Source organism: Odontesthes bonariensis, chromosome 16, assembly GCF_027942865.1.
Source record: "Odontesthes bonariensis isolate fOdoBon6 chromosome 16, fOdoBon6.hap1, whole genome shotgun sequence".
NCBI lineage: Eukaryota > Metazoa > Chordata > Actinopteri > Atheriniformes > Atherinopsidae > Odontesthes > Odontesthes bonariensis.
The window spans coordinates 13,739,972-13,884,150 of NC_134521.1; the positions used below are offsets into that span (position 1 = coordinate 13,739,972).

A 144,179-nucleotide genomic window follows, 5' to 3' on the forward strand; every position below is an offset into this window, starting at 1 on the left:
CCATCATCAGGGAAGTGAGAGACAAGAGTGTCCAGCTCCTCCAGGAAGTCCCCAATAGGGCCTGGTGGGCGATAAACTACAGCGATGGTGAGCTTGACTGGGTGAGAGACAGTGACAGCATGAAATTCAAAGGAGGAGGGAGAGAACTGGCAGAGGGAACAAAGAGAGTATTTCCAGTCCCTGGAAATCAGCAGACCAGTACCACCGCCCCGCCTCGCAGCTCTGGGAGTGTGAGAGAAAGAGTACACATCAGACAGAGCTGCGGGTGTGGCAGTGTTTTCTGGGGTGATCCAGGTCTCTGTAAGAGCAAGAAAGTTAAGGAAGAGCATGGATGCATAACCTGAGATAAACTCAGCCTTCTGCACAGCAGACTGGCAGTTCCACAGCCCCCCTGCCACCACTTGCTCAACATGAGTAGAGAGAGAAGGGTGGATGAGGTTAGTGGGGTCCCGGCCTCTGGGTCATCCACCATTTGTGTTAAGGCAGTAGCAGTTGAATGTTTACTCCTGTATGCGTGTTGGTAATAGGTCATTAGTTCATTTTTTTACAAAATAAGACTGAATCTGTTTGTGTACAATTTTCTCCATTATTTTACTTAAAGTGATACTCCGGAGTAGATTCAACCTGGGGTCATTGGAACCGTGATATCCAGCCAAGTAGCCCACCCGCAGTTTTTTCGATATTGACTGAACATCAGCTGAGTTACTGAGTTATCCTGAATAGCTTCGTACAAGGGTTAATGGATCCTGGTCCGTATCTCCAAAATTACCACACTAAAATCACATGCCATGACACCAAACTTCTACAGTACTACAAATATGGTCTGTACTCACAAAGCGATGCATTTGGAAGTTTGAAAATAGTCCAGGAGTTTATTATTATCAACACAAGCCTGATAGCTTCTCTGCAGCTAAAGCTGCGTCGACGTCACTTCTGGGAGCTGGGAGCTTCAAAGTAAGATGAGGGTTGATCTACTACTGTAGACAACAAAGTATTTGCTATATTCTACATGTTTTTTTATGAATTTTTATGTTGTAGAGTTGTGAAGTTATTTGATCAATGGAGAAATTAAGCAGCCTTGCTTTGTTGTCTACAGTAGTAGATCAACCCTCATCTTACTTTGAAGCTCCCAGCTCCCAGAAGTGACGTCGACGCAGCTTTAGCTGCAGAGAAGCTATCAGGCTTGTGTTGATAATAATAAACTCCTGGACTATTTTCAAACTTCCAAATGCATCGCTTTGTGAGTACAGACCATATTTGTAGTACTGTAGAAGTTTGGTGTCATGGCATGTGATTTTAGTGTGGTAATTTTGGAGATACGGACCAGGATCCATTAACCCTTGTACGAAGCTATTCGGGATAACTCAGTAACTCAGCTGATGTTCAGTCAATATCGAAAAAACTGCGGGTGGGCTACTTGGCTGGATATCACGGTTCAAATGACCCCAGGTTGAATCTACTCCGGAGTATCACTTTAAGGTCGGCAACAAGCTAATGGGTCGGCTGTTTGTCTCAGAGAAAGATATTTTATTATTTTTTGGTAAAGGCACGACTTTGGATATTTTCCATAATTGTGGACATTTATTTTCCTTAAAACACAAGTTAATAATGTGTGTAACCATTGGTGCTATAAATGCAGAAATCGTTTTAAGAAGTTTAAAGGGGAACTCCGGGGCATTTGAAGCGCATTTCCATTGCTAGAGGTTGTCAAATACTGATAGTAGGACACAGACAGGTGCAAATCTGCGCTCCCTGTGTGGAGATCGCGCTGTTCGCTCAGCCTGTCATGCGCGGCTAATACGTGGTGGCTAGGGGCAAGCGCTAACCCTTCCACGTAAAACAACAACTTGCACACTGCAGAAACGTCACACCACTTTATAAACCATCCGACAATAAAGTCACAAGCCTTACCATCAAAACCATATGCATGGTTCTCACATTACTGGCATGGGGACGTTACAAAACAACTTTATAAACAGCATGTCACTTACCGGTTAGTTGTACGCATGTGAAAGCCCAAAAGAGTCAATGGACGATAATCACATATACAAAGCAATTATCTTCTTTAGAAAAACTGCGTTCAAGTATTTAAAACATTACAACAATACATGCCCAGTAATATTGTTGTAATGTTTTAAATACTTGAACGCAGTTTTTCTAGAGAAGATAATTGTTTTGTATATGGGAGTATCGTCCATTGACTCTTTTGGGCTTTCACATGCGCGAGCGTACAACTAACCGGTGAGTTACATGCTGTTTATAAAGTTGTTTTGTAACGTCCCCATGCCAGTAATGTGAGAACCATGCATATGGTTTTGATGGTAAGGCTTGTGACTTTATTGTCGGATGGTTTATAAAGTGGTGTGACGTTTCTGCAGTGTGCAAGTTGTTGTTTTACGTGGAAGGGTTAGCAGTTGCCCCTTAGCCACCACGTATTAGCCTCGCATGACAGGCTGAGCGAACAGCGCAATCTCCACACAGGGAGCGCAGATTTGCACCTGTCTGTGTCCTACTATCAGTATTTGACAACCTCTAGCAATGGAAATGCGCTTCAAATGCCCCGGAGTTCCCCTTTAACATCAAGATGATCAGCTCGAGGAGGCTTGTCTTTACATGACATTAACAAAAGTTCAATTTTAGCAACACTGACATCTCTAAATTCAAATCTACAGTCTTTACCCTCATTGAGCTTCGATATCAATCTACCAGATTATTTTCTATTGTCAGACTGTGTGGTGATACTACTTTCTAACTTCTCTATCTCTGTCATGAAATAATTATTTAAATGATTAGCAATTTCAACTGGCTTTGTGAGAAAACCCTCCTCTGTCCTTAAGAAGGATGGTGTAAGTTTTGTATTTCCTCTTACTATATTGTTCAATGTTTTCCATAAATGTTTAAAAGGGTGGAATGCTCTCTCCGGGTCGGGAATGAGATCCTTCACCAAGTGGAGGAGTTCAAGTATCTCGGGGTCTTGTTCACGAGTGAGGGACGAATGGAACAGGAGATTGACAGGCGGATCGGTGCGGCGTCTGCAGTGATGCGGGCTCTGCACCGGCCCGTCGTGGTGAAGAAGGAGCTGAGCCAGAAGGCGAAGCTCTCGATTTACCGGTCAATCTATGTTCCTACCCTCACCTATGGTCACGAGCTGTGGGTAGTGACCGAGAGAACGAGATCGCGAATACAAGCGGCCGAAATGAGTTTCCTCCGCAGGGTGTCTGGGCTCTCCCTTAGAGATAGGGTGAGAAGCTCGGTCATCCGGGAGGGGCTCGGAGTAGAACCGCTGCTCCTCCGCATCGAGAGGGATGTTTAACTGCATTAATTCTCATTTCATAGAACACTTTCTTTTTCTTTCTATTCAGTTTAGTTACAAAGTTTCTCAGCTTGCAATAAACTTGCCAGTCAGATTTAAGACCTGATAAAATTGCTAATCTTTTTGCCTCATCCCTCTCCGTCATTTATCCTTTTAGTTCTTCATCCAACCATGGGGTGTTCACATTTCTTACAGTAAACTTTCTTACCGGTGCGTGATGGTCAGCCACTTCAGTGAGTGTTTCATTAAAAATGTTAAGTGCTTCCTCTGGATCTGGTTTTAAAAACACTCCTGACCGATCAGCATTTTTTATATCTTTGCTGTATGAATCAGTATTAAAATGTTTAAATGATCTTCTATTAAGAATTTTAACACCAGGTTTGGGGACTTTTATTTTCCTTACAATTGCTACCAAGTTATGGTCACTGCAACCAGTAGGGACAGATATAGCAGTAGAACAGAGCTCAGGTAAGTTTACATATATGTGGTCGATACATGTAGCAACTTTAGTACCATCACACTTAAAACTTATTCTGGTAGGTGTTCTTACAACCTTTGAAAAGCTACAAGCGGCACACACATTCAAGTTTTATCTTCATTGGACAACATGAATAGTTCCAGTCTACATTCATATCACCCAAAAAGTACACTTCTTGATTAGTGTTACTCACACGATCCAGCAAGTCACAAATTAAGTCCAAATAACTACTATTGGCATTAGGGGGTCTGTAACAGCATCCTAGTAATATTGGTTTAATATGTGACAAGTGAATTTGTAACCAGAGAACTTCCATATCTGATGACATCAGATCATGTCTTATTAAGACTGGTATATGGCTCTGGATATAACAAGCCACCCCTCCTCCATTAGCATTCCTGTTTTTTCTGTAAACATTGTATCCACTGATCATCAATGAAGAGTCCTCAAATGTATCATCCAAATGAGTTTCTGACAAGGCCAATATGTGTATAGCATTACTAAACAATATATCACCGACTTCAGTTAGTTTATTCCTAATGCTACATATGTTAAGATGGGCAATTCTCAAACCTTTCTTTGGCAACTTATCAAACAATACCATTTAACAGCTAGGAAAACTCATTTTCATCATAAAGCCTACTAACATAGACAGGTGTAACAAACAAACACACACATAGACACATATAACAAACTCACACGTATACACACAAACACATAAACATATAACTGTAGGCCTATTTGATGTGTCATTCAAACGCAGTAGCCTAGATTTTAGTCCTTTCTTGGGCAGTGATGACATCGCCATATGAAAGAAGAATCGGAGAGACAAAACTCACAGATGTGCGTGCATGCATGTTACGAACCATCACTTTGCGCTGGCATCCCCTCTGTGACTCCAACAGCACTTCGGGGGAGATCTCTTGGTCCCTCTACAACTCCGAACGGCTTCTGAGAGGGAAGGTGGACAACGCGTTTGTCATAGCGGATGTAGGCTATGTTTCCTTTGGCTCTTTTGGCCTTCATGACAGGTATGAGCTCTTTTCGCTTCAGCCTCACCGCCTCAGTGTAATCCTCGTTAAGGTAGATGTTAGTTCCTTTTAATTGGTTAGCTCTCGCCATCACAGCTTCCTTGTCCTTCCACCTGTAGAACTTGACGATGATCGGTCTGTGTCGTCGGTTGTCTTCTTTTAATTCACCCAGTCGATGAGCTCGTTCCATCTCGATATATTCCACGTCCAGTTTCAACTTTTTAGCGAGAACTTGGCGCACCTTATTCTCCATTTCCTCCCAGGTTTCACGTTTAGACTCGGGAATGCCATCGATGATTAAGTTGTTCCTTTTAGACTGAGCCTCAAGGTAATCAACTTTGCCATCCAGTGATAAGGCAGATTCACAAACAGTATAGATGTCTTTCCGTGCGTCCTTACACATTGCGGTGATCTCGTCAGACCTAAAATAAAACTTGGTTTATAAGGTAAGGATACTACTAAGACTTACTTGACTGCAAACTTTAAAGATGAGACACTCATTAGTTGTGTGACACATATGCTATGCAGCAACAGAAACACTGATGAAGCATTTAAAAGAAAAAAGTCATCAAGTCAGTCTACAGTAGAGACTGAGACAACAATGCAACTCACTACATCCAACCACGTTGTAAGTTAAGAGGTACCAAGTAAATATTACTCTAAGAAACAACACAGTATGTTTGCGAGTCGTTAGAAGTGACAGAAATTCACGTGCACCTCAACAGATTCATATATAAAACATTTATTTTCTCATGTGTCTATGCATGAAATCTGCACGGTATCTTTTAATTTATATGGACTGTTGCTTGTTTTTAAATTCATTTAAATGATTTTATTTGTTTCTCTTTATATTCTTTTGTGTATTTTTAATGCTTCTTCCACTCCCTGTTGCAATTGTTTTATTTTATGTAAAGCACTTTGAATTGTTTTGTACATGAAATGTGCTATACAAATAAATTTTATTTTATTTTATTTGATATTTCATCTTAACTTGAATACCGATAAAAGTTTTGGTAATGGGCAGTTAAAGCTATGGTAGGTAATCCTAGAGAGCTAGCAAGAGAGCTAGCAAGATTCGAAAGTGGCCCTTCCTCTAGGCTCCACCCCCCCCCCCCCTCCCCCCTCCCCATTCCGTCAGTGCTTCATCCAAAGCCGGTAGAACCGCGTGCGCACACGGAGCAGGGAGCCGACAGAGGGGGGCTAATTTTGAATTTTAGCCGAATGAATAAATAGGCAGCAGGTCTGTGGGCTGCCTGTGGCAGTAGCACGACGATGACGTCAGTAACACCCACTTTACGACAAAAAAATCAAAATTACAATAACCCGGATTTTTTTAAGTAAGCGACGCACCTCCACGTTATCAGTGCTAGTGTAGAGTAATTAATAAATTATAAACAGCATAGTTTGTGCCTGTATGAGCTTGCCCATAGGAAACCGTTTCATGGCCGAATATCTCAAGAGAGCAGCCAGACGCCTCGCGAATATCTTCGGAACAGCTCCAAATGACAAACAACAAGCAGGGGTGAGTAGAACATCATGCTATAATGTGAAATCAAGGGCCCAATGTCAAAAAACCGGTCTTATCCTTTAAGCGTTCAGAAGCTCACTACAGCCCCCCAACTCAGTTGTTGTGTTTTTGAGTAGCGGCGAATCACTCACATTTGTTTGCTCATTTGGAGGAAATGTTGCAAAATGTACCATAGCTTTTCCTGTCCTCAATCTTACTGATTTTTTTTCTACTTGTACAAAATATAAAGGAAGACCTATCAGTCTTATTCTTTTGCTCACTTTTATCATAGTGCATAACACTGAGACAGAAATGCTTTCAGCTTCCTCACATTTTCAGTTTGGCTCACATCAATCATTAGCCTCCATATTATATTGTTGCTTATTTGTATTTGTTTGCTTTGACTGTTTCATCATGCACTGTGATTTTCAAAAGCAGTTACTGAAAAGCTGTCTATTGGTTGTTTCTTTAAACCTGTATTAACAAACATACTTAACAGTTGCTTATTTACACATCTAGTTGCTTAGCAGCATTGCCATTATTTTCCTCACCTCAACTCATTCAAATTAAGCATTCCTTCTCCTATAGATCACAGTCTTGGCTGCAGTCTCTGCCACTCCCTGAGGGAGATTTCTGGCTCTTTAGATATCAAATGCTGTTCACTGAACTGTCGTGGTGTCCATCTGGATTAAGCATCTGTATAAAAACATTGGTAATAGCCATTTAACAGCAAGCAGACATTGTATTAAAAAAGATACTTTGAAAATATAAATAATAAAATTTCCTACTGACCCACTAATGTGTACGACATAAACAATATTGCACAACAGAGTGCAGTCTGTGCGTGAGCCACATTTCTATATGAAATGTCAGAATTTCATAAATGCATTTTGCCTCTGTCCTTTGTAACACTTTCTAAAGTCTCTATAATTTGTCCTTGCTAATTGAATTGTAGACATCCATCAGAACAAGATAATTCTCCTCTTATCCACTTAAGCAGAGAGACACATCATTACAGAAGCTGTTTACTCCAACACACCACGGATTTAGCAGGAAGCAAAGAGTGGTAGAACCAGTGCTTTTAGATCAAACTGAAAGAGCACACAGGCATAATTAGATATTTCTTGTTATTTTCTTGCCAGGACACAGCCCAAATTACAAGGCTTAGTTCTATTTGCAAACCAAGTATTAATAGTTGATCTGCTAAAGAAAAAAATATACTGTCAGTTTGGTGATGTGTAAAATTGATTAGTGGTTCTGTATGTATAATTTAATATGGATGAACATTGGTATTTTTTTCATCATCTGCAACATGAATATAAGCTTTTGGCAGACTTGCACTCTTTTCTCTTTGTGCCGCAGAGACTGAGTCTGCTTGACGAAATCACCTGTGCAGCGTCCCACATTTTATACTCTCATGTGCTGCAGTTAGCACATGTAGGAAACATACAATTTAGTGTAAACTATTGCTCCTCCATATGTCTCGGATTCTTTCTCACTGATAGCATACTCACAATTAAGCACACATGTGGATAGAAATGTGATCCTCTCTGTTAAGAACTGCCTGTGTAATGAGGAAGTCATGAATAATACAGCAACCGAGTAATAACTTTCTCATTATTAGGCAGTAATGGCCATTAGGCCTGCTCTTTGTTCCTGCACTGCGTAATGCAGCTGATGCTGACCGTAAAGGCTCACAAACATTGAGCCAAAGTCCTGACCTGCTTTCTTCTCTCATTACAACACCCCTTGTTTTTTGGATTCATTTTGCTTTTTTGTCTTGATTGATGGGGATTTACATCACTTATATTCATGGACAGTTATTTGATACGTCGCTGTTGCCAGATATACAGTGATAAATGATGAGAAATCACTCCCTCCTTTTCTCATCATACTTTATCGGTCTAAGAAAATACAGTCAAGACACAAATTAAATACAAATCTACGCACACACACACATTTAAAGGTTCAACAAGTTCTCAGACACATTGCTCACTGTACAAAAATGCAATGTCTGAAATGCAGATCCTTTGATATTTCCCATCAAGCCTCGAGAATGCTTGTCTCTAACCTCAATGAATATATTCTTTAGCCATAGAAACAGAGTTGACTCTTGTGTAGAACATAAAGCATGCCTATTTCTGAAAAATGTTGTTTTTGACCTTTCTTTTTTACTGATATGGGCCTTCACAACATACAGGTCTGCTGCCATGGATACTTGGTTATCACATCTCACCAGAGATCAATTTAATTAATTTTGCGGCAGGAATTCAGCCACTAATGTTGACATGCATTCCTTATGCAGCCTTAGAGTGACATTAGCCAATCAAGCAAGACCTAATGAACATAGATGTAATAACAGACTTATTCAAATTATGATAGGACACTTTTATGTAAATCAAAACGGAAGAGCAGATTCAACTTGTTCTGCTGGTACATGGAACTTGTTGTGGCAGATGAACATCTGTCAAATTACAGATCTAAAATGATCCAGCACATAAAAGAAATACATAACTTTAAAGAAAAAATAGGGGAAATATATTTTACATGATAATAAGCTAAGAGATCTGTGCTTACGTGAATATCATCAGGCAGCTACATCAGCTGCTTTGGAATATACTGACATATTAGACAAAAAAAAAATTTGGGATCTTGAAATGTAAGAGATGTTTTACTTTCTTTTTCTTTTTCCAGAGATGTCAGAGCTGACAAATAAAAGCACAGACATAAACAAACGAAAATAGATATGATCCTCAGCTTCTTTGACTGTACCATTGTTAACTATCCCCTGGGAATTCCAAACTTGTTCTTAGCCTCCATAGAGACGTTTGCTTTGCAGCTGAGTACATCTTGTACAGAGTATACATGCCAACACTGACATCGTATTAAAGTTGACAGTAAAAGTAATAAACTGAGACGGTTCAGGTTGATTATCACAGTTTATGCCAACAGTGAAGCCAAAAGTCTGTGTTGGAACAGGTATTTGGTTTACCTGGCTTTGTATTAGAAAAAAAGTGAATGTACTGATACTTGGTAACATCAATTAAACATCAGTTGTCAAGTGAGATGCATGAACAGGGTGCATGAATATTACATACCAATCCATAATTCTCAGTATTTCATAGTTTGCATGAAGCCTTATGTCCATCTTCACTGACAGTTTGTACATTTTGTTCCCAATAAAATGAATAATGTAAATAAAGGCCAAATTTGGATACTGATCAATGCAGACAGTTTTGATGACCATCTAAAAGAGACAGCCTCTCCAGCACAGAGTGGAGAGGACACGCTATTCTCCCATGAATATAAGGGTGAAATGACTTATTGTTTGCCATAACTTCTGAATGAAACCAAAGTGATTTAGTCTTTTGTGTTGTCTTAAAAAAGATATATACTCTGTGAAATGAACACACAAGCTCTTTCGTTAATTTATATCTTAAACACTTAGCCTACTCAGTCTACTTAGTTAAGCTCACTGAGGTCATGAGAGTCTCTCACTCGTGCTGCTCTAAATCTAAGAGAGCTGTGTGAGCCCCTTTGCTCTTGGCATAGTTTTCCTCACAGATGTAAACACCTGCATCACTGCTATTCTCCCACTAATTAAAACTCTGTCTGTCTAATGAGAGCCGGGCCTGTCAGGGCCCTCCGCGCATACAATAAATCACCGCTCCTCAGGCCTGCTTTATCCCGCCATACGTGAGGGATGCATGCACCTCTCAAATATATGCAACACAGACGCTTTCTGCTGTTCTCCTGTTTGTTCTTAGCGCTCTCCATGAGAACTCATTGTCTTCTCTGCTGAGTCATTGCGGGGCCAATGCAGAGTGGCAGCTCAGACTAAAGCTTCTCTGTTAGTGGCCACGGTTACTAACTGAGATTTCCCTTGACCACAGACCCAATCAGAGCTATCATTTAGCCAAGCTATTGCAGTCCACCTAAAGATAAGCGAACTGACATTTAAGTAGAATAATAGCCCTACATTATATGTGATGAATCTGAATCACAACAAAGGATGAGCTCCACCTCATTGTTTGACAGCACTAAACATACAGCTAAATGATTTATAGAATATTTACCAAAATAATATGAATCCTTCAACATTTCAACATTTTTTTAAATAATTTTTGTGAACATACTTCATGGGTACATAATTAATTAAGTTTTACCATTTTTATAGTATCTTGGTTGTTTGCACTAATGTCTGCTGTATCCCTATGATGATGATTCAAATGCATTCCAACAGCTCTTAGGGGAAGGACTGAAAGGCAACAGCTTTTGAACTCAGCATTCTCCAAAAACCGAAAAAAGACGCATGTGGAGACCCACGCACAGCAATAGCAAGCCAGCATCTCCACTTAGAACCATACAATGCTGTACCAGAATCACGATTACAGTCTACATGATGATGAAGTATGCAAGTGTGTTACGACAACCCAAAATTTAGGCCTGTGTCAGAGAAATATTAAAATCATAAACCATCCAATGATCTAATTGTGTCCAATCTTTTTTCTTAACCCTTTATAACCGTTTGGTAGAGAAAATTCTTTGCGTGTCTGTTCTGTATCTTTTCGAAAAGATTAAGTAAACCTTTGTCTCCCCCTCAGTTTAGCTATGTAATGATAAATCCTACATTGTGCCATAGCTTTTTAAAATCTTGATACTTTTACCATTCAGTGCCTAACTACGGAGCCCCTAAAGGGACATGGAGGGTTTTTTTTTTTTTGCGAGATTTCGCAAAAGTTTTTTTTCCCTTGTCAGTGAACCGGAAGTAAAACAGACACAGCGATGGAGGAGCCTACCCATCATCCGTGGGAGATTGATTTCTATTTTAGTATTGGCCTAACATACAAAGATGTCTACGTGCAAGAACGGGTTTGATGTCGCAATACTTTTTGCGAGATCCCACAATACTTTTGCGAGATCTCGCAAAAAAAAAACCCTCCATGTCCCTTTAGGGGCTCCGTACCAAACCATTTGTGGGGGGGGGGATTGATTCTCATTATTATTTCCCAAAGCAAATGAAAAATCAAAAGAAACATTTTTCTTTTTCTCAGTGCAGACATTAAAGGGTTAAATCAAAATTTTAGATTGTTCAACCCGCTGTGAAGTGACTCCCAGTTTTTCCTCTGTTGAAGTCAAATGTTACACTGTATTGCTAACATTTGACTATGATAAACTGTCTTAACTTGTATTAGCTATCTGGTACCTTCCTCTTCAACTCTCTACCTCTTTGCTCTCAAATGTCACCTTCCTCATCTCCTTTGCTTCCTTAACTGAACATGGAGCAACCACATTTTTCTCACTTGTGCCCCGTTGGCTTCGCATTCACAACACAGGTGAGTTACCTCTCAATGCCAATAACAATCAGCCTAGTGCACTCAGTTGCTGTGCTCAAAGATACACACGTTCTTGGCACAGGCAGTCAGGGGTGCCAGGTAGTGAAAAGTATGCGGCTTGTATGAGACAAAGAGGGTCCAAAATGTAAAGCAATCTGCCTGCTATGAGGCTGCAGCTCTAAATGCACAGGCTTAACCATACCTTTACATTTCAACCTAACCTGTATGTTCATAGGCCACATTACCAAAAGATGTTGCAACACCATCAGTAACTTGGATAGAAAGGGAGCACATGGTTTCCAGAACTGAAGTAGGTGAAGCTTGTAGTGTTTGCCTCTATTCTTATTGCGCTCTGCGCGGCTGGCTGACACAAGGTGAACCTTATAAAATGAAATCATTGTGAATGCATGCAAGAATTTGTTGTATTATGAATTCTACATTTTATGTAGTTCTGTGAAATTATGCACACTATCCGCAATTCCGCATCAAATTTCAGGCCCTGAGAAAAGGTTTAAAACTTAAACTTAAACAATTTAAAGTAATAATAATAATAATAAATTTTATTTATAACGCACTTTACATTTACAACAAAATCTCAAAGTGCTACAGTGGGATAAAAGACAAATATATCAAAAGCAGGGACAGTAAAATGCAAATAAAATACACAAATAAAAGTAGTGAGTCCTTTAAATGCAAAAATGAAATAAAAACAGGACAGAGCATTTAAAGGGAGATCATTAAAAACATTGGGTAAAAAGAAAGGTTTTCAGGCCTGTTTTAAAGTGTTTCAAACTTTAAGTAGATCAAAACACTCCAGTCTTCTCTTCCCTCACATACACTAGGAATGGGCGATTAATTGAAATTCAATGTCAGTTATGGTTTTGACTTTCCATGCTTATGAAGACACTATAATCAACCAAGAATGATTATTGTGCAGCATGCTATGCTGCTGTCTCTGGTCTTGTTTTGTAAATGCAATGGATCATTTCACAGCAGTGCGCTCCACCCCTCAAGCGTAGCACTATGCCAGCTGCTCGTGTTGAGCAGAAGGAGAGAAGACACTTTTGGAGTTATTTGGGAAGGTATACTTAAAAATAAGAAAAAGAGCTCTTAGGTCATGAGGAAAGAAAAACAAATGAAGCTGTCTGGAAACACTTTTGATAAAAAGTAAAAGATGAACTAAAAGATAACATTTATCTCAAGAAAGTAACAGCTGTGCTGTTAATTTTGCACAAGTATGATTAATATCAACTGTTCAAAAATGTAAACATTCAGAAAATCATGGTTTTTTTTCATCTGTTTCAATCCACCACTGCTATATTTCAACTATCACAGCGCACATGGCCTACTAATCAGGACTGCCAGATGCCAGTATGACATGTGAGAAAACTGTGACTGTGTGACCATTTTAATGATGTGTCTCACTTGTGGTTCAATCTCACAAATGGCAAAGGTTCTCTCCCATCACTTTCAGGTGTTCCTGAATGAAGTAGCAAAGAACATTAACACAACAGTGAACAATGTCTGAAAGAGCGAAAGCCAGCCACTGCTTTAACATACTGATAAAGCCATTCATTTAATGAATATCATGTCTGACAAGGGCTAAAGTGGGTCATGAGGTCAGCTTCTCACCAGCTGGTTGATCACAACAAATCAGTCAAGTAGTCAAAACTGACAACAGTTTTAGTTCAAAGGACACACAAACACATATTGATCCTTTTGTCAACAGTAACTCGGAAGGAGTTGATCATCCTCCGCGAGTCTGAATACTGCCCTAAACAGCTGATACAAGAAAGTATCCTCTGCCCAATGCTCACTGATAGAGAGAACTGCAAGAGACTGTTTGTGCCCCAGGTTTAATTTCTCTAAAGACTTGTAAGGAAGTAGCCTCTGCCCTAGGTTTCATCGTTTAAAAGACCTGGAAGAAAGTATCTTGTCCTGGGGCTCACTGCACGAGAAAGCAGCTTTTGCCCTGGGTTTCATCGCCTGAGAGATCCACAAGAGGAGCAGTTTCTGCCTGACTGTCTGTCCCAGAAAGAGTAACAGTGACCAGGGCAGCTCTGCCGGCACCAACCGGAAAAAAATAATTGAGAACATGCACCTCTTGTGTTAAAAGCTCATGAGTTTTGCATTCAATGAATGAGAGTTTGTGCTTATTGGTGTCCTTATAATAGGAGCATAGCAGAGTGAGTTTTACAGAGTTGGAGGAAATGCTGCATAAATATTCAACATACAACTCATCAGTCCCCCTAATTTGATATAGTAAGTTAAGAATAAGCAAGCAATAAATTTTATATCAAATAAGAAAGTATATATAATTTGAGATTGAACTACTTTATTCAATTTTGATCAAAAATATACAAGGCTTTGTGATTTGATATCTTCGTAGCTATATATTTTCCTTTTAATATAGTCAATGTGTTTTTTTCCACACTTTATGATAAATTACAATCAGGAATTATGCTTAAACAATCTTTAATTTAAATATAATCTAATTTATCTGAACTTTAAAAACCTTTTCTGTGTTTAGATGAACTGAGAAACTTTAATTTCTAAATTCATGATTGATTATAATGATGAGAATTCAATATTCATTTGGAGAATGGCAAAACTTAATTCACTTGTTCATCATTTATGAGCTCCTGATTTGGCATCAATTGAAAATTCCCAGTTGGTAATTTCTTCTTGTTTTAAATCAATTCTTGATTTCAGTAATCACATAAATTAAATTATTGCAAAAAGCACCTTTTAAGGATTTATAAAAAAAAACTATAATTTCCTCTACATTCTAAAAGTCAGTAACACTGTTGTTTCCATCAGTATGAATGTTGTTACAGAGAACTATATAAAGCCTGTCTGTACCAGATGTCTCAACTTAGTACAGACATCAACTTTAATGATCAATCTGAACACAGACAGCTCAGAAACTCACTGCGTGCTCACTAAATAATCTGCACTTTTTATACTGACAAACCATCAGCCTGACACCTGCAGACAGCTGGCTAAACAATATTTTCTTGGTAGGCAAGACTGAACAATGACATACTGAATAAAGTGGCATCCAAACAATGATTGCTTGACCTCACCAGCTTTATACCCTCCGAAGGAAAACAATTTCTCATCAAAGAACACAAATGGAGCAGGTGATCCCTCTTATAAATATGAGAATATAATTATTGTGTACTAGATAAGCAGTTAGCAACCCCTTCTGAGTCACAGCATTCAGATAAACTGGGCAAGTCCATACAAGTTGTACTTGTTCATAACAAAAGACCAATGTCCATGTAGCTTCTAAACAAATGGAATGCTCTTGATTTGACTGACTGTCAAAATGGCCGTGAAATGTCCACCTCACTTTTGTGTCTCGTTGGCTGTACCTACTCATAGCACAAAAGAAAATAATCATTTTGAAAACCAATTAGCGTTCAAATAAATGATAAAAAAATATCTGAAACATTTCTATGATTCAGCTTCTTTAATTTTAGTTTAAGTCATTTGGCATCCCGTCTTGTACATTTACAGGAGATCCAAATAATATAAGGGAAAAGTTCATCTAGTGAGAATGCATTTGATTGTTGGCGCTAATCAACATTCAAAGGAGCCGAACCCAAACCTTACTAGCATATAACCCTACACTACTGTTATGGATGAACAGCTCAAATTAAAGGCTGTGCTGTGCCTCTACACAACAAAAGAGGCCAAAGGGTCACAGCAATATGCCTGTCAATCTCAAAGCACGGTGTTCAGCCCAGAATGAGTTAATAAAGCCCGGTGGCTCATGTACTGAAAGGGATTCGGCTCCAGTGAAGCATCTGTTATGGATTACCAAGACTGGATTCAGCTATAAGCTTGCCTTAAAATCCCCAAAAAGTCTCTGGATTGCAGATAAGGACACTAAATTTAAATAGGCTTATATAAACATTTTTTTATATATATATATATATATATATTGAATAGTAAGTACACTAATAATTCTATCTATTTATTGAAAATTACCTGATTGGCCGAACATAAGGTTTGCAAAGGTTAGCAGCTTTGATACTTTAGGTCCGACAAAGCCAGTCAAATGTTAGTCCAAATGTTAGTCCAGGTTTCGAGAATGATACATTTGTATATATAGTGATAGATTTAATTGTGCTGAATTATCATTTGAAACTCAACTTTAAAATGGCTAGATTTGCATATCAGTTGATAACATACTGTCACTGCTGTCAAAGTTTGAGACGTTATCATTATCTAAAAGGCCTCAAATGCTACAGAGTAAAGTTCAAACTTAATCATTTTGGAAGTGATGCTCCCATCACTGTTGGTTTTTTGATGGGACTTAGAAATAATTCTTCCTTTAGAATTTAGTGGAGTGCATATTTGAAAAAGCACTTTTAGTGTCTCTATTGCAGTCCAAAGGAAGACAACAGCTTGAAGTGTTCTACCTGAATTTACTAACAAATTAACAGCTTCCACAAGCCACTGAACACTTCAGCTTCTCTCTGTGCGAAAGGAAAAAATGAAAGATAAGGAGTAAAATATTCGAACCAATTTGCCAGACAATCTTACAGTCGCACTGCAGCTTCATAGTGTGACGGGCATGTAGTGTTCTTCAGAACAGCATTTTCAGGGACAGTGCCTTTAGAAGCATGGTGCACAGACATGATTGAAAACTGAAAAATTAAACACAAAAAAAAGAATTAAGGACTGTGATGATGTTAACAGCTCATTGTGAGAATGATGAGAAAAGCACATTTTTGCAAGTCATTCACTTCTTCTTTAATTCAATGAACAAAAAATTATATCTAAATGTATATTATATGGGAAAATCACAGTGTAACAGTGGAGTATTTTGTGCAGTACATGCATCTGAAACAATGTTGCTTTGGCAGTTTACATTCAATGGCACAATTCTGAGCTAAAGAAAATAATGTAAGATCCTCACATTGCAGTAAAGTGTGTGGAATCTAGGAAGAAGGATGGACTTCACAAGTCATAACCACCTAAAAATTAAACCTAACTTTGTGACTGCGGGTATGAACTGTAAGTCTATAGATGTATGGTGTATTAACTGTCTCTTGGCATTCCTAGTATCCATAAAGCCTGTAAATGTGAGGATAAATCTCCATCTTCTCCAAGGGCTGTTTCTAACATGCAGTTAAAGATGAAAGAATTACTTAAAAACATTAGAAAAGGTAATGAGATAAGATGCCTTTTAAAAATATGGCTATGGTATACCCCTGTTCATAAATTGTATGTCTCTCTTGATCAGGCCCATTTCTTTGCATACTTTCACCGTAAAGAAATAACTCAAATGTAACCAATAAAAACTTTAAAGTTTTATATCATATTAAGACACATATTAACAGTAATAGGACCCTTGCCTGTAAAGTAAAAGACAGATTAGGTCGACAATTTTTCATTCACTAACTCCGACTCCTTTTCATAGAACAGCCATGTCTAATACATAGTATATGTACTGACTAATTTTTCCAGTTCGTATTCCATATATGAAAAGACTGCCTTCAGTATGTCTTCATAAGAGGGAAAAGGGAAGCAAATGATTCATTTTCCATATCTGCTTCATCCTATTTGGTGTATTTTCCAGCAGCCTTTAGGCGAGAGGCAGGATAAATCCGGAACAGGTCACCGGTTCATCATAGGGACAGTCACTTTCTGACTGTGGGAAGAAGCGGGGTACTCGGACAGAGCCCAGACATGCATGGGGAAAACATGCAAACTCCAAACAGAAAGGCCCCAGCCGAGATTTAAACTGGGGACTTTTTACTGTGAGGCAACAGTATGTCAGATGCAAAATAATCACAATCAAACAAAGAAGACATTTCACTTGTGTGTCAAACAATACACTGATACAAATCCAGAAAAAGTCAATTATAGCTACGTCTATATCCTGCCCCACAAAAATGCATTACTACTTATCAAGATCAAATTCATTACATTTGCCACTTCTTGTATGTCCTTTTGATGTCACTGAACCACCAGTCAGAAGATGTAAGAATGCTTTTACCAAAGACATAGTAACAAATGTTTTGATGTCCAGTCCAGTAATACGCCAACAACATTGCTTGTCATTACTCGATCATATGGCTGGACATGGCTATAAGAGAAAAATTGTTGAGGCAGCAACAAATAATTAAACTCATTCAAATCAGTTACAACATTGATCGCCAGAAAATTTCGTTTTTGATTATTTTGGTCTGTGATACTATGTTTGGCAGCATCTCCCATAGTGGGGGCAAAAAGCCAGCAAATTCTGCCTCTTGCAGCTCGCCTGCTAAATTATGGGAAACAACACCATTCATTGTCTCTGAAGCAAAATTTTGAAAAAGTAAATGGCAGGGATTAGTATGACCGACAGAAATATCTCCTTTTGTTTGTTTTCATGTTTTAATTAAGTCCAGCTACAGCCGAGTGAAAATGACAGTGTACACTCCTACAAATCCTAGATTTTGCATATCAGTGCATGGTTTTAAAAAATCATCTGGTTTGAACACCTTACCAGATATTGAAATTAGGTAAATACAACCTCAGATGAACTGAGGTATCACTGCCTGCTGTGTAGACCGTGGAGACCAAAGAGCAGACCGAGCAGTCCCCTGCTTCCGAGCAGTAAACACCGTAACAGGCGCGGCTATCGGCAGGCAGCTCTACGCATTGATATGAGGGGAGAGAAAATAGCGCCAAGCGATTGTGAGGTCTGACTTTTTCTGGATGAACGATTTTGTGATGCAAATGTATTACTCTTTTGAACGCATTGTTTTGAGAAGCAAAACGCTTTATTTTTGTGGCCCCAGCCAACTAGCTGGACTACCTTCGTCAACGCCAAAACGAGGCTGGAACTCAGCTCACGACGCAGCAGGAGGTAAGTCAAATTTAAAAAATTCTATTGCTAATATGGGATGTCATACAGCTTAATGTCAAAGGAGGCGAAATATCCCTTTAAACTTCCACCAAAGCCTTTCAATCTGATTGAAGTCTGGACTTTGACTACACCATTGCTACGTCTGGATTATTTTTATTTTCCAACAATTATGTGCATGGGGTCATTGACCTGATGATATATACATATATATTTATATATATATTTTTTCTGTTATATCTTGATTTGTAAAGTCTTAGAACTGAAAGAGGTATGCATTTTCTTTTTCACGTGATTGTCCATTAAAAAGAAAAAAAGACCAAAGTTTTTATACACCGAAAATGTTGAAAAATTGTAGACTCAAATTCAATTGTAAACTTTACTTTCTATTGCCTGGCTTTCCATCATGTTAATGCATTCAGATTGTTTTGCTGTCTTAAAGGATCTACTGATGCTCTATTGAAGTTAAATTGTTTCAAGCTTGTCTTCTATAGTTCTGGCTAAAAAAAATTATTTTGCGACTTATGGTGTATCTCAATGAACCCAGCCTTAAAAATCACATAACAGAAAAAGAAGCAGATGCATATATTGACGGTAAATGTATTTCTGTCAGAACCACTCTTGTCAAGACGAGAAACAGAGATGAATTTCAGAAGCTTATTCTGAATGCATACAATTGTGTTTGGCGGTATGGCTCTGTTCGGAGGAAGTTCCCGACTTTTCCATGAGCTCCATGGAAGCCAAGACAGGGAACAGCAGCATCCTCAGGTGGAGTGCCTTCCATTTGCTGTAAAGGCAACAAACCCCCTAGAACAGAGCAAGCAACAATGAACAACAGTATGACATTGTTTGGCAATGAGAAGTCGGTGGAGCAGGGGAGGTGGTGGGTGCAAGCAGAGAGCAAAAAAAAAGCAGTGACAGCAAACCAAGTTTAAATGAAGTGCCCCAAATGCCAGCATCCAATTGCGAGCAGCAGCTGATTACCCATTGAGCGCAGCTGGTTGTGGACAGCCATAAGGGTTGGGTCGGTGTCAGCCAATAGGCAAAGGGCGCGTTGACTAACGTGGTCTGCCAGAACAAACGCGGTGCTACATATAATGTATCAATCATGAAAATGCTCTTTGATGCCAAAATTCCTATTTCATGGCACAGAAACTCCAAAGATGCAGTCAACAAGTTTTCAAAGATGGCAATTTCAAATGTTACCAAACTTGATTAAAGGATTTTCTCTTCAGTAAAATATGTTGCCATAGGTGTAAAACTGAATAATTATGATGCTGCTGGCTCAGTTCACAGCTTGAATGATATGACAAAATAAATCACACAGCATTTTTTTTTGAAAGAAAGCCATATGAACGGATTTAGTGAAGAAAGAAGACTGTCTGATATTTACCTGATTGGATGTTAACATCATGTAGACAACTAATTTATTGCACCGTAGAAATTTGATTGCGGACCGCACATGATAGGAGGTATCTGCTTGTATAAGCTGCCAAAGCCATTTTCTCCAGCTGTAATTTGGAAAGACATCATGAATCAGTCATCACTATCTCAAAGCTGTCATAGTCTATGAAATAGTAAATGAGTTATGGCAACATAAGGAGGAATAAGTATTGTGAAAGCAATCACTAATAGCAAAACAACCACCTCAAAAGGTGCTTTAGGAGTCAGAGCTGTGATCTGTTGTTTTACAGTATCAAATTAATAAAGATAAAAAATAAACATTACATAAACTCCATAAACTTGTTGGCTTATCTCCTCAGTTAACATGTGGGGGTGGAAAAGGGAAGAAGATAGTTGTGGCTGCATGCAACACAATGTTTCTAAAATGGATCAAAAGCCAGAAAATTGCTTTTTTTAAATATCTAAAGATTTGCCTCCTTATTACGCATGATAAGACATGAGCTCATCACTTATTTTGCAAGTATTTTTTTAATTATAATTCATTTAATTAGAAGTAATTTATGCTTCAAACTGGAAGCTCAGTTAGATGGACATGAATGGAAATGTGTTGATCCAAAGGCTCAACTCCTTGTACCCAAACATCTTGATGCAGGAATCCTGGTTAAAGAGAGAATCGACTGGGCAAACGCTCCAATGAAAAATTCCTCACCCTGTGGCGGTACCTCATGGAAATGCCGCAACGCTGTACAGATTCAAACATATCTGGGATTATTAAGAGACCTGAGAACAAGGTCAAAGACTTGCTGAAGAACACAGAGCAAGTTAAACTTAACTTCCACTTCATCCCTGAGGCTCTGAAAATACTTAGGAGATAGTTGAGGCAGGCTCTGTTGAAAGCTCCCCCGCCGGCATGCAAAGCTTTACTTTTGATGTTAATTCCTTGAAAGCTGTTTCTTTAGCTGGGGATTAGTGCACGAAGAGCTAGGCTTACCATGCTCTGGCTAATAAAGATGAAACATCTAACACAGGTACTCGTACATACACTCGCTGGGAACACTTCCTATAAAGTTGCCTTAATTATAGAGAACTAACTTCGCTTCAGTAGCTATAAGAATAGGACGACATTTGTAGTTTGAAAATGCTGTGGTATTAAATGTTAGAAATCCTCTGTGTTCTTAGGAAACAAGTCTTGAGGTAAAATAATGAGTATATAGGCACATCACTTGCTCAGCTCAAGCGATCAAAGCTGCCTTCATAGTGTGCTTTCAGCCTACCCAGCTTCAATCTCCTTACCATTTTGGAAACCACTGACAATTATGAAGTGTGTCCATTACAGCTGCTGATTAGTCTCTGTGTCTGTTCTGGCTTGAGCTAATGTCATAGTTAATGATTCTGTGGCAGCCTGCATAGAAAGCTGACACCACAATTCATCTGCCTGGCCAAAATCTCCGTGATTAATAGATGTTTCATAAGAACATTCGCCCTTTTGAATATTTGAAATGATTCGCCCCATCACTGAGTGCTCTGCTTTGACAGTTTAAGAAGTAAATTGATCAATCCCATCACTGAATCTACCCTGCTTTCAAGTACAATGAATGGTTTTCCTTTCATCACTCAGTTGGCTATATCCCAATGATTAATAGCAGTATGATTAATTCCTGCGACCTTTATTTACTAAAATCATAGATATTTAATATTGCAGTCTACTCATTGACGAGAAGACAATATTAGCAAATTACCTCAATGAGCTTTACAACCTGCACAATGCATTAAATCTTTAACACGAAGGCAATTCACAGTAGCCTCAAATCAAATCCAATTATCACAACTCAGCTTAGTGGAATTTCATTAGATGTTAGACCACACAGTTGTTCTACAGTGAATGTGACGATGGTTATTCATTCTTTGGCCATCCTGTGAAAATGTCTTGTACAAGGTATATTTTGATCATGGATAAATCTAAGACCCTTGTGAAAAAAGGCATTATTATTCTCTGGTCACGGTTGTCAACTAGCATACAGTTACATCATAAGACAGGAAGACACAATCATATTAATGCCAATGAGGTTTGTAAGAGGATGATAAATCATATCTATCTGATCTATAATGATATGGCTGGAAAACATATTTGCCCCAATTGTCACCATGCATATTATGTCTAGCTGCATTACACCTGCATAAAATAAAAATGATCTCTGAAATTCATGTCAAGTTGTGGTGTAAAAAGTCTCAAAAATAAACAATTTACTCCCTTGCCTCATGGGACCAGACTGCCTCTCTGGAAGATACTCCTTTAGAGTAAATAGTTTATCTTATTGATTGTAAACTGATTGTAAACAGCTTTGTTCTCGCATACTTCTACTACTACATCTCAGGATAACATTTCTAACATCCAATTTTTTTAGATGATACTGTATTTCTAAATTCTGTCTTAGACTGAATGCTCAAAGACTGTAAAAGGGGACTCACCTGTAAATATATTACATTAAAGTCAACTTCCTGAGAGCTTTATAAAGAAAATATGAAGCATCACCCTTTTGTAACTGTAAATAGGCCCAAGTGTCAAGTGAATTTGATCAGTGCCTTGAGCCAAATTTAAGGCTGTGCAACCCACCCTTTCAGGCGCAAACTGCCGGTTGAAATCAGCTTTAAGCCTCATTTCAATGTGTGACCAAAAGAAAAAATAATCAGCAAAATTTGGGTTTCTACATGTAGTGCAACGTGAGTGATATTTTCTGTGCCAACATAGATGCCGACTCAGATCCAAATGTCTCCCATTGGGCTATTTGGGCATACTCACTACACATAAAGCAGATGCAAATAAAACACACTGAAATGGAAAAATGCAGAATGGCAAAGTAAATGTTTAGGGAACTGATGAAAATTAGACAATTCTTCAAAATATGCCAACTTCTGTGAACGATAACAGGAAAAATTAAATCTATTTTGATCAATAATCTTCTCTCCCTCCACAATACTAATAATAACACTCCTCTTTTCTAGTTGTCGTAAGTGTGATATCTACAATACCTGAAACAAAAAACATCAGTTTATGAACTTCCTCTGAAAAGGTAAAATGGTTTTAATTTGCATTGAAGAGCATCTGAATCTGATTTTGTACTCTTCAGTAGTTAAAAGTTGGCGTTTTTGGATTTTTGTAATTACAATATTTTTCAATTGTTTAAAACTCATTGCTATGAATTGCATCACATAAGAATTAAGAATAAGGCAAAACAGGGAGGAGAGTTTCATTACCAAATGATGTCATCAGATAAGTTGGCAAGGAAAAGCACTTTTAAACATTAAGGATGAACGTGGCTGTATTACAAAGACATGTCATCAGCAGATAAGTAGCAGGGATTCTCTTATGGAACTATACACACTGACCGACTGAAGTGCTTTGGCAATAGTTTGTATGCAATATATTTTTTCTTCTCAGTAGAATATAATTCATGCAAAAGCGGGATTAGCCAAGAATTTGTATGAGAGCAGCAGTAAATTAAATGTTGAATGAATGGGCTTGAATTAATGTTGTCCTGGCCAGGTTGTGGTTCCAAAATCTAAATGTACTCAAGGAATATAAATTTTTCTATACTCAATGATTTTATTCTGAATCTTGGGGTCATAATTTATTTAAAAACGAATCTCAATTCAGTACAAAAATAGGGGTGCAAAAAGAAGGATTAAGCTTGAAACAAGAATAAAGTAAATTATATTAAAAGGCTTTTATATATTAGAAAGGTTACATCAACAGACTGCAACTGATTAGATGAATAAAAGTTGTAGGCTTGAGCTTAATTAGTTATGTCCATAAAAACAGACATAAAGATAATAATAAAAATTGCGCGATGGTACAACATATTTTAGCTCAACTGTCTGTAAAGGAAAACAAAAGCTAGCTTAGCTTAGCTCCCCCATCAGAATTCCTCCATTGTCTACTATAAGTAAGGCACTGACAACTCCAAAGTATGACAAACTCTCCCACTTTGATAAATACTGTGGGGCTCGTCTTCAAAACCTTCAGCCTTTGAGTTCAGAGCTAGCTTTTGTTGCTCCCTTCTGCAGGTGGCAGAGCTGAACTGAACTTTGTTTGTCGATACAGGAAAAACAAAATTCTAAAATTTTAACTTAATGATCACAATAATGGCCTAAATCACATTAAAGCTGGTCAATCAGAGCATGGCAACAAAAAAATTAAGTAAATTTAAATGACCAGTAATAATGATGACGGACAGATTTTTTTTTTAACAAAACTGTAATTCAAAAAGATAGACAGCACAACATCTGATAATATGTATTCAATACCTGTAACTGAGTTAATTTGATTTGGCTTAATTAGCTTTGAAGTACTGTAAGAGACTTAAATAACAATATTGGGGAAACTAAATTGCCTCCATTAAAAATGCTCATTGATTTTATCGGACAACATCGCCCTGTGTCACATCATGCATACATTAGCTGTTAAAAGGGCAGCTTAACATAAATAAAAATTAAAAAAATCATTGAATGAGGATAGATATCATTTCAAATCTTTGGGACTCATTAGGATGGCAAAGATATCTGGGTTTAATAGTGATAACACTGTCTCTTTTCAGTTCACAATGACAGCTGTCCTTCAGCCTTGTGTAAACACCTTATTTTACAGTAAGATAATTGATTTTAATGTAGACTGTCAGTCAATACTTGTGTATCGCCTCATTAACTTCATGTTGTTTTATGTGATCATTTTGGAATGGCCGCTGAAATGGCTGTTGATTCAATACCTTGTCTCTTAGGCACAAATGTGTTTTTAATATTGCAGACAGATTGCCTTGTGGTGGTGATGGTGGGGTCGTGTTTTCTTATCTAACCAACTCCCTGGGATGTTGTGCTGGAACCATGTTATTAATAGCACCACTAGTGATGAGCTGTCAAATGCTCAGCATTCAGTAAATGGACACATGATAACGTGTTTGAGGCTAGGGGCCATGTTCCATTCAGGGAGCTGGGAGACAGTTTATGCACCGTATCCTTCCTGACGCTTGTATCAACACTAATTCGGTGTTAGCACGTGTTGTTGTAAATACTGTGTGATGTTGTTTTGTATTATCAGATTAATATCCCAAAACCACCTGACAATGCCTGTTTTCTTTTTAATGTGAATCCATGTTTGAGTGAGAGAAGTTCTATTTCTTCTGCATCTATCACATGTTGTTTGAAAAGGAGAAAAACAAAAAGGCAGGGAATAAAAGTGAGCTAACCCCCATACCCGCTTTAACGCTGTTGTACCTGTGTAGTGCCCAATCAAGATAAGTGCTTTATATTGATTCAGCAGTCTGTTGCAGTCCCTGCTTTTGATTTGCCCTATTAGGTCAATAGAGAAGGTGAACCCATTAACAGCATGCTTCATCTTGATAATAACAATTTGCCTTTTGCTTGTTGAAACAAGTTTATCCTGTGTGCATGTCCATGTGAGTGTATGCGAGGAAAATAATCACAGATTGCTTCAGGCTCTCTGAATGTGACATTTAGATGTGTACTTGACCTTCAAGAGTTATGAGTTATACTCATCCATCTCTGATATTTAGGTTTAAGTCCCGAAATACCAAAAACGAAGTGAAATAAGAGTGAGTAATTTGAAATGAGAGCTGTTACGAAGGAGTTGTATAATAATCTCATCAAGAGCCTGTAGATAATCCTCTATATGTCAGTTCGAGGAAAATCGAAGGCCTTGGATTTTGAGCTTCTGTCAAATCACAGGAGCTGACTTTTTTGTAATTTTACTGTTTAAGATTTTTCTTTTTTTTTTGTGCCACTGCACCACAAGTTTAAGCCTGTTGGCAAACATCTATATTGTCAAGCCATAAAATGATATTTTGCAAAAATGTATGCATTATGCATGGCAACACATGTAATCACAGTAAGGGGCTGTACAAAAATTAAATGAGTTAATAAGCTGTGACTTGCACTTCCAAGTGTGATGTATTGTTTTCAGGAACTGAGACAAAGTAAATGGAATATTAATTGCCACATAAACATGCTAATGGGCACCTTTCTAAGAAGCAAACAGACTTATGGTGAGCACATTCAACAGCAGAAACAATCCCTGACTATATGTATGTTGCATGATGCAATTTGAGCATACTGCTGCGTTTAGAAAATCAAAAGCGTATAATCTTCTGTCATCACTAAATTTGCCTTATTTATATCTAACAGACACTAGATACTGTGAAGCTTGCATAAGGTGTGCAAAACCTGTTTCGACTGGCAACACATATCCTTTTTAGTCAATTTAAATATATATTTTTTGTAAATCCAATCAGATTTCTGCAGTAGTGTCTCGGTCCAGATGCTCTGTCCACAAAAGAGATTTTAAAGTGTGTTTTACTGGATCAAAACTTGACACACAACTATGAAAACAAATCCATAGCTATATGAAATACACAGAAGAACCAGTGCTGATATCAGCAGAGAACTATGAATGAAAACAGAGAAAGTCGATGGACAAAAGTGAGAAAACTGAAAGGAACCTGTCTTAACAAGCCAATTTAGCATGTCTACATAGTAACTAAGGCCTACATTGTTACCACAGCAGCCAGTGCAATAGGAAGGCAATGTCTGGACACACAAATCCAATTTGATCACTTTCAAATTGTAGTGCGGACAGTCTGTCCTAAAGATCTGATTTGATAAATAAATTAGATTTACCTTCAGTCTAAATAGTCAAAGTCATCCCGCAACAATATTAAATGCAAGACATCATCTAATTCCAACCATCTAAGGCTCGACAAAGCAAACATGCTTGTCTTCCTGGTTAAAATAAACAGAAAGGTCTTATTGGCAAACTGTGCAAGTACTGTATGACTGTATGTTTGTGAATTGAGTATGCTCTCATTTAAAAACAACAACAAAAACCTACATGCTCTTTATGTACTGTATCTATTGGCACTACACAAAGGCGAGACATTGACTCAGTATCTGTTTTCGAGTGAAAAGTGCATCAATTCTCCATGGTACAGATTCAGACAGTATCTCAGAATTTAGCAGATTAGTGTGTTCCGAAACTATCTAAAAACTTGTTCAATCTTGTGGCAAGGTGACTGCGACAGTAACACATTGATTCTGTGATGTTACAGGACTCTCATCTTGGATAGATAGATAGATAGATAGATAGATAGATAGATAGATAGATAGATAGATAGATAGATAGATAGATAGATAGATAGATAGATAGATAGATAGATACTTTATTGATCCCGAAGGAAATTCAAGCATCCAGTAGCAGACATAATAAAGCAATAAAAACTTTAAAAACAATCTAAGGATTTAAAAAACAATTTAAAAAACAGTTAAAATGTATAAAGTGACCCGTGAAGTATGACGAAAGTGACCAGTGAAATTCAGAAGTGCCATCACTAAGAGCTGTTGTACAGCCTGATGGCCAGAGGAACAAAATAGTTGTTGAGTCTGTTGGTGGAGCAGGATCTTCCTGAGTAAAGATTTTGTGATCACATGGTAAATGTTGATGTCATTTTGGCTGCTGTGGTTCAATGTGTAGAGTGATCTTCCTCCAAACAGAATATCGGTGGTTCGATCCCCAACCCCTCCACAGGGGAAAGTTCCATTGGCAAGACACTGAACCTCACATTGCCCCTGAAATGCTAATCAGTGTATAATTGTGGAAAAAGCAGTGCTTACTTTATATAGTCCACATGTTGTATAGTCTTAGAAGTGCTGCAGGTGAAAAAGATTGTAAAGTACTTTTTAGAACATAAAACAAGGTCAAAGGGCACTACGAAAGTGCTGACCATTTACCTGTATCATGCTGCACAGTGCCTCCCTGATAGGAGTGCTCAGTTGGCAGGAATCTCAACATTGGAAGAGCCTGTACGGTACGGTACTCTACAGTAGGTTGGCTAAATCAAAAGTGGATTCATTATTTCAGCATTTCTATACTTAGCTCTATTTTTATTCTTTGCTATGACAATGCTCCCACTATACCACTTTAACTGAAATGAACATGAAGCATGCCTGCAAGCTGCCTATTACTGTTTTCATTTCATGCATACCATAAAGAATAGGCTATTTGCGAATGGTATTTAAGTTCAGTCTGGTAATTTTGCTCTGCAAATGCCATTTAACTTCATTCACAGAGGTACAACATAATATAGGTCAAAAGCTAATCCCAGCAAGCCATGTCCAAGTAATTGCTATCAGACAGCACCGTAGGCTACAACAATGCAAAACATTAGTAACAATAACTTTGCTTTCCAAAATTTATGTTGGGAATGTGATACATATAAATAACCAATCTATCCTGTGCACATGTTGTCATATTATCCCAAAAATGTTCACTAATAAGCTTAGTATTCGCCATTGTGTCAACCTTGTTCCAATACCTACACAGTTAATAATTGTATAAAAAAAAAAGCTCTTTTTCTCTTTAACAAAAGCAGAGTAAACATATCAGAAAACATCCTGTCTCAGGATAAAGATCAACAGTCAGGACTGTCCTGATATCCTCTGCAGTCTGCCACAGCTCCATTTCGTCTTGCTTCAGGGAAAAAAACGCACTGTGTCATCCAGCTGAGAGGGCCATTGCTTGCCAGTCGCTCTCCACTGAGCAGTCGACTAATGCCAGAGCAAAGAGGAGGGCAGGCAGGATTGCCTCAGACTCTGCCCACCCAGGCAATCAAGTGCTGGAGGATTTGTGGGAGGTGGAATTAGCCCATCTTCACTGGCTCTGCCTGTAGCTTCTATAGCATCCTCCCAATACCTGTCCACCTACTCAGCTAGCCCTCCAACCGGAGCTACATCTCTTGACTGAGTGTCTCTATCTACCTCTACCTACTCTATAATCTTTCACTATCTACACAGACTAGTCGCATTACCATGTTTGCTTTTGAGTACTGTAACCTTTCAGAAAAGTTTTGATGCTGAATGTCAGCAGTTGACATTATGAATCCAGTTAAACGTTTCTCTGTCAGTTGAGCTCAAGTACCCCATTGCAATTTATGCTAATTAACTATATAAAATATAGAAAAATAAACTTACAGATCCTAAATAATAAATGCGTCAAAATGCAATATGTCACTGTGTGGATTTAATTTTTTAAAAAGCCTTCATCTGCAGCTTTCCTGTGCATTTGTTTTGTACTAGGCATTTGATGGGAAAATTTTATTTAGTTCCACTGGGAGTTTATGATGTACATAATCATTTTATTACACAATGAGGAGTTCATTGATTAATCCACCAACATATCATAGTCCTGCTGGAAACCTTCAATAAATAAATATGAGAAAGCAAGAGTACAGGGTTCTGACCAATGACTGAGAGGTTTTTGTTTTGATTTTCTGGTAGCAGAAACCTGTAGGTGTACTATTCTATGCACAAGAGGGCAACTGATCTTACATCTATATTACATACTTTCAACATGATTCTGAACCTCTAACTGCTAGACTAGAGCAATGCAGAGGCAGTCCTCCTATCGAACAATGCTGCACCCTGACCTTTCCAGCTCAACACATGCATCAAATGAGTTATTTGTGTATCTATCAGTGATGAGATGTTCTTATTTATCAGAGAGGCTTAGATGATTTAACATTTATCTTGGCATAAAACTGAGAAATATCCAAGCTTGGCCTTCAGCTAGAGATAAAGTGTCATATTTTGGGTGAAAATTTAACTGCAAAGAGCATCCATCCATCCATCCATTTCCTGTTATTTATTTTCTATGCTTAATCCAACTGTAGGATCACAGGGGGGCTGGAGCCTATCGCAGCCGCCAGGGCACACCCTGGACAGGTCGCCAGTCTTCAAAGAGTAGCAATTAATAAATGTATTACAAGCTTTACCTAAGGCCTTGAACCTCAACAAAATAATATAATAATCCATTTTGGCATGTTTTGACATTCAGGGATCATAAAAAGTTATATAAAGCACATAGTAGTGTAAAACAAAATGGGGTGTAGTAAGTTATGGTACACTTTGTGTGTGCTCACAATACACAGTGTATCTAATATTTTAAGGCTTTAAATAAGACTTTATTTAAGACGCTATTAATAACTATCCTGAAATGTTACATTGAGAGGTTCCCATAAAAAAAAAAACGTTTTTTAATGACAAGTTTTGATAAGTTTAAAATGCCAACTTCTTGACTGACTGTATTATATAAAGAAATAGCACTGTTTTGACATGCACACTAACAAAAACTGACAGATGTATTTCATCTATTTAAGAAAACAGCTTAATAACTTGCTTCATATTACTTGCTACAATTCATGAATTGTTCTCTTAAGCTGTTTTCTCAATTTTTGTGAACAGCCTGCAATACAAAAAAACTCATCTTATGCCATGAAATCTATTCATTTCTTATTACTGAATACATTGCAAAGTTAATATTAACATTTTGTTCCAACAAGCTTTCACTTATAAAAGCAATGACCCCTAAATAAGATTGGTGAATCTCACTTGTTTCCTATGTTTGTAAATGATTATTTTCTGCAATGAGCATTATGCATCAAAACTGCTGGAAAAGCGTATGACAGCATTACTGTATATTTCATCTAAAAGAAGAATCAGCTAATTGCAAATTTCTTCTCAGATTATTTTTTAAATCATACATCCCAAGTGGAATCAAATCTAGCATGAGATTGCTTTGAAATTGGGTTGCGAAAGACAGATCTATCATTTATTTCAAACAGTTATTTTTATACCGTCTATATATCTGATCATAGTTAATATCTACTGTCTTATCCCCGTGAAAATACTATTTTGAGGGGGGAGGCTGATGAAACTCTGCACACAATATCCATATTCCATAAGAAAAAAGATTAGACAGATGCTGACCTCTACAGGTATCATTTTGACTTGCATTCTTGATGGATACCACCTTACATTAGGAAGCAAAAAATGAGCTTTTAAAAAACAAACTGAATTGTCATTATTCACAACTTACAAGCAGGTTACTATAATTAAGCTACATCTGTGGAGATGGGAATCTGTATCCTGTAGCAATGTTTTATGATAGGCTGACAACAAGTCAATGAATTGAGCAAAATGATAAGCATGAGGTACTGTAAGGAAAGTTAGCGGTATGAAGGCACTGATGGATAATGAAATGTCTCACTGGAGCCAAAATGTAGTGGCAGAGGAACAGTGAGGCAGACAGCTAAACCAAATAACAGGGCTATCAACCTCTACTGACAAACAGCCCCAAGCTTGACTGAACTGGGAAAAATAAAACAGTGGAGAAGACACAGTGGCAATGGAGCACAAAGTGGAGATGACAGCCTTTAAGACACAAGTGACAGCAATTGAGGGTAGACTGAGTACAAGTGAGTGTCAGGCAGAGGCAAAAGCCATACTGGTGCACCAAGCATTAATGGTGACTGCCACATGAACTAGAGACAGTCGCAGTGGTCTCTCACTTACTCTAACGTGTTGCTTGCAGGTCATCTGAGGAGCATATCATGAAGTTTCACTGCACAATTTTTCAACCTCATCTTGATGAGAAAAGTTGACAGAGTTTGCTTCGGCTTTTTGACAATCATTTTACCTTAAGTTGCTCGGGAGCATTTTTTTTTTTTGTAAAACATCAATTTTAGGGCATCAAGCAAATTAATACTGAATTTCATTTTATTCTTCCATTGTGTAAAACTCTAAACATGGTGCTCACTACAACAGTGTACACTGATACTAAAAGTGTTGCGGTATTATATGTGACAGGGATTGCTGAAGAGCTTACAAATAGCATGCCTCCATTTCAAACCCTTCAAGCCCTTTCCACACTTTGTTATATCCCAGACACTCAACCTTATAACTCTAGATTGATAAAGCAACAGACTAACAAAAAAAAATACATTTCTGCAGCACTGAAGTAGCCCAGACAGAAGCTAATTGATGCTAAATGCTGTACAGCTGACTAACAGTAGAACGCAAATACTAAGTGCTCTATCATACTATTAGTAATATTATAACAATTATTGTTAATAGAAAATACCAACAGAGAAGATCTACCCCCATTCTTTTGGAAAATACCAGGAAATAAACCTGCTATCTTGTTATCTTCCGGCTGTTGCTGTGACAAGAAAATGTCCCGATTGCAGGATGAATAAAGATCTATCTTAACTTTTCTTATCTTATCCTATCTTCTCTCATCTTAACACGATGAAAAATAATAGAATAATTAAGGGGAGCATCCAAAACTGCAAACACGATCTTTCTAATTCAAATTAACTAACAGAAAACACTTTTGGCAATATAAATCCTGCATGCTAAGACGTGCCTACAGTATTGCATCATATCACACATCTGTGCTGGTGCAAATTAACCTTCTTGTTCACTCGTGACTGATTCAACATGCAGGGTTTGACATTAATGGTTGCCCTTTTGCCCAAGGCAACTAAACTCTGTTTCGCCAAGTGGACATTTGTTTTCCATTGAAAACTGCAATATTGTTTTTAACTGTCCACTAGTTAAATTATTGATCATGACTCATGGACCAACCAGACTCTGTTGTTCTCATACTGTGGGATTTGCTAGCTACAACAGGCAGCAATTGATCAAATTTGAGTTTAAAATATCCTTCTAAGCATGCAAGTGTGACAAAGTTCGTGGAAAAACTAAACGTGTCAACATTCACAACTAAGTTTTATAAGTTTAAAATTGGGTGGCAACTTCCAATGAACAGGCATATCCACCAGTTAATGTTATTAATGTTATTAATCAATGCTGATTCGGGTGCGGATGCTCCTGAACCGTCTCCCAGATGGAAGGAGCGTAAACAGTTCAAAACTAGGGTGACTGGGGTCAGAGAGGATCCTCCCGGAATTCCTCCTGCAGCGCTGGTTGTAAATGTCCTGGATGGTTGGCAGCTCTGATCCGGTAATGCACTGAGCTGACTTTACCACCCTTTGCAGTGCTTTGCGTTTGAGGATGGTGCAGCCGCCGCACTAGGCCGTGGTGTTCTCAGCCAGGATGCTCTCAATAGTGCATCTATAAAAGTTAATGAGTATCCTGGTGTTCATGCCGAATCTTCTCAGTCGCTGCAGGAAGAAGACTCAGAGTGTCATGTTTTGTTTTTTTTATTGTATGGGATAGATGAATGTAGAAGTACACATAAAATGGTTTCTTATAAGCCCAAAAGGATTTCATATAAACATTTTTGACAATGTCAGAAAGACGCATGTAATTTTAGTTAACCATCAGTAACACCAACTTTAAACACTAAAATGTATGGGGACTAATGCAGTCCCCCTACCTTCCCACCACATTCATACAGTGCTTCTCCTTTCATATCGTACCATTTTCTGACACACACACACAGACAACAATAAGCACATTGGGAGGTTTAATACCTTTCTAAAGGACACCTTCATAGGGGGAAAAGGCTGAGGGTCAAAACCACTGACAGGTGGACGACCATTCTACCACAGCCAAATCCATCTTCAGGATAAAAGAGAAATGTGCTGCTTTGATCCCCTGGGCTGCATCAGGGCTGATACTGGCCTCTTTAAGCAAATAGACAGAGTGCAATTCTAGGTTCTGACTACACCAACTTCCAGCTTGATTCATTCAATTTCGCAAATCCTTGAATTTTGGAGACTATCAATAACATCTTTGAAAACAAAGATTTGTATTTGTTGTGTTGTGTTGTTTTCGTTGTGTTGCTTCATCGTAGATTTTGTTTTTCCATTTCTGATTTACAACATCATGTACTGCACCTAAATTGTAGTTTTCCACAGCTAAGCTTGTCAGCAAACCTGAACCTGAAGTGCTCCTGTCAAGTCTGAAAATAGTGTTCACCAACCTGTTGTTAAGTGGTAGCCTATGTGATTGTAGCATTTTTAATCACACACCGGAGCTTCTTACAGAGTGCTTTTTTTTTTTCAAAGCCCGCAGATTGAAAAAAATGGGTGAAAACACTGATGAAAACAAGGGTTGAAATCACATTGTTTTTGCAGTTTATTGCCTTTAAAAACTCTAAAAGCACACCCCAAGATTTTGTTTGTTTATAGAATATTGTTTACCAGGATAAGGAATGTATAATATTAATTTAAAGTTCTCTAAAGAACAAATCAATTAACTATGCTGATATATCCTATGAACACACTATAGGCTTGATAGTTCAGTCAGTGTATTGCTTTAACTACATGTGGTTAGTACAGTATATCAATGGCCACCTTGACTTCACTCATTCAGTTTTACTGATGTAAAGAAGCACTATGTCACGAAATAACTAATTAAAAAATCCTGAAAATCCCTTTTGTGATGAATTATGTGAATAATGACAAAACATAATCCTATTCCCATGTCATAGAAAGCGTAAAATTAAAACATTTTCACATATACACCGCAAATTTCATGTTAAAACACACATGAAGATCCCTGCTTTAATTCAAGTTTTACTATGTAGAAGCTTGGAAAAGTGAACCAAAAAGTTGTGTTTTAGGATATGACAGCTTTGTCTGCATGTGACCTGTTTCACTAATCCCTAAAACTTGACAAGATTGACAACTAAATGACAGCTGACACACATACATACACACACACACAGAAAGAACTAAATCAAGCTAAGAAAATAAGAGTCAACATGAGTATTTAAAAAAAAAAAAACTGTTATACTGATTGCCTGGCATCAAAAGACAAATGTATTAATGTGTGTTAAAGCAAGGTCATTTTCAATCATGTTTACCTACAATTAATCACAGCAACACAACATCCATCCAGCCATCCATTTTCAAAACCCACTAAATCCAATTCAGGGTTGGGGGCTGGAGCCTATCCCAGCTGCTATGGGCGAGAGGCAGGGTACACCCTGGACAAGTTGTCAGTTCACAATATAACATGTCACGGAACAGTCTAATAGGACAACTATGTTAAATGAAAATACACTGTCCAGTTCTTTTAACCCTGACACAGTAGCTTTTTCAAAAGACCACTCCACAATGCTACGGCTCTGTAATTTTAGGCATCTTTGGACTGGCCAAGTGGAACACCGTCTGTCCTTTTTCCCAAGCTGGGTCATGTATTGGCTAGAAGCGTTGAAAACCAGCAAGAAAGGACAATCCCACGAGGTGGAAAAAAAAACATTTGCCAGTAAAAGGAAGCATTTCCTTCAACAATGCATAGATCTGTTTTTGCAGACACGGTTTATTCTGTCTCCAGTTGCTGGGTAGATAATAATGCCCATGTGTTAATGTAACACCACAAATTAGTCTCTGGTTAATGTATAGTCTGGCCCACAATGCGTTAAGCAAATAGACCAACTTTACTCTTCATTTTAAGACTTTAAGATTGTTCCTTAGCATCAGAACTATTAAGTTTTTGTATCTGCCATATGGTCAAGGTGGGTAAAGATGCTACTTTTGCTGCATCAGTAAAGCGAGGCTTCTGACATATGTGCTTGCTAATATGCGCCCACTCCCACCTACTGATCACACTGCAAGCATAGCCGAATGTGCTAATGGTGCAGATCCTGTTTAAACGAGAGAGATGCATTCTGATAGAACAAATGGAACACGAGCTCCCAGATTCATCTGGTTTCAAGGATAATATATTGACTGTCTGACATATGAGGAGTGCAGTCTACAGATGGCAATTGTAATAATGGCTTTGGGTTGATAAGAGGATGAGAGGAGAGATAGGGTAGGTCGACTGTTTAAAAAAGCAAACTGTCATATGTAAATTATACCAAACAGCTGAAATAGAAGCAGCAAGTATCGAGAAACAAGAAGGTGATGGACTGGTGCGGCAAAAAATTAGCTCATATGCAAAACTGAATGAAAAAGCGTAAATTCATATAGTAACGTCAATGACTCACTAAAACAAATATATTCTGTACAATTTACTAACGTTACAGTGAGTGGAGCCCTTTTCATTGTCTGAGCTGGAGACAATGTGCATTATGTTGCCGTAATAGGTACACATAGAAAATAAAAACTATGTCAACGGCATGAAAACAGTTTTGATGATTTCAACTCAGTCGTTGACAAGAAAATTTGGATAGACCTTTTCAATCAAGAGTTCAATCATTTCAAAAAATAAACTATCAAATAGCCATTAGCCCTGCACACCTATCACAACATCGTCTTGTTATAGCAGCAACAATTCTGTAAGAAACTCAGACATATGCAAATCAATTAAATTCTGAGCCTGTAATGTCAAAAACTAGTTTGGTTATCCAGCACAATAAATCTGCAAAGCAAATTCACATTTGTGTGAGTAGAGAAAAATTTGATTGAAAAACAAAATACTTTTTTGGAATCTTTTTTTCAGGTAACTCCTGTTAATATGTTACAGGAGATACACTCTTCTAAGTTCCCACATAGTGCATGACTCTTAATTTAGTATGAATTTGATCAATGTAGATTCTAAAGTTGAGATAGATTTTCAAGATGGACTGCAGCAGATTTATATCTGTGGGTCACAGGTGGGTTAAACAGGATGATGCTAAGAAAATGCCAACATTTCAAATGCTGTGTATGAGGTGAGCAGTCAGTTTACTGTTACATTAAGGTAACACTCCATTTCTCAAACATATCCATGTGGACAAATGTAGCACCGCGTTAGTTCTGGCAGACCACGTTAGTCAACGCGCCCTTTGCCTATTGGCTGACGCCGACCCAACCCTTATGGCTGTCCACAACCAGCTGCGCTCAATGGGTAATCAGCTGCTGCTCGCAATTGGATGCTGGCATTTGGGGCACTTCATTTAAACTTGGTTTGCTGTCACTGCTTTTTTTTTTGCTTTCTGCTTGCACCCACCACCTCCCCTGCTCCACCGACTTCTCATTGCCAAACAATGTCATACTGTTGTTCATTGTTGCTTGCTCTGTTCTAGGGGGTTTGTTGCCTTTACAGCAAATGGAAGGCACTCCACCTGAGAATGCTGCTGTTCCCTGTCTTGGCTTCCATGGAGCTCATGGAAAAGTCGGGAACTTCCTCCGAACAGAGCCATACCGCCAAACACAATTGTATGCATTCAGAATAAGCTTCTGAAATTAATCTCTGTTTCTCGTCTCGTTTTGACGAGAGTGGTTCTGACAGAACTACACTAACTACACTACTCTGTTGTAAGGATAAGTATGTTCTGTTTTTGTAAACAGATAGAAAAAAAGCCGCCTCATGCTGATTTATTTTCATAAAAACTTCCCAACCTGAATTATTCGTACATGTTACTTTCTCTATAGGCTCAAAATTGTCTCGACTCTTATCTGACTTTACTTACCGAACTAAAGCAGCATTGGTGTAAACAAACTGAGGATGACAGCAGCTTGAACAAAGGTTTGCTCAGTCAGTGGCACAAAACTGGTCTTTTATGAGTGAAGCGTGAGTTTAGTATGGCTCTCGTTTGACAGGCAGAAATGGAGGCAGAGTAAGAAAAACAGACACACATGGTAATTTAAGAAGGTAATGAAAGTGCACATTTGAATAAATCTTTGCCAAGTGTAGGTCAACTACAGCAGTCTCAGAGGTAAGGCTTTTGAAATGCTGATAAGGAGCGCATCTACATTCAGGACGTACCGTGTGCTTTAATGATACATGAACTCAGGATGATGCCCATTTTAACAGTGTGAAAATGGTTTGGTCTATTTCAAACAAAGACGTGTTAGCTCATTTGAAAGAGCCTCTCCTTAAATGTTTTTTTTTTTTTTTTTTAATCGTGGGGGGGTTACACATTTGGTTAGCTGAATGAAGTCCTTGTGTCCAGTGCAGCGTGCAAACACCACTGCACTAGAAAATAGAGAGATGTGTAAACTTTTATTGGCATGACTAAATGTTTTATTCTTCCCTCAGCAAAAAAATCTAATTGTATCCACAATTGTACCACTTACTTTACCTTTATGGTTTTAATCTATGAAACCTATCGTGTCCTAACAGAAATATTACAAAAATGTTTTTAAATAAACTATGCCATTTTTAGGTGTGGAATCTAATAATTACCCAAAACTATGGACAGCTGGATCCCCATATTTCCCATTCTACATTTCAAAATATTCTTGGGCAATTAAACCCGAGTCGTTCCTCACTTGTTCGTAGCTTTGGATACAAACATCTGCTAAATACATTTTATGGAAAATGTAGATCTTACTTTCAAATTACAATGAGAATGAGGTAGATTTAGTCCTCTGACTCTGATTGTTTAAGTCAATCAATTTGCAGCATTTATCAACCTTTTATGAATATGGCTGGATTATACAACAATCTTTAAAAATCATATTGCACGGTTAAAGATTAAGCTTCTGCTTTTTTCATCATTTCATCTTTTTCCGTTCCTTTAGTTGAGGTCACATTTCAAATGTCTGAATTGTTAACAAACTCCACCAAATATTGATTTTCTCCTCATAACCTTTCACATTAATTAATCTAATTATATGTCCAAATCATCCAATAACTCACCAGAAATATACTGTAGATGAAGAAGTGCAGAAAAAATTAAGGAGATTTGTGCCACAAACTCATTTTCTTCTATCTTCTCCCATTAATCATCTTAGAAGCCCTCAGATTAATCTGGTGTTACTGTGTATAAAACAGAACATAAACCATGAGCAGTTCAAACTAGCTTCATGTGCATGAGCTACAACATCAAAATCCTTTGTTCTTACTGACATTTCAGTGTTAATAGTCTAATAACATAATTTATAATAATTTATGACTAAAAGTTAAGAAACGTTGCTGCCAATATACATGTTCTCATTACTGAGAATATTTTTCTACTTCTTCTCCTGCTGCTGTCTATTGTTTGTTCTTGTCATGCAGGATTTACTTACTTGGAAAGGAATAGTCTTTCATTGTTGTATCAGCACTTACTTAAATAATGTGAACTGTCATTATTTTCTTCATGCCCACCAACAATCTACAGAAGGTGATTGAAAAAAGTCCTATGTAGTGATGATATTTGCCTCAAATCAGTTCCACCCTCAATAAAAAAAACTCAGTTTTACACCAGTTTATATCTCAGTAAATAATATATTCTGCTGTATGAGAACAGTTAGACTGAATAGACCTCTAGGCTTTACCATAATACTTTAAAGATCAAGGAGGGCTGACTACCATCGATTTTCTTCCACAGTGAAACATTTGTGGCATCAAAATAGGCTTTTTAGAACATTGTTAGATCACCATGATAACATGGGTCCATGTCAATGCAAGTATTCTTGTCATTTCTTCTGATATTGTTGCACAGTGAAAACATAGATACTATGTTGCATAGTCAGTTTAAATGACTACTCTGAGACTTTTGTCTGTATTTTTTTTTTTATCTATCAAACACCTTTTTGAGAATTATTTGACTGCTCACAACCACAACCAACACAATCATCACAAAAAAACGTCACAATCAAAGATGACCTCTTACAAACTGATTGACTTTCCCTGCACCGAGTACAAAAGGATAAACAATATCAAGTACACAGGGTTTATAGATTGCAGGTACTGGATGTAGGCTATGAATGTGCCATATTGTCTTCATATTGCAACTTGCATACATGTAGGATTAATTTCAGAGGACGTGCACAACCAACGCTTCTAATGAATGTATACATGAGATGGCTATGGTTTCAGTATTGCCATCATCAACCTGGACTGTCAACATTTTTAAATACATGTAAAAAAAAAAAAAGGGATGATTCCACAACTCTTCAAAAGCTCAGGAAACTCTTCTGCTCCCTCTTACTGTTGTTGCCAGATCGGATGGACCCAGCGCGAAGGCTACATTTTTCTACTGTAAAGAATTGAAAGGGACCATAAAATCCTCCTCAATGCTTTGTCACATATTTTGAATAGCCACAATGATTAGATTCATGAAACACGCTGGACTCTGTGCGCAAGATTTTTGTCCATAACAATTTCTGTCAAAGAATGGATTGAAAAACACACAGGAGCAAGAGTTGGTGTGCTAGTTATTTTAAACAACTGTCATTCTAAACTGTAAAAGTGAGAAAAAGCACACAATACGATGAGTTCCCTGAATGCAATGAAAATTAAATAATCAACCACCATTTACAATACATTTCACCTAAATAAGAAGCAGCTGAACGGAATTCAGATGTCATTTGTTGTATTGTTTACACCCGTGCTTTTCCTAGCTTGACGTGTCAAAATGTCCTCTGGGAAAAAACCTGCTCTCACCTCACAACCTTGGACATTGGATGCTATCACAAGTGACAGCTGTGGTTGATTCAATCTCTTGTTGAAGGTAGGTGGAATTGCATGAGGTCACAGGACACATAAGGGTGATAAAGGTGTTTTTGTCCCCCTGAGTGAGAACACTTACGGAAAAAAAGAAGAAGTAAAATAGTGTGGATGAAGCTCAGTTCACGTAAAGGAACTACTCAAGCAAAACTGATTAAGACCGCCAGGGTGTTTTTGTTTTTTTTAAATTCCACAGCATGTAAAGCACTGGTGAAATTGATAAAAAAAAAATGATGATGAATTGAAGGACCTCGCTTGGGTGGAATGTTGTTATTTACCAAAACGACTTCATTTTTCCTGTCAAAATGTCCGTGTCGTGAAAAGAGTGTTTTGCTCAATATGGAAATTAAACAAATAGTTTCAGAAAACTAATCGTCCAATATTTTTACATTTTATTTCTTTTTAAACAATGTTTTTTTCTTACAATTAATACTCCATTAAAAACAAGTAACATGTGATTTATTCTAAAAAATAATTGCGGCACTAAAATTTAAATTTAATTCAGTGGCCTACTTTTTATTGGCTCATCTGACTGAATTCAAATCGCTGCCAGTGTAGCACAGCATTCATAATTTGAAACTAGAACACAGCTAAATACTGATTGCTTGTGCTCACTTTAACTGTGGTATAACGTCCCTTAATTTTTTTATCACTCTGTGACCTAATGTATTTGTCTAAACAATTTCATTGAATACTCCAATTCCATATTTTGTATCAATAAAGAAGGAATATTATAATTGTCATACTGAATACCAGTAACAAACTCTTATGTTTCATCAACAAAGCAGATAGAAGTCACTGAAGAGAAATCTCAACTCTAGTCTTCAGTCTGTTTCCCTCCCTGGAAAAAGTAATGACCACAGCAAGAGGGGAGAGGTTCCTGAAATTGGATTTCTAACATCCCATCCTCTTATTGAAAAATACCAAGCTGCACCGACTGAGCAGTCTTTCTTTGCTTGCACGGTGGTGTGTTGCAGTGTAGAGACATCTGGTTGCTGGTGGGTTAATTGTTATGGTCTCCATGTCCGGCAGTGACCTGAATTACAGTAATCTGAGTCAGAACTGAAAAGACCTGTCTTCTTTTGGGGCAACTGTCCTCATTGTGTATTACTGATGTCTGCATGCTTATTAGGAGAAACTATGTGTGTGTGGAACAAATAAGGTGGGCACCCACAAAATTAGGTGGCAAGGGGTCATGTAAATAAAGGAAGTTTCTTATTCATCTTTTCTGCAAATAAATATACTTACAACAAGTCAAAAAGGTTCCTTGGGTAAACACAAATATTAAGCTCATTAGATCCAAGTCTGTCCCCTCTGAAAGACTTCATAGTACCCCAGTATCTTAACAGAGATTTTAATACTCATTATTAAAATAAAGGTTTTTTAATAACTGTACATAGCACCTCATAAGCTTGATAGGTTCTACATAGCTATTCTTACTGTGTTTCTCATTCAGATATACACACACCACACACATAAATTTAGAGGAAATTTATTGCTTTATGTGAGAAGTGACTGGTCTGCAAAAATGTTTAGGTAGACGCCAAGTGTCGAAGTGACATCTATGTGAATGCCAAGATGTAGGTCTTCTCAGAAGAACTTAGCATTGCAACAAGATGAGCAGTATTACTCACTTTACCTGGTAGGTTTTTGTTTGTTCTCTTTGCTTGATATATGGAAATGGATGGTGTAGCACTTAAGCACACAGAGGGGATGGGGATCAAACAATCGACCTTACAATTAAAGGACAGCTCTACCAACCACAACATGGGCCCCTGAGTTCAGGCTCACTTGTGGTTTCCAAAAGTAGAATGGAAGGCAAAGATCTTTAGTTTCAGGCTCCTCTCCCAGGAACCAGCTCCAACTTTGAGATCCGGGAGCAGACATACTTTGCTTTTAAATTTAGTCTTAATATTTTCCTTTTTAAATTAAGTTCAAGTAAGTGACGGCTCAGGTGACCCTGAACTATTGTGTTATTAGGTCAGGCTGTCGGGGCACCTCACATGAGGCAGTCTCCTTCTACACTGTCCTCTTTCGTCATGTATTTGTGTTCCATTATTACATGTCACAAAATATGTGTCTCCTCATTGTAGATTTTGCTGTTCTCTTTCTGCAGAAACTGCCATATCTGCAGTTGTGTGCATCGCTCGGGAAACACTGACATTTCTACTGGTAGGGCTAGTCATCACACGAACAAACACTGCCAAGCGTTTGTTGGTTCCATTTTTCTCTCTCTTTTGCTGTTCTTTCTTCCTGTCCCGTAACTCCAAATCAGTCGAGGCATATGGCTGTTCTGCCTACCTCTCTTTCTGCTGGAGGTTTTATTGTTTAAAGGGAGTTCTCTTTCCCCTATTGCCAAGTTCTTTGAATTGTCAGGTCTTTTTATATAGAGGGACCTGAGATGGCTTTTGCTGTGTTTTGGGGAAATTAAAACCACACTCTCAAAGCAGATGAATAAAGTGAGACTGAAAACTCCCTTGTTTTATGTGCGTTTACTCAGGCCAAGACCTTGTAAAGGAGCTCTCCTCGACAGCCACTTTTCACAGTGATGGAAAGCTAAAGATATAAAGAAACTGTTATTTGTAATTCCAGAACACCACTACAGTCTCTAATGTGATTTCTATAGTTTCACTCAGTACAGGAGGGAAAACAAGATATACAGAGAAGAATCTGAGGGGCAGAACAAGAATCCACATGACCTTCCATTCCTTATTTACTTCACAGACTATAACATACAAGTGATTGCATGAATTCCACGTGTCTATTTTCTACTACATTGTGAATTGGTACTCGATAGATAAAACTGAACTGAAATAAATCAGTCAAGTTTGCAGATGTTGATAAAAGTTGTGGCTTATCTAAGACAGTGACCACAAACTGCTTTGTATGAGGGATTTTAGCTTTTACAGAGTTTAAAGAGTAGAACGGTGTATTTAGGGGTTTGAGGGTATGAACTATTGTTGCCATCAGCCTGGCTCAGTAAACCACTTTAGACATGAATTTTAGAATTAATGCCATAACAACAACATGCCAAAAAGCCATTCTTGCTCAGTGATTTATGATCGTAAGGAGAGAAACAAGTTATTAACTGGCTCCTTTGTTTGCTGTCTTATGGCTGCCAGATCCCCACACAAGAATTTAGCACCGATTAATCCACTGTGCCAACAATCAGTTTCAAGAGGATGGAGTCATTCTTCTTCTTTCACGGGTTCTTCTCTCTGATGACATCTCAGCCAAGTTTCAAAGACAATAACATCTGAGGAGAAGGCCTGAGTGCTGCGTCGAAAACAGGAAGAAAGAGCAGTTAGCTTTTCACCATTTTTCAGAGACGGGGAAAAAGAACAGTCATTTTGTGTTGTCACAGATTCTTCAATAATAAACACAATCAACCACAAGTATGGGGTAATATCCTAATGACTTTTTTTTACACTGGTAAATTAATTTTCTTGTTTGTTTTCTTTTTTTCTCTCTCAGCAGTGTGAAAATCTATGTTTAAAGTTGAAATACAAAAAAAAAATTAGCAAGAAACCTCTTTTTTTTTATCTCCTTAATTAAGCTTTTTCAATTAACTCAAACCATCGCCGTCTTTCTGACAAATGCAAATGAATGCAGACTGGAACAGCACATTCTTCACAGCCTTACCCTGCTCACCAGACTGTGTAAATACATACTGTGGGTAACGAATCACATACTAATTAATGTCTCTGTCTAGAAGGCTGTCCCTATGCATACTGTGTATGTCATTAATATAAGAGAAACATACAGGGATAGTGTTTATTACGTTGTGAGAGAAGAAGGAAAATGGTGTTGAGTTTCCATCAAAGCAGTCAATCGCGTGAGGAGATGATGCTGCCGGTTTTCTTTTGGCTTATATTAAATGGTGCATAACATGTGCAATGTCTCAAAGGGAGTTGAATTAAATCCAGAACAGTTAACTGCATTTTGAAAATGTTGCATTATAGGCATTTCTAAAAGAATGCACAACACTTCTTCCAACTAAAATCGCATTAATGTTAAAAGCTGCAGAATATGGGCTAACCTATTCTAATCCTACAGTTTTAAGGCTAAAATGTAGTAAAAGACAAAAGGATTGAGAGTCTGCTTTTGTCCTTGAGTGAGGGGAAGAGATGAATGAGTGTGTGTATGTGTGGGAGAGACAGACCGGGAGAGGGATGGTGACAGAGAGATAATCTCTTTTGTAGTTTTGATCCCTAAATGTGGCGGTTGCGTCCTCTTATCCCAGCTACTTAGTTTCTGCACTGCGTAAGTGATGCCATGCACTTAGGCTGCAAAAAGCAGGTCAATATGACCACAGAGAGAAAACCACATGTGCATCACATGGATAGCCTTGGGATTATTTCTCACAAAATGTCTTAATTCCTCTGTTCACTAATGATCCAGGGAAAATGCCCTCTAATCTCCATTCCATTAATTAAAAAGAGCATGAGCCCATGGAAAACCTCACCATCTGCTGCGGTTTCATTTCTGCAGACAGATTGTGTTTTTGGTTTTCAACCAGGAGAACTGGGGTTTTTGGAGCAATTGGGTGTAGCACGCATTGAGGTGGATGGTAAACAGATACAGCTACTGCATTAAGACTGTCAATACACTGAAAATACAGTATGAAGCAGGGATATCTGTTATACACAGGACAGGACCAATTTGTGCAGGAACTCAGGGAAAAATGTTGGAGTCTGAGCTTCTGGTCAGGAACAATTTCCTTTTTGAGATTTTGCAACCATCAACATAAAGACTTTAAAGATGTCTAACTGGGACTCTTTTATGATACTCATGACTTTATCATGAGTCTGATTTTATAAAGGTTCCAGTGAAATTTTTACTTCCTTTAAAACCTTAAACCAAACGGAATTGACTATCACACAGCTTTTTTCACACTTCAGTTGTGTTATGGACAATGAGTTTGTTACAAAGTTTCCAATAGAATCACTCCTTTCTACAGGGACTATTTCATTTGAGTTTTTACCACCCAGTCCTGAGTTTTGTGAGTTTGACTGAATGTACCCGGAATGCACTGCAGCAAGGTGTTCTTTTGGATTATGCTACATATGAGTTCAAAGTGATGAAACACTCTTATAAGAAATTGAATGTAGCACTTCTGACCTGCGGTCAAAGCCCAGAGACTGTGACATGAATTTGATCGGGCTAGTAGGCAGGGCAGATTATCAGAGCAGATGTCGTTTCCCCTCTATTGAAACTGTGGGGCCAATAATACACACACGCAGACACACAAAACGCACACTAGTCTCAGAGATAGGCTCGTAGCCCTTGCACTTCCCTTCCTCTCTCCTCTCTTTTCTCTCAGAAAGACAGACGCCGCTCCAGCCCCAATGTCAAGTTATTATCACAGTTTTTTACACAGTTTTGACTCAGGTTTGATCTAATCACCTTGCGTCAGTCTAGAGATGGACATGCACTCAACGAGGAAAAAACTGTGTAGGGGATGGTTTTCGGTGTACCATTTTGCATTGTTCACTTGCTTCTTGGATGCGGTCTGGGGACAGATACGCTACTCAATCCCAGAGGAACTGGAGCACGGGGCGTTCGTTGGAAACATCGCAGAGGACCTGGGCTTGGATTCGGGCAAGCTCTCTTTGCGCAGATTCCGGATAGTGTCGGGTTCTAAGAAGCAATATGTGGAGGTAAATTTGGAAAATGGAGTTTTATTTGTGAATGAAAGAATTGATCGTGAAGAACTATGTGAGCAGAGTTTGTCCTGTTCTTTTCACCTGCAAGTGGTAATAGAAAACCCTCTGGAGTTGTACAGGGTGGAGATTGATATTTTGGACGTGAATGACAACTCTCCTAATTTCCCCTGGACCGAGTTTAATCTGGACATATCGGAGTCTGCTGCGCCAGGATCCCGTTTCCCTCTGGAGAGCGCACAGGACTTGGACGTTGGACCCAACTCGCTGCGCACCTATTTGCTGAGCGTAAATGACTATTTCTATTTGGACATACAGACGCGCAGCGATGGCAGTAAATTTTCAGAACTGGTCCTCCAAACACCACTGGACAGGGAGCAGCAGAGTACCCATCAAATGGTGCTGACGGCAGTGGATGGAGGCGCGCCGGAGAGATCCGGCACTGCACAAATTGATATCACCGTCTTGGATGCAAACGACAACGCGCCTATTTTCGACCAGTCGTTTTACAGAGTGAGGCTCGCAGAAAACGCACAAAAAGGCACGGTTGTCATAAAACTCAACGCGTCCGATTTAGACGAGGGTCCCAATGCCGACATCACCTATTCATTCAGTGGCCACGCTCCCATCAAAGTGCGCCAGCTCTTCACCGTGGACCCGCACACGGGAGAAATCAAAGTCAAAGGAGTGATAGATTATGAAAAAGCAAGGATGCATGAAATTTATGTCCAGGCCAAAGACAAAGGTCCATCTGCTGTAGCCGTGCACTGCAAAGTGTTGGTGAACGTCTTGGATAAAAACGACAACCATCCAGAGGTGATCCTGACATCAGTGTCTACACCTGTGCAGGAGGACGCGCCCCTGGGAACAGTAATAGCTGTCATCAGTGTAATGGACAAAGACTCAGGTGAAAACGGGAATGTGGACTGTGAGATCCCAAATCAGGTCCCATTTCAACTCCACTCCTCCTTTAAGAACTACTACACATTAGTAACTTCTGATTTTCTGGACAGAGAGGCAGTCACGGAGTACAACATCACCATTACCGCCCGAGATATGGGCTCTCCACCTTTATTCACCAGGAAAACTATTCTGGTGCAGGTGTCAGATGTGAATGATAATGCGCCTCATTTCAAACAGCCCTCATATACAGTATATTTAACCGAGAATAACGCGCCAGGAGCATCCGTTTGCTCAGTGACTGCGCTGGATCCAGATTATGGTCAGAATGCTTATCTGTCTTATTCTATTCTAGACGGTGACATACAAGGTATGCCCGTGTCCACATATGTGTCCATAAATTCAGACAATGGGAACATTTACGCGCTGCGATCCTTTGACCACGAGCAACTTAAAAACTTTCAAATTATTGTCCAGGCTCAAGACGCCGGGTTTCCGCCTCTGAGCAACAACATCTCAGTGAACATCTTTGTTTTGGATCAAAACGACAACGCGCCAGTCATTTTGGCCCCTGTTCCGCATAACGGCACAGCACCCAGCGAAGCTGTGCCCAGATCTGTTGACGCCGGTTACCTTGTCACAAAAGTCAACGCGATAGACGCAGACGCAGGTCAAAACTCGCGTCTTTTTTATCAGATGCTCCAAGCGACAGACCCGAGCTTGTTCAGCATTGGTCTGTACACAGGCGAAATCAGGACGATACGCCAGTTCGAGGAAAAGGACCCCACGAGGCACAGACTGGTCATTCTGGTGAAGGACAATGGTCAGCCACCCCTCTCGGCCACAGTTTCCATCATTCTGTCAGTGGTTGACAGCCTGCCAGATTCACAGCCCGATCTGGGTGACCTGTCACTAAGCCCATATAACAGCTTTAACTTCTCCCTGTACTTAATCGTGGCTTTGGGCGCAGTCTCCTTCACGTTTCTAGTGGCTATCATCGTCCTCGTTGCAGTGAGGAGACTGAAGGGCAGAGCGCACAGCAAAGAGTCCAGCTTCCCTTCCATTGGCGGCTGCTGTTGCCGCTGCTCTCGTTCAAAACTGTCCACCACCACAGAGGTGCTTAAAAAGTCCAACTTGAATGTTCGCATGTCCTCAGGCGCGTCAGGCTGCGCAGAGGCGAACAGCAACGGCGCGCTCCCGCAGGTGTACTGCTACAAAATGTGTCTGACTCCGGAATCATCCAAGAGCGACTTCATGTTCCTCAAGCCGTGTAGCCCGGTAATGTCAGTCCAACAGAATAATGCTAAGAGCATAGACTACTTGACTTCTGGATGGAGCGCACTGGACCGGAATGAAATGTCCAACAACAGAGCATCAACCCCAAACGAGGTAATACATTAAAATGGAAAGAAATCCGTTGCATAGCCGATCATCCCAAAACTGAATCAACCCTGTCATGGGTTTCATTTACGCCTCTGTCTCACGGTAGTTATGCACATGTTTAACACAGCAGAAATGCGACAACGTAGTTCACACACTAGATGGTGCTAACACGAGCTGTCAGTTTTAAAAACGGTTTTAAAAAGACATGACAACTTTTACATTTATATTTTTCTTACGAATTGTATACATTTATGATATTATGTATAAGCTTTAACCAGAATATTAACCATATGGAATCAAACAAAAACAATCGTAAAATGCTGCAATGACAACAAAGTTGACTTGTTCAACTCTTTGTTGATGTTAAAGCTGTTGCAACTGTGTTCTAATAAGCATCTTCAAATAAAGCCAGACAGGGGGCAAAACTGTTTTATTCTTTGTGTGGAAATTTTGCGCCGTTTTACTTCTATTATCTTTCAGCCAGATGAAAATGCAAATCAGGGCACACTCAAAACATATCTTGTTGAATGAACATGCCAGGAAAAAAATGGAAAGAATTTCCACAGTTATATAGCTTTCTCTCATCATAGAATAATTCCGAACTTTAAACTTAATGTTCTTGGTTTTGGTCAATCAATTAGGATCCAACCATTTTAGGGTTGGGTGTGATTCTGTTTAATTGGCTTGTCAAATTGATTTTACTTTGGTACAAAATCCACCAGTTGGCTACATGATATTGATCTTATCTAAGTGAATTAAATTGGGTCAACAAGAATAGATATTTTCTATGACTAAATTACACTAATACAGTGGTATTTCTGATAAAAAATTCCATCTTGATAAATAAAGTGCAATCAGTTTTCTCATGTATGAACACAACAAACGTGTTACTCATGAGACCCACTTCATTCTCTATACACCTAATCCAAATAGTCTCTCTTTTTGTGTGTGTTCAAATTTGCTACACATGAGGAAATGTGATAATCCATATTTGATTAATTTGATTCAAGAAATCCTGCCTTTTTAATGTTTATTCAAAAAAATATTATTTTGGGTGTTTGATTTTGTGTCCAAACTACAAGAATGAATCATTTAACTGATGTAAACCTTTTTCTTTTAACGCAAAAAGTATAAATTGATCATTTTGCACTGTTGGAGTCAGAAATCTCCACTTTAGTAGTTGTTACACACATAATTTTTTCCTTTTTCTATTTTAGGTTTTGACTGCTAGGTTTTGGTTATACCTGAGACAAAAAAAAGTTCTTTCTCAGCGATAGAAAGAGATAATCAAAGCATCTGTTCTAAGAACCTTGATTTAAATGTCAACAAAGTGCAAAAAGAACTTCCTCATCAAATGAGCTTTTAAAAACTATATGTTGTGGTGTTAGTCATTGCCAACAATGTTGCATTTGTGCGTCAGATTTACAAAACATGTAAGAAGATGAAATCCCCAAAATTGCCTCATCTGGTAAAAATAAATGTAACAGAGTACGCCTTTACAACTTTCTGGTTTAGCCAAATGATTTTATTGCATTGCTTTCTCCCTATCAAACTAGAGGTCAACATTAATGCACCTTGATATGAATGCAGTGTAATTGTATGCTTTTGGTGACTTAGAAAGTTTCTTTATGTGCAGCTCAAGTATTCAAACAAGGATTGGACGTGGACCAAGAACCAACGTAACTCAGCGTACAAGAGGTGAATACACAGATGAGCAGTTATCCACACAATGATCTGCACATAGCATATAAATTTAAATTAATACTTCTGCTGCCTCTTTTTTTTTCTCTACAGGTATAGTTCAGCAAATATGGAGGGCAGCTTTTCACAACAACAAAAATATGATGCTGATGGGTTTTCTTGCACTGTGGCACCACAATACTGGACCTGGGGAAACCATATGAATGGTAAAATGTGGCTCATTATTGTTAACATGAAAGAGGATGCTGCAGTGAATGAGGGTCTTTTTTTCTGCGTCTCTGCCAGGGAATTTAGTCTAAGTCGTAAAATGGTAAACCAAAAAAAACAGATAATACCAGAACCCCTAAAGTCGGGGGATTTTACAGCTACAACACTAAGATTATTCAAGTCCCTGCAAGAAGTGTTATTTCCAAAAAAGCTGAATTGAAAAGAGGCTTTTAAAGCCAGCATATTCAGATGGAGCGCTCTGTATTTACATATGATTTTAATGCTGAAATAATCTCCAGATATAAACTAATTTATGCCCACATTTACAGACTGCAAGAGGTCTCTTCAAGAGGGAGCAGTTCCTTACTACTCATGGACTCCAAAGTACCCTCAGCCTAATTCTGAACCACCGGACTATCAACACAACGTGTACATTCCTGGCACCATGTCTGGCTACAGCACACTGAAGCTGACACCCAGAGGAGAGCTGGATGTGTACAACACCTTCTCAACTTTTGGGAAGAAAAAGAAGTTCATCTCGAACTATGAACATCCTTTTGACAAAGATGATGGCATCATAAGCAATTCTGTCTTTAAATGAAATGCAAGCACTACTGCGCTGGTGAATTTTTGTGAATTTTACAACAATTGTATATTACAGTTAAACATTCATCTTGCATATAAATTAACAGTGAACAAATGGAAGAAGAAAACTAATGATAAGAAGGAAATGTAGAGAAATATGCTACAAACTAAAAATATCCATGACACTCTTTAGCTATCAGAAAAAAAGGAGGCCAATTGTTAACTGTGCATTTGATACCTCATGATATGCAAAACCAAGCTGGTGTCCTCAACAACAAATAACCTGTGGGCCTCTGTTGGTTTTATTATTCACAGGCAGATCTTTGTACAGTTATAGTTGTCCTGTCAGCTTTATCTCCAGTCATGCCTAACTGGATTTACTGTTGTAAAAAATGATTTTTGTAATAAGTCAGCAATGATGGTATAATCCATAAGCAATGCAAAAGGGTGAAGAAAGTAGCTGCAATCACAGTATTGCCACTCTGATGTGACCCTTTTGGCTTGTGCTGCATCACACTGACACTCAACACTGAAATGTTGATTACATTTTGAATGGCAATAATGCAAGTGAGGAGGTTTAACATTGCTGTAAAATATACATAAAGAGTAACGGGAAAAAATAAGATTTAAGTCATTTGTCAGAAATTATTTGTATATTGATAAATTCATACATGGTAATGTTGGAGTGGTCACTCTGTAGAGTGGTTTATGTACAGCCTATATTAATATCAATAAATCTCCCCTATCTACTTTCTTGGTTGTTTTCTGTTTCATTTCTATCAATGACCACCTTCATTTTTGCTTCTTGTTTGTGAACCAATGACTCAGTATATATACATATATATGTGTGGAAAGAGGTATGGATATATTCTTAATTATCAAAAGCTCACAGCAAGGATTTTTAGTTTGAGGGTAACAGTTGAACAAAATTGATCCAAATTGCATTTAAAAAGGGAGAAAGTGCTTTTCAGAAAACAAACACTAAGAATAGAGATCTCTTCATTCTTCAACCAGCTGCTGAAACTGAGTTCTAGAGGGGTCAGAGCTGAGCCATATTGTGGCTGTTAAAAAAGTTTTATTTAAGCCTGTTCCCATTTTCAACCAACTAAACTAGGAGATGCTATCAGGGCAGTCAAGGCAGCTAATTTCTGCCATGAACATCTGTGCATAAGGTGGTAATAGAGGAATGAGCTGTGGAACTGTGACTTGAGGCTAGGAATGTATTTTTACATCTCAATTGACTGGTCAGTCAACCTCAAGTTTTAAACAACTGCCGTGGAGATTCCCCTGAAGATCTGTCTTTTACTGACCTGTTGTGGGCCAGTGGGTTAATCTTGGACTTCCTTGAGCCTGACTGTCTCAGTGAACTGCTTCATATTTAAAGGGCTGATTGCCTGGGGCTAGTTTCAGATTTATTTCAAACTCTTGGAAAATCCGGTCAAATGGATTAAAATAAAATAAATATATATATATATGCACACTTTTCCCCTGACATTTGGAGACTAGAAGGGATTTAAACCACAAATCCATTTAATACAGATAATTAGGTCAAGATTAATCTTTGACTGTATCAACACTAGTACAAAACAAAGCCATACTTAGTGGTTACTATATATTTCTTGTTTTATAAACAGGGACATCCGACAAGCTTCTGTCTCATGTGAAAATCTATTTCAATTCCAACTTTTTTTTTTGTTTGACTTTTTTTCCTTTTTTCTGCCTTGAGTCTCTGCCAGTGCTTTTTATCTCCATTCTGGACACTAGAGGGCACATTTCCCTCACAAATCCCACTTTTCAAAAGACCAACCTATGCATGAGTGCATTTTGGTATTATTAGTCTGTAGTAATAATTTATTTTGTGTTCAAATAAATACACATATGGGCTACATACTTCAAATATCCTTGTAAACAAGCTAGTTTGTTTTAAGAATGAGAATATGAATACATGTGTATAGTGAGTGTAATAAATGCTACTGTTTTACATGCTTTGTTAAACTTAAAGAGAGCAGGTAGGTATATAAGTAGATGAATGTTTATAGATAAAGTTAAAAGTGTGTACACAAAAAATACTGTAAAACATTTTAGTATTGGAAAAGTAAATGAATAAAGTTATTTCTTTCTGCTGTTGAAATTAAGGTCAAAATATTTACCAACACAATATTTGATAGATTTTTCTGCAAGTTTGTACTTGTAATATTGAAATATTACTACTCAAGCTATTCAAATGTCTAAACTTTGCTTATTGACAATACTAATCTCAAGGAAATTATTAGTAAAGTAAAGTGAGTAAAATAATTTTCCATTTTGATGAAAGTAAATGGATATTGTAAGCAAGCAGAAATATAACTCTAAATGTGAATCAATGTCAGTTGAACATGCTGAAAAGTTTATTATTATCAATCTTGATATACAGTATATATATTATATATATATATATATACACATTGTCAGGGTTTGGGTTGGCAGGACACGGATGCGGACTTCAGAGATGTAAAGCAAACTGGGTTTATTCACAAAACAGGGTTTAACAAAAGGCGCGGCTGAGCCGGATGAAAAAACTAGACTGTGGGGACAAAAACATGAATAGAACTGTGACAAGAAAAAACAAATTACTCGACATGGCATGAACAAAAGCACTTAGCTTTGACGTGATGTGTCATGAGGGGTGAAAAACAGAGAAAGGATTTCACAAAATGAAAGGGGAAACCTGGAAACTAAATACTGAACTGGGAGTGATTGACAAATGAGTGCAGCTGGGGACAATGAATGCAGGTGACGTGAGTGAAACTAATGAACTGAACATGGGAAGTGAGGGAAAAACAATGGCAAAGCTAAACTAAACATGAACTTAAAAACCAAGACATGAAACAACCTAAAACATGATAAAAGGTAAAGCTAAAAACATGGGGAAAGCCCCATGGACGTGACATACATATATATATATATTGTGTTGTTCTTTGATATTTCTTCCATGCATTTTCTACGGCCACTTCATCCCATGAAGGGTCATGAAGGGGGCTTGAGCCTATTCCAGAAGCCATGTGGTGAGAGGCAAGGTACAGTCCCAGTCCATCACGGGTCCAACACATAGACAAACAATCATGCACTTACTCCTAAGGTCAATTTAGAATTGCTAATAAACCTCACATACTGTATATGTCTTTAGAAATACCTGGAAATAAGATTAGACAAGAATGAATGCATTTGGAGACAATTTAATTTTCTTATCTTTTATGATCAACAGATACATGTCTTCACTTCCCTTGTCCTCAGTTTGCTACCTGTTCTTTACTTTTTTCTTTGTCTTCTAAATCCAGTCACCTCCCTTGTCTTTTTTCATTTTCATGTTATCACTTTCTTCATGTCAATTTTTGTCTCTTACAAATTAAACTGATATGCTGAGTACATGTTCCCGAGGCTCATTGTGGCACTTTGGAAGTTTGATGTCTTCCTCCATTTGTGTTATATCTTCAAATAGCAATTCAAAATGGCAATTTCTCTGAAAACCAGGCAGTTTGCATTGCGGCAGTGTGTGGAACAGTGGCATGTCTCTATTTTTCTCTAAATCAAACAGGTCAGATATGGAATGTGGATAGAGGAAAATGTTATATCAGGTCTATATCAGAATCAGCTGATTTTGCAATGAAAGCATACCTGCAGTTATACAGCAGCAAGAAATATAATTATATGCCACATGGACAATAGCACATCTATGGGAATTGTTTTTTTGTTTTTTTTTCCTGAAGTAGACTACATCAAAATTAGACATTACTGTAGTAGTTGAATGGTTGTTGGTTATAAAGTTGTTTTGAAATAAAGTCAGATCAAGCGTGTTAAATAACGCTGAACTCAACACAACCTCCAAATTCACGTTCATTTTCATTTTCATACTTTACAATATAAGAGATTATATCATAATAATAGTATTATACTATTGTAATAGTAATGGAACTGATAACAAATAATAACTAATTATTTGAGTATGAATGAACATTCATATGAAAAAAGTTGGGAGAGGAGCAGCAAAAGGCTGAGAAAGTAAGAGGCACTAAAAATATATACAGTAGTTGGGGGAACATGTTGCAATGTGTCAGTAGCATGGTTGGGCATTAAAAAAGAAGTAAAGATGGGCAAAGGTTCAGGATATTCTGGACCAAAGAGATGGTTGGTTCAGATGCAAGTTTGTAAATTAAAATTTGGCTCTCATGTTCATTTTTAAAGACAAAATGTGTGTCTTGTATGGTACCCTTTTCAAACAAGCATACTGATACAGTCTATTTCATATTGTTTTATCCCTACCATTATTATTTTACATGTTAATGAGGTTTATAGTCTCTGAGATGTTACTATGTTTTTTGTTTTTGCATGATCACTGGGGCTTGATTGGTCTGAACTGGAGGTGAATTGGTGAAAATATTGGCAATTGTCTTCAATGATTTCTAATGGTAAATAATCTTTCACACGATAGATAAATGGACTTCAATCATTTGTAAATGGTCTTATAACACTTCTTAAATTGATGGGCAGCAATTATTGCTTTATCTAATTCTAAGAATTGGGAAAGAAGAAAAATGAACGAAAGTGTACTTTCTTTTTCAGATTAGTGTATGCGATGACACTCAAATAGTATTTTACTTGAATTTTTTTTGTATTCTGCTATATAAAAGTAAAAGAGGCAAAAATAATCTATTACAAAAGCCATTGCAAACTCATCTCATCATTCGGAGCAGTGTAACAATTATGAACTGTATCTTTAATAGATATGAGCCACACACCAATGGACACATGGTAGGCAACATGGACCCACCAAAGGACAATTTGACATGTGTCTCAGGGAAAATGAGAATCAAACTGCTGACCTTTCAGTTGGCAAACTTTTGCACTTTCTCCTGAGTTACAGCTGCCAAGGTAGATAGTTAACCTAAACATTTGCCACTACGCTTCATGTTCATCACATTCAATCAACAATTCAATCTTTTTTACACAAAATGCAAACTGTTGGTTTTATTTCATTACTTCCTATATGGGCACCATTTGATTTCATTGAGGCTACCCTTCCAACCCTTTCAGGGTTTGGATACGCCCCTGCACAGCGTAGCTGCGAGAGCTCAGCACCCCCAGCAGCACTGTGCCGTAAATGGCCCACTGCAGCTAGAGCTACAACTCGTGGAGACAAGAATGACACCGCCGCTTCCCTCCATCAAGACTACTTGATCATAAGGACGGATTTTTTTTTAATTTGTCTTTTAAAGCACCATTACGATGGCGTGTAATTGTGCACCTTTACGGACACGATTAGTCGTGGCTATTTTCACGTTCATTGCACTGTGGAGATTTGCACTCTCCATCACTCGGTACTCTATACCGGAGGAAATGGAAGAGGGTTCCTTTGTTGCCAATCTGGCAACAGATTTGGGTCTGGATGTTCGTAGTTTGGAGGAGCGCAACGCAAAGCTCGATGTCATTCACAGCAAAAATTACCTGGACATCAACAAAGACACGGGGGAGCTGCTAATCCGCGAAAAGATGGACCGGGAGAGCATATGCATGACTAAAACCACCTCGTGCTTTCTGAAAATGGATGTCATACTTTCAAACCCGGTTCGCATTTTTAACATCGAACTAGAAATCATGGACATCAATGACAACGCGCCTGTGTTCCGCAGAAAGACAATGCATTTGGATATTTCGGAGGCGACCCTTCCCGGTGAGAGATTCTCGTTGACGAACGCCGTGGATGCAGATGTGGGGGCGAATTCAATCAAGACCTACTATCTCAGTGAGAGCAAATACTTTAGCATTGACATACAAACCGGCAGCGATGGTTCCAAATATGTCGATTTGGTGCTCAGTGGTAATTTGGACAGAGAAGAGCAATCAGTTCATAATTTGATTTTAACCGCTGTGGATGGAGGGGTGCCTCCCCGCTCCGGTACAGCCAGCATTATTATTAATATCCTGGATATCAATGATAACGCCCCCCTTTTCAGTCAGCCTGTATTTGCTGTCAATGTTTCAGAGAACTCAGCAATAGGGACAGTGGTTATGACCTTAAACGCAACAGATTTGGACGAGGGCACAAACGCCCAGTTAGTTTATTCATATACACTTTACACCTCAGAGAAGACACAGGAGCTCTTTTCACTTGATCCAAACTCAGGTGAGATCAAAGTAAAGGGGGTGATCGATTACGAAGAGAGTCAAAGTTTTGAGATGCACATACAGGCTCAGGACAGAGGGACAATCCCTCTGTCAGGACACTGTAAAGTCACATTAGTCATCAGAGATCTGAATGATAACTACCCAGAAGTGACCATCAAGTCCCTAAAAAGAGCAGTTACTGAGAACGTCTCTGTCGGGACACTAATTGCTGTGGTCAGTGTCAGTGACAGGGACTCTGGTGTCAACGGGGAAGTGGAGCTCACCTTGAACCAGCAAGAAATCTTACCGTTCCTCCTTGAAAAATCCTCAGAAGGTTACTTTGAACTACTGGTGTCAAAGCCTCTGGACAGGGAGGTGGTGAGCAAATATGACATCACACTAAGAGTGACAGACAGAGGCTTGCCGCCCTTATCTGAGAACGAGACCATCACCTTAGAGATCCTGGATGTCAATGACAACGCACCCATGTTTTCCCAGTCCTTCTACACAATCCATGTTGTGGAGAATAATCCACCGGGGGCGTTATTGACATCACTAAGTGCATTTGACCCAGATCTCAATGAGAACCAGTATTTGGTTTATTTCATAATGGAGAAAGAGATAGTTAACACATCTATGTCAATGCTGTTCTCCATCAATCCTGAGAATGGTGATCTTTATGCCCTGAAGACCTTTGACTATGAGAGAGAGAGGGACTTCCTGTTTCACATTGAGGCCAGAGATTCTGGTGTTCCACCACTGAACAGCAGTGTGACAGTTCATATTATCATTCTGGACCAAAATGACAACAAACCTCTCATTGTGTCTCCTTGGCGAGCACAAGGCTCCGTTGTAGAGGAGGTTATACCGAGATCCACGGAAAAGGGACACTTAATTGCCAAAGTGATAGCCGTTGATGCGGATTCTGAGCAGAATGCCAGGGTCACCTACCAGCTCCTGCAGATCAGTGACTCCACGCTTTTCAGCCTGGATCAGTACAACGGCGAGATTCGAACGATGAGGATGTTCAGTTACAGAGACCCAAGACAACAGAGGTTGGTAGTCGTTGCCAAAGACAATGGTGAACCTGCTCTGTCTGCTACCGTCACCATCAAGATATCAACAGTGGAACACGCCATGCCCTTCTTAGAGACTACAGAGTTACCACTCGAGTTTGATGTCTTCACAGACCTAAACCTATACTTAGTGATTGGTTTAGGAGCTGTGTCCTTTCTGCTGCTGATAACCATCTTAGTTATTATTGTACTTAAGTGTCAAAAACCAAAGCCAAAGGCCTTCAAAATCCCTCCAGCCAATAGGAACAGTGTGATCAGCAGGAACAGCGTTATCAGTCAGAGAAGCTCCACCATTGCAGATTCCACCCTGATCTCCAGCGATGCCTACTGGTACAGCTTATTCCTCGCTGAGACCAGGAAGGGTAAAGTGGTCGTGAGACAGCCCATAATTCCAAAAGGAGCTGGTTATTTCGTATCCAGTATACCCAGGAGCATAGGACCAAGTGAGACCACAGACTCCAGAGCATCCACACTGGAGGTATGTTGAAATGGTAGCACGGTTTGGAATTTATTATGTTTGGAATGGAAATTATGTACTAACAGTCATGACTGACAAAAGGTCAATTTAGTTTGATTGAACTTTCTTGCTGTTGTGTAAGAAGTTCTCACATATCATATCACATATCATTTCTGTTTGTCAGAAAAACCTCCTAGGATCATTGTCATTCAAAACATTATTTATAGAAATGGTTTACTGTGAAACTGATATTTTCTGACATGGTTATCATACTGTGAAAATGTCCTCACCGCAACACTAGAGAGATTGTAAAGCTTAAAACAACTGCCCATGAGCTCACTACTTTAGTTTCCTTCCCAGCACCACACCACTTTGCTTTATGGTTGCTTGACATTTTCTGAGCTTTTGACGGACTCTTCGTGGATTCTTAAACAGGACAACAAATCCATGTGCATGGCTGTACATGTGAAGGGCTGACAGAGATTTTTTTTTATGACGGTGGTGTTACATCCCGGAGCCAAAGAGCAAAAGATTTGCCAAATTCTCTAGTTTAATTAAAAAATATAGATAAATACAACCTTTGATGATCACAACACATGACATTTTACAAAGTACACCCTTACTGCTTCCATAGAAATCAAGAGGATATGTAGCAGCCAGCTGCTTTGTTTTGTCAGTTTGCTGATATGGAGCATTCAGGTGTGAGTTAACAAAATGTCAAGGGGAATAGAAATCAGCAACGATCTTAGAGAAGCAATTGTTGCTGCCTAACAGTCTGGGAATCATTATAAAGGCCATATCCAAACAATGTGTGAGGTTAATCAGAAGAAAAAAACATTCAAAACGTGTCACAAGAATTGACATGCAAGCAAATTCACCCCAAGGTCAGCCAATGCAATGCTTAGAGTGAATGCAAAAAACACAAGAGCTATATCTCAGACTCTATAGACCTAATTTAGCATGATAAATGTTAAAGTTTATGACAGAAAAATTAGAAAAGACTAAACAAGTATGGCTTGTTTGGAAGAGTTGCCAAGAGAAAGCCTCTGTAAAAAGAAAATGCCAGCGTGACTTGGTCTGCATTTACTGTGTCAGTCATGAAATTTTTAAACCAAAGTATTCTGGTGTCAAATGTGACGCCATCTGTCCAGAAGCTAAACCTTGGCTGAAACTGGGTCATGCATGGGACAATGATCCAAACACAGCTGCAAATCCACAACTGAATGGCTGAAAGAGAAAAGAATCAAGGTGTTGTAATGGTCCTGTCAAAGTCCAGACCTCAACCTGATTAAAATGCTGTGGTGGGACCTTAAGAGAGCTGTGCATAAACAAGTCTGCAAATCCAAAACCTGTATTAACTGAAGCAACTTTGTGAAGAAACTATTTGAGAAACTGCTAACATGATACAGAACGCAGTTACTTTAAGAGTTTGTGTGTTGTTGTTCATCTTAAAGGGATAGTTCGCCTTTTTTGACATGAAGCTGTATGACATCCCATATTAGCAATGTCATTTATGAACATTGACTTACCCCCTGCTGTGTCCTGTGAGCGGAGTCCCAGCTGAGTTTTGGCGTTGACGAAGGTAGTCCGGCTAGTTGGCTGGGGCTTAAAAAATAAAGCGTCTTGCTTCTCAAAACAATATGCTTTCAAAAGAGTGATACATTTGAATCACAAAATCGTCCATCCAGAAAAAGTCAGACCTCACAATCGCTTGGCGCTATTTTTGCCAACTTCATATCAATGCGTTCAGCCACCTGCCGATAGCCGCACCTGTTACTGTGTTTACTGCTCGGAAGCAGGGGACTGCTCGGTCTGCTCTTCGGTCTGCACAGTTTACACAGCAGGCAGTGATACGAAGGTAGAGAGAAATAGCGCCAAGCGATTGTGAGGTCTGACTTTTTCTGGATGAACGATTTTGTGATGCAAATGTATTACTGTTTTGAACGTATTTTGTTTTGAGAAGCAAGACGCTTTATTTTTTAAGCCCCAGCCAACTAGCCGGACTACCTTCGTCAACGCCAAAACGAGGCTGGAACTCGGCTCACAGGACGCAGCAGGGGGTAAGTCAATGTTCATAAATGATATTGCTAAAATGGGATGTCATACAGCTTCATGTCAAAAGAGGCGAACTATCCCTTTAAGTTACTTATTTCTACAACCTGGTAAGAACAAGATTAGTTTTTAAAATTGTGTTGAGCCGTGCATTTATATTTAATTGTAGTTGGCTTTTTTAACTTTCATATATTGTTCGTACAGTAAATATATTAAATTAACTTGATTATTTTGAGCAATTTATGCCTCTACACTATTACCTTTCTGATGCGTGTGATTCCATGTAGTTAATGCTGGCACCACCCCTAAAAAGAACACAAAAAATTTCTACATAACAATGCAATGCTACTTAAAGTAAATTTTGAGAATAACATTTGTCTGTTCTTCTTTCGAATTGGATAAGACCACAAATGTAACTTGGCATGTTTTAAATCATCATCTTTGTAGTTTTACTGAAGCAAAGAACAGAGGTTTTTATTGTTTAGTTTGTGTCAGTCTGAGATTTTAAGCATGGAAGATTCACCAACTGACATCACTCTGGGGGAAGTTAAACTCCTTTCCTTAGTTGTTTTGGTAAAAACATGATACAAATAAGATAAAAGAATTTGACCATTGTGCTGCTTAACAGTTATTTCTGCAACTTGATTATTTATCATTATCTTACATAAAATTACTTAAGTGATGTTTAGATATAGTTAGATACAACTAAGGGGACAGAGTCCTACTGATTTTCATGAACTGGGTATTTCTAGAGCAAACTTTCTGCACTTTTATTGCATAATTAAGTCAGAAACGAACCCCATCATTATCCTTCGCCTGCCAAATCTGCCAGTGTTTGATGTCTTATGTAGTATGTGGGTCATGTATTGCAGATACAGTACATAAGACACAATCATAGCACAAATTGTAGGCGTAAGAGGGGGAGCACCACGAAAAAGCCCAGATATGGAGGTTTTCTTCAAGGACAAGTGCTATCGCGTTACTAAATGAGATATTTTCTGAATCCCAAGCAGCTCTCTGGTGCGCAGAAGATGGTCATCACTGTGTCAGTGAGGAAAACAATCCAGATGTTATTTGTTTTTTGTACAGCTGGACATAGGGAGTATATTTAACCAAGTGATCCACTGAAAGATTAAACAGTATGAATATGCATGCACACATGCTCATGGAGGAGAAGACACACACAGTTGTGTATGATGTATATTTTATTGTGAGTTTGAGTGTCACACATACCTCTGAACTTGTTTCTCCTTTCTGTTCTGAAGTACTCAAAATGAAAGGAAGTCCATTCTTCAACTGGAGGTATGCTGGTTGCTCACTACATTTTGTAGAGCCACTATGATTGTTTAGATATTTTCAATAATTTTCTATTTGGTCGACATGTTCAGTTCGACTCAAAATTTTGATTAGATGAGTGGTCAGTCTTCAGAGCAAATCTTTGGTGTTATCCTTTTGGTTAACATGTTTTACCAATCAAATATAACAGACTGAAAAACCATTTGTGATTGGTCAGAATTTCCCTCACAAATTCAACAATCTGCCCCAATCAAATGTTACTGTGAGTATTAAATTTGGAACTAGCTGACCTCTCAAGTGAGAAAACCTGTCAGTTTATATTGACAGCCTGGATTAGAATAAAATTGGCTCTTGGTCAGATTCGTGCTGTGCCTGTGTGGCTTGTTTGTGGAGATTCAGGACAAAAAAAAAAAACGATTAGTAACGACTTGTCCCAAATAGATTCTCAGCATATAATTTACCTGAGAACAGGAAATGTATAAACTACCCATCTTTACATCTCCACACACAAAACCCATGTTTAAACAAGTGGGATATGTGGCATAGAGCTTATTTTTCCAACGCAGAACAGAATTTTGTTAGATTTCTTTTGTCAATCTTCTTGTAAGATTGGCTGACCAAAATAGTACATAGCACATAGTAATATCTGCTTGTGCATGCTTTTATCACATTCTCTGTTTCCATTTTATGAAGGCTGTGTATTTAAGTCTTATTTCTATTCATTTTTTCTGTGAAAAACACAGATTTTAAAGAACAGAAAATCACTCAAACGTACAAGAAAGCTCTTGATTTTCCGTTGACTCTGAATGTCCCTGACGGTGGCAGTAACCAGTCACAATCCACTGTTGCATGAGTGAAGACTTTCTATAAGTTTATATTGAGGTGCTGTTGTGGCTGATTATATGCTCTGTCCCTCAGCAGGAGCCCAGGAGAGAGCTGCGGTGATATAATCAATCTCTTCATGAATCTCTGGCTGAAACTCTCCTATGACTCACAAAGAAGATGTAAAACCGTCATCCTCCCTCAGTCCCTCCACCACAGCTCTTGTTCTCTCTGGTTCTGTCAATCCCACTCACAGACATCGACCACTGATTGCCTCAACTTTCTATCATCATTATTCTTTCAAGCATGATATACTGCATGATTCCACAAGTATTTGGACAACAAATTCTTTACGGCAGGATGTTTGGTCATTACTACAGGCCTCATATGTAATCATTCTTTCCATAACTCTTTGAAACTTCTCAATGGACAAATTTGTCTTCTCTACAGGGATTACGCTGTGTGCTGTAGTTCTAGAAGCCATCAGTAGTTCACACTATACTTAAGCTGCTGTCATGCTAAATTTTTTTATGCAGGAGCTTCAAACACGCCTATGAATCAGGGGGAATATGCTTCTTCCATGGATTTATTCAATTCATAACTATAGCTGGTTATGTCATTAATTCAGGCCTGGCACTTGGTGTTTTTCTTGTTTTTTTTCTTTTTTGGTATAACAGTCTTTCAGTATAGTGAGGCTCAAAGTGTTAATCAGTAACTTTTAACAACGTTGTTGTGCTCAACGAGATCTGAATGTCTGAAAATTACAAAAAAAGAATGAAAGAAAACTGTAAAATTGTAAAAACAAACAAAAAAGCTTAGAGAGACACATTGTTTCTATTTATATTTGATTGTAGACAGTGTATATGTAGTTCTAAAGAAATTGTAATGAGGTCAAAAGAACAAAAAAACATTCCTTATTCTATTTAGAAGACATGATATGATTATTGAATTTTCTGAATCAAATCAAAGTGTAGTATAGATTTGTATACACCCAGCTTGTGTCCTGTCAGGTAGAGGTGGAGGTTTGTTCTTGGCCATCACAAAGTTACACCAGTCTGGGAAATATTTAACACAACCAAACATAATGAAACGTGTTTTTCAAAATAGGGTTAAATGCCAGTTAAACTCTTTCTGTAAGTAATTTTAATTTAAAAGAAATGTTCTTTCCCTCAATGCTGGCAATCCCAGAAGAATTCTTTTCAATCGTTACATAAAGTTCAGATTAAAAAAAAAAAACATGATAATGAATATTATTCAAGTAAAAATTTGAAAGAAGAATTTTATAATGTTAAAAGTTGTGTTTAATAACAAAAGTAAGAATATCAAAATGTATTTATCTTCATCAGGGTACTAGAGGAAACAAGGTACAGGTGAGATGTTGTTTTTATTAATATTCATGTTTTTCTACACATTTTACGTATTATCTCTTACTGCTGCTTTTGTGGGCTTCTTTAAGGATATTTTGTGTTGCATATTTGTAGTGTAGTGCATATGATGTTGTTTTGGTAGAGTGCTTAATTAAAAAAAGAAAAAAAAAGGAAAAAGAACACTTTTCTTGACCTCAAAGGCAGTGTTTTTTTGCACTACTGTCAAAGCCAGGACTTTTAATTTCTCAGAAACAAGGAGCTTATTAAGACCACTCATTAGGGTGCTAAATGATCAAATGTAATGGCATGAGGTAAGAGGATTTGATTATGAGAAGAAAAACTGCAGTGTTCAGTGCTGACTCATGCATGAAATGTATTAAGCAGATGACAGCACTTTGACTTTGGGATGTGCACTGAATCTAAAGGTGACCACAGCAACCCTTCTGTAATACTGGGTAGATAGAATATTTTTTAAAGTATCCAGCTTCATACTCTGAGTCAGTGAAATCTGACCTCCTTTTTCTCCTCTCTGACTGTATCAAACTGCCCAACTTTAAAAGAATCTGGCTGGGTGTTTGTCAGACTGCAGATGTCACGCGATGAGGGGTGTCTTGCTGTCCTGTACATGTAATACTGTATGTGCAATCATTGCCAGAACTGATTGATTCCAACAGTGTTATAGAGTTTTTTAATTGCACATATGATGAGCTCCTTGCGTGCCTTCTGTATTGTAAAAGATGACTGTTGACGACTGAAATATCAACATTTCCTATAGTATAATAAATGACAGTTCCTCCCATGATATAATATCTTAAACTGCTTGCTGGATAGGGACAGCTTTTGGATTCAGAACAGATGTAGACGTATATCTATTGTAAATTGAATTGCTTTATACTTTGTGTTTTTTATACAGTCAACCTTTTTGATATCTTCTGTATTCACTGTGATCGAATGGCACAAGAGGTGCTTGTGTTCAGTGTTGTGAAAGTTAGTTATTTCTCATTTGTGTACACAGCTAAGTTTCTTTTCCGCGGCTAGCTTTCCAGTCAAACTGTACAGTATGCTTCGAGAGTTGCATCAGATGTTCTCCAATTCCATCCCACTGAGCAGATCAAACACAGTATGGGTGAGAATGTTCTTGTTTTATTTTCAAGTCTTGTTAATTGACAGATTTTGATGTTGCTAATTTGGCTTAAATGTACTGCCTGATCATGCTAGTTTGAATAAAGCTTTTTAATCCGTCTCTTTGGTGTGTATGATGAAGAATGAAATAGAAGTTATCAAAAGCCACTTCTTGAATGTGACATGACACACACATAAACGCACTGTCCCCGTCCCTAAAGGTCCCTTCCGCACACACACAGACACACATACTGTGTCCCAGTTTCTCTTTATAACTCACTGTACTAATTCTTAGAAATTGAAAACCAAATCAAGGAGATGGACCTGCAGTTTAAACTGCAGAAGGATTGTTGTCAGGATTTGTGAAAACGTTGGGCCAAATTGCAGTAGTCTCCTCTTTGCTGTGACCACACAGTGCTTTCAGTCTGTAGTCCTACACGAGTCTAAATGTTAAGACATTCATATAACAAGCTTTTTCCATTATGATTAATAGTAATCTTCAGCAGGTGTACCCATGCTGTCAAGCAGGATAATGGAAACAGTATGTGGCAACATCTACCATATTTGTATATATAGGGCAAGTCTTACAGTGCCAACATGTTAACATCAGTTGTTTTATACAAATTTCAAGACAATATTCTGTCATAATGCCAGTGAAAAACTGTGACATGGTAAAGTATCTATCAAGTATGCTAGCTTGGAAACCATGCTCTGCAGTACTAAAAGTTTTTGCAAAACAGGAAATGTTACACTAATGGCCTTGAGGCCCTCAAATTACTTGTGCTTTAAGAGAATCTGAAGTAGGTCAGCAGAAAAAAGCAGTGCACCTGTGGCTACATTCATGTGTGCTGAGCATTACTGCCATCAATTCTTCTCCCTGGTGGGCTACGCTTTCGGAGCGGGTGCTGTCCATGGTGCTGAAAGTGTTGCACAACCCAGATAAATTAAACGAGGATTACCAGGAAGTGCAAATCTGTGCTTTCGATTGCGTGAAGGTGGAATTGTGTTTTTCTCTTTATTATAACAATTGACTTTGCAGGATGCTGTTTGTAATGGATACCTGCGGTTCTATCACCTACATTGTGAACCTGTTGGTACAGATGTGCGGATTGATGTGGATGAGTTTCACTAAATGACTCCACAAATATGTTGATTTCTGTCTCTTTGTTGAAATGTGTGTATAATGCCAAATGTCATGGTATTTGCAGAGGGGGACTGACCACCCTGCCTGTGTAAAAGAGATAACTTAAATTAATATTCACAGATTTTAACTAAAACGTTTTAGTATTCTCCACTTTGTTCTGTAGTTTTATTGAATGTAATGTCTTCAATAGCAATCCTTGTTAATGGGGGGGGGGGGGGGGTAGTACAGAAGAAGAATGTATTATTTGATTTTAATAATATTGCAAAGTATGTGTAATTGAATTATTTACTGGAATGTGTACATTTTTGTACATTTTTCATTTTCTATTTTGTAGGGTGTTGTTGGTTGTATGTAAATATTTTGTGATTCTCTGGTAGTCCAGTACCACTTCAATGGGCTGTTCCAGTTGATGAGCTACAGCAGGAGGGTATAAAATCACTCAGTAATGTAATGGTGTTGTTATCTCCAAAGTGGTGTAAAAAAATGCTGACGTTGAAAACCTACCCAAGTCTCATATCACTTTATAAAAAGTATGGAGTAACCAATGGCCAAACTGACACTGTTCTTAATGACTTTGTTTTCTTTTTTGTCATTGCCCAAATAGAGTCATGAATTGGTAGTATACAGTATTGTCTCGCAACTAACAGCTCTAGGAATTTGAATGGTATGAATGCCATGAAATTAAACGGCACTTCAGTCTAACAATCAAGCTTAGCTGTTCCCTCACAACCTAAACACATGTGTTGAACTGTGATGGACCGTTGCCCTGCCCAGAGTGTTTGGCTTTGTCACCAAATGACCCTGAACAGACTGTGCATGATGTTGATATTGTCCATGCATGTACAGTATATTAGAGGGGAATATGTTTTTGGAGTTCACAGACGATAGACCACACAAAAAAAGGATAAGCAGCAGCAGTAAAAAAACATTCTCTGAAATGAGAGAATGGTATCTGGAGGAGGTTACAGTAAGCAGCCCATTATATACCATCTTTATGCTGTGCTGCATTGCTTTCATATTTAGTCTTTGGGCATCATCATAAATGATTATACAATCTGTCTCCCTAGCAGTGAAAAACTGCTTTTGTTTGCATCAAGCTAGACTAGTAGTCTACAGTGTATTGATCCAGGAAGTGTTTTCACTGCAGACTACTGTGTGTTTTTAAGACTGGACACTTGAGTATGTTGCTCAAAGTGGATATATTCAGAGGGCTAAGCTTTTTACAAATATTTCAACCAGATTACATGGATTTTCTCAAGATGGTCTAGATTTTTATGATTTTAAATCATTTTAAAATGTTTCGGTATTTCTATTGTGGCAGTATTCTTATTTAAAACTTGTAACCTTAAACCTAAAACTATGCTGCAGTAGAGCACAACAGGGCCAGTTCAATTCACCTGCAGCTGATGAAAAAAAAAAAAAATCTCAACCCTTTGTGTTTGCTTTTTTGACCTGAAATTTGAGGATTTTAACAGGTTAAAAGTGTTTCATTCTGTGAGTGGAAGGGACCTTGGTATCTGACTTTTACAATCATTACAAACCACAGCTTTTCCATTTCATTTTCATGTGATTATTGTCAATCTTCTAATTAGGTCATGTCAGAGCAGGGATATCTGCAAGACCAGTTCACTAGTATTGCATTATTTTCAAATCTGCTTTGCTTTTAGAACTGAAACATCATGAGTCAAAGTGTCAGACATGCTGTGAGAGCTTGACCCACTTGTGCCATACTCTGGCCGGAGCCCATGCACAATGGGGTCATGAGTCTTATCACCTAGGGCTTTGCTTTGCATAACAGTTGAAAGGAAAAGCTAAGGACGTCTCCTGCAAGTATCTAGTGATGTGTGACTCCAACAGCAGTCAGAGGGAAAATCGATGCATCATTCATCTGATTCAGAGATGGAGCTGTGTGAAAAGATGAAACAGTCATTGCATTGCTGCAGAAATTGATATGAACAGAGTGTCACTCTGATTTAGAGACGCACAATGGACAAGACAGGACAACAAATCTGTTACTGCAAAATCTGTAAAATCTACCATAAAAAGCTTTAGATCTCCACAGACAATGTCTGTCTTTTTCTCTTTATGTTACCTCAATTTACATTTGGTGAGACAAATGATACCGTATATAGATAAAATCATTGTTCTGACTATTGATGTGTAACCATGAATGATATACAGCTTCACACTCACAGGGAATCCAGTGACTCAGACAGTGAATGATGATCTGAAGGCTGGTCTGATGGAGTGCTGTGATGGAGTTAAGTGCAGTGAGATTTAGACCTCTTCTTGAGTGACGCCTGCGGCAGGTTATTTAAGTGCATGGCTGCCCTTGCCAAGGGGTCGCTGCTGCACTACTTTGCGTAAACCATTCTGTGCTGGCTGTTTTAGATCACTGCATGTAACCTAAATTGTAATTCAAACTGAGTTGTTTGGAAAAGTGATGTTGTCTGCGTAGAAATACAGAAATATATGTCCTTCCAATCTTCTGTACTGTAATGCTGCAGTGGCAGTTTGACATTTAATCCACAAATTAATGAACAGACACTGATTCAGTCCCATCCTGCTGTTGAATCACTTAAGACAGACAGAAACATATCTTATCTCTGGATAAAGAAGGTTAACTGGAGAAGATTATCTCAGTATTTAATCAATCAGTGAGCTAAGCTTTTGTTTGTTTGCTTGCATATTGAAAAAATAGCGTACTTTTGTGTGGACACAATACATCCGATTCAGAATTTTGATCACAGCTCTCACATTTCTTCAAGTTGCTGTTGCTACGGAAACATGAGTCTTTTGCAACAAATTTAAAGCAGTTCCCACAAGCAGGCGGGTGAACAATTGGCAGCATATTTGAATGGAAATGTCTCTTCTTTTAATTCAGATCATTAAAGTGTATGAAGTGTCATTTTTTATGTCTAACGAGACATGAAGACCTGCTTCCCATCGTTCATGTTCTTTTTCTTTGAGTTTTTTTTCCTTTACATCTGTAGATACTGTAGATACTAAAGTAATATTTTCAATAAAAAAATATTTGACTAGTTTTCACATATATTTCCCCCTTTTTTTTCATCGTTGATTCCTAAAAGTTGATATTTTCACTTTCAAGTGTAATTTATTGTTAATAACAATCAATGTTAAATATTAAAACACCACCAGGCACCTGGCTAACTGTGTCCATTCACATGAAGTGTTGCAGCTTCCCCCATTAGATGCATTCGTCCTTTAATCTATTCCGCTTAAGGCTATCAGGACACTCTTGCCCTGCCAGATGTTCTGACTGACATTGCTTGTTTGTTTTGGATGGATTTTACAAACTTTGGCCTCACTCTAAAATGACTTGCCCGGCTCTCACAGTTACATGTTAATAATTATTCCTTTATTTAAGTGGTTAGCTGTTCACAGCAGAGTTTACAGCTGCTACCACGTGTTACTCCACTAAAAGCTTCACTCTGAGAGAAGAGCCATGGTTATTGACCGCACAATATCTGTTTGTGCCCATTTGTTATGATTCGCTTGCCGTTTTAGTATACTTCTTGACCATTCCAGAGACAGACTTAAATCATGCATGGATGTTTCTCTGAATCATTCAATCTGGCCATGGTTAATATTTTCATTTTGTAACAAAAAAAAGAGCCTGAGAAACACCATCTCTGCCTCGGGAATACGTCAGTGCACCAGTGGCAGAATCTAACTCAAAGAAAGCACGCATTGTCAGATTTGGGTAAGGCTGTTAAAGTACTATTCATACAGTAAGAACTAGTGTTCTATTCATTACATCCACAACAACACACAAAAATGTCTTTACAACAAAAGGTCACGCATTCTTTCTCAAACAAAAAAATTATCCACATCACCCTGGGTTTTCATAGTTAACTTAAAATGCACACATTCATCCAACTTAGAAGCACTTTTGTGCATTTTATATGGATTGCAGAAATAAGCTCATTATGGTTTTACGTTGATAGATCCTAAATCATTTATCATGCTACACGGTCCTGGTTTGTGTTACTATTAACAAACACTTGACATGTAAAAAATATGGTCACTCAGAGAATTTGAAAGAAATTTAATTGCAAAAGGATGTAGTACAACGCAGCTCTTCTGCAGGTTTGTACAGAGCATTTATTTTTATTTCCTCTTATATTTTACACTTGATATCAAGGTAATAAATGAAAAGAATATTCCATACTGTTTAGACTGTTTTATCGCAGTCTTTTACAAGTGGTCACCAATGCAGCTTGCATCATCAGGTGATATCAGACCGATGTCATGCACCTGCCTTCAATAGAGATCTACCGCAACCTTACAAGAACAAGTCTCTGTGGTCTTCAGTTTAGGCTTTACTGGTTGATCCTCACTCCAAACTCCTAACCAAAGGATTCTTCTCTTTGAAGTGATGACTCCTAAAGTTTATATTAGAGCTTTAAATACCCATCCTTTTAGACTTGAGATTGAATAATCATAGATGTAATTCATATTCTCCATTTATAGTTCTCCAATAGTACATCAGCCCAGTTAACGTGGGCTGGAATTTATATAATGAGAGTCAGTCATGGTCCTAGTGTGCAAAATCTGGAACAGCATGAGTGTTCATCATTTGCTATTTTAGTTTTCTTTTGTTTTGGTCACTGGAAGTAAGATTATATGGATAATTACTAGGTCAAAAAAGGACATTAAGAACACTGAGCAGTGCCTTCCTTGATCGAAAAAGAAAAGATAATGCTTACATTAAATATGTGCTCGTGTCTCTGTGATCCTTTTTCATATTTTTTCAGCCTCCTTGTGTCGGTATCCAAATAATAGTGTAGCCTATCAGGTTTCTCTTCGGGGTATATGGGACGAAATTAGGTTTCCGCTCTGGCTTTATGGGGTCCACCGTGGGTAATCTTCAAAACGGTTATGCGACCTGACAGGCTGAGGTCTGCCACTGTCAGTGATCCATGTGGAGGGAAGGTTGCAATTGTCAGTGCACTGCGCCTTTCCCAAATGCTCGCCATGCGGTAGGCTACGCCTCAGAATAGCTACCGGCATATTAACAATCCTTGCGACAGGAGCACAGACTAAGGACGACAAACATAAGCTAGTCCCCAAAACATGTGTCTGTGTCTGTGACCATGTTTTCCCCGCTTTGATGTCACATATTTGTAAAGAGTACGAGACCTTATCCGCACGAGCAACAGTGCACGAGCAATGAATGTAGTAAATTATATATTTACTACAAATATCTTGTCAAATATTTAGGTTAAACCTCAATAATTAATGTTACAGTCACGTACTGCAAATCTGTATACATCAGTTGGATTTTATGTGGGGAACAAGCAAATTGGTGTCACTGGGTGCACATATGTCTGTGTGGGCGTTATCTGCAGTCGCCATTGTGTTTTTTTTTCGTTTTTTCTGGAGGTGTTAGTCGTCTGGTAGCTATCAGACCCTACACCAACATCGGAATGGAGGGATGGAAGGAGAGAGTGGGTTTGGAGGGAGGAGGGGAGCTGCGCCACCGCGGAGGAGAGAGCTGAAGTCTGAGCGCGCGCCAGGGTGGGATACCGTCCTTCCAACATCAAGTTTGCTATATTCAATTACATAACTTCCGGTCGCGTACTAATAATAAGGCTGCTATTACAGAACACAGACTGTGCTCCTATAAAATTCTAATGAGGCACTTTATTTAATAATATTTTAGCTACATATACCATGACGTTTATCAAACACAATCTAATGTTCTTATTATCAAATAAGGGTTTGTCCACAAATCAGATTAAAAAATATGAGTTCAGTGAGTTAGAAATCAAGGATACACTAAAGCCATGACTCTTAGCCTTTCATTTCAACTACCCTATCATACAACTAAGAGAACACCTCAACGTGTTTTTTTTTCCTTCTCCTTTATTAGAAACACGCATGTTCAGAAAACCATGCATTTTATTTTGAAATGTTCACCTTGTTTCCGTTTTTTGTAAGTGTAGATTCATGGCGTCTTTACTATCTCACAGCTCCAGCGGCAGGGAAACACACCCGTCAGCGGCGCGCATTGGAGACAAAAAAGCGTATCACGGACAAAAGGAACATGGGTGCGCTGGAGAGGATTCACCTCAGCCGGGGAAAACAATGGATGAGCCGCTTCTGTTCCACTCACCAGGAGATCAATTAGCCCACCTTAATGAGGTGCTGGGATTCAAGATACTGCAAGCTAAAAAGGCGGAAGGCTGCGTTTAATCCGTCTGCGGATCTTGTGAGCTTGCAATGGCTGTGGCGGGGATATGCAACTGGATAGGGAGTAATGTGCCTTTTTATTTTGTGCTATTTACCTTATTTTGTGGCCTTTCGTTTGGACAGTTGAGATATTCTATTACAGAAGAACTAGAAAATGGGGCACTGGTCGGTGATCTGGCGCACGATCTGGGGCTGGATATTCGAAAGCTCGCCACCCGAAAAATTAAGGCAAGCTCCAACAGCGGTAAACGCTACGTGATTGTCAATCCCAAAAATGGGAAATTACTCGTCAATGAAAGGATCGACAGAGAGTCACTGTGTGATTTATCCAGCACCTGCTTTATTAATCTGGAGGTGATGGTCGAAAACCCCACTGAGGTGCATCATGTCGAGGTGGAGATCTTGGATGCTAATGACAATGCGCCGCAGTTTCCCCGAGACGAGTATCAATTGGAAATCACAGAATCTGCTTTGCCGGGGTCTCGTTACCCCATTGAAAACGCTCAAGATCCAGACATTGGGTCCAATTCAGTCCGTATGTATCAGCTTAGCACAAATGACCATTTCGCGCTGGTATCTAATAAGCCCTCACTCAACACAAAGCACATCGAGCTTGTGCTCAAAAAGCCTCTTGATCGTGAGCAGACGCCTTACCATCAATTAATTCTAAGTGCTGTCGATGGTGGAACACCAGATAAAACAGGAACGGCCATAGTCAACGTGCGGGTCCTGGACTCAAATGACAATGTTCCTATGTTTGACAGCTCGGTGTACAAGGTGAAATTGTTGGAAAACTCGCCCAAAGACACCCTGGTGATTAAACTGAATGCAACTGACCTGGACGAGGGCACAAACGGAGAGGTGTACTACTCATTCAGCAGCTACACTCCCGAGAGAGTCAGGCAGATGTTTAGCATGGACACTAATACAGGAGAAATACGAGTGAGAAGCAATGTTGACTATGAAGAGACCAACTCCTATGAGATGTACATCCAAGCGATGGATAAGGGCCCTGGAGCTGTGGCAGCACACTGTAAGGTGGTTGTGGAGGTAGTGGATGTGAATGACAACGTCCCTCAGATAGTGCTGTCATCTCTGTCTAGCCCTGTGAGAGAGGACGCCCGTGCAGACACAGTTGTAGCCCTCATTAGTGTTACTGATCGAGACTCGGGGGCCAACAAGCAGGTGAGCTTAGAGATCCCAGCAGGCCTTCCATTCAAGATCAAGTCATTCAGAAACTACTACACTCTGGTTACCTCAGCCTTCCTGGACCGTGAGACCACTGATGCCTACAATGTAACTCTGAGTGCCACAGATGGAGGAAATCCTCCCCTATCTTCCCAGAAGACCATACAGGTGGATGTGGCTGATGTTAATGACAACCCACCACGCTTTGAACAAACTTCATATACAGTCTATGTGGCTGAGAACAATGGCCCTGGGGCCTCTTTGTGTACTGTGAAAGCTCAAGATGCAGACATCAAAGAGAATGCACGCATCACCTACACAGTGCTCAATGACAACAACCATGGCATTCCTGTCACCTCGTATGTGTCTGTGAAGGCTGATACAGGCGAGGCATATGCGCTGCGAGCCTTTGACTATGAATCACTGAGAGAGTTTCATTTCCAGGTCAAAGCCCAGGATGGGGGCATTCCTCCGCTCAGCCGAGTTGCCACAGTCTACATCTACATAATGGATCAGAATGACCATGCTCCATTGATAGTCAGCCCTCGTGGCAATGGGACACGCTCCTTGGAGACAGTACAAAAGAACGCTGAGCCTGGTGTCTTGGTGACCAAAGTGGTGGCATATGATGCAGATGCTGGTCCAAATGCTTGGCTGGTCTATGGGCTGGAAACAGCTACAGACTTGGACTTGTTCAAAGTGCATGAACACACTGGAGAGATCAGGACCACCAGGAGGATCTTGGAAGACAACTCCACATCATTTGCTCTAACTGTTCTTGTGAAAGACCACGGCCAGCCTGCTCTCTCCTCCACTGCCACCATCAATGTGGCTGTCATGGAGGCACCACCAAAAGTGGCTCCTGACCCCAAGAAGACCATGCGACCTCACAGCACATTGCTTTTCTCCAACGTGACCCTCTATTTGATTGTGGCTTTGAGCGCCACAACCTTTGTTTTTCTTGTAACTGTGGTGGTACTGGCCATCGTACGCTGTCACGCCTATTGCACCCAGCCTGGTTCCTGCTCCCCTTGCTGTGTGTCACAGAAACCGCCTCCAGATGGTGGGAGCAGCAGTGTAAGTGCTGGTGGGCCAGGTGGTGGTGGAGCCCCTGGACAGCCTAATAACAATGTGATGCTTCGGAGAGACCTTAAAGTGGAGCCGCACTACATCGAAGTGCGTGGGAATGGCTCCTTAACAAAGACGTACTGCTACAAGACCTGCCTGACGGCCACCTCTGGCAGCGACACTTTCATGTTCTACAATACAGGACGGCCCATCAGTGGCACCTGGGGTAGCGGAGCTGACCGTTTCTTCACCAGTGGAAGTGGATTTGTACGGAGACTGAGTATGCCTGATGCCTCACTGCAAATCTGCCCAGAGGTGTGTCATTCATTTTTTATGTCTACCTTTGCACGCATAACCAAGGGTCATGAATCATCCTGTTTAGATAGCAGCACCTATGTACTGAAATTTCATTCAGCTGCAAGCAGCATTTAACACTCATAGCAAACCTGTATACATTTCACTCGTGTTATTTGTCTTGCTGCTTGGAGATGACATTTTCTATATGTCATGTTTGATCCCTTCTTGCAGCGAAAAGTATCTTTGCAGCCTTCATTCTCTTTGTTCGCTTCCCACTTGTACGGTGCATTCATGCAGTCCTGCCAAGTTCAGCACTCACTCTGAATTAGTGTCAGCTGGGATGCTTTTCAACTTGTGTTATTGCTGATGATTCAAAAATTTGTGCTTTAGTTTGAAGGTGTCATCACATCTGCAACACAAACACGTCATGCATTGTCTCCACTAGTGTCTCAGATTTGTTTGTTTTTTGTCTGTGGATGTGTGTGAATGAGTAAAACGTAGCAGTTAGTTACATCTAAATAGTAACACTTAGACCTGATCTTAGACTGGCTATTTTTACATCTAGCACAGTCTGAGAGTTGTGCTCGGTGTATATTTTGGTGTGTGTGGTCTTAGAGGACTGCACTATGATTGCATTAGAGTGCTACAATTTCCTTACCCTGTTAGAATTCCAGGTGAGTTAAACAACCAATCATATAATCTACTTACATTGCTAATGATTTAACTTATTTTAGAATATAACGCACAAAAACTGCTGCTATTAAAATTAAGTGTTCAAGCTGCTTGCAAAATATGCAGCGATCATCTGTGTTGCTTTTAATCTTGAATTTGTCTGCTCGTCTTACAGAGTCTGGGTTCTAACAAAAAATGAATGATCAGCATTCTCTGCTTTCACAACAAAAAGGCTAGAGAGGCTGATGATTACAATACTTGCAAAATATGTTTTCTAATATCAGGTTATCAAAGCAAAGGTCTTGGAGGTTAGTTGCATGCATCATCGTAATTATCAGAAGTCAAGTCAGTAGCACACTAGTTCCAACCAATACAAGTGTTGCAGTGTGGCAGCACAAATTAGATTAACCTCCAGACTCTGTTTCTCAGCCCTGCAGATTAGATTTATTAAAAGAGGCTGGGTCTACCAGCAGAAAATACTCCCCTCTGATTTAATAAGCGGAGCATTACGTGCCATCCATATATGGGACACTTGCTGCTGCAGGTCAGAATTTCGCAGGTCCACAACTGGAATCCACATAGTGCCGACAGATTTTAGCATTAGCTGTAAGACGGTGTTCACCGTCATTTCATGGTTTGCATGGGTACCAGCTCATGAGGAAAATGATTACGAAAGAGTCAGTGATATTTAATGTCCATGAAAGGGTAGCTCATTAAAAGTACTGCTTCTGCCCCTATGGGATTTATGCGGTTCTTTGGAGTTAAAAGCATGATAATGAGCTAAATTTAGCTTCATCATAGACAAATGAATCAAAGCCCAGGCAACCTGGTCAGTATCACCAATTGTCTAATAACTATAACTCAGGACAACTATTGCAAGGTTATTTAAAAGCATTTACACCAGAATTAAAAAAATAAATCAATGTTCTAAGAAAAATTCAGATATCACAGTGTTTTCCAGGCTTCGAGGGCTAACACAAAGTGTAATACCAAAATAGATGAATATGTTTAAGGTGAGATGGACAGTCTTCAGAATCAATTACATGTCAAACGCAAGTATGGTGAGGAGAGATGAAGTCAGTACATAAAAGACAATACAGCTATGATTAAATCTTATCGATGACCTCTCTTACACCAAAATACACATGAATGAAATGATGTTTCTTTTTCACACTGGCCTGATAAATGCTAGAGATATTAGAGGTGTTTGCCCTGGCATTGATAGCTGTTGCTTATTGGATTTTAAAGGCAGTGATTTACGAGAAGGTCTGCTGGGAATTTCTAGCACTCAGCGCACTCAACCTCAGTCTGTTCAAACACAGCAGCAGTTTGGGGACAGAGCATAACTCTCACAGCTCTCATATTTTGTTAGAAATCGAAATAAAAAACCTTTCAAATGACTGTCAATATGGCTTTCAGTGACTGTCCTGTCCACAAATATTTGTGTGGATATCAATATGTATGTGTGCGAGTGTGCTTCTGCAAAGGGGGACACAACTGCAGTGTTCCTATCACATCCTGAACTGGGATGTGCATCATGATTAATTGATGCGACCATGGCCCTTTGCACAGTATGAGATCAAATTGAACTCACTCCCCCCCTTCCCCTTTTTCTGTGTCTCCTCATCTATCTCTCTTCTCTTTTCTCTCATCTTCTCTCTTCTCTTCCTCTTGCTCACTCAGCCAAAAGCACCGAATGCTGACTGGCGATATTCTGCATCTTTGAGGGCAGGGATGCAGAGGTAAGCATTTTCCATCTTTGACTCTTTAGCAACTTTTGATCCTGTCAAAAAAAGTTACACCTTTTTGTCTTGCTTACCATGTCTACAATGAGATATAACCTTCAGACACACAAAAATGTAACGTTATTTACCTAGAATAAAAGGTAATTCAGGGAAATAAAAACAACAAACATACCAAAGCGATCATGCAAATGCTCAAAAGTATCATTTAAAAAGTAAAAGATTACCTGTGTTGAATTAGCCTGCAATAAATCCTGACCTAGAATCAAACCCATTAAAAACCCATGTAGAGAACTAAGATCAGTTTTTACAGAAGCAACAGATGGCCAAAAGAAAAAATCTCAGATGGAAACATGACACCTTGGAGTGCTGCGAACAGGGCTGCAAGATTAACTGCAGTCCCATTAAGTTTTTAAAACAACTCTTTTACATTTACTTTAACTGTTGTTTAAAGGACATGCAATAAATTAACGTTACTAGTCTGCATGGGATCTAGTAGCAATGTGTAAAACTAGTTTTAATCTTTAAGTTTCTTTAAACTTTTTACACAAAAATCACTTAATCAATAAACCACAGCCTTATAGAAACTTGATACTCATGTTTCTTGTTTTAGTAATCTATAGGATATTCCTGGGAAAAAAAAGTAAATTGTTTTAGTGGATATTTCTGCTTTTAAAAAAAAACCTGCATGAAATTTTGGTGTAAAAAGGATACAAGTACAACTTTTATTGGCATCTTAATCCCACTCATAGCTACACCTTAAAATGGCGTCCATAAAAAGTGGATTTGAAAAGAAGGCACTGCAGCATCATACTGCAGTTCAATATCTTGAGTTTTTGGATATGACTGCTGCTAGTCCCTCAGCGTTTGCTTGAACCTCAGCTCTGTATTCTTCCTTTGGGAAAATTCATGAGCAGCTCCATTAATGGCTGCGGTAGCACTCCTCCTCTGCAGTGTAATACTATATAGGTCATCTACATTCAGAGCGTTGCTTCCCCCTCTTACAGTCCTCAAGCAGGAACCATGAAGGACAAATAGGCTGACGATGACCTTTCCCAGATAGTGAGATACACACAAGCAACAGTGTCTGCCTTTACAACTGCCCTGCAAGCACATGTGTGTGCATTTCTCATGGGACAGTTTCAACTTACATGAACTCTTTCTTAAACTGAGGGATCATAAGGCTTTATTACTACATCAGATCCAATTTATAGACAGGGCTTACTAAAACAGGGCTATCCCATGCTTTCTGAGGCATTGGTCCACTTTTCAGCTCTACACATGTGTATCGTCCAGCAAAGTCATCTCCCAATAACATGATTTGCAAGATTTGGATAAGAAGGATACCATAGGTGTTGGTACAAAGAGAGATATATGCATAAACAAACAAATATGGGTAAATAATGAAATTAAGATGATCATATACAACATCAACAATTAGACAAAAAACACATCTGTCACATTTTGAAATAATCAACTCAAACAAAAGTGAAATGGAGTGCTTTTCTAATATGCTATGTGGACAGCTGGAACGTCATGAACTAATGAGTTTCCCCTGCACATGCCCATGCTAAATCAAAATTTTCATAATTTCATGCTAACAATGCTTACAGCTCAGTTGTGCAGTCATCTGTTCCGTTTAAGTTTGACTTAATTGGATATTAGTGTTAATTTCTGTGGTGTGCAGAGAATCATAATCAAGTCACTGTAACACGCCATGGATTAACACAAATCACCACTGCTTTTTGCCACTGCCATCTTTAAAATGACAGTGCTTGTAATGTACACAGACACAGACACGGCTCACATTAACCCTTAACCCCAACACAGGCGTGATAGACTATATCACATAGCATGTAGCAGCAACAGCACTGACCTATATTCCTGGTGTAGTCAGACACTGTAGAATACACCAGTCCTATCTGTGTCATATTTTCATAACTTGCTCAGAATATATCTACACAACATAATATGTGTTGTAGTTGGAGACGGAGCTGATATGCTGCATTGCAGAGGCCACATGTAGGTTTTATACTGTGTGCAGTAAATAGTATTTTTGCCATGAATGAATGGAATCCTTTCCTTGACATGTGTTTCAGTTCAGTTTACAAAGTGTTACAAACACTTAAGTCTGACTTTATTAAGTGAATAGTTTGAATTAATCATCAATAAATCATTAAGACCATAATTCATGTATGATGAATATGAAGCTACATATACATACAGCCTTCGTTTAGCTTAAAGGCTAAAAGGAGGCATAAGCTATTACCTGGCACTAATAGAAATCGAGTTTTCGAACCAGAACATCCAAATCTTAAAGACACATGTTTTATCTCTTTTAATACATAAAAAACAATATGTCAAGGTGAGTTTTTTTCTTAGTTGTGATTAGGGGTGGGCGATATGAAAAAAATGTTGTATCATTATTTTTTTGCATAAAATCACGATTTCGATTTTTTATCACGATCTTCCATCCAAAAAAAACAAAAAGACCAATTACAGTAGAGTTAAGTCGACATGCTGAACCACAGAAGAGCTAAGGAGTAAAAGAAAGAATTTGGCAATCAACACATTGTAATTCAACTGTAACCCAATTCAAGATGAAAAATAATGATCTAATTGATGACATCTGACACAGTGAGTGAAGCAACCGGAAATAGAAAAACGAACCACTGATGACGACTTGACTCCACCTCATGATGCCATTTAGCAACAGATGAGCAACGCTGCATGTTCATTTACTGTAGCCACAGTCACGCACTGCCATCACCAGAGCGCCCTAAAGGAATACTTTTCAACTGTGTAATGTTTGTCACGGTCGCGGTGCATCCCTTTTCTCTTGCACCGTAGTTAGCTTACGAGCTAGCGGTTTCCTCATCCGACCCGAGAGTGCTGCTGCTGGCCGTGAGTTTCTCCCGTGCGCCGCTATGGATGTGCTGTGGATGGTGCCGCTGCTGCTGTTCCCATTCCTGATGTGGACCAGCAGCAGTGGGTTATGGTAGAAGAAAACCCGAACCAATTCCAAATTACAGAGGTGGATTTCCTCTTCTTCACCAGCTCGTCGGCTTGGCTTTCAGCCATGGCTGTACATGCGTTTTCTAAGTTTTTACAAACACAACATGGAGGCGTGTAAGAAAGTGTCACGACGCACAGTTCGCTATTATTGGTCGGTTGGGTTAAGGACGCCCTACGTCTGCCGCATCGGCGGGAACCAGCATTAAAAAATAAAAAAAATAAATCATTGCGCTGATTGGCAAAGGCGATCTATACGGATCTCTAATTTGGTAGATCGCCTGCGATTCTCCACTCTTCCTCGCCAGTCACGATTTTATATCGTCAGATCGCGCACCCCTAGTTGTGATCTATGACTTTACACTGTTTCTTCTAGTAGCAAGTTAGTTGTGTGATTAGGACAAAACTCTACAAAGTGACTGATATTGTTCAATTTTATCATTTTCTATTATTTCTATTAAATTACATTTTAATGTCATTTTTCAAATTAGACTTAAATAAATCAAATTTTTAAGTTTCATTTTTAACAATGTGTCAGTTTCCTTGAGTACAACACTAATGGTCAAATCCAGAGGATATGAACTTTTCCTGCACTATGCCATGTTATTACACTGTATGCTACAAATTACATTTCCACGTAACAGCAGCAAGGCAGAAAAAGCTTGACTTTACAATGGTTTGGGTGAAACTCCACGCCTCATATTTCATTCAATGGGATCAATAAATTAGGCTATTGAGGACCTGCCCACATCTCTGATCACCAGCAGATGACACTACCTGCTGTGTCCACTCCAACTCTGCACCAGTAACTCTGCTACTCTACATAATGTCCAATTCTAGAATTGGTTAATTCATCAGTACACATCTGAACCAAAGTGCAATTCCTAGGAAACATGAGAAAGAGCTAATTACACAAGGTCACAAGTGAAAGTATCAGAATGGAAATATTCACTTAGCATTGATGACAATGATATTACCAAAGTAACAAAAACTGATAATGCAAGTCTTTGGCTTAACACATACATCAGATGGTTACCCGATGCTAAGGTTACCAAAATCCAATTGCATCGAGCACAAGACTTTTCACATGACAACTGGCTTCTTCCCGGTTTATTTTCAGTGATACGAGGGCAGCAGGGTCCTTGCTAGGTTGGATGGTTCGGTAGTGGTGTGCCGTGCAATGAAATGTGTGCAGGGATTGTGAACAAGAGCAGGGCAGAGAGAAAACACACATGAAAAAAGAAATTAAAAAATGTCCCCTTTGTAGGGGACATGCCTGCTTGTACTCACAGCGTTGCCCAGGTAAATGATTGAGAAACAGATCGTTTCAGGTACTTAATGTTCACAATGAGAGAGATCAAAACCCACCAAGTAGCTTCTCCTTGCTTCTGCTGGCTTCTACACTTAGCTCGTGCTAACTTATCCTAACAGCATATGCTAATAGAAAATTGTCTGTAAAGTCAGGATTGGTCCCTTCAAATAATGTTTAAAAATGTCTTACTGATTTTGCGGAATGTATTTTGCCTTCCAGTTCTGTCCACATGGAGGAGGCCTCGGTGATGCAGGGAGCTCAGGGGATGTTGGTGCAAAACTGGCCCACTGTATCGAGTGCTGCAGGTGAGCAGGAGTCCACTGTATTACTTAGGGCATAGGTGAAAAAGCTCTGTGTCTGTGTGTGACAGCTTCTTTTGTGAGATTTGATCATTTTTATTTGTTATGGCTCAACACAGATATGATGATGTTAAAAATGGCTAAATTTGACACTGGAGTATTGGTGAATTGTAGGTAAACAAAACAAAATTAATTAAAAAAAAAAAGTCATATATCTACATGGATATAAGAATAGAAGTTTAAAGTGGAAAATTAGAAAAAAGTTACAACTTTATGTGAAAAATTACACTTTTTTACACTTACACTTACCATGTAGTATGCCATAATGTGGATTATCTAAACAACTTATTCAGGACTCTACATTGCAATGAGATATAACAATAAGAACATGGATGTTTGTATCTATGAATAATATATATGTATATATATATATATATATATATATATATATATATATATATATATATGTGTATATATACATGTGCCATTGGCCTGTGAGGCCGTGTGGTTCCTTGACCAAATACTCTTTCTGTTTTTTTTAAACATTTGTCTGATTGAATCTTTGTGAAAAATTGACACTTTTTTCATGTACGTTTCTTTTTTTCACTGTTAACGCTTTCATCATTCAGCTAGTTATGGGTTTTGATATATTTTAAGTGATTTATAGTTTTATATGAGAATGTCGATATCATTCTCACATCAGCCTAAATAATATAGTGTTGCATTCATTAGGTAGTTAGCTTGGTATTTAAAAACTATTGGGGGTGTTTGAACATGCTAAATTAGCCTGCCAAGCACTCTTAAGCTCACCAAGAAAGATGTTTTATCTTGTTTTTTTGTCTGTAAGAAATATATATTATAAAATATATATATATTTGAAATATATTTGAGAAAAAAAAGGCAAAAAAATAACAAAACCCTTTAACTACAATGTTCTTTTTATCGTTTGTTTGTTTAATTTCACATTTAGCCTACTTAGAGCTGTGTCCACTCTTTAGGCTAGCTTAACTATAAGCTCAAACACTATATTAAGCACACAGACAAAAAAGTGGTATCTGTTGATCTAATTTTCAGCCAGTAAGTGAAGTCAGTTCCCCAAAATGTCAGTCTTTATCTTTAAAAATTCATTAGGAGAACTGGTGGGACAGAACTTCATGGCGAGCTACAAGCATTGCCATGTTGTATCATTCATGGAGATGGTTTGATTCAGTCGTTGGATGACAACACACCTTAAAGCAAATTCTCCCTAATATAGTGCATATAATGATTATTGGTTGTACACTGGTTTCTGGGGATTCAACAGAATTATTAGTTGAATATCCACATTGTCTTGAATTCCAGTGATTTGTTGATGCAGAGCTTAAATGAAACTCCAGAAGTCTGGGGCCCTTATGCAGAGTGAAAAATGAACAACTGCATCCTACCTTAAAGGGATAGTTCACCTCTTTTGACGTGAAGCTGTATGACATCCCATATTAGCAATATCATTTATGAACATTTTCTTATCCCCTGCTGCATCCTTTGAGCCGAGTTCCGGCCTTGTTTTGGCGTTGACGAAGGTAGTCCGGCTAGTTGGCTAGGGTCCCAAAAATAAAACGTTTTGCTTCTCAAAACAATATGCGTTCAAAAGAGTAATACATTCGCATCACAAAATCGTCCGTCCAGAAAAAATCAGACCTCACAATCGCTTGGCGCTATTTCTCTCTACCTTCGTATCACTGCCTGCTGTGTAAACTGTGCAGACCGAAGTGCAGACCGAGCAGTCCCCTGCTTCCGAGCAGCAAACACCGTAACAGGTGCGGCTATCGGCAGGTGGCTGAACGCATTGATATGAAGGGAGGCAAAAATAGCGCCAAGCGATTGTGAGGTCTGACTTTTTCTGGACGGACGATTTTGTGATGCGAATGTATTACTCTTTTGAACGCATATTGTTTTGAGAAGCAAAACAAAGTAGGAAGTATTATGGGGTGTAGAGACTGACAGAAATGACTGGAGGACCGGGTGAAGGGTGGCATGACAGATTTTTTTTATCAGTTTTCTGTCAGTAAACATGTTTGAATAAACCCTGTCTGTAGACAAGCTCGTGTATTTGACTCAGATTATTCAGTTTCCTGCACATATCTCTGCTAGCTTTCTAAGAGTAGATGAGAAGCTGCCACTACGATCATGTAAAGATTCAAATATTGTCCGTAGGCACAATGAAAAGCATACTGCAGTTCATTTAAGGGTGCTTTGTTGGGCATGGAAATGATTTGCTGCATGGCACAGTGCTGAAGCAAAAACATACAATAGATTACAGTTTGACCCTCTTTGCAATGCATCAAGAGCTGCAGCCTTTTTTGTTACACATTGTCATGTCTGCTGTGAATTTTTTATCATAATGAAGTTGTACGACATGCTGTGGTGCATCTAAATGCAGCACCCTCAAAACTGTGTTTATGTAAGTGACCCATGGCGCAGATGAGGAGACATTTGTCTAATGCCAGAGGGGAGACCAGCTATTATCAGTAATGCAAGAGTGCCACGAAGAAAATGAGAGATCCAGTAACATTAAAAGCAATTTTTGAGAGGAAGAACAGAGCAGACGTACAGGGGGATGGAGGAAAATGTGAGGTGTGGGGGGATGGAGGGAGAGAAAGGTTAAGAGGATTGTCAGGTTCCTGCAGTGGTGTTGTTGCTAGGAAACCCATGTGACTTGTTGCCTGGCAACACTGTCTAACTGAGATATTGCTGCAGCAGCCGCACCCTCCATCAGCAGGGAGTGGGCGAAGGCAGTTTCCATAGAAACCGTTCATATCTCTAAATGGAATTTTTAGAGACCGAAGTAGGAAGCAGAATAAAGAAAGAAACTGGCAAGGGTAGGTATTAGGGAGAAAGAGAGAGCAACTGAGAGGACTAAATGTAAGAAAGTAGGATTTATTTAGCTTTGTCTCGTGCAGAATGCATGCAACATATCACACAGCACTACACAACTATTCTATTAGAAGATGGGTTACAAACCTCCAGATAGATTAATTTTAAATGGAACTGTATCAAGAGAGAAAATAGAATAGCCTATTTTAAATATAGGACATCAGGTTACACAAAATGAGGCTTCAAACACCCACAGATCCTCAGCAGGTGTCATGGCAGCTTCTCACAAGGAGCCATACTGACCTGCTTACCAGCAGTCACACAATAATCCATTTCAGACACTCATTTAGAGATACTGACTAATTTAGAGAGCATGTTGTCGAAACATATGCACTCGATAGAAAACTCTTCATAGTTGTACCAATCTGTACACAGCCTGCTGGTTATGAATTAGATTTTCACACACAGAGTGGAATACCTCTGATTTATATCAGTGTTTTAATAAACAATGTCTTGAGTTTAGATTTGTCAATGCAGTTCAGGAAGCCCTGGGATCTCCTTAGACATTGTAACAACACTTGATAAGGGCCAAACAGTAAGCTGTCGTTGTAGTTCAGCTGGTCAGACATAGGTATATGTACTGCTGGGACAGAGTAACTGTAATTTAACTGAGAGCACTATTTCAAATCCAGATATAATGTTCATCGTTTTAGCTGTAGATAAAGAATTTAAAATAAAAAATGAAATAATAATCAGCGACTTTTCTATTCAGTGATTCCAACACCTGAATTATTTGTTAGAATTCAGTGCTTCTCAGAGAATGACCCCTCTCAGCCTTGTCTACTTGACCTTTCATCTCCAAAATGACACACAAAATAAAATACACTCCTAACAGGCATAGAATCACACTGTTTACATCTATAGAAAATATGTGTTACTAAAACAGTGAACAAGGCTTGGAACATTTAAAAAAAACTATATGCAGTAGAAAATTTCGGCACACCAAGGATTGTGATGAGTTATAAGTCACAGGTGTATTACATTGGCCACATCCTAGTTATCATATTATCACATAATCATATTGTCCTTTTGGTGTGAAGAAATTAAGCTTTTAACATATCTTATATGATATGAACATATCATATATGGTAGCCAGAGTTAGTTCATCTCAAAATAAGAGATGATAGAATACAGTCATCAGAAATAAAAGTATGGTCTATATACAGGAGTTTTTGTTTTAAGAACACTGATCTTGAGCAAGGCCTAAGGGCTGGATCATTGATCATTTAAAGTGGAATGTATATGGAGATAAAGTGTGTGACACTTGCTTTGGTTTTTTTCAACATTTCAAAGACTGCCATCCTCACTCCCAGCTTGTGACATGCTTACACTTGATCATTTGGCCTTGGTACCTCTTTGGCATTTTTTTTTCAGTTCACAAGGAGCTGATCTGCAGCTGCCTAACCAGCATGTTATGCTACAGATTGGTACAACTATCAAGAGCAGTAGACTCATGCACATACAGTTTTTTGTGCATGCATCTCAACTCGTCCGTAGTATGTTTTTTTTTCTGATTGTCCTCCTCTACACAAGAGGCAGCCTTACTTCCTTACTGCTGATGCCATTTTATTCGGACGTTAAAAAAGCGCCATGTCATCCTGTGCTTAATACTCAGATTAAATACTGACACTCTTAAATGTAATAATCCTCCGAAACAGACTATCATTATGGCATTACCGCCGTGACTCCTTTAATGAGGAAATAAGATAAGATTTGACAAATTATTAAACAGGCTCAATTGCAATAGTAATAATAAGTCAAAATTTTAAAAACCTTTAAAAAAGTTACGTCTTTTTTTTCAAATATATACTAATATTTCACATGCTAATCACCTGGTGTTGTTGAAAATAAATACTTTTCGCTGTCTCTGGTTTTTCTTGTGATATAATCGCATTAGTATACTGCTACATCAGCCCCCGAACAGGATATTTGATTCTTTCTCTTTACACAAAGAAGCCTGATCTTTAATCCCTTCCTGCATAGTCCTTTCATGAGTTAACTAAATCAATTGCGGTGAGTCTTGACTCAATAACATGTCATAGTTCTTTCTGTGATGTGCTCTGCTCCTCACATTGGTGGTTAATCTGAGCTGTAATACAGCTATCTCTTGAGAAGTGCAGTATTGTCTATTTCATCTTTCTACAGTCTGCACATGTTATTTATTCTCCTGCTGGATGATCTCATTGTGGGGATTCAGTGAGACAAAATACATGTGGATATCGCAAAAAAATCAAACTAGTGTTCCTCCCAGTGGGACAGAGGTTGAAACTATTTGAGCACTCCAGCAAAGTCATAAATAGCCCACAAAGAAAACTCAAACAGAATCTTTTTGCAGCGGTCTGTATTTGATCTAAATAAAATCCAGACTGAAAGTAGGTCAGTGCAGAGGGAACCGGTGTGGGCCTGAGAGCACTGTGTCTGCAAAACCCGCCCACCCCCACTGCTTCGCCCTCATGCTCTCACTCTCTCAGTCTCATCCAACACCCTCTTTCCTCTTCATTCAGAGATTATTAACCTTTGGATCCTAACAGTTAAATCTCACATTCCCTTTTCATTATAGTTATTTTCTGTGTTTCTTTTTTGTTCTGTGCCTTCTTTTTTTCTATTTTTTTTCTGACTTGCCATCTGGACAAGAGCCCAGATTGTCTTTCACTTCCACCCTTTTGCACCAGAGGTTGAATCCCTGTCTCTAGCCTTCTGTGTGAGCAGGATTATGCTGTCGCCATTATCCAAATACAAAAAACTAATCACACTGCCAAGTTAAACATCCCTGTGGTTTTAAGGATATTGCCTCCAGTGTTCCATTTTGTGGTTACCATGCTATTGTAAAGCCATTGACCAAGTTACAAAGTCTAAATAAATAAAATGCTTGAAAAATTTAACAGTTATTGAAAGCTAATTGCAGAAGTGGGATTAACGCATTAGGGTCAGAGACCACAGTAAGCTGTGCTGCCTTTACTGCTTGCCAGCAATTAAAATAGTACCAGTTGATAATTAAAGTCCACATGATATCATTTGTGTTTGTATAAAATCTCTCCTGAGATGTATGGTAAGTATGCAAGTATGCAGTAGTATCCGGTTCACTACAAATTTAATCATTTTTTTAGATTTTTGTAATATTGTGGCAAAGCATCTTCAAAGCGGTGTGACTGGGAGCAAAAGTTTTCAGTCCCAGACACAACTGAACGTGCACCCAGCTTCATCCAGAGCTTTGTTTCCACTGGTTAACAGTGATTTCAGATGTCAAGATACTGACATTTTCAGTGATACAAGAGGATTTAACTTTTCGGTTTCCAGATTTGACAAGATCTTTCATTTTTCCCTAATGCTTCTGTAGATGGAGAAGGTGGTGGAGAACTTTCCCCCCCAGTGGGTGCTGGAGTCAACAGCAACAGCTGGCACTTTAGATACGGAGCTGCACAAGGCTACGGGCCCCCTCAGCCTCTGAAGCCTGGGGAGATTCCCCCTGAAGCCTTCATCATCCCTGGATCTCCAGCCATTATTTCTATCCGCCATGACCAAGGCCCTGTTGATGACAAAGGTGACTTCATAAGCTTCGGCAAGAAGGACGAGGCCAAGAAGAAGAAGAAGAAGAAGAAAGACAAGAAAGACAAGAAGGATAAAGGAAAGGAAGATGGTGGTGATGACTAAAGGAGAAAGGGGTGGCTAGAAGACAGGGCAACCAATAAACTACCATCCTATTCCACAGCCTGAAAAAAATAAGCCAAATGCATATTGTACAGCCAAGGGAGCCTCCTTGCACCACATTTGCATAGACATTGTACAGTGGCCAAATTCTTATTTAATCAGGCCTGGCTCTCACATCATGTGAACTACAAATGTTCTTTATCTAAAGGCTGGACCAAATTAAAACAGAAACAAATTTATTCGCTTAGATGAGCCTTTCTGTGATCTGTCCAATATCCAAACCCCTTCCCCCAAGTTTGTACAATAACAACAAAAAATACCCAAAAAGGTGCTCTATTTGTATCTGACCATTGTCAGCTGTGGCTGCTGGTGTTGACATTTCTGGCAGCCTGTATTTTTTGCCAAGTCAAAGTGAAGTGAAAGCCAAACTCAACAAACAGAAACAAAACTAAACATGAAACATGGGCTTTTGTCTTCAGTATTATATAGGGCTGGTAGGAATTCAGATAATGTGGTCTTTTGTATAAAAAGATTTAAAAAGAAAGAAAACAAAAAATAACAACAGATATGATATGTGTACCATAAGATAAGCACCTTTAAGAGAATGAGGTGACTGAGAAGAGCTGGACCACACTCAAATAAAGAGCTCTGTTTCAGTGTAACATAGCACATCGCAGAAGCTAAGGACCTGCACTGGGTTGCACCAACTATGCGCAAGTTTGTTCCCAGGTTAGCTTATAAAGGAGTGACTTTATAACTGCTAGTTAATTTGTAATTAGACATTTCCTAAATTTGATTTCACAATGGATAATAAAGGGTGAGTTTAAAAGATGTTTCTATGAAGACAAGTAGCTAAAATTAGTAGCTTATCAACAATCTGTTGCTGATGGGTGGAGAATACATGGGTTTGTAAGTGAATAGATAGGTGTAAGATATATGATTGGTAAATGCAATTTATATTTGCCTCCAACAGGATAACACTTATTTTTACATGTTTTAGTCCACTCTCTACAGCTGATTTATTGCCAATCATTTATAAAAACAAATCACTGTCTTTATTGAATTCTTTTTTGTTTTTCTCTACCTTGTAGGCATCTGTTTTGATGACTATACCAAAAATGAGTAAATAAACTGGATCTCAAAAGTCATGAAAGTGAACATATCTGGTTTAAGTGCCGTTTTAGATATATGTTCATCACATAACAACACAGATGCCGTGTAATGCTTATCCAAATTAAACACCGACATGATACTTTGTGTAAAGACATAAGTGCTTGGCAATGTTACGTAATATGTAGAAAATGGATGGAAACATGAAAAATCCCCGCTACAGCCCTTAGAGTTGCAAAATGGCTTGGAATTACAAAATAAATAACACATGCTGTGTGCAAAAAAAAAAAGGGAAAAGAAAAAAATCCTGCTTAACTGTTAGTGAGTGCAGTTGTGTGACTTTGTATAATTTGCACCTGCTTTATTGCTTGCTTGCTTAATTATTTAGTTGTTGCCTAGGATTACATTACAATGGATTTTTGTGGTGGTATGGCTTGTAATTTAGTGTGAATTGGGATTAGTGGCTACGACAGATATAACTAGGGAACCTAACGTGCAGCTGATGCAACCGTAACCCGATCATGCTTCTTGAAATATGGTCGTAATTCCACTGTGTATCAGCACACCTAGTCTGAGGCACACCTTACCGTGAACAAACATTGACTGTCTGACTCTTAAACACGTTGAAATAAGCAAACACACACACACACAGTCTCTTCCTCTTTTTCAACATACAGTACAAATGAAAACAACCGAAAAACATTGTTCACCCCTATCCAGAAACCCCAAAACTGAAAGCTAGCACCATCCTTGATAAGGGAGTGTATTATACGGCTGAGAAGCAGGAACGTTGCTTTTTGCTTCATTTCTGTTTAAGCCTGATCCCTCTACTTCTGTCTTTGAATGTCAAGTACTTGTTCTTCAAGCCCTGCACCACTGCTTCGATTGCTTCAGTGCTTGTAGGATTTGCTGTCCGCTGCTTGCTTCCTGCTTCTACTCTTTCCTCAAAGCAACATTGTTGGAGGACATCTTTAAAGTCACTATTTTTCTGTGAACTGTACGGTCATAATGCAGTAACATTTGTGCATATTCATACTTACTCACAGAATGCACATGTAGTGACACAGGAATACGCTACATGAACCACTGTCACATATACATCTTTTGCAAGACTCAACTTCAACTTAAAATGACCATAGATGCTTCTGCCAGCGTTGTTCCCCTAATTGCTCATTGTTGACAGCTGTGTGATCACATGGGTTGTATGTTTGGCATTTTGAGGAGGCCTGACAGGTTAGCAGAAACTCAGATGTTCTACGGGATATGATTTGATAAGTCACAGTGGCACAAAGAAGTTAGAAAGCAGCATCCATATTGGTGTATTATGTTGGTCCAGTACAGAAGAACAAGACTACTGGACAAGTCAGTCCTCTTTTGCACAAGCAGAGGCATTGCAGGATTTTTTTTGTCTGTGTCTGCCATTATTGAAAACTTGTTGACGAAAGCCGCCTGAAAATGAGTGAAGTGCAGTTTGGCCGCAGGGGAAAGACATGAATTCAAAGAGAGGGGAAACCTCTTACATGTAAATGGTAAAGTAAAGTCAATTTTTTAATGATGCAATAGTTAGAGGTCACAACACTCAAAGGTCATCAATCAAACCTTAAAGCAGACATTAACATTTTAAATCCTTTGCTTCATAGCAGCACATAAATGTTTGAAACAAGGCTGCCGTCAAACATTCAAATTGACCCGCCGTCCACCTGTGAAGTGTAGTAGGCCTGACATTACGAAACACAAGTATTGCAAGCAGTATATACTGGAACAGCTACAACATGATTAAAAGTGTCAGAAGAATTCACCTCAGTGTTCCTTTTTTGAGACCATTGTATTTGAAATTACAATTGGGGGTATATAGGTTCTGACATCGAGCTCCATCCGTCCTGTGTACACAATTCCCTCCCCCTGCCCCTTTCTGCAGGTGTACTTCTGTGCTGTCAGATCACCAAGGGGCTGTTTGCATGTTATAAGCAAAGGAACCAGATTCTATATAGATAATATATATGTATATATACATAGATATGTTTTTCCCCTGGGAAATGCGTATTAGACTACATATACCTCTGATACACATTCCCGTGAAGATACACACACACTGAAAGACCTGCATTCCTCCATAAATTAACACATACCTACAGTACATTCAGATGCACTATTCTGAACAGTAAATTGTGGAAAAACCTAAAATAATCACATTTTTTTATCCTGTTGACAATGACTTAAACCTTCTAGATATACATAATGCTATTGTGTTATGCTATGAAATGCCTTTTTTTCTGTTTTTACCCATATGATTTTCATAGATGAGAAACTTGATTCTTAAACTTGTGTTGAACTTCAAACAAACACTGTTGTGACATGGCATCCTTTACCCACCCTCCATATCTGTTTGTTGCTCAGTAGAAAAAAAGACAGAAAAAGAAGAAAAAAAATATATATATAAAATTAAAAAAAGGTGTAAAAAAAAAAATTGATGTATTCTCTGCTTGTGTATAATGAATGTTCCTCAGTCGCTGGGTGTGGCTGCAGTGAGTGGCGCATACCAGTCAGCTTTGGCTGTGCAGATCTGTTCATAACTTTTTTGTACACCTGCTTATCATTGTCAAGGTGTGAATAGTGATTCATATGATTTCATTCATCTGGTAATGTGTTTTATTAAGAAGTCACGAATAAAGTTTTTTTTCTTATATATCTTAAATTGTGTTTTGACTGTTGTTCTTCCAACTTCTTCTTGTTACACTAAACTTTCCAGCTCAAGACACGATGGACCCAGCTGCCTGAAGCCATGAGGACCGCACACTTGAAAATGACACTTGTTTTGGATGGCCTATTATGTTTTTCTTTTTTTTTTTCCACACAGCCTAGAGCTTATTCTACAGATGTGCCAGTTTCCTGTGTATTTTTGCCATTAAGGTTTACCCAGTTGGTAACGGATCGGCAAAGGGATACGTTGACGCTTTAATCAGTAGATCACATGGCATGATTGTGGCAGCAAATTAACATGTTTACAAAATGGTAAAGAAGCTGCTGGAAGGATTTCTAAAGAACAAGATGAAAGATGGAGGGAGCCTGGATAAGCCTTTGTGGCATTATTTCACCCTTTAAGTCGTATAGTTTCTTAGAAACCTTCAAGCAAACTGAACAACATTTTGCTCTGTGGATAAGATGTGCTGTAGTATTCTAAAACACAATTAATCATGTTATAGATAACAGGCAGTGTGAGATTTATAACATGTCATATAATGTAAGTAGGAGTTTCATGACAAAGAGTTGACGCTGCTTCAAAAAATCTGATCTGCAGATCTACATAATTAGCTTCATCAGTGATGAAGAATAACAAACACTACATTTGCTTTAGTCTGCGTAGAACTTGAGGAGCCTCTTTAGTGAATGTGTCATTCCTGCAAACCTTTGAAAAATGCACTTTGTTGTCTTCTAATTAAGAATCCAGTACAACAACATCCAGTACAGAGAGAAAGAGGTTAACATACACTGCCCTGAAAATGATTACTAAACTGATCATTTTTCTCACCAAAATTGCAACAACATTGTACGAGTTCATGCATGCTTTTTTAGAAGTGGGTATGGGAAAGGATTAAAATGTCAAACAAATCCAGGCAGTAACCACCAATGATCTGAAAGATTCTGCTTTTTGCCCTAAGCACCATAGTTGAAAACATCCAAGTCATAAACACTGAACAGTGTGTTGCAACAGTCTGTTTTTGTCTTTTGGCAAATGGAAGCTCTTTGCTTGGCAGCGGTCCATGTGATGGAAAAAGAAAAATCCAGTTTGTCTCTTTTTTTTACAGAAACCATGAAAACCGGGGTTTGCAGAAGTTTGGTCATTATTCCTGTGAAGGGAGAGGTCATTTTGTATTCCACATATAGTCCACTGTTATATTGTTGTCTTCACATAAGCTTAAAATCTGAATGCAAAAGTGTGATCATTAAAAGAGCACTTCCAGTAATTTATTTGACTTTTGTCCAAGTAAAAGCAGTTTCCTGCACATCATCTGGTTAGAATTGCATTTTGAGCACAAAGGCATAGTTGGTAACGGATCAGCAAAGGGATACGTTGACATTTTAATCAGTAGATCACATGGCATGATTGTGGCAGCAAATTAACATGTTTACAAAATGGTAAAGAAGCTGCTGGAAGGATTTCTAAAGAACAAGATGAAAGATGGAGGGAGCCTTGATAAGCCTTTATGGCATTATTTCACCCTTTAAGTCGTAGAGTTTCTTAGAAACCTTCCAGCAAACTGAACAACATTTTGCTCTGTGGATAAGATGTGCTGTAGTATTCTAAAACACAATTAATCATGTTATAGATAACAGGCAGTGTGAGATTTATAACATGTCATATAATGTAAGTAGGAGTTTCATGACAAAGAGTTGACACTGCTTCAAAAAATCTGATCTGCAGATCTACATAATTAGCTTCATCAGTGATGAAGAATAACAAACGCTACATTTGCTTTAGTCTGCGTAGAACTTGAGGAGCCTCTTTAGTGAATGTGTCATTCCTGCAAACCTTTGAAAAATGCACTTTGTTGTCTTCTAATAAAGAATCCAGTACAACAACATCCAGTACAGAGAGAAAGAGGTTAACATACACTGCCCTGAAAATGATTACTAAACTGATGACTAAACTGATAATTTTTCTCACCAAAATTGCAACAACATTGTACGAGTTCATGCATGCTTTTTTAGAAGTGGGTATGGGAAAGGATTAAAATGTCAAACAAATCCAGGCAGTAACCACCAATGATCTGAAAGATTCTGCTTTTTGCCCTAAGCACCATAGTTGAACACATCCAAGTCATAAACACTGAACAGTGTGTTGCAACAGTTTGTTTTTGTCTTTTGGCAAATGGAAGCTCTTTGCTTGGCAGCGGTCCATGTGATGGAAAAAGAAAAATCCAGTTTGTCTCTCTTTTTTACAGAAACCATGAAAACCGGGGTTTGCAGAAGTTTGGTCATTATTCCTGTGAAGGGAGAGGTCATTTTGTATTCCACATATAGTCCACTGCATTATTGTTGTCTTCACATAAGCTTAAAATCTGAATGCAAAAGTGTGATCATTAAAAGAGCACTTCCAGTAATTTATTTGACTTTTGTCCAAGTAAAAGCAGTTTCCTGCACATCAATCTGGTTAGAATTGCATTTTGACCACAAAGGCATAGATCAGCAACAGCTGCGTAGAGACTTAAGACAGTAACAGAAGGCTTGATACAGAGTAACATGAGAACTCCTCTGTTTGAACAAAGACATTTCTGTTTCTAATGCTGTCTGTTGATATCTGTAGCACGGGCTCCATCTGTCTGTAGAATGGAGTAATGTTTAACAAACGCCTCCCTTCCAACAGTGTCGGTCATATTTCCTGCAGTGCTGAGACCTACTGATGAAAACACAAACTGCTAACTGTCCCATATTCTTCATATTCAATACTTTCTCCTTGTGTGCCTTAAAGGGATATGCCACCCCCAGGCCAAATTAAGTGTATCCCCGCATTCCCGATACATAAATAAGTGTGTGGAAGCGTTGTCCTGGCGACCCAGGCATTGTCCGAATCTCACAGCACTGACCACTGCTTGGTTGCGCGTAATACATACATGCTAGCGTCGCCAGCGTCACCACTCGAAATATTTCGCCCAACATGAATTAATTTACTTGATTTACCTTCTAATTACTGTGTGAGTGGTGTACTTTCACATCGAGTGCAAATGACTGCGTAAATCTACACAGAAGGTTTGCTTTGCTCATGTCGGTTTGGGAACTAGTTTCCAGTGCGGAAAACACAGCCGAAGCACACGAAGCACACTCCCCACTACATCATTGGGAACCCCCCCCCCGGCTGCTTCACGCTGGTTTGTTTGAAGAAAGCTGGGGTGGGGGTTCCCAATGACGTAGCGGGGAGTGTGCTTCGGCTGTGTTTTCCGCACTGGAAACTAGTTCCCATACCGACATGAGCAAAGCAAACCTTCTGTGTAGATTTACACAGTCATTTGCACTCGATGTGAAAGTACACCACTCACACAGTAATTAGAAGATAAATCAAGTAAATTAATTCACGTTGGGCGAAATATTTCGAGTGGCGAGGCTGGCGACGCTAGCATGTATGTATTACGCCCAACCAAGCAGTGGTCAGTGCTGTGAGATTCGGACAATGCCTGAGTCGCCAGGAAAACGTACGCTCCCACACACTTATTTATGTCTCGGGAATGCGGGAATACACTTAATTTGGCCTGGGGTGGCATATCCCTTTAAGGCAAACACACACAAGGTAAGTTGTCACATATAGTAAAAGATGTTATCAGTCTTACTTGCTACATCCTTAACGACAATATTTCACAAATTTCAACTTTCATATGTTTTGATTCTAGGACAATTTATCCCAAATACACTGGCACAAAAAATCTTAGCAGATTAGCAGTTATTACTGGTGAAATTTACTGTCAGCATGAAGGACAGAGACACTGCTGATGCTCATCTGCCCCTTAGTGGCTACTTTTCATATTGCAGCTGTGTATACATAAATGAAATCCTACTCAAATATTCAGCTCTTGTATTTCATCTTACAGTTTTATCAAATGCTGACCTCAATCAATCTGACTACAAATTGCAACTGAAGTTAGACTAAATGTGAAACCATGAAAATATTTTCTATTATGCAAAAGTGTTTCGCACAACTTTTCAGTAAATCTATTTACCCACTCTGTAAGTTCAGTACTTCAGTGCTATCTATTTATTTATTTGTTTATTTATTTATTTTCCTGTTGGAAAAGATGATCTCTTTCTCAAAGGACTCCTGGCCAAAAACAAAATTTCAACTTTAAAATTTCATGTAAGACAATTTTGAACATACAATAAATTTGATCAAGGTAGTAAAATAAAAATAAGAATAATTAAAAAAAAACAGGTCTATACAACAAGTATATATTTCTTCTGGTTTTAAAACTATATAAAATAGCAACAAGTTTCCTTCAACATGGTTGAAGCTCATTCCATACATAACAAGCATAGAAGGAGAGAGCAGTTTTACGCAGCTCCGAGTGCATCGTCGGAAAACATTTAAGAAATCTGGTGTGCGAAGGCTGGTGTGATATGACAGAAGGCTTGAAATGTAAGAAGGTCATTTATCTAACATTGTATTTACAATAAAAAACAATATGTGCATTCTTCTCTCGTTGAGAGAAGGCGATCCTAAACTGTCATTCAAAGTGCTGGATGAGTGTGTGAGCCTGCATTCCTTACAAAGCATAATGCATTAGATATTGCAACCCAAATCAACTATATGGTGAAACTTTTCTCGAGGAACCTATCAAATATTTAGTGATTAAACATAGAAGTTTAGTGACTGGAGCGCGTCGTCTTGCCTCTGCAGAAAGAAAGAAAATATTACTTTTCAACTTATTTGATGCCAATTTCACTTACAGCTAAAGCTGAGGGTTTTTTTCCACATCAAAGTCTGTCTCTATGAAAACAGGTGTTTAAAGCCTTCTGTGACTCTGGAAGGGATCATAAAGCACATCACAGCTTGAGGCAACATTATCATAACATTCAAGAAAGTACGACCAAACTGCATGAAGTTGAGTTGCCCTGAAGGGGAAAAGGATGTACCAGGTTTTAACAAAAAAGATGCATGAAATCAAAAAATGAATGACTCTGGTTTGCCTGCATAGCTCGTGCAGATGCCCTACTTTTCACAAATGTTCATGTAAAACATGCAGGATTGGGAAAAAAAACTTGGTTTTACTATTCTTACATTATGGTACATTTGCAAAACGTAAAGCTGGTGGTCTGTGAACACGCTTACAGTTGTGGGTATGCAGGTGTGACCTGGTCTGCATCTACCTGTGTTCCATCATCAAACTGTTATCTGATCTCGGCTCCAGATGGACCACTCATATGTTATCAGTCTACTGTTACCATGGTAACTTCAGCTATAATAGATCAGTCTTCGTGGAAGACAAAAGGCTGAATAAGTTAACATTAAGGAAAATGAACTGACAGTTAATAATGAAATACAGAATATTAAATCAATGTCCAAACATGAGTAAAATGTTATGATCGATAGTAATAAATGAGAAAAAAAACCTCTTACAGTAACAGTAAAAGCATTCACTGTAGGCCTTACACTGATATAACGTTTTGTAATCACCAAGCAGCTATGGGGTCTCTTTATTCAAGAAGTCAGCCTCATGTTCCCCTGGGGTGCAGTGATGGTACCTGAGAGCAATCTAGTGAACGCAGCAAAATCAGTCAACCCACAGATTTAATAGCAGCAACAGTAAGTTTGATGACTGATCATTTCTGTACTGTGCAGTTTTGTAAACTTTCTGCTTTTTGAGTGGATTCTGGAAATGTTAGGTATAGCATTTGTACTTTCTCACCACATAAGATTAAATTATAACACCAGGTTTTCTGTCAAGTAATCCTGAGGTACTGTTTTTTTTACTATTATCTCTCTTCTTCCCCTCTTTTGGCAGTGGGGCTGTGTGTTGCTGGGCTCAACTTGGAAGCATGTTTATTCTAAAAGCTGGAGAAAGTAGCTGGAAAGCAATATAGTAATTGTGAAATATCAGCATCAAATTGAAATAAAAAAAAAACCGAAAGGAATTCCTTTTACGCAGTGGCCTTTTCTAAAATAACTCTCATTTATTTTTTTTGGGGTCTGTGACTATTTCATTGTCTATTTACATTAATGCAATGTTGCAGTTGTGAAAGATGACTTTTATATACACCTTTCTGGAACATATATATTATATATATTATTCTGGAATATATTCTCATATGGATTTTAAAGCTAATTTTTTATTCATTCCTGACCTTTCTAAAGATTTTGTCACAATATGTCTGTCACCAGGTGCTACTTTTGGAGTGTTGCAAACAGCTTACCTCTACAGACATTTGTATAACCCATCATAACTCTGGATTATTATATGTTAGAAGAAAACATCAGAAAGGTGTAGACAGTTTTGTGTAATAGTCAGGTACCTCCTGTACAAATCCCTCTTGTATTTTTCCTGAAGTGTAGCAGTGTCATTTTTTTTTTTAGATTAGTGAGCTATTCTGTTTAGGATGAAGACTGCAGCAAACCCAGCCCAGTCTCAGTAGAAACTGTGAAATAAAGAGATTTGCCCACACGTCTAAATCATTGTACTTTCACAATCCAGGCTGAAAAATTGTGACAGTGCTTTGAAGGCAGTCGTTTTGTGTCGAGTTGCATTGTTTTAGTACATGGAACCAAAACCAGTGAGTATTACTAAGCAGTCTTGGGACACCCTGTTGTTTCCTAATCACTGGCTTGTATTTCTGACATCTAAACCCTAATTGTGTACATTAATTTGGATTCTAATTCAATAATTCTTATCCATATAGTTTTGTTCCTAATGCTAGCCAAAAGGGAGTGAAGAGGAAGATTCGGTAAAAGAAGAAAAGTAAAGGAAAAAACTGAGCAGGACATGATTTCAACCAACAATCTCTTGCTTGAAGATCAGAAGTTTAACACCACCCAGCAACACCTCCTTTCTCCTGATAAAACACAATAATTCGTGAGATTGTGTTGGTGGATTAAGCTTGCCTTAAGTTTTGGTAAAAATGTGTGGCGCTCTGCTGACATCACAATTTGCTTGCTCAAGGACGATGCTACGAGCAACCCCGTAAAATTTGATGTGTGATGGACTATTGAAAGTTAGTCCGAGAAATGTAGCACTTATCAAATGTATAAAATGCAGTAAGTCTGTTGCTATTCCTGACTGAACATAGTAAACTAACTTCAGAAGTATTGTAACAGTCATAACATAGATTTCATATCAGCAGGACCAACGTTGACTTAACTGTGTGAAATGTGTATTTCTTAATAGCAGTGAGAACTATGAGAAACTTTTTGTATTCATGTTTAAAAGTACAGCACACAAAATCAGGATTTTGAGATTCATTCAAATGATTTATTTTTGTTCTTTTTCTTTTTTTTGTCAAATTGCATCAACTGTGTCTCGATTTCCATTTATTTCATTGGTGCCAATTCTGCATTTTTAACTTGCATGGTAATTTACAGACAGTCCCTACCCCACTGATGCAAGTCACTTCCTCTCCCCTACCTCTTTTTTTCTCTCCCTTGTTCTCTCTCCACCCAGCAGTAGATCAGGACGCATGCATGTTGGGACGGAGGACAGTGGAAAACAGGAGAGGTTAGAGAAACGGAGAGTGAGGAAAGGAAGAGGTAGAAAAGACCACACAGAGTAGGACAGAGTGTTTTGGAGGGCACCGCACTACAGCAAACTGCTGTTTTCTGATAATGGAATGAGCATGCAGGACCAAAACAGGAGGAGAAGTGGATGCATTGAGGATACAGCCTGATCAATATAAGGTAGATCACTTTAGACTTTGAGCAGTGAATAGGAGGGTTTACGATGCAACATTGCTTTTCAGGGCTGACTGCTTGCAGACTTTTCTGAGTTTGGAATCTGCAACCCAGGAATTGAACAAAGAGGACAAAGTCACTCCAGACCCTGAGGACTTTTGGTCTTTTGACATTTGGGGTATCTTGCTGCCGGAATATAAAAACACTCAGGTATGCCTGATAAACAAAATATAATTTAAAAAGATAGAGACATTTTTTTCTTTTAAATGTAATAATCAAAGAAAAAGAAGTGTGTGGCTTATCAAGACTCAAGATCATATTTTGTTATACTCCATAAGGAAACTTTAATGGTATAGTAACAGGGCAGACAGTTGTCACTTATTGTTAGATAGCGACAACTGACATAGGTCACTTAGCTAAATTAACATCAGATGGCACAACAACCAGAATAATTGTTCCCTTCAGGTATAGATGACTAAACGCAATTCTGACATCCTTGAATAGAAACTGTTAAGAAAGAAGAAGAGGAAGAAAGGGAGGCTTGTCAGAATTTGTTTGTATTATTTGTCTTAAATTGGTGCTCGTTAGAGGATGCACACATTCATTCTGGCTGGGTGTTTTACTGTATAGCGCTGAAATGCAGGCCTGAATGCCAAAATCCACTATGTACTTCCATGTTGTTGACTGATGAACTGTTGTTGCGTAAATCATTAAAATGACCTCCTGCACAAATGGGAAAACTGGCCCGTGGGAATTCAAGGATGTAATGGACACACACACAACCACACACCAACATGGAATCTGACCCTTTTGTTGAAGGGTGTTCCACTTAAATGCACAATTAATGATAAAAGTGATAAAGTCCTTACAGTAGCATCATTAGATATTAGGGCTGTTTTTAATGTGATCTGAGTGTGAAGGAGAGAATCCACTTCAAGAAATAAAAATTTTAGTCCACAAATAAAGTATTCTGTGTCCTGTTAACAACTAGCAGTTATTTTCAGAATGCGTGCAATGCTAATATGATGTAAAACAATTGCTTTCACAGCTCCAGCCTTTTCTTTATCAGCCTTAACGGACTGTCATTCATATTTCCCATCGAGTCTCTGTGTTAGGAAAGTTGGAAAGTTCGAGCAGGATTTTTTGTCTTATCTCAAATTTGCAACTGATTTCTGATAGCTAGCTATCCATAATCACTGCAGTACTAAAGCAGTTTCTTGTTTCAGTTCGAACAGTTTGCATTGTTTTCGCTAATCTTGCTTACTTATGGATTTCCTTCACAGCACCATTCCAAACGCCTCTTTCTGTAAACCTCTTCCTCTCTTGCTTCTTGACTGATGTAATGGTGTGGAAACACTGCCAATCTCTTGAATTATCTGACCTCTGAGTTGGTCAGGCAAGGCATGGGGAGACGAGCGGCTGACCTGACCACTCCGGTTCCAGTTTTAGGCATCCCTGCCTTGGTTGGGGTGCATGCTTGGAAGACAACAGGAGGAGACAGAAGCGGAGGAGCTCTGTTACAGACGTGGGGACTTCAGTGCAGCGTTGGCGTTCAGACGTCCCCGGGGATTAGCAGACCACCTACTGAGCTACCTGACACCCTCTCAGACAACATTACTCAAACATCCAATGGATATATTACCAAGAAAGCAAAGGAAATACTACCGCTAACAAGGAGTGACAACGAGAAAAAGGCTATTTTAAAGCAGAAAACTGGGAAATCCAAGATCAAAAAGGAAGTGACTTTCAAAGCATGTGGAGGTGATGCCTCGAAGGATGTGGCCTGCTGTCAGAGGAACAGTGGTGGGACTTATTGCTATGCCAGGGCAATCAAAAGCAATTCACTCATTGCTGGGACTGTAACCAGTGGCAGGCCTAAATTGAAATCTGGTCCTCGTTACACCAATGGCAGTGTGGTTGATTCAGAGGCGATCGGCGGAATTAGTGTAGTTAACGATGAGACAGAGCCTGTAAAGGGAGTTGTCTCTCATGGAAGTGACCTACACAATCATTATGCAGATCAGCCTGGGAAGATGCTGCCATTATCCACTGCCCGACCTTTTGCTATATCATGGAAAATATGCAAGCATTGCGGTGGGAGGCAGTCTATAATTTCCAGAGCTGCCAAGGAGAACAGTCCTACTCCTTATTCATACCTTGCAGAGAAACCATTACAGCAACCATTCACCGCAGTCTCTACTAATAGCCATCTCCAGGTGCCCCACATTGAAAAAGATCTCAAATCAAACCAGCAAGCTTCTCAGAGCATCTTAAACACTGACAAAAGGACACAAGTTACACTTAATCCACAAATATTACATCTTAATGAGCTAAGAAATGGACAAACAGCACACCCTGCAGGCCCAATGCATTCCGGATGCAATCTGGCAAATTTGTCAAATGGACAGGCTGCCAGTGATGCAACATCCATCCAACCTACAACCATCCTGCACAAGACCATCACTGTCACAAAAGCCATGACTGAAAGCAGACAGGATGTTAAATGTTTCGCTAAATTTCCACAGAACACTAAGATGAACTTCCCAACAAGTCTCAGTTTGATTCCTGAAATGACCGCAGCTACCAAATCAAACAACTCACTTTCACAAATTTACCCTCAGCTCTTTGAGACAACTCACCACAACTTAAACCAAGATGGTGTATCTCAAAATGTATGCGTTTCTGTGCATGCTACACCTGAGAATACCCTGAGTCCATCTTCTTATATGTATACTGTGGCCATGGGAGCTGGAAACACATCCACTACAGACGTACACAAATCAAAGACCACTTTAAAACCGAAAGCCGGGTCCATTAACAGCAATGCTGCTAATGTTAACGCGCAACTAAAAACCTTGAACTCAATACAAAAAGCTCAGATAAGCAAAGGAACAAAAGCAACTAACAGCCCCAAAGTGCACCCTAAATACCCAGTATTATCACTGTCAACAGACATAATTGACCACACTGACAAATCAGAACCATCTGTACATCTTACATCTGCAAGCCCATCACTTTATCCTCATAAATCCCAAGAGGAGCCCACGTCAAGCCATGTCAGCACATCACCAAGTAAAATTACTGACACTGTGGTAAGCTCACCTACTTTTGCTAATCCACCACACAACACTTCACCATATTCACTTGTCAGCACTTTAAATCATAAAGCTATTTCAGATCAAATGATGTCAGTGAGCACTAAACTTAAGTCTGTGGATGCACGAATCAACTTAACTCAAACTAACCCATCGAACTCTGAACCTGCACTTCATGTTTCTGCATCATCTCTATGCACAACATCTAGCGCATTTAAACCCATCGACTCAAGAGCAAAGTTTCCTACAAGAGAAGTTCTCTGCTCCACAAATACACAATGTAATGGCACTTCATGCAAAAATATAACACGCAGGACCATCGCATTTGATTTTAGAAAACCTAAAGCCTCCGCTGACTTATTACCATCTCCACGCACAGAAAAACAAAGTAATGTCTTGGAATCAAGCCCAACTTTGCTTCAGTCAAAAGAACTTAGCTGTAATGAAGCCACTAACACAAGCGAAGCTCATCACACACAAGCAACAGACATCAGCACTCAAGAAAGTAATGAGCCTGATGTTTGGGGTGCCATTCCTAGTCAGGAAAGCAAATCAACTACTCTGCTCATGTTGTCTGGGCCACAAAACGTATCAGAAAGTCATGACAGAGGCATTGATGCTAGCAGCCGTAACCATAAACAAACCATTAATCCCTATGAGAAATTGTATTCTGATATAAACAAATTCAGTGGTAATCTACTCAGTGAGTTAGTCTTGCATGAGTCCAAACACCAGGAAAATACTAATCTCTTACAGGTCACTAGACCTCAGAGTTACATGTACCTAATTAAGTCAAATAGCTCTTCTCTGCAGGGTTGTCTGAACACAGAACAACAAAAGCTTGCCCATTATCAAGGATGCACAGGAACAGACCATGAGGGACACTGTGCAACAAGCCTAACAGTAAAACCATCCCAGCACAAAGATTCAAACACACAACAGTTTTCCTTAGGTGACTCAGCCAGGGATGCTAATAGTAAGTTTAAATCCAATACATCCAATACAAATAAACAGGCACATCCCAATTACTCATCATCCTTAGTCACCCCACAAACTAACTGTAAAGCCATTATCTCACCAAAAGACACAAAGGTAAAAGCCATCACCCAATCGTCAGCCTGCCAAAACTCTGGTTTTGATACTACATTACTAACACAAGCACACACAAGTCCAGAACAATCTGTCACTATGCCAGCACCATTCAACAGTGAAGGGGAGCTCTGTGCCCAAATGGGTCCTGAACATAATTCCATAATGCCATCGTCAACTTTGCGCTTGGCATCCAGTCCCTGCCTCCAGTCCAGTAAGGAGGAGGCAATCAGCGAACCGGTTTCAAAGTTTAACCCTGCTCCCACTCAGTTGTGCCCAGAGGACACGAGTCTGGCTCACTCCCACCCAGTGGATGCAGCCTTGTTCCTGCCGCCTTCCACACAGTACTGCAAATCAGCCCTGCAGCAGAGGCTTGAGGCGGTGGAGGCCAGCCTGGCAGCCAACAAGGGCCGGATCACCACTCTACTTGACATTATCCATGACCTAGAGACGTGCTGCACTCCCACCGGCAGGTAATCGTATATGTGTGTGTGTGTGTGTGTAGCAGCTCATTTTAGTTTGTTTTGGTCAAATAAAATATTGCAGAATCGACTTGTGTTACTAGGTACTGCAGCAGAACTATCCCATGATGCATGTTAAACGCATAACGTATAATTTAACTGAGAGTTAAACATTGATTTACACATATCAAACTTTCATTGTGAAATATGACTTTTAACTATAGATATATTCAGTGTTGGTCAAGTTACTTTTAAAAAGTAATTAGTTATAGTTACTAGGTACTGCTCCCAAAAAGTAATTGAGTTAGTAACTCAGTTACCACATTGTAAAAGTAATTGGTTACTCTGCAAAGTAACTTTGGCATTATTTTTTGTGTTCTATAACGCTGTTACGTTCTATAACATCTTTAACATCAAATATGTTTATATTAACTGATTTAATTCATTCAAGGTAAACACAAGAAACTTGTGCTAAAGGAAAAAAAAAAAATGGACCAGACTCAGTGAATATTTCCCTATACTCCCTATATAGAAGATATAAAAACACTAAATACAGTCATTTAGAACATTCGGTATTTATTTAAACTCAATAGATTGCAGCCTGCCATATGATGCATAGAAATAAATGAATAAATAAATTCTGAGCCGAAAAATGGAGTGTTGTTTATTTTCGAGTGGCTCCGTCTCCTTCGCTGGGGCTCACGCTAGCAGCATTTGGGCTTGGGGTTGGGTTAGCAGCTGCAGAAGCAACAAGTGCTTCATATTCGCATGGGTTGATGTAAGGTGCTTCATTAGATTTGAGTTACTTGAGGCAGACGTGGATAAAGTTTTTTTCCCTGGGCATAGCGTGCATGTTACATACACATTCTTGCCTTTTATCTCCACAGGTGAGAAGTAGTGCCGGTACTTCCAGTTAGAAAGCATTACCTTTGAACTTCCCTGGCTCGTCGCCATTTTTTATTTACTTTTTTTTTTGCTCGTCGCCATTGTCGCTGTCTCCTGTGTGTTTAGTAGTCGTCAGCGCGTGCAGTGAGACAGCGTGAGCAGGGCATGATCCGCCCACACAGCCAATCATCATCGCATTTGCAACGGTGTCATCATCCCCACCCCTGCTCTCTCCAGGCAGCATGCAGCTGATGTGTAGCCTAAAGCCTACAACCAAATTGTAGTAACACGCCACTTTATATTCTCAGTAACGATAACGGCGTTGTAACGATGGGGAAAGTAATTAATTAGATTACTCCGTTACTGGAAAAATAACGCCGTTAGTAACGCCGTTATACTTAAACGCCGTTACTCCCAACACTGGATATATTATATCAAGTAAAATACAAAAACAGATGTTAGAATGTGGTACATCACATAAAGAGAAATCCTGCAATGATGATTTGTGGGTGCAGTGAGTAATTTCTAACATTTATTGAAACCACTTGGTAGCTTTGAAAATCCCTGGTGAACTGCATCATTTTTCAAAAAACTTTCTTTTGTGTGTGTATTTGTTCAATTTAGTACATGAATGAATGACTCTATAGTTTAGTGAAGAAACTATAGGTTACTGTGTTGGTTGTGAATAATTTACATCAGAGATCCAATGTTAAGCATTCCCATCTGTTTCCGTTTTGCACCTGAATGCATTTATTGTTTTTAAAAGGATAGTTTGGGTTTTTGGAAGTGGGGTTGTGTGACATACTTATTAAGGATACAGGTCGTTTAGGCCATTGGCGTTTAGGCCGCAGTCGTTTAGGCCGACAGAGGAGTCGTTTAGGCCACAGGGAGCAGTCGTTTAGGCCAGGCTACCTGAGCAGCTGAAATCTTTATTATTGTACATTTGTTATTATAAGATATAAGTCAGCTCTATTGGTCTGTCTGGGTAGCCTACATATCTATGGTAAATTATTTAATAACCAACTTTAGTGTGGAAACGTTTTTTTTATTTAATAAATGGTGATTTATAAATTCATAAAATTGTGGAAATAATCATCCGCATTGCCACATTCATTGGACAATAATGCTGTAATTATTTAGAAGCCCGTTAGATTCGCGCGGCTTGTGAGAATTAAAATAGTGATTTATAAGATAAGCATGCATTGTCATCGAAAGGGTGACTGATCTGAAACACCACATTCGTTGGACAATAATTATTAATACCTAATAATTTGTTATTCAGAAGCCAGTTTGATTCGTGGTTTGTGAGAATATTTTTGGAATCCTGATCACATAATTTCCGCAGTAGCTGGGGCGTGTACAATTGCTTCCCTGGTTTATCTATTTTTAGAGAGAGCGCGCGAAAATGTACAGATGGCTGGTTGGCATGTGTGTCATTGATCTGCGCGGATAGTAATCGCTCTGCATACAGAGCTGCAAGTGGCTTTGATGGGTTAACATTCCATACCCTCGCCTCGTTCACAGCTGGCACATTTAGTTGGTCTACGCCAGCACTAATCGCCCGGCATACCAACACCTACCTCTAGTCAGGTGAGAGTGGTTTCGATGGCTTGGATGGCTAGACTATATATGAACACATGTTCACTAAATATTGGCCATGTTTATTTTGCAGTTATTCATAGGATATAAACATTAAACATTAAAACACACACAAGCGCACGAAAGACGCTTAAGAGAACTGCGAGTTGCTTGGAAATTGGAAGAGGAGATGCAAAACTGCCAACAAACGTTGTGTGAAAATAAACCACATGCACACATTTGTTGGACAATAATGCTGTAGCGGTAGCCTAATCATTTAGAAGCCCGTTTGGCGGTTTGTGAGAATTAAAATAGTGATTTAGGCTATAAGATAAGCATCCGCATTGCCATCAAAAGGGTGACTGATCTGAAACCACCACATTCGTTAGACAATAGGCCTAATTATTAATAATAATTCGTTATTTAGAAGCCCGTTTGCGAGATGGGACGTGGTTGATACACGTGAACACAAATTCACTAAATATGTGTTTATTTTACAGTTATTCGTAGGCCTATATATTCTGCTTAAATTGTATTTTATTTGAAATATTACTGTCATACAATTATGTTTGGACGAATAGTAAATTGTTGTTTAGGTTGAGTACAAGGGCAATTGCCCTAAGATGGGACGTGGCCTTTGGTTTTTTTTATGCCCCTACCTGCTCTGCAACCAACAGGCTAATTCGATAAAGTGAATATAAAAGGAATATGAAAGGAAAACAGCACCATATCAATCAAAATCAACACTTTATTTATCCCAAGTAAGGAAAGAAAAGGCACAAAGTGTAGGGAGCCATAGGCTGTACAGGCAATAAAATAGCGTGTGAACAGTCATCAGCAAAGGTAAAAAGTGGTTGTAGGCTATTCCAGCAAGAGTGCCAAAGTACAAATTGTTTACATCGCCTTTAAGTTAAGAAATGTTTCCAGTGCAAAATACAGACAGTCTCGTCCTCTGCTGACGGCGATTCGCTGCCCTTGCCAAGTGCAGCGGCTTGGAGAGTGCAGGAGAATGCACACCCTCCTGGACTTCATTGAGCAACACCTCTTGAACGATGACCGCTGCCGACTTGAACAAGTCTCTCGTCGCCTCCGCCTTCACGCGGTCTGCGACTTTGGCCGCTGTGGCAGCACCGGGATTGGGTCCATGGTTGTGCAGGTATTGGCCTGCTTCAAACACACCATCACGCTGCAACACTTTGGCTCTGCATGCTGCGCCGTTTGGACGGGCAGTACATCTCCAGGTTACGGAGCTGGATCTAGTATGGTGAACACCAAAATGGTAGCCGAAGTTGTCTATCAGCTGCGGACGTCCTCTCTTTGTCCCACACTCGACAACTTCGTAAGTTGGCGCCACTGGATGGTCGTCCAACACTGTGTCTTCCACAACCGTTTCTTGTAGGGAGTCCTCTATGGACTCGTTGTTCCCTGTCCGGGATGGGACTGGCGAAGGCATGGATGCGGGGGGTTGGTCTTCGATGACAGAGGATCGGTCTGTGGCGTTCATGTCACGGCATGGGGCGCAGGTCCACTGTACGTTTGATCTCTGCATCTGTCTGTAGAGGTCTTGCGATACACCTTTAGCGTGAAGAAAATAAAAACAATTAATACAGTGCATACATGCTTTGACTTTAAGCCAACACTTCATGTGATGTTAATTTACAACCCTGATCCCACCACAGCAGAACAACAGAATGAAACACTTATCGGTATTACACAGCCTGTGTTGCCACCCAGAGCACAGGTGACACACCAGTGTCTGTTGTCTTCTCGTTACTGCAGAGTCGCACACTACGCAGGAAACCATTGTCGAATGAATGAAGTAATTCTTTGACCAAGGGTGCTTTTAAAGCCATTGTCATAGGGGCGGGGGCGGAGGGTGGGGGGATGGCTTAGAAGGTGTGAAACCATTTGCATCCTAACACACCTGACACAAATATGGAATTGCCTTCACCTACATTTTGCAGCTATGAAGGAAATAATAGATTTTTTATTTTTTTTTAAGCTATAAGTTGCTTATCTGACATGGCATTAATGCATTTCCCCCCTCACATTCTCGTCGCAACTGTATCTTCACCGTTGGCTGTTGCCTACTGAATCTCCTGATCGCTATAATGAATAGGCCTACTTACTGTAGGGATTATTTTCTTGGTGTAGGCATATATCATGCAATAGGCCTACCAAATGCAATACAAAATTGACCGTCTTTCAAGGCTATAGTTGGGCCTAAATGTAAAGCAACGTAGAGGTGGAGTAGCCGTGTGTGTGTGTGTGTGTGTGTGTGTTTGTGTGTGTGTGCCTGTACAGCCTAGGGCTCCCTACACTTTGTGCCTTTTCTTTCCTTACTTGGGATAAATAAAGTGTTGATTTTGATTGATATGGTGCTGTTTTCCTTTCATATTCCTTTTATATTCACTTTATCGAATTAGCCTGTTGGATGCAGAGCAGGTAGGGGCATAAAAAAAACCAAAGGCCACGTCCCATCTTAGGGCAATTGCCCTTGTACTCAACCTAAACAACAATTTACTATTCGTCCAAACATAATTGTATGACAGTAATATTTCAAATAAAATACAATTTAAGCAGAATATATAGGCCTACGAATAACTGTAAAATAAACACATATTTAGTGAATTTGTGTTCACGTGTATCAACCACGTCCCATCTCGCAAACGGGCTTCTAAATAACGAATTATTATTAATAATTAGGCCTATTGTCTAACGAATGTGGTGGTTTCAGATCAGTCACCCTTTTGATGGCAATGCGGATGCTTATCTTATAGCCTAAATCACTATTTTAATTCTCACAAACCGCCAAACGGGCTTCTAAATGATTAGGCTACCGCTACAGCATTATTGTCCAACAAATGTGTGCATGTGGTTTATTTTCACACAACGTTTGTTGGCAGTTTTGCATCTCCTCTTCCAATTTCCAAGCAACTCGCAGTTCTCTTAAGCGTCTTTTGTGCGCTTGTGTGTGTTTTAATGTTTAATGTTTATATCCTATGAATAACTGCAAAATAAACATGGCCAATATTTAGTGAACATGTGTTCATATATAGTCTAGCCATCCAAGCCATCGAAACCACTCTCACCTGACTAGAGGTAGGTGTTGGTATGCCGGGCGATTAGTGCTGGCGTAGACCAACTAAATGTGCCAGCTGTGAACGAGGTGAGGGTATGGAATGTTAACCCATCAAAGCCACTTGCAGCTCTGTATGCAGAGCGATTACTATCCGCGCAGATCAATGACACACATGCCAACTAGCCATCTGTACATTTTCGCGCACTCGCTCTAAAAAATAGATAAACCAGGGAAGCAATTGTACACGCCCCAGCTACTGCGGAAATTATGTGATCAGGATTCCAAAAATATTCTCACAAACCACGAATCAAACTGGCTTCTGAATAACAAATTATTAGGTATTAATAATTATTGTCCAACGAATGTGGTGTTTCAGATCAGTCACCCTTTCGATGACAATGCATGCTTATCTTATAAATCACTATTTTAATTCTCACAAGCCGCGCGAATCTAATGGGCTTCTAAATAATTACAGCATTATTGTCCAATGAATGTGGCAATGCGGATGATTATTTCCACAATTTTATGAATTTATAAATCACCATTTATTAAATGAAAAAAACGTTTCCACACTAAAGTTGGTTATTAAATAATTTACCATAGATGTGTAGGCTACCCAGACAGACCAGTAGAGCTGACTTATATCTTATAATAACAAATGTACAATAATAAAGATTTCATGAAATCTTTATTATTGTATTTCATAAAGATTTTATGAAAATAATATAATCATGATCATTTCTAATACCATACTTCGCCCATGTGGGAACTAGACCTTGGTTGCTGCGAAGTCTCAGCTGTAAACTTTGACTTTCTTATTATATTGAACTCGTTTCCACAAATGATTACTATAAATTTAGTAAGCTAAACAATATTTGATTTGTGAAAGTCATTATGCACCTTCGGATGTAACAAGTTCCACAAAAATTAGTTTTCAGGTAACCAGACAATTAAGTTACAAATGCTCAGGAATAAAAGGTTCTTGGCACGATGATTTAAGGCTGGAACGCTGTTACAAGCTTGCAGACAGGTTTGTGATCGTGCGTCTGAGTGTGACAGAAACCTACTTCTGCAATTTAGGGGGGCTCGTCTCAGATAAATTTATTTAGCCACGTAACTCTTCTGGGACAAATAACAAGAATTAAGACAGCCTCCTGGCAATGTGTCTTTGTCAATCATTCTCATCTGCTGCTGTGTGTTAATAAGTTGTGACTGCCTCTGAGGTCATTTTCAGTAAAACCGACTCCTAATAAGCAGGTCTATAATGCATGCTAGACAGCTTATTACTACCAACAAGGCTCTGAATGAATGTCAGACAGAGAGGATGAGTGGAAATATAATTAAACCGTAAATCTAGGAGGATGAGAGTTTTGGAAGGTATTTTCTAATATTTGTTTTGTTTATTGTAGGCGACAGTGCTGCAAAACTGGACAGGATCGGAAAAACTGCTCAACCTTCCAGAAGACTGCCTGTATTGTGTACAGGTGAGATAATGATGAAACTGGCTGTATTATGAGTTGCACTGACAAGTAATAGGCAGCTTTTCCGTAATATCAAACATAAGAAGTATTAAAAGTAACATTGCTTTGTGTTACTCTTTTGTGTGGATTATGGAAAGCCTTGATTTGCTAAAGTCAAACGAAAGAAAATTAAGAGAGAGAAGAAATTATATTGCATGCCTGCAGAATAGTGAGCATATGTCTTCAACGTATGGATTTCATTTACAGAATCTGGCAGACATTTCAAATTATGATTCAGTTCATTGGCCATTTCAGTTGCCAGTTCTCTGCCTGCCAGGTCATCTCCCTCCACTGAAAATAAATTGGCTTGCAGTAAAGGCATCTTACCAAATGAAACTGTACTCTGTCCGGCTCATTTGGCTCTTGCTCAGAGTACACAAGCATTTTCTTCTCTGGAAATTCAGAAAGAAAAGAAGAAGACAAGAAGTTCGGCCCAAGTAACCTTTAAGAATGACTTAAAACAATCGCTGCTTAAGTCACTTCAGATCAATGTAAGATTTTGCAGTCCTTTGTTCACTTAACATAATTGTAATAAATTAAATCAAAATTTGGTTTGAAACTTTTATCATCCATTGTTATTTTACTTCATTAATAACAATATTATTTTAAAAAAAATATTTATTATTGTGATTTCCTATTTTTGTATGATGCTATTAACTCTATCATATGTTAGCTAAGAAATAATTGAGAAGTTAGATGTGCTACATAATACAAGTCTGCTTTTGGCTCTGAGGCAACAATCCAAACACAATACATCTACATTTGTGAAGTTATCAAAAAGTTTAAGAATGAAAGTTTCAAACCTATTTTTGATTTGTTGATTAATCTTTTAATAGTGTCAACTGAACAAAGACCTTCAAAGCATTACAAAACACTTCCTAATGATGGAATTTCATTTTCTGAAAACAGAATCCTCTGGCAGATGAGGCGTGGTGCAAGAGGAAAGCATTTTCACCTGTAATCTTACAATTGAGACATGTCTTATTTTGACATTTTACATGCTCTGCTGCAAATCATTGGATATAAGTTAAATTCTTCCCCTTCAACAAGTCAAATTTGATGATAGTTAAACTTGTGTTGCACATCTTAATAAAGGGACAACTAAGTTTCATGTAATTAAAGAAAGCTTCTCAGCTTCTAAGACTCATACTCATTGGGCCTCATGCAAGAACCGTTCGTACGCACAGATTTGTTCTTAAGTCGTGCGTACGAGTGATTTAAGAGAATTTGCGCATTCACCAATCTTTTCGTATTTTACGTTTTCTTTCAGGTACGAACAGAATTTACGAGTGATCCAGACCTGTTGTAGGAAATTCGTAAAATTGTCCGCTGTTATTCCAATCAAGTTTGCTTGACTAATGGATTGTATATTTAATTACTTTGAAGCAAACATAAATAAATATATACATTATACCCCATAATTATGCTGACATTATTCTGTTTGATTTAAATTATGCATTAATTGAAGGTTAAGCTGACTCTGTATATAACACGAACCAGCGGCTGACTTGCTACTTTTGGATGCCTTAGCGCGTCAGGCTCTTGAAGAGACCGTGTAGATATCCATGTGGAGACAGACGAATGGCTGACATCGCGATTAAGACTGCCAAGGACTGTGCTGCTGCAAATATAAAACTTGCTCGAGCCACAACTCCAGAGAGAAACACGCCGATCAAACCCAATTCTACCACACGTCCACGTCCTCACCACCCTTGGATTTTTGGCCACTGGAACCTTTCAGAGGGAGATTGGAGACAGATCGTGTGTGTCCCAGTCCTCTGTTCCTCTGTGAGTCGTGCGCTCCCCTTGGTCTTCAAAGCTCTCATCAGTTTATCACCTATGGTACATCAAATTCCCATACACCGCTGTCCAACAAGTACAAATGAGGGACTTTCATCCCGTGGCTGGACAGCCAATCATAATTGGAGCACGAGACACATATACGCATCAAAGCACCCGTGCTGTCGTGGAGCGCACTGAGCTGAAGGCCAGGTGGGTGTGTCTTGATACAGCGGGGGCCAAACTGCACTATAGCCCAGAGAAGGCACACCAGATTTGCACAATATTGCCATGAACGAGGGTCTCCTACAACCTGAACCAGGCCGACCAAAAGGTGTGGTGCTAGAAGACCCCCCTCATGGACCACCCCATCAAAGAGCCATCATGATGAGGCAACAACTGATTGCACGGCTTTAGTTGCAGTCATCGAGCGCCTGCCCATGGCGAGACGTTTTTTTTAAGAGCTATTTTCATATTACGAAATTACCAGCACTCCTAATTGCTTCCCATTTCTTCGCTTTAGTAGGTCCCGTAATTCCACTGCTGACACTGCTAAAAATGACAGATTTTCCTTTTTTGGATCTCTGAAAGCAGAACTTCAATCTCAGAGCCCGTAAAGTTGTTCTTTTTGCGCCTTGATGCCATTCTCATTACTCAACACAGGAGAGAGGAAGCACAGCCTGATATGGTATAATTTAGGGCGTGGAGTATGCAAATCTACTATCCTCGTGCACGTGGATAGTAAATACGCACGAGTGGGATTCATCATTTACGCAGGTCGTTTACACACTTTTTTCCGAAGTTAAAGGGATAGTTCGCCTCTTTTGACATGAAGCTGTATGACATCCCATATTAGCAATATAATTTATGAACATTTTCTTACCCCCTGCTGCGTCCTGTGAGCGGAGTCCCAGCTGAGTTTTGGCGTCCATGAAGCTAGTCCGGCTAGTTGGCTAGGGCTAGAAAAATAAAGCGTCTTGCTTCTCAAAACAATATGCGTTCAAAAGAGTAATACATTTGCATCACAAAATCGTTCTCGATGAAAAAGTCAGACCTCACATCGCTTGGCACTATTTTTGCCTCCCTTGATATCAATGCGTCCAATGTAAACTGTGCAGACCGAGCAGTCCCCTGCATCCGAGCAGCAAACACCATAACAGGTGCAGCTATCGCTAGGTGGCTTGACGCATTGATATCAAGGGAGGCAAAAATAGCGCCAAGCGATGTGAGGTCTGACTTTTTCCTGGAGAACGATTTTGTGATGCAAATGTATTACTCTTTTGAACGCATATTGTTTTGAGAAGCAAGACGCTTTATTTTTCTAGCCCCAGCCAACTAGCCGGATTACCTTCGTGGACGCCAAAACTCAGCTGGAACTCGGCTCACAGGACGCAGCGGGGGGTAAGTCAATGTTCATAAATGATATTGCTAATATGGGATGTCATACAGCTTCATGTCAAAAGAGGCGAACTATCCCTTTAAAAGCGTTTGTTGAATCTGACGTGGCGTGTTCGTACGACGCCTTCGTACGAAAAAAAGTAAGAGAAATTTTGAATAAAAATACGAAAATGTTCTTGCATGAGGCCCATTGTTCTGGGACTTATCATGTAATACTGCTTGGTTTCCAAAAAAACGTCCCTGTCTTGGTTTGCATTCAGTTGCTGAAAAGTTGCATCAGGTGAAGGCAATAGAAAAAAAAAACAAAGCAAAAACCCTAAAATTGTCCCAGAAATATCGTGAGAGGAAAAGAGGTTAAGTAAAGCTGAGAAATCTAAAAGTATTCTCATCATATTTTCGAAAAATTATTTTTTTAAAAAGCTTCATAATGTACAAAGCAAAACCTAAAACTGCCTGTCATAAAAAAATCAAAACATTCCCTTTGATCTAGTTAGTTTTAAAAGTGCTTTTGTATGTCAAAAAGACCTTACACAGGTTCATGTTCTGAAAGCTGCGTGTGACATCTGGTCCTGATAGACCAAGTGGAAGATAAGGGTATTCAAATAAGACATGAGTGCCTAAAGAAAAGGAGAAATAGGGGGAAAAAAAAGCATTCCCTGTTGTGTTTTCCTGCCCAAACCAATCAGTCACTTTGAAGTCTGACAGCACAGAGCTTCCCACATGAGGAGTACCACACAAAGCAAAGTGTACTGTTACAGCACAGGTTACAATGATCTGTGGCATGAACATTTTTTTGCACTTGAGAAAGAAAGGAGCTGGAAATGTAGAACTGACACTTTAAGCTTTCGTTTGCAACTTTGGAGAGAGCTAAAGTTGATAGATTTCATGTTTTACAACTGTGTTTCGGGGACATTTCGTCATTGTTGGCTGCATGTCTTGTCTATTCAGTGTTGAGTATGACTTCAGACAACAGGAAAGACGCTTTTTGGATGTTCTGAATCGCTCAGCAGGTGGCAACAACAGTTTCTCTACACATCTGGCCCGGCCGTTAAACTTCAGCCTGCTCAGAAATGTCATGATTAAGAACTTAACAAAGACAAAACTGAAAAGCAAAAAGTTTGGCAAGACCCTGCTCAAGTGGCTTCCGAGGAAAATTCAGCAAGTGTAGATCTCCTAATGACACCTGTGTGCTGTAACTATAAGCCAATGCTACAACAAGAGTCCTTTGCAATAGATTCTTATTATTCCCATAGAATGTTCCAAATAGGCTTCTTATCCAGTAGGATTTCACTCTCCTGCACACTGTTAAAGCTTATGTGGGATTTTGTACAAAAATTTGTCCCTGATCTTTGTCATTTTAAGCTAGCATCATGTATGTTTAAGGACGTCTTTGATTAACTTTTAAATGCTATTTTGTTCTCAACATGCCTGCTTTCACTGTATGGGTAACCACATAAGACTTTATCCAATTTTTACAGATATGGTTTTGTTTTCATTGCACTGTTATGATTAATGCAGTTGATTTATATTTCCTCTTCATCTGTCCTATAACCTGCCTCCACTAAAAATAAATGTTCAGTACACAACACCTTTTCATTTGTTGGCTGTTGGTTGCTTGTTATTTGTCCTCAGTACTGTGCAATTCTAATTTCTAAAACACTCAGCATCCAAACCTTTTCACAACTGCTATCTGGCCATATGAGTGCAGAAAATGGAGAAATATCCATTGTGCCTTTGCCAATTGTGCTGATGGTCTCCAAATCCCCAAACAATCTGTACCTCATAAGAGGTTTCTTAGTAAAACAATGACATGACAAAAGGCTGCACTGAAGCATGAGTCACAGCCAGAATGGTCATGTGCACATACACTCACCCATGAACTCTGTCATAAAAAGGAAAGAACAGCAAGATGAAAATAGCCCCTGTGGACAGTTTCACTGAAATTTTCATCAATCATCAATGCACGGAAATGAATTATTGAGTATTTTGAATGAAAGCTTATAAGTAAGAAACGCATACATGTGCACAGTTGATCTGAGCTAGCAAGCTAAGCAAAGGTTGTGATTTCGAGTTTGTAATAAGCTGCTTACCCTTTAATTAAAATACCTTCAAGAAGAAATATTACCAAGTGAAAATGAACCTGAACCAATGGCACAAGAGGGAAATATGGGCTTATTAGAGTTTTTAAAGTCTATTATAGCAGAATATTACATCTCTGCTACCAAGGTACATTAAACTGATGTAAGTGATCTTTTTTTCATGGATTTCAAGCCTCGTTGTTCATTTAACAAGGAGCCTTGTTGCAATAAATCATTAAATTTATGGAGGACTATTAGTGCCATAGACCAAAATAGATTAAATAGAAAATGACCTTGATTTTGCAGATATTTAAACGAAACTTCCCAACCATCCAGGCCTTTGTGTCTCTAAAACAAGACAATAATTTCAGTAGCTGAACCTGAAGCTGGGTGTCATCAGCATAACAGTTAAAATCAATTGTTTATGAGAGATGTTTACTGATAATATTGATGTGTATGGGGTGCCAGTGAAGAACCCCGTGGAACAATGTCATTACCAACAACAAGAAAAACAAAGAGCAGAGCCTCTATTTCAATACAGCGCATCTGATAATACAAATGTGTGCCGCTGAAGGCCACAATGTTTTATGTCAAACAAAATTCAACAAAAGCAAAAAGAAAAGAAAATGAAACAGGAAAGATGACTCATTAAGTTCATACGATAAAATGTTCAATATATTTATATTCAACCTTGCCTCTCGCTCAATGACAGCTGGGATAGGCTCCAGCTTCATAGCTCTACAGTTATCAGCTAAAAGGATCAGGTAATACTGAAAAGTGTTGATTCTAAATTCTACTGCAGTAACAGCCAGTTCCTAGCCCCAGGACCGAAGACAAACGAGTCCATAAAGCAAAGCAAAAACAGACCAGACTACAGTTTACACTTTTATACCTTGCATATGGAGAATATCTTTCAGAGGGAAAGTGTTTGATGATTAAATAGTTTGACAAGTCATTTTCCAAAATTAACTACAAATTTGATTTTACAGGCTGATCCCACAGTTTGAGCATAGAAACCCATCCTGAAGTTAGAATGCAGGGTCCATGCATACAAAAGGCCCTCATAGCAAGCGGGGAACACAAAATGGCATCTACACATCAACATTTATGGCTTTGAGAATTAATGGCTTTGTTTAGCTTCATAAAACGCATCCACAAGAAAATAAGTAGCTCTGCAGAAACTGTAGACTTGTTACAACTTAAGATATGATCACCTGGGTCTCGTCTAAAAAAAAAAACTTTTTGACATTCTGCCAATTAAAATTTGAAAAACTCCCATCCAGATATGAAGCAGATTTTTGGAAAACCCTTTGATAAATCATTCTGTAGCCATTTTTGGCCATATATGACCTCAGAAGTCTGAAGCTCCCCTTTGCACTGTCCTAAATTGACTTCAGTGACCACAAATGTCTGTTTTTCTCCTCCACAAGTGAATTGCAGGTGGACAAGCGTGAAATGTAAAAATGGGAGACTGAGGGGAGATGGAAAGATGCCTTTATGAACACAGACTGGACTCCTGTGAGTCAGAGAGTGTTGACATTAGGGTGAATGTTTTTCAACTCCACCATACAAAACATCAGTGGATGTTTGTATTCCCCTAAAGGGTTCAACTCAACAAGCAACAGATGACAAAATAAATAAGGATCACCACTGGAAAAGGCAAGAAGTCTTCAAAATTGGGCTAGGATACTGAAATGGGGGTTAGATAAGGAATAAAGTCCAAAGACTGATCAGGAAAATAAGAAATCAACATCTGAAGAAGAAGAAAAGCCCAAAGGAATTGTGGGACTTTTAAGGGTTGGAGAGAAGTCCTGTTCTTATCTAGACTGTTGCCTGATTTTAAATTCATTTAAATTATTTTATTTGTTTCTCTTTATATTATTTTATGTATTTTTAATGCTTCTTGCACTCCCTGCTGCAATGCTTTTATTTTATGTAAAGCACTTTGAACTGTTTGTACATGAAATGTGCTATACAAATAAATTTGATTTGATTTGATTTGATTCTATCATCCATTTTTGCATTTACATTCCATTCAATGTCTATGAATAAATTTTATTTAAATAAAAGGTTTTCATAGAAGAAACTATATCTTTGGACATTTTATGATCTCCAATACTTGTGTTGTTAGCTTCATTGTTTGCACTCTCTCTGAATGTCACACACATTTGCACAAAATAAATGTTAATAAATATATAATATATAAAAAAATAAAAAAAAACAATGAATAAATCTGAGGTACAAATGAAGTGCTAAAGCTTTTATTTGAACATATAAATAAATGTATGTATGTAAATAAATCTGTCAGCTGAAGGACTCCTGTAAAGATGTTATTGATTTCCAAAACTCAAATGATTCCATGCGCAGTTAGGTTACATTAATACTAGTGCATCCCACACAGCTGAAAAGTATAACCTATGTCTGCAGCTCTCTACATCCGTCAGCCACTCTCAGTTCATTATTTTGGTTCACTCGTCTGTCGGGTTGAGGTCCAGAGGCTTCCAGGAGTCCCAGCATAAAAAAGCCATTGGCAGTTTCCAGCTCCCTGGCTCAAGCAAGCTGTAGTGTACACTGCAGTACCTGTGCATCCAAAAAAGACAGAGGGATGCATTAAATGAGAGTCTGGTAAAGAATATTGAGCTTAAGGCAATCCAAAAGTCCCTACCTCGGATTTACAAGCAGGTTTAAGAAGTTAATGAATCTACAGTACCGAAAGCTTTGTGACACACGAGTTTTACACACTTTATTATTTTTCAAACTCATCTTAAAAAGTTACTTTCATACAAACTTTCAGCAGCCCTTCAAAAATTCTTCAGCATGTCAATTGTTCATCTACGTTTTAGTGAATTAACCTAACGTAGTTAAAGAAAGGCAACACTTCTCTGAGCTCACAGCTGATGTCTGCATGTGAAAATAAAGCTGCGGTTGAGAGAGCTGTCCACGAGAGATGACGTCAAGGCACAAATCTGGGGAATGATGGAGTAAAATCTTTGCCAAAAAGCACAGCAGGATTCTCAAAAAAGAGAAGTTTGAAGAACCACTGACATATACTTCTAAGATATGGCTGTCCAGCCAAATTGAGAAATCTGGGACAAAAAGCGTTGTTCAGACAGGTAAGCAAGAGCCCAATGGTCACGGTTATTGAGTTAAGTCAACGTGAATGAGATTGTGTATACAAAGAATGGAATAAAGTTGTTTCATCAATAGTTCAATGACTCAAGTTATCATTGAGACAAGCCTCTCAACACTGAAGATTGTGATGAACAGGAGGAGGCTCACTGGCTCGAGAGAATGTAGAGGACAGCATGCTAATGTGGACTGAAGAGTCATTAGATAAGTGGATAAACAGCTGATTGGTGCCAAGAATGTCTGTGTAGCTATGACAAGTTTTAAGAGCATGCAGGAGTTTGTTGTTCATCATTATTTACGTGTCTGTTTACATCAGCTTATTTGATTGATATTCAGTCTATTTTCTTCTATATCCACCAACATTAACATCCCTGACTCTCCCCTGTTTCTTCTCTATATATGGAAACATTGCTGCCGGTTTGATTCACAGACATAGCTAATGACTCAATTTGACATGAAGACTCTGTGGCAGTATTCCTTGGGGACAACGAGGAGTTGGAAGGGTCTGAAAGGGGCAGATTGTGGTTTACTCTTACTCCTCCTCTCAGAGTTAAGCACGTTCAGAGGGGCTTTAGAGGAGCAGAAATCCATTGAGAGTGTGAGAGATTGCTTTCCCCTGGGACAGAAATGTAATACGACAGCACAATGGCAGAGGAAGGAGAGAGCCGCTAACAGGAGACCAGGCAAATGCCAGGGGTTTGTTCATGCCCTTCAACATGATATAATCAGCTTTAAAAGCCCTGCATTGCAAACAAGGCAGCTTTCACATTCGTCAGTCTTTCTTCTTTCACTCCATCAACTTCATTAATGAAGAGAAGTTAGCAAGAATAAATGATAAATGAAGCCACAAAATTTGTAGTGTGAATTATGTATTCAGCAAAGACAAGCAGATTTTACTTAAGTGACAAAGAACATTGTCAAAGAAGGCATGCATGGTCTCTTCAAAAAATGTGATATTTCTTTAAAACCTCAGTGATATCCTTTTCCCAAGAGGACTATTAATCTGGCCGATAAAGATCAGAAAGTAATACACACACACTAAGACAGAAAATGCAAAAAAAGCAAATGATTCATACACACGGACAAAATAACACATTGAAAACCAACTAATACATTTTAAAACATAATACAAATCATGATAGCAGTTGCAGTGGAGATGTTTGCTATACTTCTGGACAACATCAACTACATGTTCCAACACTACCAGCATTATCCCATTTCCTCAGTCCTCCAAGAACGCAGAAAATATGTCACTTCAACTGTTAATAACAGCAGCAATTATTGTAAACCTCCATGGGTGGTAAATTGGTGTGTAGTTCTATCTGTCAGCATCTTGGTCCAGACAAAAGTAATTTTGCACAGACATTCGGTTTTCATCAAGCTCAACATCAGTTGGAAACTTCACTTATTAAGTAAAATATTTCACAATAATGAATGGGTCGTATTTAACAGGTAAATCATATTCCATCCATCCATCCATTCATTTTCAACCGCTTATCCGAGGTCTGGTAGCGGAGGGAACAGGTCCAGGAGAGAAACCCAGACATCCCTTTCCCCAGCGACACTCTCCAGCCTCTCCTGGGGGATCCCGAGGCGTTTCCAGGCCAGAAGAGACATAAAGTCCCTCCAGCGAGTCCTGGGTCTGCCCAGGGGCCTCCTTCCAGTAGTACGTTCTACTAATCAGATACTAACCAGATGCTTACATCCTAAACAGATGCCTGAAACAACTCAGCTGACTTTCGAGGTTGGGGAGCAGCTGCTCAACTGGGAGTTCCCTTCCGGATGGCCGAGGTCCTCACCCTATCTCTAAGGCTGAGCCCAGCCACCCTACAAAGGAAAACCATTTCAGCCGCTTGTATCTGCGATTTCGTTCTTTTGCTCACTACCCAGATCTTGTAACCATAGGTGAGGGTTGGAATGAAAATGGACCAGTAAATTAAAAGCTTTGCCTTCTTGCTCAGCTCCCTTGTCACCACGACTTACTGGAGCAACGCCCTCATTACAGCTGACAAAGTCCCAATCCGCCTGTCCATCTTTTGCTCTAACCTGCCATCACTCATGAACAAGATACCCCAAATACCTAATCTCCTCAGCCTGAGGCAAGAACTCATCCGCAACCCAGAGAGAGCATTCCACCTTTTTTCGGTTAAGAACCATGGCCTCAGATTTGGAAGAGCTGACCTTCATCCTGGCCGCTTCACACTCAATAGAAATCCACTCCAGTGCGCACCAAAGGTCCTGGCCAACAGAACCACATCATCTGCAAAAAGCAGAGATGCGATCCTGAGGTTACCAAACCAGACACCCTCCTCTCCATGACCATGTCTTGAGATTCTGTCCATGAAAATCACAAACGGGATCAGTGACAAGGGGCAGCCCTGCCGGACTCCAACACGCACTTTAAACAAGTTTGACTTATACCAAGAATGCAGACATAGCTCTTGCTTTGGTGATACAAGGACCGGATGGCTCGTAAAAGCGGCTCCGGTACCTCATAGCACCCCCCACAGAATCCCTCGGGGAACGCGGTCGTAAGCCTTTTCCAAATCTACAAAACACATGTGGACTGGATGGTCAAATTCCCATGATGCCCTCAGTAACTCTGCAAAGATAAAGATAAAGATAAAGATATCTGGTCCAATATTCTACAACTGGCCACACTGGTCCTACTGAATCTGAGATTTGACAAACGGTCGGAGCCTCCTCTCCATCACCCTGGAGTAAACTTTCCCAGGGAGGCTGAGTAGTGTGATCCTCCTGTGGTTGAAACACACACTCCAGTCCCCTTTCTTAAAGGTATGTTATATTGTGTATCCTTTGATGAAGAATTCTATTGATTGATGACCCCTCTAGCTTCCCCAGCAGCTTGGCATTTTTACTTTCAGGCTGAATGTTTAACAGCTACTGGATTGACTCCCATGAAATATAGTCTTCTTTAGTACTCTAATAACTGTAATGATCTCCTAACTTATCATCATGTCCAAAATGATAGTTTGTCTAATGCATTCATTTTGGGCTGTGCCTACAAATGTAGTATATCTCTGTGATTCTCAGCTATACTTTAGGGATCGTTTTAATATTTAAAATGCAGTAACCAGGTCAGACCAAGGTAATGGGTTGATGTTGATAATAGCAGGCAGCGCAACAGTAAAGCTGTTACCACTATTTCCATCCTCATGAAACTGTTTATTACCATCTACACAAAAAATAATTCTATTTTCATACTACTGAAACTTTACACAAGGGCTACATGGTGGTGTGGTGGTTAAAGCTGTCGCCTCACAGCAAGAAGGTCCCGGTTCAAACTTTATGCGATTTTTCTGTCTAGAGTTTGCATGTTTGACCCCTGTACGTGCGTGTTCTCCAGCTTCATCCCACCGTCCAAAATCTTGGATGTTAGCTTGATTAGTGACTCTAAATTGTTCCTGTGAATGTGCATAGTTTTTTGTCTCTGTGTGACCCCGCGATGGACTGGGGACCCGTCCAGGGGGGTACCCTGATTCTCACCCGATGACAGCTGGGATAGGCTCCTGCCCCACCCGCAACACTAAATTTGACTATACGGGTATAGAAAATGGATGGATGGACTAACGGTATGTCAGGAATCAGTGGAATGTCAGAGCATTATTTACTTATTATTATTTACTTTCATTGATGAAAAAAGAAAGTTCAAATTTGGATGTGCCTCAACACAATAACAGGTCATGCCTTTTAATAGTAAGAAAAAACTTGTTAGTCTGAAACATCTCTTCAGGCTCACTCACATCTCGTTAGCTTTCCAGAAAATGATGATGACAGCTGGAGGACCTTTTTAAACACTACATAATCAGCAGTATGTGAAGCATACACACATAAAAACATTGAACACACCTTTACAGGGCAGGAACGGCTGAATCTTGGCCAGTGTTTTGTATGAAAGTCAGCTCACTCACGTTTACATTTTAATGTTTTCACAAAGAATATTAACAAAGAACAGTTGACATGATAACAAACAATGCAACATTAACCACATGACTGAGTAGGTGCAAACCATAAAGCTGCTGTATTTGGTATTTCTATCTCCACCTGTCTTTGACCATTGAGTATTTCAGTCCCCACATCAGTACCAACTGATGTCCAGCAGGTGGGAGGAAGGAACTGTTAAAACCTTTTGCTGCAGCTAAACAGAGAAACCTCTCTGCCATGTCATTAGTTTATTTTTCTGAATTGCTGCCAGTCATTCCATTTCACAGTCAGCTGATTTTGACATTACAGAGTTAGAAAAACATGGTATGTTGTATTCAACCATAATAACTAATAATAACACTTTTTTAAAAACATAAATGGACTTGGATAACATCCTTTTTGGGTTACTGAGGGTCAGTTTCTAGGTCAAATGCATTTTAAACTACACAGATTTAGCTCTCATTTTTCAGAGTAATAATAAACCCCCTTTCCTTTGGTTTGACATTTTTACGATGTTCTGTATATGATATATTTGTCCCTATTACCCTTGTTTATATTTATCTCATGCTGTCTTGTGTATATACTTTATGGTTCCCTCTTGGATTGATGAAGTTAACATTCTCACCAAAGAAGTTTTCATTTTTGTAAACCTTCTTTTAACTTTTATATCATCAGGCACTCAAGTAAAAAGCATAAAATCTGTTTACACATCTACAACTATGTATGTAACTACAGTGCCAGATGTTCCTAACTGGACTTCCTGAGAGGGAGATTTTGAAGAATGAAAACTGCCACAGCAGCACACTCTGGTCCAGCTGTGTGATCCAGTTTTTAAGTAACTTGTATTATTTATTGTTTAATCTCTTTCGCTGGCAAGATTCTTGAGACTAACTTTAATTGTTATCTATAATAGGGGGTACTTGGGTTAAGAGTAGCCATGCCTTATCTCAAAGAAAGCATTGTCATGTGACTTCCTAATTTGGAAGAGCCACTAATTTTTATAGTATTGTGAGCAAACTGTGAATTTTGAAGTTGTCATGTACATGTAGAAGGTGTAACAGTTGAGGTGTTGAGGATCCCACTGAGAACCAAGACTCACAGAGACAAAGTACGTACAAAACCAAGCAGCCATGATGTATGGTTTACGTGTGTCTTTAAATCCTTTTCATTTTCATCGACATTTTATGTTTGAGTTTGGTCATGTTGTTTTTCTTACTTTGGTTATTTCTGATCTCTTTGAATCAATTTTGTATTTCTTTTCAGTCACTTTGCACTTCCTTGTTGTTTTGCCTCTCATCTTGGTAGTTTAGTTGTTTTTTGTCTGTGTTTTCTTTCATCATCCTGTTTTTGTTTTTGTTTTGTTTAAAATTTTGATGAATCACATCTATTCACATCTAATCTACATCAATTAGAAGTCATTTCATCCCTCAGTTTTAAACGTTTAGCCTCTGCGCTCATTCAATGTCAAAGTCTATATCTCACATTTTTGTCTCTGTGGATATTTAACTCTTCTCAATCTTGTCACGCTTATTTTTGTCTCTTTCTGCAATATTGGTGGTATGAATCTGAGGGCACTTGATTCTGGGCTTTGACTTGGTCTGGTACATTGTGTTCATGATTGAATAAACACATTGACACGCTTATCAGTTAATTGGACTTTGTGTCTTGTTATATTAAGCAAATATAAATCTGCTAATAAGCTAAACTAAAATAGTACACATTGTAAACATAGCTGCTGAACTACAACATGTTAACGTTGCATTGTCAGTATATTAGCATGAGTGTGTAATTCACACTGCTCGCAGCTGCTCTTGATTATATTAAATCACATTGCCATCAGCATTTTATCTGTTAAGTGGATATGCTCATGACACATGTCCTTTATGTCTCTGAGAACAGAGGCAGCGGGAGAGCAGGGGAGGAGACACAGGGAGGGGGAGTGAGAAATAAGTTTGTTCATATGCAGAATCAGGGAATCAGAGAACACTGCCGGTCTGGAAGGAAGGACAGGATCTGATGGCTACATGAGGAGAACCATGTGAGGTGAGTCTACAAACTCTTTTCCTATGGCAACCTTTGACTAAAATCCTATGTGGATAAATAAGACTGTTGTAAATAAACACTTACTGCATCACACTAAAACTCACACTGTCAAAGAAGAAGCTTCTTTCAAAAAATTAAATTTGGTGCTTTTGCGAAGACATGTACAGACAAGCAATGTATAAATGGATACATGTGTTGCTTGAGTCATGTCTCTTTCTTTGGTTACTCATTCACCGCCTGTACATTGGTGGGTGTCTTAGTCTTGGTTAAGCAATAGCAACATATAGGTCATAAACCGTCTACTTTGTTTGCTTTAACATTTTGAAATGTATTATTTGTTATCAGTTTTATTTAAGATTTAAGACTAATGTTACATGATGACAAATATGATCATTTCTGTTTGAAGGTAATTACTTTTTCTTTTTTGTACGTCCTCAGAATTCTTTTATTCTGACTCAAATGTTTCATCAGTATTTAAACCTAATATTTATTGCTCTTCTTTTACATTGATAGTGTTTTTTATAATAAACATAGCAGCAGGGTAATTCAAAATGCCAAATACCTTAAAAGGGTTGGTCCACTCATCAGAACCAGCATTAAAGTTCTAATCTCTAAAAGTGGCCAGATGTTTTTTTGTGAAATCAACATCACTTTAACTAACTGAGGCAAAACACTAATCTTCTGGACCATTTTCATATAATTCTTTCTTCCATGTCACATTCGGTGCTGCTCCTTTTTGAACTCTTAACGTGTTAAATTATTCATTTGTAATGTTTGCCTGCCTTCTGCTGTTTATGGTCTGGATGTGTTCCACATAACTATCTCTCCTTACCTCACATACCTACTTAATAATGGAGGGTATTTTCAAACTCAGGTTCTTTTACCATTGTGTGCACATATGTTGTTAAACTGAGACATGATACCATTTCATTACAGGTGATAGAAGGCTTTGTTTAGTAAAGCAGATCAATGGCTGACTGTTTTTTGTTGCTTTTATTCAGCAAGTCAAGCAGTACAATAATCTTGTGTTGTTTATGGCCTAAAGAGACAGTAATACATGTTTTTGGTGACATGTAGTAAGTAGTCAAATAAATAGTGTTATAAAAGCATTTAGCCTATGAAGACGCTTAGCCGACAGAGCTATGATTTAACTTTAACTACATAGATACAAATACACTACACAATAGCTACAGCCTTTCACATTACAGGATCATTTTTAAGCTCTTTAATGTTTTCTTCCTCTAATTAAACTCTGAATTGTCACAAGATTATGATATATATGCATATATATATATATATATATATATATATATGAGAGATTTTCCTGTAGGTTGGTACAAAGTGTGGGGAGCTAGGAATTTAATTATAAAGTGAACTGTTAAATGATCTCAGGTCCTGCATTATACTTTAGTATCGTGTTTCATCTGTTCCTTAATCCATTGTGGAAAGTCAGCAAGAGGACAAAGTTAAAGTAGTGACAAATATAATTTCCTTTATCAGGGTTTTATATTATTTCTTTTTTATTCTTTATGGCTTAGAACCAGTAAATCCTGCTCTTAAGGCATTAAAAGACAATGTACAGAGACACAGCACGGTTCAAACTCTGTCAGTGCTGAACAAACAGAGTCGCTATAGAAACAAGAAGTGTTTATAAAGCTTTTAACATTTTCAAAAACCTTGGGTTGAGTGGACAATTACAATTTCACATCAACTAACTTGTAGTAACGGAGAAAAAAGTCCAAATCCTCATTTGAGATGATGAGCTTACAGGGGAGAAAATGTATCATACAAATACGTAATTAATATAATTTCTTTGTGCTGCAAAATATTTCATGTGAAGCAACATGGCAAAGACCATAATTGACAATTATGCAATGTATGTTTGCACTTACAACAGCAAGTTTTTAACCTAGAATAAAGTCATAATTGGAATAAATAGTAATTGAATTAAGCTGTGTGGAGAATGCCTGCAGGTTTTTGTGCTTATCCAAAGCCTTCATTATATCTACATTATATCCTTCAAAAGACAGGGCATAGCCCTCTATGGTTTCCCCACCACCCAAAAAGTGTGTTCTTCAAACTGAAATGGGATTGTTGAACTGAACCGTCCCTTTGAAGACTGAGTAACATGTTGTATATCACCTGAGATTAAATGTCTGGGTGAAAAGTTTGTTCTACCTCTTCAATTTAGAGCAGAAAAGGTATCTTGAATACTGAGGGGTACATGCTGCAAATACTATTTGTAGTTGTAACTTAAACGGCTGATCTTTGTATTTCTTCACAAAAAAAACTAAATGACTTGGATCAAAGGTTTTCCATAAAAATCATTTATCTATGGTACCCTGTCAATGAGCCAGTGTTCTGAAAAAAAATAACATAAATATTATCACTCTGTATCCGTAGTTCTTATCTTCATCGCTGTCATTCCATGCTAATTGTCTTATTTGTTATTACAAAGTGAACCATATTTTACTCCCTAAGCGGAACAGGAAGCCCTGCCAAAAATCTAAAGATAAAGTAGATCCTTGGTGATCCATTGCTTCCTTTGGATAGTCCTGCTTTACAGCTACTGAAAACTGGACACACTGTACACACACTAAAAAATAAACACAAGTGAGATTGTCATGTGAAACATGGGCCATAAAGCTGGAGTTTTTCATAACTTATGTTTACACCATACTTAATGTATATAGCTTTTGCGGCTGTGTTTTTATGGTGTTGCAGATAAGTTAGTTAAGGCCCAGTCCAGGTTTGTCACCACTTTATGTCTTCAAATACTCCTCTGCCAATGGGAGGTCTGAGCCTCTGCACTGTATAGAGCTAATATTTCACTACTTCGTTCATATCAGATAATACAGATTTAATTATGTTTTTGCTTCTTTCAAATTTGAAGTTGATTCAGGGGAAATAAAGCAAATGAATTGACAAAATAAAACTGGTGTTAACATATGTTTTAAGCCACAGGTGTGTACATCCTGTGCAAATAGTGCATAAAAAGACCACAGTATAGAAATAGTAGATATGTCAGAGCATTGGATGGTATTAACATGATCATTTTTAGACAATGTAGTGTCAAATACAACAGCAACAACACAATCAAAGTCACTATCAACTTTGTTGTTTCTCAGAATCATTAAATCTTATTGGCCACAGTGCTTGAAAGACAACATTAACTGTGTTTCTTACGAAGTCCCTATTTTCTGTTTCTGCATTCAAAGAGAGAACACTCTCATGATTGATGGTGAGGCGACACAAGTTGACCTCATCAAATTGAATTAGCTGTTCCTGGAAAATTGGTTTAGCTTGTTTTTTATTATGTGTGATACACTGTGCATAAGTTCCATTCATCAGTAGGCTATTAGCTCTTCCTTACTGCAAGACAGGACAGCTGAGGCTCTGAAAGAGCACATCAAAGGAAAAACACAGGTCTATTTTTGTTATAAGTTTTTATTTTTTGTGTTTGGTATTCAGCTCTTGCATGGTTAAAGAGGCGAAACACTGATTACATTTTATTGACATATACATGGTGTCTTTAACATTCAAGATGCAACCAAAAGGGGAAAAAAGAAAATAAACCCCTTAAGTGCATTTTTAGCAGTGGGATGTTTTTCTTTTGTCAGATTATTCTAAAAAGGTTAGAGTTATGGATCACTCCTTGAACAGAAGTATTCATGATCGCTTTTGAAAACTTGTCTTTTGACCTTGCGTGTGATAAACAAATATAGTGCAGCCCACACTTTCTCTCCCTAGTAAATATACCTGTCTTTAGGGACCAGCTATCTAACTTTAGCATATATCTTATGCAGACACATTCATTAGCTCTTGATATCTCTCTTTTGGATCATCAAAGTTTATTACTGCTTGACCTGTTATACCTAAACATCTTCAGGAAGATTTACTTAATATACAACCACTTTAACCACTGAAAAGACAGGCCTATTCTGTTGTGCCACTCAACAGGGTGGCTGATCAGGGAAAACATTACAACAGATAACCGTAGAATGCTAATATAACTTGTGGATGGACAGCAACTTTATGGAGTTTAGTGGCGTATGTACATATGAGAGTCGGATACATTGTACAGTATATGTGATGCTGTCGTTTACCAAATTATGAATTAAGTATGATTCTCTTGAGTGTTTCTCTCCCTTCAGTGCCCCATGTTACCTGTACAAGTTAGATTGTGTTCTGGTGCATTTTGACATGGGTCTATACTCACTTTATTGGGAATACAAAAAACATCCAATGCAATGCATCGATTCCGCCTCAATTATACTTTAATATAACTTCTATGTTCTCAGTTTCTGTAATTATTTTCAAAAAGGTGATAATTGTGCTTCACATTTGAGAATGTGCTCATAGTTGATAGTGGTGGCGCACTGATATAGGATTCAAATACTACTGTATGAACCCACGAAATGTACCTTCATAGAAGTGCTTAAATAGAAGGCCACTTTACCTATATTTGGTTAAGCAAGTAATCTGACTTCTATTCAAAAACTCAGCATGAAAGCAATGTTGTCTTTTGTTATGACTACTGTAGATTTGTTCTGAATTTTTACCTCCCCTGTTGGCTAAAACCGGTTTTAAAACTGCAGCAAAACAATGATTGGTCGGTGGGCAGTTTAGAATGGTTGGATTGTGTAGAGTAGCATAGTGACGAGAAAAAAAAGAGCATAACAAAAGATGGACACCGACTACATGCCAGCCCAGTACTTGAAAATCATTTAGCGCAGTTGTTGATATCTTAATTGAGAAATAGGAGTTTATTCTTAGATAACCATGCCTTTTTTTAATATATGAGCTGCATCCTATTGTTGAATATTTGATTAATCATTTGTTGTACTGACTTATGCGACTGTTTCTTCACTGCATAAACATTGCTGCTGAATATAAAACAATACGGTAAGATTCTCACTGAGAACTGGGATTAAGACTAATGGCATTTAATCCAATGCCATATGGATTAAATGCCTTTACTTTTGAAGTAATCAAATAATGATCTGACATGTGATTTTTTTAAGTAATCACTGTTGTTCTTTTTTCTCCAGTAGCGTGTTTACTTCATGGGGAAAAACGATGTGGAAAAAATTACCCTCAGTGAGCTGCCTCTCAACCTGATATCCTTTCCACATGGATGCCAGGAGAAGTATTATCTGATGGCAAATTGAACTGGTGGTGGCAGAGAATACTTTGCCAAGTGGATGAGTAGTTTCAAATATTTCCTACTGAGATACCAACATCAGCCGTGACCCAGAGGTTGAAGGAATTATGACTTCCACAGTTGTCAGTTGGCTTTTCCTCGTGTCTATTATCATTCTGACCATCGGTGGTAATGTGATGGTGTGCTTGGCTGTAGGACTCAGTCGACGACTATGGAGAATTACTAACTGCTTTGTGGTGTCACTAGCAGTGGCAGATCTCCTGCTCGGCCTGCTGGTGCTGCCCTTGTCTGCCTTTGTGGAGCTACATGGTCGAAAATGGCCTTTTGGAGGAATCCTATGTAATATCTACATCTCGCTGGATGTCATGCTTTGTACATGCTCTATTCTGACCCTCCTTGCAATCAGTGTGAACCGATACCTGGCCATTTCATCTCCCCTCAGCCACTCCCGGAGAGTTACCCCTCAAAGAGTTACACTGGCCATCGTCTCAATCTGGGTGTTGTCACTTGCCATTGCCTTTTTGCCCATTAACCTGGGCTGGAACACAGCAGATTACAGCGTGCAGCACTCAGACTGGAGGATGGGAGATGAAGACAAGGAGGGACGCTACTGCCAGTTTGAATGGAATAACAACTATGTTCTTATTTATGCCTTTTTCTCATTCTACATGCCTCTACTGCTTATGTGCGGGATGTATCTCTGCATTTTCAAAGTGGCGCGAGAACAGGTCAGTAATTTGTGTTGTGATTTTTGTAAAACATCTAAATCATAGGTCACTACTTCTAAAGGAACCCTGACTGATAAAACTTGTAGGACTTAGAATGCTCTAAGTTACACAAAAATACTTTATTAGAAACACAATAAGTACACTCCATTATTAATTTACATGCACATATAGCTGTTGGGTAATCTGACCACAATTAGTTATCCAAAGCTTAATTTAAGATCTCCCTCAGCAAAGTATACATTGGAGCATATTTATTTATGAAAGGAGATTATTTTTTCCCACAATTCCTTGCAGGTGCATCTTCCATGTTGACACTCGATTATTTTCATCCAGTCGTACTAGTTGTAACTTGTGTGGATAAATATGAGGACAGAAGGGTGAGCGTAAGGAGCCTATTACAACACTATATTACACGTAATAATACAGTCATATTATACATCATCTATAATATATGGTAACCCCATCGTGTAACAATGTGGTAACAATGTAATAGATGAAGTATCTAAAGCACTTCTTGTTGAATATTCTTTAAACACTTGTAGTTTCAGTGCTGCAGAATTGTAAATGCAGCAAGGTTAACTTTTCCTAGGTCCTTATGAATTTGTCCCACCACTTATCCTCAAACCCATGATGTTTTCCATGGTAAATAAAAAGATAAAAAGAGATATTTTTTACCGGACTCTTGGCCTTTCCAGTCACCATCTGTAGTGCATTGCAACATAAACATCAATAGATTTTCTCTAATGATATTAAAACAACGCCACTTTGAGTCTTTTAAAGATCACATTTATATAGCCATTGAATGTTCACTTAGTATACCATACGAGTCATATAGTCAGGGTTCTTTTTAAGGCTTGCCTTCTTTTTTGTTTGTTGTTCTTGAAATTAAGAGAACATATGACCTTATATTAGTGATCTGCATTTTAGTGAAGACAAGTATTTCAAGGAATATTTTAATATGATTCATCCAAAGTCAAATTTGTCTTGTAAGATTAATGCTAGTACTATCAACCCAGTGACTGAGCTCAGTCCTAAGATCTAATTTCCTGTGTCCTCTGGTTCTCTATCCCTGTCCTAACCAATCTTTTCAGGTGCGGCGTATTCGTGCCACCACCCCATCATTTGCCCGCTCAGCAACTGCAGCCATAGCACGGGAGCACAAAGCTACAGTGACCCTGGCAGCTGTGCTGGGGGCTTTTGTCATCTGTTGGTTCCCCTACTTCACTTTCTTCACGTGCAAGGGCATAAGGGAAAAGACAAACCCCCCTAATATACTACATTCAGTTGTCCTGTGGCTTGGCTATTTCAACTCAACCCTTAATCCCATTCTGTATCCAGCATTCAACAGGGATTTCCGCCAAGCCTATGGAGAGCTGCTTCGCTGCAGAGCCCCATCATTCAGAAAACTGCAGGTTACATGTGTGCCTTTACACAAACGATTGGCCTTCTTTAATGGATTCAGGGTCCCCCAACAGTCTCACATGGAAAAAGTTAAAATTGAAATTGAGGAGAAGAACCTCACTCTACATAAGAATGGCATCCCTGATGAGCAAAGCTGAAAATGCTGTGGATACTGTTTCACTGATGGACTGTTGATACAAATATTGTAATGACAAACTTGCTAAACCACCCGCAGCACCAGATTAGCAGATAAGTTATATTCTCAGTGAGTAGTGCCAAAGGTCATACAGTTTAAGGCAAAAACACAATGAATGTTACGGGAATGTTTTGGTAAGGTACTGGATACAACAAAATACAAAATCCACAGTTCTAGTGCTTTAATGAAAGTGCACGTCATCTCCTTGATTGCTTCAAATATCAAACTGAAGTTTGCAGTATTGAAACGTGTTTGTTACAGTTAAGAGTTAAAAGTTGTGGAGCTGAGTGGAATGAATTGATAACTCCGTAAATGTTTCAACAAAATGCACAGAGACAAAGGTGGTTAAAAGTTTGCAGAGTGTTTATTTTCCCTCCTTTCGGCCCTGCCAGTGACAGTGAATAAGTGACCAGAAAGTTGATTTCATGTGCAGAACATGTTTATCGTTGGAATGACCTGAAGTTGGATGACCTAAAGGAATTCCTTGACATTTTAACAAATTAAGTGTAACTGAACAAGACGTACTTTCAAAAAGGACATTTGAAAGTAATGACTGACATTACTTTATGATGAAGACTGGTTGTAATGATAATCTTCTGGTTTTGTACTGAATATGCACTACAATACAAAGTAAAAATAATATTAGAGGGACAGTCTTAAGTGCAATGGAATGATCATTCAAATTGTATTACCTGTAATGTACTATATGTTATTGACACTGTTCTAATGTATAAGTGTGACATCAGTAGATTAATTATCCTGTTCATAGAGGTATATGGTAATGTGGAGAGCAGTTAGGCTTGTGGCAAAATGTAAAAAAAGATACAGAAATAAAGGACAGTGGTGGATGTTATAATGAGCAAAATGTTTCTCATAGTAGAAATGTATTGTATTAAAGGAACATATTTATTATAATTTTTTAAGTGCTTTCTAAGTCTTTTAACTTGTAATTAGTCAGTAACTCTTTCCATAGCAATATGCCTTTCAAACCTGTGCAACATTCTGATTGCCATTCTCTATTAGGGAGAGATTTTAACTAAAGGACATAATCTATTTAATAGATTTTCCCCGCTTCAGATTATACAGAAGGTATTTCCAAACTAAAACTGTGATATATTTAACTTTTAAACTAATTTCTTGTTTTGTTCAATGTTGAATGTCATAAATATATTTCACATACTGTAAATTGATTGAAAGTTAAACAAGATTTTGTTGTTTGAATCAGTGGTGGATGGGAGTGGTTTTTAAAGAACTGTCACTGACAATTAAAAATTGACACGGCAAGATAAATGTGGCTGGTGGAAGATTCATGTCAGTCTTGGAGCTGTTGCTGGCAGCTGAAGTTGAGAAAAGGAGTTAAATTTTGTTTTTGTCTTATAGATAAAAGAATGCTTCTTTTTAGCAGAGAAAGAAGCGTAAGTTACAACCTTATCTTTATTGTCTCTGCCTCATATAAGAAAACCTCAGTTAGCATCTCAGTCCTGTCTCAGACTAACATTTTTTCTCATCCAAAAATGTTTGGTAGGTCTTTGAAAATTACATGCCACAGTCTTGGAAGTTTGTAACTTTTCAAAATGTTCTCTGCTTTCTTGCAGACATAATATTATAATTGAATGTGGATTACGTTGCACATATACTGATTTCACACATACCCCACATTCAGATCCCTGTAAAATGTAAATCAGAAGAAAATACGAAAAAAAAAAAAACAGTGACATTAAATCCCACAACTGTAGGACAAGCCAAAGATTGCCAAAAGCAAAACTTGCCAAATTCTCTGGTGATTCTTTAACTGAGCTGTAAGGACTCTAACTATGGACAGAGGCAAACTGGTAAAGTCACTCAAGAAAAGTTATTAATCCCCTAAAATCTCATTTGTGTTCCTCAAAATTGTACATTTGAAACTTTTTGCAAAGAATCATGGTCCTAAAATGACCCATGGGAGGGACTATTCACATGGACTCTGCAGCTCCAGATACCAAGACTGAATACTTGAGTCCAGAACTTGAGGACAAGAAAGGTGCAGAGAGCAGACAATAAACTTGCCAGTTGATAGACATGTCTGCTCATAATTAGTTTAGTTATTAGTTTAGCTCAGTTGTTATTGGGTCACATTTACTGTCTGTAACACACATGAAAGCTTTAGCTCTAAACGTGGTTCTGCATCTACACTCCTTTGGAGGTTAACAAGCGCTCTTGTTGTAGCACTTTGCTGTCACTTAGGGGTAGTATCAGAAATATTTGGAGCAATCTGAGCTGTAGACTGCTCATCGTGGTGTTGCTGCTGTTGCTGGTCCTTTAGCTTTGTATTGCTTTGGAAAAAACCGAAGCCAAAATGGACAAAGATGTGGTTTGTGATCGAGTCACAGAATCCTGTTGCACAGGCTGGAAAACTGGGTTGGACTTTCTGGAGCGGTCCTTAACTGGTTCAGGTCCTACTTAGAAGGCCGGAGTTATTTTGTTACAATTGGCAGCTATGAATCTGAGCGAGTGGCCATGACTTGTGGAGTCCCCCAGGGGTCAATTCTTGGACCTCTTCTGTTTAACTTGTATATGCTCCCTTTGGGTCAGATATTGCAAAATTTTAACATCAATTATCACAGTTATGCAGACGATACACAACTGTATGTGTCTCTGTCACCGGACAACTGCAGCCCAGCAGACGTACTGTGAGGAAATAAACACCTGGATGAGAGAGAATTTTCTACAATTAAATGAAGACAAAACTGAGATCATCCTGTTTAGTAGCAAAGAGAAGAGGGTCAGCGTTGGTAAATATCTTGAGACTCGGGACCTTACAATCACTGACCAAGTTCGTAACCTCGGAGTGTTGATAGACTCAGATCTGACTTTCAGCAGCCACATCAAAGCTGTCACCAAGGCAGCTTTTTACCATCTCAGAAACATCAACAGAATTAAAGGTTTCCTCTCCCAAAAAGACCAGGAGAAACTCATCCATGCACTCATCTCCAGTAGACTCGATTACTGTAATGCTCTTTTAACTGGACTTCCCAAAAAGAGCATTAAACATCTGCAGCTCATCCAGAACGCTGCTGCTAGAGTTTTAACCCGGACTAAGAGATCTGAACACATCACACCAGTTTTAAAATCTTTACACTGGCTTCCAGTCAGTCACAGAATAGATTTTAAAAGCCTGCTGATGGTTTACAAATCCCAGAACGGTTTAGGCCCAAAATACATCTGTGATATGTTCAGAGAATATAAACCCAGCAGAGCTCTTAGATCCAAGGACTCAGGTCAGCTGGTCCAGTACAGAGTCCAGACTAAACATGGAGAAGCAGCATTTAGCTGTTATGCTGCAAACAAGTGGAACAAACTGCCAGTGGAGATTAAACTTTCACCAAATGGAGACATTTTTAAATCCAGGTTAAAAACAATTCTGTTCTCATGTGTCTATGCATGAAATCTGCACGGTATCTTTGAATTTATCTGGACTGTTGCTCGTTTTTAAATTCATTTAAATTATTTTAATTGTTTCTCTTTATATTCTTTTATGTATTTTTAATGCTTCTTCCACTCCCTGCTGCAATGCTTTTATTTTATGTAAAGCACTTTGAATTGTTTTGTACATAAAATGTGCAATACAAATAAATTTGATTTGATTTTGATTTGAGTGAAACTGTGTTAAAACAATAAATATTGTATAGCGCTGTAATATGTGTTCGTGCTTTTCACCTGTAGTTCTTTGATTTATTTATTTTTTATTTGTTTTGGAACTTTGTCGTGACACCCCCAACGGTCACTCACATATTGCAACTTTCGTATGCGTAACATTAATTTCTGAGGATGTGCACAAAACACCAAACATACGCAGGAAGTGCGAAGCAGCCATGATAAACACTCGTACCAGCAGTTAACAGCAGTTGTATTTGAAGCTTATTGCTGACTGGAACCCATGTGCAAACAAAATGGGCCCTCATAATCACAGTCATAAACAGTGCGAGTCAAGCCTTTTGTCTTCAAAAGGAGGGCAAAACACACCAAGTAGCTTTACCTCCAGGCTTCTACTATCATGGTCACCTAGCTTAGGCTGACTTCTCCACGCTAGTTCCTGACTTCATAGTGTTAGATTCGGTTCTTTTAGTTGGAAGCTCAAGAACGGACCGGAGTAATTCAAGTGAAAATTAAGTCTTTATTTGTAGTCACACGTCAAAGCATATCAGCGCTGGGCTCAGTGGGAAAGAATCCCCGCAGGAAGTCTGTCAGACTGCGCCTCGATTTCCGGGTATCATTTGTATTTATAGCCTCATAGGTTGGACTCACACTCGACCGAGTATGATTGGACATGAGTAGGTTCAACATGCTTCGTCATATTCTCTGGATCAGCCCAAAACAATGTATGTGTGTGTGAATCTGCCCTTGCTTTCCCAATTGTTTTGTCTTTCTACTCCTGGATCACTTTAGGTCATAATGGAAAAGTACTGAGACTTATTTCATTCATAATGTCTAAGAACAAAGCCAATTTTTACCATAGGTTCATCACAGCACACCCTGCAATTAGGTAAAGTAGGTTCGGTCAGGTCTGTGTTCGACATGGAACACGAAAACAGTCTTTGAGACCTTGGGTCCGTTTCACAAAGCAGGTTCAACCAACTCTGAGTCTATTCCTGATCTCTGAGTTGATCTTCTCTGAGATAGAAAACTCTGAGTTTTGGGTTCCAGAAACGCTGATTTGAGTGAGTTTAATCAACTCTGAGTAGGTTCACCTTGAGTTTTGCGTGTGCGCCACAACTTTAAAAAGCCAGCATCAATGGAGTCCCGATTCAACGAGTCACCATGGCAACGGGGAAGAGGAGGGGCTACGTTTTTCACCAACCTCGAATTGGAAATCTTAATGCGCTCATACGGCGAGTTTCAACACGTTTTTAGAAATAAGTGCACCACTGTTGCAGCAGCAAAAGTGTAAGTTTAAATGTAGTCCTTTGCAATCACAATAATATTACAGGGGAAACTGCTTGAATGGTAGCCCATTCATTTATTTCATTTAGGTGCAATCCCGCGGGGGAGAAGCGCACTTGGCAGCAGTTTAAGATGAAATATAAAAACATTGTTCAAACAGGTGAGACCTCGGCATGGCGGTACCTCATTTTGATCATGTTTTACACTGTAAAATAAATATTAAGTGGCTATTTGACTGTGCAGTTATTTTATTCCCAACACAATGCTGTTTTCACACACATAAACTATGTCTTCTCATCTATATCATGTTCTGTTAAATACTTATGCCTATTTAAACTAACACAGACTTCTACTGAGCCAACAGAAAGAAGGCAGATGCCCGTAAAACGGGTGGTGGCCAGCACTGCCACCTCTAACGGAAGGCCAGTGGCTTAGGGAATCCACCCCAAGAGACAAGTGTCTTTATAAAATATAATAGGCCTATATATATCTTTTTTAAGCCTATTCATACAAATATTTATTTGTCTTTTATGTCTTTTTTTTCTTTTGTCCCAACAAAATTCTGATGGTGCCGCTAAAAAAGATAATTGTCTGTAAATGCAAAAATCTATGCGCGGTCTGATGACCATCTCCGACGAATATTTAATTCTCCGCACAATAATGCTGCACCTTCATCCACGGGATCGTTGTCAAAAGGACATGCCATGTTCGTGAAAAAAGTCGCCTCCTACTGTTCCTAATGGACTAGAACAGGGGTGTCAAACTGATCCGGGAAAGGGCCGGTGTGGCTGCAGGTTTTTGTTTCAACCCTGCAGCAGCACAGCTGATTTGTTTCATTCAATCAACTGAACTGGTTAAGACCTTCAGTGCAGACAGTTCAGTTGATTGAATGAAACAAGTAAGCTGTGCTGCTGCAGGGTTGGAACAAAAACCTGCAGCCACACCGGCCCTTTCAAGGATCAGTTTGACACCCCTGGACTAGAAGTAGAAGAACTCGCTCTGCTGGCTGAATGAATGAGGAAATCAAATGTCGTGTGTGGCTGAAAGAGGGCGGAGACGGAGAGAAATTCGAGGTTTCTTGAGGAAAACCTGGTCCCGACCAGGTTAGGTTCAGAGAGTCTGTTACTACGGTAACTGACCGAGAGGTTAAGGTACCTCTCTTTGTGAAACAGGCTAGAGTTACCCCTCTTTCTCGGGGTTGAGTTACCTCCCTTTGTGAAACGGAAAACTCAGGGTTTCCCTCATTTCAGGGTTAATCAACTCAGAGTTTTCACTAAACCTGCTTCGTGAAACGGACTTCTTGTCTCTTTGTAAATGTCATCATCTTAACTTTTGGGAAAAAAATGTTTCGAAGAAGGAAAATAAAAATATAACGGGTGAACATGTATAAGAATTATTTTACAGGCCTGAAATTGTCCCTTTTCTTTACAACACACGGAAGAAAAGAAAAAATGAACTAGTTAAAAATGGAAAACCATATTTTCCAAATGATCCTGTAAAGGTTTTAAATAATTCATTGTGCCTCTAATTTACTGTCTCTGCAGCTTCAGCGAAAGGTAAATCACTTGAAATTCAATAACTTCATCCAGAACAGGCACATTAATCCCTGTCCTCTTTAAAAATCAGTGAGAAGCAACATTTGTCTGTGTCTGCAAGTTTCTCCGATGGCAAAAATAAAGTATTCTTTTTCAATGAAAAACAATATAGATCGATTTTATAAAAAAAAAAAAAAAAGGGTTAAAAATATTACATACAACAAATTACCTAACTTACTAATGTTGCAAAAAAAGTTGCATAGTGTGTGGACAATTTAAAGATGTGTGACAGTTCTGTGATCAATTCTGTCAGGTAGGGGTGGTGGGACACAGATGCGGACTCAGAGGATGTAGAAATAAACAGGGTTTTATTTCACACAAAAACAAATTTAATCTCATTCCTTATCTCAGTCAGCGGTCGCCACAATTGGAAACCAATATTTATTCCACTGCCTAGAACATATTGTTAAAACATTTAACTATACCCACTATCATTATTGAAACATTTGTGATCATTAATTGAAATCATTTTAGATAACTGATGATTTTAGATGAACCACTAGATAATTTAGTTTCCCACAGACTACACATAAAGTACATCACCATATAAATATAAATACACATTAGAGAGTACCATGATGTTCCTTTATTGAACAAGGATGAAGCAAAGCAAGTAAACCATCAGCTCCTTTCAAAACTGAAGTCACACAGTGCTCTACAAGACAAAAAGCACAGAATCAAAGCATGCAGTTTGAGACAAACCGTTTGTAAAAATGGGCTATACAAATAAAATTGCCTTGCCTATACAGCACAAAAACCTAACAAAAATTCCTCTGCCATTGCAGGCCCAACTTAAAGCAACATGTATATTAATTACAATAATTTAACACATATTGGTCTCTGACCAGCTGACCACAGTCGTCATCCGGGAAGATGGCAGGATTGTCCCAGTCTATGAGAGCTGGCACTCTGGGGGCCCTCTCCTTTCTCAGGCAGGCCACATTGTGGAGGACAGCACAGGCCACAATGATATCACATGCCCTGTCTGGGCTGACTCTCAGGTGGTTCAGACACTGAAAGCGTGCCTTCAGTAGGCCAAATGTCATTTCGATCCAGGCCCTTGTTCTGGCATGGGCATGGTTGTATGCCAGTTGTGCCTCCAGAGGGTCTGCAAATGGAGTGAGCAGAAAAGGCTGGCAGGCATACCCTCTGTCACCCAGCAATACACCCAGGAATTCACCTGTGAATACAAAATGTTACCATCACAACCTCATAAGTAGTGACAGTCTTAACACAGCCATGATGTTAAAAGTGGTTATCAATAGAGGTTCTGTGGCTCACCTTGTGATAGGCGCCGATAGATCTCTGAGTTCCGAAACACTCAGGAGTCGTGGACCGAGCCGGGCCACTTTGCCACAACATTACTGATCAAATAGTCAGCATTGCAGACCATCTGAAATGATAAGATGTTAAACCAATTAATGCACATCACAGGCAATGTACAGTGTTCATTAATTAACTTTATCAAAAGTCATGTTCACCTGTACATTGATGCTGTGGAAGTTTTTCCTGTTCACAAAATCCCCCTCATGGCCACCTGAGGGGGATTTTATTTTGATGTGTGTGCAGTCCACTGCACCAATGACATTGGGGAAACCTGTAATACGATGCAATGAGTATCTTACTCTGAATGTTAACATTGTAACTGTAATTTAAAAAAAAAAAATAAATTCTTACCTGCAATCCTATAGAACTCCTCCTTGATGTCACAGAGTCTTCTATGCCCAGGGAAGGAGATGAAGATGCTTGCAAGTCCTTTAATTGCGTTTTTTTTTTTTCACTGCTAAAACAGTACAGGCAATGTGTGGGCAGGCACATTCTTAATAAAAAGTTGCTGCCATGTCCATTTTGGTTGCTTGCTTGCGCTTGACTCAGAGCGCGGATCTCGAAAACACATGAGAAGCTATACAGAATCAAACGCGGCGGACAGCACAGCTTTATGCCAATTACGCACACAGGCTCCACACGCATCGCGTCTGCAATCATAACTCATTAGGGGAAATCACATTTTGCCAATATTTTAGAGACCCCTCAACATTTCCCAAATCATGTTTTCGGGGGAGTCTCGTGTCAGTTTCAGGGGGTCTCGGATCCCCCGAGTCCCCCGTAGTTCGAACACTGCCTAATTGTGATAATTTCAGTGGAGAGGTGAGTGTGTATTTGTGCACTACTTACGCATTCAGGCGGTCAGCAATGGTTTGCCACGCTTGCTCCCTTTGTTTTTTTAACTGTGGCAGTATTTCCTTTTTGTTTTACTTTCTCCGTCACCTCTTCATATGCTTCCATTAATAATTATTGCTCCGCTGGGGAGAAATACGCCGTCCTTATTGCCATGGTGAATCAGTGAATCTATGATCGATCGTGGGGTCTATTTAAGAAAGCCGTGTGCAGCACTTATCCAGGATCGCTTTCACCTGGCTTAATTAATCCGTGTCTGCTCATCCTGGATTGGCCTTTGTGCAACCAACTAAGCCTGGGCGCCCATGTTTTGGATTCCTTGAACCTGGCTAAGTAACTCATCCTGGACGTCTAAATCCTACTTTTGTGCAACGGGCCACTGGAAACTAAATACTGACTGAGTGATAGGTGAGTGAGTGCAGCTGAGGGGAAAAACAGGTGAAGTGAATGAAGGTGATGGCAAAGCAACAGAAACTATGGGGAAAACATGGCTAAACTAAATACCGGACCTGGACTAGAAATCTAAGGCATGAGGGAAAACTAAAACATGGCAAAACTAAAAACTAAACATGGACTTAAAGTGATACTCCGGAGTAGATTCAACCTGGGGTCATTTGAACCATGATATCCAGCCAAGTAGCCCACCCGCAGTTTTTTCGATATTGGCTGAACATCAGCTGAGTTACTGAGTTATCCCGAATAGCTTCGTACAAGGGTTAATGGATCCTGGTCCGTATCTCCAAAATTACCACACTAAAATCACATGCCATGACACCAAACTTCTACAGTAGTACAAATATGGTCTGTACTCACCAAACGATGCATTTGGAAGTTTGAAAATAGTCCAGGAGTTTATTATTATCAACACAAGCCTGATAGCTTCTCTGCAGCTAAAGCTGCGTCGACGTCACTTCAGGGAGCTGGGAGCTTCAAAGTAAGATGAGGGTTGATCTACTACTGTAGACAAAGTATATGCTATATTCTACATGTTTTTTATGAATTTTTATGTTGTAGAGTTGTGAAATTATTTTATCAACGGAGAAATTGAGCAGCCTTGCTTTGTTGTCTACAGTAGTAGATCAACCCTCATCTTACTTTGAAGCTCCCAGCTCCCTGAAGTGACGTCGACGCAGCTTTAGCTGCAGAGAAGCTATCAGGCTTGTGTTGATGATAATAATAAACTCCTGGACTATTTTCAAACTTCCAAATGCATCGTTTGGTGAGTACAGACCATATTTGTACTACTGTAGAAGTTTGGTGTCATGGCATGTGATTTTAGTGTGGTAATTTTGGAGATACGGACCAGGATCCATTAACCCTTGTACGAAGCTATTCGGGATAACTCAGTAACTCAGCTGATGTTCAGCCAATATCGAAAAAGCTGCGGGTGGGCTACTTGGCTGGATGTCACGGTTTAAATGACCCCAGGTTGAATCTACTCCGGAGTATCACTTTAAAAACAAAACATGGACTTAAAAACAAAGACATGATTAACACATAAAACACAAACTAAAAACATGGGGAGAAATCCCACGGGCGTGACAAATTCATTCATAATGGCAAGCGTTGTTAGGCTAAATACATTCCAAATGCAACTTTATCAGCATAAGTTCAGTGCTTGTGTCAATGCTTGATATTAAATCGTGGGCTGAATAACCTGGTCAAGAGGAAGAAAGCAGAAACAAAAAAGGATCTTACTATCAGAATTCCAAGATAATGAAGCATGACATCTCAGTACTTGTTGAAATCCTCAATGAGACCAAAATGTGCTTTTTAATAATGTTTAATCTTAGTTCAGAGACTTACACATCCACATTAGTGCCATTTGTTGTGCGTCATCGTGTGCTTTATGAAAACATTTTACAGTCTCAGAAGTGTGCAAATCCAAATTGTGTTTGTCCCACTGTTTATATAATACCTGATACAAAGATAGCTCCTGTAATCCCAGATGTTCAGCCCCTCATTTTCATTGTGGTTATCTGTTTACTTGTACAATATGATCCATCATGTCACATCTCTATGGCACAAAGATTGATTAAAAAAAACC

At 38.8% G+C, this 144,179-nt stretch overlaps 5 protein-coding genes and 1 long non-coding RNA gene across 10 annotated transcripts; 5 read left to right on the forward strand and 1 right to left on the reverse strand.

Moving 5' to 3' along the window:
• Window positions 1-45,532: 45,532 nt before the first annotated feature.
• On the forward strand, window positions 45,533-51,217 carry LOC142401934 (protocadherin-10-like). Its single transcript, XM_075487385.1, has 4 exons — window positions 45,533-48,061; window positions 49,692-49,753; window positions 49,850-49,962; window positions 50,293-51,217. The coding sequence occupies exons 1-4, from the start codon at window positions 45,533-45,535 to the stop codon at window positions 50,562-50,564; spliced, it is 2,976 nt and encodes a 991-aa protein (XP_075343500.1). The 3' UTR covers window positions 50,565-51,217.
• Window positions 51,218-55,652: 4,435 nt separating this feature from the next.
• Window positions 55,653-65,001, forward strand: LOC142401062 (protocadherin alpha-C2-like). 4 transcript variants are annotated; one of them, XM_075486300.1, is made up of 3 exons: window positions 55,653-58,243; window positions 61,540-61,576; window positions 62,489-65,001. In XM_075486300.1, exons 1-2 carry the CDS (start codon window positions 55,811-55,813, stop codon window positions 61,549-61,551), a joined length of 2,445 nt encoding a protein of 814 aa, XP_075342415.1. In that variant the 5' UTR covers window positions 55,653-55,810; the 3' UTR covers window positions 61,552-61,576; window positions 62,489-65,001. The 4 variants fall into 4 exon arrangements, with proteins under 4 accessions (XP_075342415.1, XP_075342416.1, XP_075342413.1 ...); XM_075486301.1 differs by having other exon boundaries at window positions 62,492-65,001; XM_075486298.1 differs by lacking the exon at window positions 61,540-61,576.
• A 7,014-nt stretch (window positions 65,002-72,015) lies between these two features.
• LOC142401064 (protocadherin alpha-C2-like) lies at window positions 72,016-92,197 on the forward strand. The gene is made up of 4 exons (XM_075486302.1): window positions 72,016-74,812; window positions 77,150-77,208; window positions 81,752-81,837; window positions 88,082-92,197. The coding sequence occupies exons 1-4, from the start codon at window positions 72,272-72,274 to the stop codon at window positions 88,393-88,395; spliced, it is 3,000 nt and encodes a 999-aa protein (XP_075342417.1). The 5' UTR covers window positions 72,016-72,271; the 3' UTR covers window positions 88,396-92,197.
• A 7,436-nt stretch (window positions 92,198-99,633) lies between these two features.
• Window positions 99,634-117,005, forward strand: LOC142401065 (uncharacterized). Of its 2 annotated transcripts, XM_075486303.1 has the most exons (5): window positions 99,634-99,874; window positions 99,937-100,078; window positions 101,152-104,525; window positions 111,468-111,542; window positions 115,704-117,005. In XM_075486303.1, exons 3-5 carry the CDS (start codon window positions 101,272-101,274, stop codon window positions 115,921-115,923), a joined length of 3,549 nt encoding a protein of 1,182 aa, XP_075342418.1. In that variant the 5' UTR covers window positions 99,634-99,874; window positions 99,937-100,078; window positions 101,152-101,271; the 3' UTR covers window positions 115,924-117,005. The 2 variants fall into 2 exon arrangements, with proteins under 2 accessions (XP_075342418.1, XP_075342419.1); XM_075486304.1 differs by lacking the exon at window positions 99,937-100,078.
• Window positions 117,006-125,903: 8,898 nt separating this feature from the next.
• hrh2b (histamine receptor H2b) lies at window positions 125,904-136,986 on the forward strand. Its single transcript, XM_075487187.1, has 3 exons — window positions 125,904-125,950; window positions 131,002-131,842; window positions 132,934-136,986. The coding sequence occupies exons 2-3, from the start codon at window positions 131,222-131,224 to the stop codon at window positions 133,399-133,401; spliced, it is 1,089 nt and encodes a 362-aa protein (XP_075343302.1). The 5' UTR covers window positions 125,904-125,950; window positions 131,002-131,221; the 3' UTR covers window positions 133,402-136,986.
• A 4,261-nt stretch (window positions 136,987-141,247) lies between these two features.
• LOC142401724 (uncharacterized) lies at window positions 141,248-141,864 on the reverse strand. The gene is made up of 3 exons (XR_012773190.1): window positions 141,632-141,864; window positions 141,436-141,551; window positions 141,248-141,347 (listed from the first exon to the last, which is right to left on the reverse strand). It is a non-coding gene; the product is annotated as an uncharacterized LOC142401724 (long non-coding RNA).
• Window positions 141,865-144,179: the final 2,315 nt, after the last annotated feature.

What these genes read in the sequence shown, in the direction of transcription:
- LOC142401065 (XM_075486303.1), top strand. Translation starts at nt 101,272, where the DNA reads ATGGGGAGACGAGCGGCTGACCTGACCACTCCGGTTCCAGTTTTAGGC. An exon ending in TGCTGCACTCCCACCGGCAG is followed by an intron (nt 104,526 to 111,467) that starts GTAATCGTATAT and finishes TGTTTATTGTAG; the next exon opens with GCGACAGTGCTGCAAAACTG. An exon ending in ACTGCCTGTATTGTGTACAG is followed by an intron (nt 111,543 to 115,703) that starts GTGAGATAATGA and finishes TTGTCTATTCAG; the next exon opens with TGTTGAGTATGACTTCAGAC.
- LOC142401934 (XM_075487385.1), top strand. Translation starts at nt 45,533, where the DNA reads ATGGACATGCACTCAACGAGGAAAAAACTGTGTAGGGGATGGTTTTCG. An exon ending in CGTAACTCAGCGTACAAGAG is followed by an intron (nt 49,754 to 49,849) that starts GTGAATACACAG and finishes TTTTCTCTACAG; the next exon opens with GTATAGTTCAGCAAATATGG. An exon ending in CTGGGGAAACCATATGAATG is followed by an intron (nt 49,963 to 50,292) that starts GTAAAATGTGGC and finishes CCACATTTACAG; the next exon opens with ACTGCAAGAGGTCTCTTCAA.
- LOC142401064 (XM_075486302.1), top strand. Translation starts at nt 72,272, where the DNA reads ATGGCTGTGGCGGGGATATGCAACTGGATAGGGAGTAATGTGCCTTTT. An exon ending in CACTGCAAATCTGCCCAGAG is followed by an intron (nt 74,813 to 77,149) that starts GTGTGTCATTCA and finishes TTGCTCACTCAG; the next exon opens with CCAAAAGCACCGAATGCTGA. An exon ending in TTGAGGGCAGGGATGCAGAG is followed by an intron (nt 77,209 to 81,751) that starts GTAAGCATTTTC and finishes TTTGCCTTCCAG; the next exon opens with TTCTGTCCACATGGAGGAGG.
- hrh2b (XM_075487187.1), top strand. Translation starts at nt 131,222, where the DNA reads ATGACTTCCACAGTTGTCAGTTGGCTTTTCCTCGTGTCTATTATCATT. An exon ending in TCAAAGTGGCGCGAGAACAG is followed by an intron (nt 131,843 to 132,933) that starts GTCAGTAATTTG and finishes CAATCTTTTCAG; the next exon opens with GTGCGGCGTATTCGTGCCAC.
- LOC142401062 (XM_075486298.1), top strand. Translation starts at nt 55,811, where the DNA reads ATGGCGTGTAATTGTGCACCTTTACGGACACGATTAGTCGTGGCTATT. An exon ending in CCAGAGCATCCACACTGGAG is followed by an intron (nt 58,244 to 62,488) that starts GTATGTTGAAAT and finishes TCTGTCCCTCAG; the next exon opens with CAGGAGCCCAGGAGAGAGCT.